The sequence below is a fragment of the Aegilops tauschii genome, chromosome 3, assembly GCF_002575655.3.
Source record: "Aegilops tauschii subsp. strangulata cultivar AL8/78 chromosome 3, Aet v6.0, whole genome shotgun sequence".
Classification (NCBI taxonomy): Eukaryota; Viridiplantae; Streptophyta; class Magnoliopsida; order Poales; family Poaceae; genus Aegilops; species Aegilops tauschii.
Window position 1 is genome coordinate 621,951,347 of NC_053037.3, and position 144,179 is coordinate 622,095,525.

The 144,179-nt window shown below is 43.4% G+C and overlaps 1 protein-coding gene across 3 annotated transcripts; it reads right to left on the bottom strand.

The window, feature by feature from the left end:
- Positions 1-2,412: 2,412 nt before the first annotated feature.
- LOC109750815 (pumilio homolog 1) lies at positions 2,413-56,415 on the bottom strand. Of its 3 annotated transcripts, none has more exons than XM_073511389.1 (9): positions 55,730-56,407; positions 52,817-54,054; positions 52,483-52,624; positions 52,300-52,407; positions 51,437-51,649; positions 51,245-51,355; positions 50,251-50,445; positions 49,927-50,101; positions 49,371-49,833 (listed from the first exon to the last, which is right to left on the bottom strand). In XM_073511389.1, the coding sequence occupies exons 1-9, from the start codon at positions 56,156-56,158 to the stop codon at positions 49,787-49,789; spliced, it is 2,658 nt and encodes an 885-aa protein (XP_073367490.1). In that variant the 5' UTR covers positions 56,159-56,407; the 3' UTR covers positions 49,371-49,786. The 3 variants fall into 3 exon arrangements, with proteins under 3 accessions (XP_073367492.1, XP_073367490.1, XP_073367491.1); XM_073511390.1 differs by lacking the exon at positions 55,730-56,407 and adding an exon at positions 55,273-55,356; XM_073511391.1 differs by lacking the exons at positions 49,371-49,833; positions 49,927-50,101; positions 50,251-50,445; ... (3 more) ...; positions 52,483-52,624; positions 52,817-54,054 and adding exons at positions 2,413-2,854; positions 2,936-3,148; positions 3,799-3,906; positions 3,982-4,123; positions 4,316-5,553 and having other exon boundaries at positions 55,730-56,415.
- Positions 56,416-144,179: the final 87,764 nt, after the last annotated feature.

Genomic DNA, 144,179 nt, shown 5'->3' on the forward strand with positions numbered 1-144,179 from the left:
ATTACTCCACACATCGACCGCTATCCAGCATGCATCTAGAGTATTAAGTTCATAAGAACAGAGTAACGCATTAAGCAAGATGACATGATGTAGAGGGATAAACTCAAACAATATGATATAAACCCATCTTTTTATCCTCGATGGCAACAATACAATACGTGCCTTGCTGCTCCTGCTGTCACTGAGAAAGGACACCGCAAGATTGAACCCAAAGCTAAGCACTTCTCCCATTGCAAGAACGATTAATCTAGTAGGCCAAACCAAACTGATAATTCGAAGAGACTTGCAAAGATATCTAATCATACATATAAGAATTCAGAGAAGAACCAAATATTGTTCATAGATAATCTTGATCATGAACCCACAATTCATCGGATCTCGACAAACACACCGCAAAAAAGTATTACATCGAATAGATCTCCAAGAGAATAGAGGAGGACTTTGTAATGAGATCCAAAGAGAGAGAAGAAGCCATCTAGCTAATAACTATGGACCCGAAGGTCTGTGGTAAACTACTCACACATCATCGGAGAGACTATGGTGTTGATGTAGAAGCCCTCCGTGATCGATTCCCCCTCCGGCGGAGTGCCGGAAAAGGCCCCAAGATGGGATCTCAAGGGTACAGAAGGTTGCGGTGGTGGAAATAGTGTTTCGTGGTGCTCCTGGATGTTTTCAGGGTATAAGAGTATATATAGGCGAAGGAAGTAGGTCGGTGGAGCCACGAGGGGCCCATGAGGGTGGAGGCGCGCCTACCCCCCTGGGCGCGCCTCCCTACCTCTTGGCCGCCTCGTTGCTTCCTTGACGTCCACTCCAAGTCTTCTGGATTGCGTTTGTTCCAAAAACGATCCTCGCGAAGGTTTCATTCCGTTTGGATTCCGTTTGATATTCCTTTTCTGCGGAACACTAAAATAGGCAAAAAAATCAGTAATTTGCACTGGGCCTTCGGTTAATAGTTTAGTCCCAAAAATAATATAAAAGTGCATAATAAAGCCCATTAAACACCCAAAACAGATAATATATTAGCATGGAACAATCAAAAATTATAGATACGTTGGAGACGTATCAACGTCCATATAATCACCAACATTAATCTACAATCTAACATGAATCAAATTTAATTACTTGCACACTGCTTGAGCGCGAGGCGGACGAGGGATCGGTGGCCTCGGCTAAGGAGGAGTTGGCTGCCGGCAGCGGTGTCCGCCACCCGCTGCTGGGGGAGGCCATTGCGTTCGTTGAGCACAAAAGAGGGAGGCCACTATGGATGAGGGTGCCGGCGGATGAGGACCCGACAAACGAAAACGACTGCGGCGAGGGGGCCGTGATGGAGAATGGGGACCCCATGGACGAGGGGAAGCCTCGGCGAGGAGGCGGGCGGGCGGGCCGCGACGGAGGACAGGGACCCCCTGGCGGATGAGGGCTGCCACGGCGAGGGGGGCGGGCCGCAGCGAGGGGGCGGGTGTGGTGGAGGATGGAGGCGGCGGCGGGGGATGGGAAGCTGCGGTGGAGGACATAGGCGTCGGAGGATGGGCGCGGGGCACGACGGAGGAGGACAGACCTTCTGTACCACGTAGTTTGCAAACTGGTCTTTCATCATCACCTTCAAAGTTCAATACAAAAAAACACGTCAACAAAGCAACGAAGGAGCTTGAATCATGAACTACAAACTGGTCATCAAAGATACCACGGAACTTTATGTTGCACAACAATAACCAAGCATATATGTCTACAAATTGAAGGGCAACAGACCTCAAGATGTTCACTTTCCTCCGTGGATCCAAGCATTTCACCAATTAAGATTTGGCGCTCCACAGGATTCCCAAAGGATAAACACTTCATAATGACGTTCGAGGCAAACTTTTGCTGGCTCATTTGTACAATCTGCCCAATCAACTTCTCAATGATAGCACATCGCTCATGGGGTTTGCCGTGTTCCATAACATGCTGTGAAATAAGCTCGGTTATTGAAGAATGAAGATGGGAGAGAACAGTGGTAAGAACAAAACACGTTTTGTAGAAAAAATGCATCCATAAAATAGGGAAAGTGTAGGCATCAAAATCGTCCATTTCAATATTCAGGCTTATTGTGTCACTTGTGCAACTGTCAAAACTACTTACTTGAGCTTGATTGTATTTTAATCTAGACTAAAAAGAAGTGATCCCAGAACAATAGGAGAAATGCATACCAGTTACAGCATGTATAACATTCACCTTATTTCCAGATATTAATGCATAAAATATTGACTCGAGTGAGTAAAGGTAAAGGGGAAAGGAAAATCATACTCACTTTGCTGAGTACTGATGAAAAAACAGTCGAGTAAGGAGAAAACTAATATTATTTTTCCACGCAGGAATTTCATCCCAGCTGAAACCATTGATATTGAGATTACTTGTAATCATTTTAAGATGATAATATGGTCCTATTCCAGTTACCAAGAACCTTACATGTAATTGTCAAATATTTGGATCAGTTCCATTTAGCCCTATGGCTTGTGTTTTGCACGAAATAGATAATACCAGGTTTCCATTAATCAATCGCATCAAGTCCATAATTCATGAGATGTGGATTGTTTCGGAGACAGGTACCCACCAAAAGGTGATAATCCATAGAACAACGACCATCAATAAGAAAATAGCAAAAACAGTACTACCTCTGTAAAAAAATGCAGATGTTTTAGTGACCTAAAACGTCTTATATTTGTTTACAGAGGGAGTATCTTCCAAATATGTTTATGGCACTAACCTGGACAACATAGTTACCATACTGGTCTGTAGCAAGCAAGCAAACAGACTGGAGGACCTCATCCATCATTATTTGATGGGTTTTCGGATCGTCACAGTGCTCCAGCACCCTCTGCACACAGTGAAAATGGTTAGTGAAACTGTGAAATAACGTGAGTGTATTGCAATATACCACTACAAAGTACAAACATACCTGTATAACCCGACATCCATATGGATGAGTCGATAGCACCACAACTTGACCATAGAAGGTTGAAACAATGAACTCGATGACATTCTGTGGGATGCATTCAATGCATTTCTGTATAACGTGGTTACCATTTTGATCACGTACACAGCGCATCACATGCCCATCAAGCTCAGCAACCATTTTAGTCTGCTGATCTAAATCAACAACTTCTATGGCCTGCACAAATATCGCCCATCACATAAGTTAAAGAACATATTCTCTGCATATTTATGTCCTTCATGTTTTATATGAACATGTAATGGGTTTCCTTTTGTGCATGCAAAGTGGGTAGAATCAAACATGCCTGCAACCATCCAATATGCATTAGATAATCAGAAATGCATGCATATAATTAAACATAAGCTACTTTTTTTCTAAGAGTTCTGTTGACATAATCAGACAATTTCCTGCCAAACATAAGATAGCTTGTAACTGTATTCTAGGTGATGTCACATATTCCATACTCAAGCAATCAATTTGTCATATGTTTGAATATCATGGTGCAGTTTTGTCAAGAAGAGTTCCAGCTGGACATATTAATAGAAAGTACAGCAGTTCAGAGGAGAATGTTGCTTTCGAGATGACAATTATTAATTTATTTTACTACAGGGATATTTTCTAGTCTTGACCACTCAAAAAAATAGCGCGCTATAGCATTCTGAGAATTGTCTCGCTAAATAAATTGATGTATAAAATCTCGCTAATAGCATGCTATAGCGCGTAGCACACTAATAGCGTGTTTTAAGGCCGACGCTATTTTGCTATAGCCGCTATTTTTATCCTTGGTACTCAAGCACCGATAATAAACAGGTTCCAATTTTCCATACCTTCTGTATAACTCGGCAACCGTACATTTGAAGGCTGAGTGCCAAGACTCGCCCGATTAGCTGATCAGCCAACTCCTTTATCTGAGCCGTGCTCCCATGCTCAAAAAACTGGTTCAAAAATTTATGGTCAGGCCAGGATGTTTATAGCACTGCGACAAATAATTGCTATGAATAATTCAATACCTTCTGAACAACATAATTTCCAAAAACATCAGTCATCAATGTGAGAGCTTGAGGCATGATTTCAGTGAAAACCATGTCTTTTTCTTCAACGCTGGCAGTTTCAAGCTTTTGCTGTATGAACCGACTCCCGTATTGATCAGCACTGGATAAAGTTCAATAGACAAGTTAGACCAATAACCTAAATCTGTGAGACAAGAGATCATTGCGCATGATTCCTCGACAAAATATGAAAGGTGGATGGCCAATAATATAGGTAACTCTATGAAATTACCGATCTTGGATTTGCAGTTTAGTAGGTTACCATATATAAGAACTCAGTGAGTACAAAATTTACCTGAACTCAACAACATGGCCAGCAATTTCACAGAGCTCATATGATCGGCTTTTGTTGCTCTTGAATTCTTCCAGAAGTGATGGAACCAAATTGGCATTCACCTTACCACCAAAATCTGAATTCCAGGAGCCATAGGAACCACCAAAGTTTCTCATACTGGACTGAAAGCGCATGCTGCGATCCACATGCCTAAGTGGACTACCAGGTCCACCTGGCGAAGTGGGGAAAACAGGATTTGTCAAAGAGTTCCCAGCATAACCAAGACCAGACCCAAGATTCCCATAGTAGTCATACTGCTTCTGTGACTGAAGCAATGGACCAAGATAATCATTCTGATGACCAAATAGATCCATGTAAGAACTTCCCAGGTTACCCCTCTCCATCAATGGGTCCTCACAGTTGGCTGCAAAAGCAGCAATTTCTGCTGCCCGAAGAAATTGAGCATAGAGTGGATCAACAGGCAACTGATGACCAGATGTCGCAGTTGGACTTCCAATTCCACTGTAGTTTGCAAGGTTAGCTAGATTATGTCGGGAAGATAAACTCCCACCGGGTGACCGGGAACCAATCCTTGGGGAAGAAAAGCCGGATCCCAGGGATGAGTTGTCAAATGATGTGAATCCACCAGCATTGATCTGATTCCTCATAATAGAAGAATTCATAGAAGCTCCAGAATATTCTTGAGGTCCCTTGACATGACCTTGTTCAGAATGTTTCATGTAGGAGTGCTGTCCATTACCATGTTTGTGGTCCATGTATTGTTCATAGAGAAATTTACGGACACTATCTACATCCTGATGGAGCTTGGATTGGTCAGCATGTCCATTGACTAGCCTTGATGACGACAGGTTCATACCAGATAAAGCAGACACCAGATCATCAGATCCACCAATACTGGGAGAGTTGCGGTTGAAAGAAGATGAACCACCATTGTTCTGGTTATTGGTAGCACCAAGTTTCACACCAATCGGGGGAAGGCAAGGACTAGGAACTCTCCTCACGAGCTCAGGGTCAGGAGATGCACTTCTTGAAAGTGATGACCCTATAATTGATGCATATGTATGTGTCGACTCATTATTCGGATTGCCTGGCAGGTGAGGTGCTTTGCTATCATATTGTAGGCCACCAATAGCTCCAGACTCATGATGAAGACCATAACGATTTCTAGAAGAACCCGACAAGTCCGTACTATTGCGGGTTGCACCCTGCCTGTTTGTATCGTGTTGATACGAGTCATCCTGCAAAACAAGTTACCTTGAGAAAATGACAACTGAAGGAAAGACGGATTGAGCTCTACATAAAGATTATGACACCCACATGCTTGCATCAGAAACCTGACCTAAATGTTCAATTTAAGATAATAGTATTGTGTAAATGCAATGCCATATGCTCATGACCAAGCAAGTATTACAATGACCTTCATATCAAATCCATTCTATATGTATAAATCCAGTGGTAAGGCATTTATCATACCGCATTATTCTAGTGCACCAGAACATTGAGTAGCTAGTCACAGAATTATACTTTCAGATACATCACTCATGGGTAACAATGGAAAGCTTTCCCAGTAGGAAAAAATCACCAAATAGTCAAATATATTGGCAGAAAACTTTTGTATCATATTGGTAGAAAAGTGTGATGTACGCCATTATTGATATGTTACGTGTAGAGATTGATGACCGCTTTAGTGAAAGCAGCACAACCTTGCTTCTTGGGATGGCTTCTTTGGATCCTTCTGATTTGTTTGCTAATTTTGACAAAGAAAAAGTGTTAGCAATGGCTCGTTTGTATCCAGATGATTTTGGGAGTGAAAGCAAGATTGAAGATCTTAGTGTCCAACTTGATAACTTCCTTGAAAATGTTCGTGATGATTCAAGAATCTCCAATTTAAAAGGGGTTAGTGATCTTTGCAGAAAACTGGTCGAGACAAAGAAGTACAATACCTTTCCTCTAGTATTCCTTTTGGTAAAGCTAGCATTGATCTTGCCGGTGGCGACAACAACAGTTGAGAGATCATTTTCCGTAATGAAATATATCAAGTCTGATTTGCGCAATAGAATAGGCGATGATTTCTTGTACCATTGTCTCATAACTTATGTTGAAACCGATGTATTTCAGTCTATTAGTACTGATGCTATTATGCATACATATCAATGTATGCATCGTCGCAAAGTACTACTGCCATAGATATGTTGGTTTGTAATAAAGGTACGATGTTTTTATTCCTGTTTATGATCTATTTTTTTATTAGTGAAGCTTGACATCACATGGTTTTGATCCTGGCACCGCCACTGGATGTATCAACTTCCTCTTTTTCTTTAGCTGGGCGCGACATTGCATTGCTATTAATTAACACACGTTCCAAAGCGGCTTGAGAATCAATAGGAGTCTGTTCTTCCTCATTCGCAGGTGATTGCTGATGTGTGGTATTTGCAACATTTGAGTTGGACTGCCACTTCTTCACAAATTTATCCATTTATCAAACCAATGACCTGACAAAATAAATCTATTGCTAAGAAAAGGGAAATATGCAATTCTTATTCTTTATAAAAATAATCTCCTACATGCTAAATCTTAATATTGCTAGTGAGAGAAAATCTGGAAAATAATGAACTGTATTGCTGTTTTTGCACATAAAACAAACAAGTAGAAGTAGAAAAGTGGAGGGCCTTGCCTTGTGTAGTTGTGTTGGATCAGATACAGAGTGCAGACTAGTGCAGTAGTATTGATCGATTGATTCAGAGTTTCAGACGGACAATTCGTGTGCAGCCGCAGGTGCGCCGCTCGCGGCTCGCCTGACGGCCTAACGTGGTCGTTACTCACGTCTCACGTTCAGAGTCCAGCCAAAGATCACCGGCGCCGGGAGTCCGGGACAGCAAGTCTGAAGGCGATGCGCTACGGCGGCCGCCACGGTCATTGGAGAGGCATGCGTGAAGGAGCCAACGAGATCACGTAATTTGGGGATCAAGATCAACTAGTGCGATCAGTTAAGGGATTTTGGATTTCTTCTTGCGATATGGCCCAGTAGTGGCCCAACTAATTGTTACACAAGAAGAAAAATAAGAGAATAAATGGGCCTGTGTAGTTAAATATTCCTGGTTGCCTGGTTCAACGACGTGGTATGCAGACGTGGGGGTCGATGTCGTACGAGAAACCTGTGTAGTCAAGCGACTACACAGTTATAGCGTGGCTTCGCCACTGCTGATGCTGAGACATTTGGCCACTTGTGCAGCCAAGAGAAGAGCGAAAGCTTCAGCCTGCAGAGGTGTATACTTGTAATGGCGGTGGAAGTTTGAGTCTGCACGCTGACTTCCTTCTGATCCTGCGGCAAAGAATGTAGATACCAACTCCAGTGGCTGTTGTTCCCTGCAATAAGCCTGGATTTTTTTTTGCACTTAAAAGCTGCATCAGTATATACTTTCGGTCCTGTGATAAGAAGATCAGATTTAAGCGTTTGTCCCTGCAAGAGAAGTTGATTAGTATGGGTTAAGATACAACTGGAGTTTTGAGACTGATGGTGTGAAGAATTATTAAGCAGATCGCATAAATCAGCAGATAGAGAAGTATTGATTATATTAACTTGGTGAGGGGCAACTTTCTCTCTATCAAAAAGATAATCATTCCCCGCTTTCCAAAGACATCACATAAAATTTAGAATGTTGACAACAGAATAATACTTTGAATATTGCGATAGTTCTGAACTAAAGCATCTGTTCTAATGAACCAAGGATGAGAAAACCAAGCAGCTCTAGCAAAGTCACAAAGAAAAAACAGGTGAATCTCATCCTCTTGCTGACCACATCTGCAACAACATTGAGAAATATGTATGGAAAAGCGCCCGACCCTCAAACCTGTGGGAAGAGCTTTCCGAAGGAGTCTCGAAGCTAAAGTTTGAACTCTGGTGATCATCAACTTTTGCTTCAAATTAACTTGAGAAGATTTTTCACCTACAAAGAAACTTGAGAAGGAGTATTTATTGGATTGGCATGAATATCCACTAGTAGAAAAAGAGGCTTCCATACGCCCCCATTAGTCCCTAAAATAATCGAACCGTGACCAAAGGGGTCTTTAGTCGCGGTTCGGGAGGAGACCCGCGACCAACTATCTGGGCCCAGCGCGCTCGGTCGACAGCTGGCGGACGGGAGGGGCTTTAGTCCCGGTTGGCTGGCCAACCGGGACTAAAGGTCCTCAGGCTGGCCCGAAGGCCTTTAGTCGCGGTTGGACAGGCCAACCGGGACTAAAGGCCCATCCCTATATATAGGACTCAGTTCACTTCACTTCACTCAGCTCACTTCACAATATTCAGAAGGGGGGTGGTGGGTTTGCTTTTGGTTCCTCCTATGCACACAAGGTGTTCGATGAAATGCCCGAGAGCATGAAACAAACATGATATGAAGTGTCCGAGCCACACTTGAGCTTTCTCATTTATTTTCCCTCCGCGATCGCGGTTAGCAACTTGAACCTTTCATGTGTCATTGATAAAATATGCATGTGTGTAGTTCATTGTTTAATTTGTATTATTTCTAGCTAGTTAGTTTAACAAATGCATGATGGTTAATTATATACTTTATATAATAATAGTGCAGATGAATCGGCAATGGATGTACGGTCCCCGACTCTCCGGCGAGTTCACTACGGGTTTGAAAGATTTCCTCGTAGTGGCAAATGCGAACAAGCAGCGAGGTTTTATTATCTGTCCATGTGCTGTCTGTAAGAATCAGAAGGGTTACTCCTCCTCAAGAGACGTTCACATGCACCTGCTTCGGCACGGTTTCATGCGAAGCTATAGTTGTTGGACCAAGCATGGAGAAAGAGGGGTTAGAATGGAAGAAGATGAAGAAGGGGATGATATCGATGACAACTATCATGATCATTTCGGTGATACTTTCATGGAGGATGACGCTGAAGGTGGGGAAGGGTTAGGTGAAGGTGAAGAAGAGGCACATGATGAGCCCGCTGATGATCTTGGTCGGACCATTACTGATGCACAGAGACGCTGCGAAACTGACAAGGAGAGGGAGAATTTGGATCGCATGTTAGAGGATCACAAAAAGTCGTTGTACCCAGGATGCGATAATAGTCTGAAAAAGCTGGGCTGCACACTGGATTTGCTAAAATGGAAGGCACAGGAAGGTGTAGCTGACTCATCATTTGAAAATTTGCTGAAAATGTTAAAGAATATGTTTCCGAAGAATAACGAGTTGCCCGCCAGTACGTACGAAGCAAAGAAGGTTGTCTGCCCTCTAGGTTTAGAGGTTCTGAAGATACATGCATGCATTAACGACTGCATCCTCTACCGCGGTGAATACGAGAATTTGAATGAATGCCCTGTATACACTGCATTGAGTTATAAGATCAGAGGCGATGACCCTGGTGACGATGTTGAGGGCGAGAAACCCAGGAAGAGGGTTCCCGCCAAGGTGATGTGGTATGCTCCTATAATACCACGGTTGAAACGTCTGTTCAGGAACAAAAAGCATGCCAAGTCGTTGCGATGGCACAAAGAGGACCGTAAGTCCGACGGGGAGTTGAGACACACCGCTGATGGAACGCAATGGAGAAAGATCGACAGAGTGTTCAAAGATTTTGCAGCTGACGCAAGGAACATAAGATTTGGTCTAAGTACTGATGGCATGAATCCTTTTGGCGAGCAGAGCTCCAGCCATAGCACCTGGCCCGTGACTCTATGCATCTACAACCTTCCTCCTTGGTTGTGCATGAAGCGGAAGTTCATTATGATGCCAGTGCTCATCCAAGGTCCAAAGCAACCCGGGAACGACATCGATGTGTACCTAAGGCCATTAGTTGATGAACTTTTACAGTTGTGGGGCAGACCTGGTGTACGTGTCTGGGATGAGCACAAAGGAGAGGAATTTGACCTACGAGCGTTGCTTTTTGTAACCATCAACGATTGGCCTGCTCTCAGTAACCTTTCGGGACAGACAAATAAGGGATACAATGCATGCATGCACTGCTTACATGAGACTGAAAGTGTACGTTTGGGTAATTGTAAGAAGAACGTGTACCTGGGTCATCGTCGATTTCTTCCCCGAAATCTAACGTAAGAAAGAAAGGCAAGCATTTCAACGGCAAGGCAGATCACCGGCCGAAGCCTGCGGAACGTACTGGTGCTGAGATATTTGATATGGTCAAGGATTTGAAAGTCATCTTTGGAAAGGGTCCTGGCGGACAATCAGTTCCGCGGGGAGTTGACGGGCACGCACCCATGTGGAAGAAGAAATCTATATTTTGGGAGCTAGAATATTGGAAAGTCCTAGATGTCCGCTCTGCAATCGACGTGATGCATGTTACGAAGAATATTTGCGTGAACCTGCAAAGCTTCTTGGGCGTGTATGGGAAGACGAATGATACAAAGGAAGCACGGCAGGACCAGCAACTTTTGAAAGACCCAGATGACCGGCATCCGGAATGGTTTCAAGGTCGTGCCAGCTACGCTCTTACCAAAGAAGAGAAGGTCATTTTTTTGAATGCCTGAGCAGTATGAAGGTCCCGTCTGGCTTCTCGTCGAATATAAAGGGAATAATAAACATGGCGGACAAAAAGTTCCAAAACCTGAAGTCTCACGACTGCCACGTGATTATGACGCAATTGCTTCTGATTGCTTTGAGGGGGCTCCTACCGGAAAATGTTCGAGTAGCCATTGTGAAGCTATGTGCATTCCTCAATGCAATCTCTCATAAGGTAATCAATCCAGAAGATCTACCACGGTTACAGAATGATGTGGTCCAATGCCTTGTCAGTTTCGAGTTGGTGTTCCCACCATCCTTCTTCGATATTATGACGCACCTCCTGCTCCACCTAGTCGAAGAGATTTCCATTCTCGGTCCTGTATTTCTACACAATATGTTCCCCTTTGAGAGGTTCATGGGAGTATTAAAGAAATATGTTCGTAACCGTGCTAGGCCAGAAGGAAGCATCGTCAAGGGCTATGGAAATGAGGAGGTAATTGAGTTATGTATTGACTATGTTCCTGACCTTAAGCCGATTGGTATTCCTCAATCGCGGCACGAGGGGAGACTAAGTGGAAAAGGCACGATCGGAAGGAAATCAATGATATGTATGGACGGTCATTATATGACTGAAGCACACCACACAGTTCTGCAAAATTCCAGCTTGGTGGCTCCGTACTTCGAGCAACACAAGAATATTTTACGCTCGGACAACCCGGGGAAGCCTGAATCCTGGATTAGAAAGGCCCACATGGAGACTTTCGGCAGTTGGTTGCGAAAACATTTAATGAATGACAATGATGTTGGAGATCAGCTGTACATGTTGGCCAAGAAACCATCTTCGACTATAACGATTTTCCAAGGGTACGAGATAAATGGGAATACATTTTACACCATCGCCCAAGATAAAAAGAGCACCAACCAAAACAGTGGTGTCCGCTTTGATGCAGCAACCGAGAATGGGCAAAAGGTCACATATTATGGTTACATAGAGGAGATATGGGAACTTGACTATGGACCCTCCTTTAAGGTCCCTTTGTTCCGGTGCAAATGGTTCAAGCTAACAGGAGGTGGGGTAAAGGTGGACGAGCAATACGGAATGACAATGGTGGATTTCAACAATCTTGGTTACCTTGACGAACCATTCGTCCTTGCCAAAGATGTCGCTCAGGTTTTTTATTTGAAGGACATGAGTAGCAAACCGAGGAAACGGAAAGATAAGAAAACGATCAGTACATCATGCGATGATCCAAAGCGCCACATTGTTCTTTCAGGGAAAAGAAACATCGTGGGAGTGGAGGACAAGACAGACATGTCAGAAGATTATAATATGTTTGGTGAAATTCCGCCCTTCAAAGTGAACACTGACCCAAGCATTAAGTTAAATGATGAGGATGCTCCATGGATACGGCACAATCGTAAGCAAGCAGGGACACAAGGGAAGAATTGATGTGTAATAATTTATTGTACCAAACTTTGTTGAATGGATCATGTGAATTAAAACGTACGATGGCGAATCCGGATGATTTGTATTTGGTCGATGAACTAAATGATGTATCAAACCTTTTGTCAAACCTTCAAGGGATCGATGAACTGAATTTTTTGATATATTATTTGTATTTTTAAGATTTTAAAATGAATTAGTTTTATTTTTCTGATTTTTTGATATATATAATTGTATTTTTAAGATTTTAAAATGAATTAGTTTTATTTTTCTTATTTTTTTGATATATAATTGTATTTTTAAGATTTTAAAATGAATTAGTTTTATTTTTCTGATTTTTTTGATATATTATTTGTATTTTTAAGATTTTAAAATGAATAAGTTTTATTTTTCTGATTTTTTTGATATATTATTTGTATTTTTAAGATTTTAAAATGAATTAGTTTTATTTTTCTGATTTTTTTGATATATTATTTGTATTTTAAAATTTTAAAATGAATTAGTTTTATTTTTCTGATTTTTTTGATATATTATTTGTATTTTTAAGATTTTAAAATGAATTAGTTTTATTTTATATGAAAAAGGACCTTTAGTCGCGGTTCGTGACACGAACCGCGACTAAAGGCTCTTTCCGCGCGGGAACGAAAGCGGCGCGAATGAACCTTTAGTCCCGGTTGGGGAAACCAACCGCGACTAAAGGGTACCTGTAGTCGCGGTTGGTGTCCCCAACCGGGACTAAAGGGTACCTTTAGTCGCGGTTGGTGTCCCCAACCGGGACTAATGCTCTGTCTATATATACAGCACTTAGTAAATTTTCCCCCACCTCCCATTCTCCTCTCGACGCCGACGCCCTGCCCCGATGCCGATCGACGCCGACGCCGATCGACGCCGACGCCCTGCCCCGACGCGGACGCCCTGCCCCCAGTGAGCTCCGACGCCCTGCACTGCCGCCGCCGCCCCTGCCCTGCCCTGCGCGCCGCCGCCACCGCTGCCCCTGCCCCTACGCGCCGCCGCCGCCGCCGCCCTTGCCCTGCACTGCCGCCGCCGCCCCTGCCCTGCCCTGCGCGCCGCCGCCACCGCTGCCCCTGCCCCTGCCGCCGCCGCCGCCGCCACCCGCCGCCGCCTGCCTGCCGTCCTCCGCCTCCCGCCGACGCCGCCGCCTGCCGCCGCCTGCCGTCCTCCTCAAACAAAGAAAAGGAAGAAGAAATGGAAAAAGAAAAGGAAGAAGAAAAGGAAAAACAAAATAAGAAAAGGAAAAAGAAAATAAGAAAAGGAAAAAGAAAAGTAAGAAGAAAAGGAAAAACAAAATAAGAAAAGGAAAAAGAAAAGGAATAAGAAAAGGAAAAAGAAAGGAAAGAAGAAAAGGAAAAAGAAAATAAGAAAAGGAAAAAGAAAAGGAAAAAGAAAAGGAAGAAGAAAAGGAAAAAGAAAATAAGAAAAGGAAAAAGAAAAGGAAGAAGAAAAGGGAAAAGAAAAGGAAGAAGAAAAGGAAAAAAAATAAGAAAAGGAAAAAGAAAAGGAATAAGAAAAGGAAAAAAGAAAAGGAAGAAGAAAAGGAAAAAGAAAATAAGAAAAGGAAAAAGAAAAGGAAGAAGAAAAGGAAAAAAGAAAAGGAAGAAGAAAAGGAAAAAGAAAATGAGAAAAGGAAAAAGAAAAGGAAAAAGAAAAGGAAGAAGAAAAGGAAAAAGAAAAGGAAGAAGAAAAGGCAAAACAAAATAAGAAAAGGAAAAAGAAAAGGAAGAAGAAAAGGAAAAAGAAAAGGAAGAAGAAAAGGAAGAAGAAAAGGAAAAAGAAAAGGAAGAAGAAAAGGAAGAAGAAAAGGAAAAAGAAAAGGAAAAACAAAATACTTGGCAGTGCTCAAACAAAAACTTCTATGCAATTTAGTGCTCAATAATCTTATTTTTTAATTCCTCCTCCTCTATGTCCCCTTAATCTTATTTTTTAATTCCTTTATACTTAATTAATTTTTACTACATGCAGGAGTGACATATGGCGGACGATAGAGCCGAGCCGCTTAGGGATCCGGAGGCTGAACGTTATTTAATGGGCATCATAAACAACGAGATTCCTTATGTGCCGGGCTCAGAATATGAGCAAGAAGAGGATGTAGTCTCTTCTTTTCTAAACCTTGACGGTGGAACAGACATTGTCGATGATCAAGAAGGTGAAGGAACGGACATTGTCGACGGAGGTCAACCGTCAACAAACGACGATCTCGAATTGCAAGTAGCAACCACCTCCGGCGAGGTATATATATACATTGAGCCTCTCGTGATACAAACTTACTGAAATGTGAATACATATGTATTAACGCGCGCGACTCTCTTTCTTTTTTTAGCCCTCGGCTGGATCGAGTACGACAAAGCGTGGCAAATCCAAGGCGATGAAAACAGGAGAAACAGATGCCATTGATTTTGTCAGTGAAACCGGCAAGCCCCTACAGCACACCTCAAAGTTTATCAACCAATGCGGAGTCGTTGTTAGAGACAACGTCCCGATCACCGTCCAGGAATGGAAGGAGCCAAAGAAGGCACGTCTTGGTTTCAGTTTTGTCGACAAGAGAACGAAAAAGGATTGCTGGAGAAAGCTTATGGAACATTTCATTCTACCTCCGGAATACAACAAAGTCGATGAATTCGGTAACGAGGTTCCGGGTGGACGTGAGAGGAGGAGGCTAGTTAAAGAGTTCGCTCTTCAGAAGATGGGCGAAGCATTCCGGAACTTCAAGAAAAATTTAACCCGTGACTATGTCAACAAGGGCAAGACTCCGGATTTCAATGGACAACATGAGAAACTGAAAGATGATTGGCCAGAATTTGTGAGGCAAAAGAAATTGGAGCATTTCAAGGAAATATCGAAAAAAATAAGGATAATGCGAGTAAGAAAAAGTTCCATCATATTATGGGGCCAGGAGGATACTGCCTTTCGTAGCCTAAGTGGCAGAAGATGGAGGAGGACCTGAGGGTGCGAGGAATCCCTCTAGGTACAGAGGGATGGGACCCAAGGGCCAAAAGTTGGTGGTACGGGCATGGGGGATCGCTAGACCCGGAGACAGGGGTGTGTGTTCACCGGAAGAAAAAGTTTGCTCCCACCGAAGCCCTTATTGACGCAATGACCCAAGCTCAAGAGGGCTTGATCAAGTTCAACAGAGAGAAAGACGCACTGACAACAGCCCTCGGGAATGATGAACACGGAGGACGTGTACGAGGCAAAGGAAGAATTCCGTGGAAAGTAGGGTTTTCCCAGGACAATGACCCGTACTGGTACAGAAGCCGTAAGAGAAAGACGGACCGGGATGCAGACCTTTTGGCGAAGTTTGCATCGGAACTCCATGAGTTGAAGCAGACCGTGCATGAACTAGTAAAAGAAAAATCGGCTGCAGGGCCGCATGAAGATCATGAAGCGGATCGCGGAAGCCAGCAGCGGAGAAGCAGCGTGGCTTCCACGGATGCCCCGCCTGGTGCTAATGCACCGATGATCGAGATTCGTGCACCGGAGCCTCACTACCCCGTGGATGATGTAAAGGAGATGAAAGAATGTGATCTGCATTATCCCGTGGGGAACGTTTCCACGAAGGTAGCTACCGGCAGTGCTTTACCCTGTACACCTGGAGCACTCCACCACAACAACCCCATTGCATATGGCTATGCTCGTGTCACGGTGGAAGACATAGTCCAAGAGTTTGAGGACCCGGAGATTGACAAAGCTACACCCGAAGGGGAGAGAAGACTTGGAGATGTCAAGCGCCAGATCATTCTATGGAAAAAGAAGTACATAGTGTTTCCAGGCGAGGCGCCAAGGCTAACAAGTCCACCCCCCTCCGATGGTGGTGGTGGTGGTGGCGGTGGTGGCGGTCGTGGTGGTTCACCTACACCTCCTTCACGCCATTCGACGCCGTCCCCCGATCCACAACCTCCGGCGGGTAAGCAGCCGCCGCCCCCCAATCCACCTCCGGCGGGTACGACGCCCCCCAATCCACCTCCGGCGAAGAAGCAGAAGCAGGCGGACAGCAAGGAAACCCGCTCCTGGACTATTAACCCGGACCCTTATGTACCTAAGACCACAAGGGTACCGGAGCCATCACTGAAGCCTCTCCTCCCAAGGCCTTGGGAACTTAGTGAAGCTGAAACCAAATTGGCCGCGTCTGCTCATTATGAGAAATGGAAGGCGGATACGAAGGCGATAAAAGAGCCTGAGCCCAAGCAAGTATTCACTGAGAAGCAAAAGAAGTGGGCTAAGGATTTTTTGACGACACCGTCCCAAGCCGAGCTGAATATGCCTGACGACTATGGACATGAACTTCGTAGGCAAGCAAAAATATTGAAGGAGGAGAAAGAAGAAAGTAAAAAAGCGGGAAACAAGTTGCCAGCTCGGGATCTGCTTCCACAAATGCGAAATCTGCTACGTTGGTACAAGCAATTCATAACATGGGCCGACAAAGAATATGTTTATGCGGATGTTACAGAGGAGCATCACACCAAATGGTACTCTGTACAAGTTCATATGAGTGAATTGTTCCAGCTGTTCAATCTGCGCGACCTCGACAAATCTATGCTGAGTTGCTACGTTCAGTAAGTGATTTATTTCTACCTCATCTCGTTCTTCATTGCCTGCACTATATATATATATATATATATTGTCCTAACTATATTGTTGCGTACGCTATTATGCAGATTGAAGATTTGGGAATGCAAAATAAGAAACATCCATGATGTTGGGTTCATTGACCCACATATCGTTAATGGACATGTGTTACAAAATCACCCCGAAGACGTGGAGAAAGACTTGTACAAGTTTCTTAGAAAGCATCAACTCAAAAGTCATATTCTATTTCCTTACCATTTTGGGTGAGTGTTTCTCTCTTGTGCCCATTCTCTTTTGTTTACTCCATGCATGGTATGTCTAATCGATGAGTTATGCATGACTGTGCATGTAACGTGTCCGCAGGTTCCACTGGATTCTGCTAAATATTGAACTTCACACCTCCAGAGATCTAATCATGGACTCTATGGATTCGGATCCAAAGCGTTGGGACGACATGAGAAAAATGCTGCAAAAGTAATTATTTTCGATCATTTGAGCTCTATATCGATCGGTCTCTTTCGTTCATTTCCTAATATCAAGTAACTAATAACTCCCTTGTTCATTTAATTTTCTTTGCCCTGTAGGGTTTGGAGACGGTTCTCAGAAGAAATTGTCGGTGAATTCAAACATGAGCTAGATTTTAGAAGGTTATTTAATGTGGATAAGCAGCCACCGGGGACCAATCTATGTGGATACTATGTTTGTGAGAACATCCGGAGACACACCTCTGAGCGGAAGGCATCGGATAGCGTGCGGAAGGCGACGGATAACTTGCGGAGGAGGCTTAGTCCAAAAGCTCGCTTCCGACCAATTCAGGATGAATTAGCAGGATTTTTCATGAGGGAAGTCATCAATCCTAAAGGAGAACACTATACCGAGGACGAAGAAATTTATATGCATACCCGAGATTGAAAGTTGTTCGAAGTTGTATATGGTCATCCATCCTAATTGTGTATGGAAACTTGTTCGAAGTTGTATATGGTCACCCGAGATTGAATATATATTATATATTCCTCTTGAATTCTTCTTGTTTGAAATTTCATATGCATGTATATAGTAGCGTAGAATATGTGTACTGAAACTTCATCAAAATTAAAATAAACCACAAAATAAAATATAAAAGAAATAAAACACTACAAATTAAAAAGAAACCAGGTTTAGGGGGGCTAAAACCCTAAACCTGCGGAGGAGGCCTTTAGTCCCGGTTAGCCACGAGAACCGGGACTAAAGGTCCTCCGCCCCGACGGACTCCTGGCGCCCACGTGGACGGGCCTTTAGTCGCGGTTTGTAAGAGGCGCGACTAAAGGGGGGGAGCCTTTAGTCGCGCATATTTAGTCCCGGTTGCACAGCCGGGATTAATGGCCTTTGCGAACCGGGACTAAAGGCATATTTTCTACTAGTGATCCTGCAAACACAATTTATAAGTAGATTTGGAAGAACAAGTACCATTAGGAGTTGGATCCCAACATAATATATCCGGGCAATCTTGGTGAATAATGTCAGTTTGAATGATAACAGAGGCTAGAGGCTGTTGAAAGAAAAAGTTAATGAGGTTATTGTTCCAGACTTTCTGACCCGACATCCAAGGATCCTTAACAAGAGAAGGATATATGTATCCTGGAGGCTGACTAATAAGATTGTCATGAATAGAAGCCCAAAGAGAATACCAAGGGGGTACTCCAAAGAGATATATTCCCATGCGCGAGTTGGTAGAAAGAGTGAGCTTTGAGTTTAGGCAACATTTTTAAAATGGAGGACCAGAAAGCAGATTTTGGAGTAGGAATTAGCAGTCCAAATAGAGGCATCATGGAAGTATTTAGATTTGAGAACAAGATGAAGGTGGGAGCTACTAGTAGAAAAAGGGGCTTTCGTTCGGGCCTGGCCAGCCCATTAGTCCTAGTTCTTATACGAACCGGGACCAACGGGGGCATTCGTCCCGGTTCGTGAGCCCAGGTGGCCGGCCGGGGCCTCGCGGGCTTTGGTCCCGGTTCGTCTGGACCCATTTGTCCTGGTTCTAGGAACGAACCGGGACCAATGGGCCTCGCTCCTGGCCCATAACCATTGGTCCCGGTTCCAGCCACGAACCGGGACAAATGATTTGCCTATATATAGCCCATCGCCAGCGAGCAGAGCACTCCACACTGCTCTGTTTTTTGCTGGCCGGCGAGGGGAGGGCATTTGGGTGCTCTAGCTCACCTCCTATGCACATGAGGTGTTCGATGAAATGTCCGAGCCACACTAGTTAATATTTCTTCTCTCGAAACTCAACCTCCGAGCTCCATTTTCCCCGAGATTTTTCTAGGTTTAGCGGTCCGTCACGTCCCGTCCCCGTCTTCACCGCCGTCGATCGCCCGTGCCGATCTTGTCGCCGGCACCACCGTGGTGAGCCTCTTGTTCTTATCTTCTTTCTGAAAGAAAAAAAATTCTTACTTGAGATAGATACTTGTGTAATTTTCTTACTTTTATTATTCCTTGTTATTATATAGTGCCATGGTTCTGGTATCCGCCCCCGTCGGCCCTCATCCTGTCTATGATTCAGATGTGGTATATATTATCTTTTTATAACTATTTGGTTCATTTATTGTTTATGACAATTATGCCGACCAACGTGACATAGATTTTATTTATGTAGGAGGTGGTTGAACCGGAAATTCCAACCGACCCTATTGTCGAGAGGTTAAATTTAGTCGAAGAAGAAAACAATTACTTGAAGGAAAAAATAAAAAAAATGAGGAGGAGAAGATGATATTGGAGTTGCATGTTGCGGATGTCGTCGATGATCACAAGATCAAGATGGATGCAATGCGGTTGAAGATTAGAAAATATGCCATTCATACCGAGGCTTGGTACCATTATGCCGTTGGATCAATTGTTACCTTAGTTGTGATTATGATCGCATTTGTTGTTGCATTGAAATGTTTTACATAGTTTCAATGTATGGTTTAACTAGATGCTCTGGAGAGCTATATGTTGTTCAATTTGAACTATGTATGTACTTTGGTTTTAATGTGATGATGAACTACTATTAATTTGGTGACTTATCTATCCATGTTCATTTGTAGTGCTTTTCAATTTCAGGGTCTTATAGCTGAAAAAAATCAGTAAATGCATGAAAAATAACCAATGAAGTCATAAAGGGTTGAAAATTGATGATGTGGCTTTGAATGGTGCATTTTGAACACATAAAAAGTATGGAGTTCAAATAAGTTCAAAAAAATGAAATCCCTTTGTAACAGACGAGTTTCAGTATGAAACCCTGATACTTCGAAAGAGATTGTCCGTTTTGTACACGAAGTGCATCTAGTTTTTCCCGTAACCCTCTCTACTTTCTTGCACATGCTATGTGGATGAAATAATGATACCATGCCAACTTTTAACCTTTTCAGAGTTCATTTGTAGTGCTTTTCAATTTCAGGGTCTTATAGCTCAAAAAAATTAGTAAATGCATGAAAAATAACAAATGAAGTCAGAAAGGGTTGAAAATTGATGATGTGGCTTTGAATGGTGCATTTTGAACACAGAAAAATTATGGAGTTCAAATAAGTTCAAAAAAATGAAATCCCTTTTGTAACAGACGAGTTTCCGTATGAAACCCTGATACTTCGAAAGAGATTGTCTGTTTTGTAAACGAAGTGCATCCAGTTTTTGCCGTAAGACTCTCTACTTTCTTGCACATGCTTTGTGTGTGAAATGATGATACCATGCCAACTTTTAACCGTTTCAGAGTTCATTTGAAGTGCTTTTCAATTTCAGGGTCTTATAGCTGAAAAAAATTAGTAAATGCATCAAAAATAACAAATGAAGTCAGAAAGGGTTGAAAATTGATGATGTGGCTTTGAATGGTGCATTTTGAACATAGAAAAACTATGGAGTTCAAATAAGTTCAAAAAAATGAAATCCTTTTGTAACAGACGAGTTTCCGTATGAAACCCTGATACTTCGAAATAGATTGTCCGTTTCGTACACGAAGTGCAGCCAGTTTTTGCCGTAAGCCTCTCTACTTTCTTGCACATGCTATGTGGGTGAAATGATGATACCATGCGAACTTTTAACCTTCTCAGATTTCATTTGAAATGCTTTTCAATTCAGGGTCTTATAGCTGAAAAAAATCAGTAAATGCATGAAAAATAACAAATGAAGTCAGAAAGGGTTGAAAATTGATGATGTGGCTTTGAATGGTGCATTTTGAACATAGAAAAACTACGGAGTTCAAATAAGTTCAAAAAAATGAAATCCTTTTGTAACAGACGAGTTTCCGTATGAAACCCTGATACTTCGAAAGAGATTGTCCGTTTTGTACACGAAGTGCATCCAGTTTTTGCCGACACTCTCTACTTTCTTGCACATGCTATGTGGGTGAAATGATGATACCATGCCAACTTTTAACCTTTTCAGACTTCATTTGAAATGCTTTTCAATTTCAGGGTCTTATAGCTCAAAATAATCAGTAAATGCATGAAAATTTAATAGCAAAAAGAATTATCATAAAATAAAATAAATAAGTAATTTGAAACAAAATAATATAAACTTTAATAAAATATATAAGTAGAAACAAAATAAAATAAAATAAAATAAACTTTAATAACATAAATAAAATTTATGAAACTAAAATTATCAAAGTATTTTCTGTTCAAGACATTATAAGCAACTTCTAAAATTTATGAAACTAAAATTATATAAAATTGATGCAACTAAAATTATCAAATTATTTTCTGTTCAAAATCATTAAAAGCAAAAAGAATTTTCATAAAGAACTTTGTTTGTTAGAAACTTTAATACCAAATATATAAGTAGAAACAAAAAAAAATAAGTATTTTCTTGTAAGTAGAAACAAAACAAAAAAATAAAGCAAAAAAGAAAACAAAAAAACTGGGAAAAAATAAAAAAATTGCCACCTACTAGGCCACCACGGCCTGAATACGACTAGAAACCCATCCCTGGGCCAGGATTCAGGCCCGCATAAGGCCTAGTAGGCCCATCAGGCATAGCAGTCACAATTAGGCCCATAAGCCTGCAATGGAGAGGAGCTCGAGAGGGGTGCGGCAGTGGGGCTTATAAACCACTGCGCGCCCCTCTCAACTAGCGAGGTGGGCAACATTCCTTTGCAGATTTTGGAACATATCTTGGACTTTCTGCAGGCTCATTATGATGAGATTGATATCCGACAATGTTATGGTTTAAAAGAGTTACCGTCCTCGGAAGTCATTTACGAGATTTTGGGTCGTTGCTCGCGTTGTTTTGCGCTGGATCACACGGTCTCTGCTTGCAATGCCCAGCTCTGTGGGTCGTGTCAAAATTATGAGAGGGCGTGTTGTTGTGCCCTGCAGCCCATGGGCCGGATGCCTCAGAGATGCACCATATGTAATAGTCCGGCCCACCCCCGGACGGACTGCCCTGGCCTGCTCTCCTGCCCTCAATGCAATCTTCTGGGTCATATCCCAAAACGATGCCATTCCAAAAATGCTACCCGTTTATTTTGGCGTCAAAAGAAGCTGGAACGGCAAGAGATTGAAACCACAGATTCCCATCCGCAGCCCAATGCCCCATCACGTCGACGCAAATCTCACCTACCTATCAGTAAAAAGATTTGGCGTCCCAAGTGGACGGTGACTGACGGTGGACCCATTCCTTCCACTGCTATTGACCTGACGATTACACTCCATACCCAGCACCAGTTCCCTATTCTGCCACCCCAGACGACCAACGAACGCACAGACATTACTCTGCTTTGCCCACCTCCGTCCTTGACTACGCAGACCGCCGAGCACTCCGCCACCATGGCCAACTTCCCAGTCCAGCCGTTCCAGTTTGTGCCGATGGGTGCACAGATCAAGCGCGGACCGGACCATCGCATGGCGTGCAATATGATTGTGGTGGATGATCCACCGCTCAGCCATGAAAGGTATGCTCTGGTTACCGTCACGCCTCCGATTCCTGATCATCAGAAGCAGCTAGTTCTGAATGAGATAGTTTGCATCATGACTGAGGATTTCCACCTTGAAGTACCAGATTCATTTGTTTATCCGATTGGGGTGGGAATGGTTGCTTTTGCGGACGTAGCTCTCAGAGATCAGTTCATCCTAGAAAGTCCGCATCAGTTAGATCCTGTTGACGATGACATGACTTTCACCTTTCTGCCTCACGATGAAGGAGAAAATATGCGGCAGTGTCCTTTTCAGTATGTTGCTTGTGTTCTGTTCCTAGCCTTTCCAATGGACTATCAGACTGATCACTACATCAACAAAGCTGTCTCCTGCTTCGGCAAGCTAGATATTTGGCATAGGCCGGGACAGAATAAGGAATGTGTTTTGGTTCAAGTAATCATCAGCAACATCGCCCAGGTGCCGCACAGCCTTGTGGTTAAGCGTATTGGCACTCTGCCTGGCATGGGACGATCCTGGTCGGTACCTGTGTATGTCCTCAATGGCAGAGACACAATTCCCGGCCTTGTTGGCAATGAGGATAATGCCCCTCCAATGAATGCTTCCCCACATCCGTTTCAACTGCCTTATCTGACTGCTGCCCAACAATGGGCCTTTCATCATCAACAGCAGCTGCAGCAACAGATTGATGCCGCTTGGGCACAGCAGAATCCACCACAACAGGAGTTACAACAGGATGGCTGGGGTGTTTGGCCGGTTGCACCACCGCCATACAGAGGTTTTAGCTTCCGTACTTTGTTCCAATACACAGGTCCATCCCTCATGGATGGTGTTGAGTAGGAGAGCAGCCTCACTGATGACCCACAAGATGAGTGGTCTGTGTATTCGGACATCGAAGAGGCTGCTGACGCTCTGATCCATGGTAGACCAACCTCTGGTATTCAGTTTGTGCGAGCTACGGGCGGTTCACACACGGTTGAGGTTCAGACAATTGAAGGCATGGATTTTCTGGAGTTTCTCTGGCTAATCTCTTTTGGTAGATTCACTCGATGCCTTACTACATCGGACGCACCTGCCCAAAGTCAGGTTAGTGGCACTCTACCACTGAACCCTCTGGCATTCTTCCAAGCAATCTCTGAAGTTGGTCTATCAGCATGATCCTCTCGTCGGCCTCACTATTCCTATTTCCATATCAGAGGATATCTGGGTGGGCATTGCAACTTAACTTCCTCTGGTGGGTTCTGAATTTGGCTACAGCAGCTCCCACTGTACAAATGTGTTCTCCATCTCTGAAGTTGAGGAGGAGGATACTGAACTTCCCACTGTCAGGACTGGGGATGCTTGTTTTCAGAACCAGATTTTGAGAGAGTCAGCTCCAATTGACACGGTTGGACTGAGGCGCAGTACTCGATCAACGAGGTATGATGGTTTCAAAGTGACCCAAATCACTGATGCGAGGAAGGTGCAATCCAAGGTTAAGCCTAGGGAGGCGCCCTCGATCGCTTGCTCTTCTAAGGCGACTGCTCCTTGCAGCAAGCTAATACTGAACCCTGTGGCTGACGACTCTGAAGAACTGCCGCCTCCTACTCCTATCCACCAGCTCCAGTATGTGGGCAATGTTATGTGTGGCGTACCATCTGATGACCTCACCGCTCAGAAGCTCTTGGCTGCTGACCAAGGGGAGGAGCCTGAGAAGCACTAAGCCGTATGCCGCCCAATAAACAGTGGAATATCCGGTGCTGGAACGTGCACGGGATCAACTCCGAGAAGAAACATCTGGCAATCCGTAATGCTATTGATACTAGTGGTTGCTCCGTCGTTTGTTTGCAAGAAACTAAACGCACTTCTTTTGATGCTTCGTTTGTTAAACTATTCTGCCCTAAAAAATTCGATATGTTTGCTTTTGTACCCTCTGTCGGGGCCTCGGGGGGCTTAATCACGTTGTGGATGAGCTCGGTCTTCACCGCTGTTCCTGTATTTTCTGAATCTTTTGCTCTTGGCGTGAGACTTACTTCTACGCAGTCCGCTGATTCCTGGACGCACGTCAATGTGTATGGTCCTTGTACTAAACCGAATAGGATGTTGTTTACTTCTTGGTTATTTGATATTGACATTCCTCGTGGTGATGATTGGCTCCTCATCGGGGACTTTAATTTCATCGAAGCACCAGACAATCGTAACAGGGGAGGAGGGGACGCTAATGATATGCTACTATTTAATGAACTCATCAGACGGCAATCATTAGTAGAGCTTCCAATCAAAGGGCGTTTGTACACCTGGAGTAATATGCAAAACAATCCATTGCTTGAGCAATTGGATTGGCATTTCACATCCGTCGACTGGGCTGTCAAATACCCCAACATAGTAGTTCTGCCACTGGGTAAACCCACGTCTGACCACGCCCCTTGCTATGTTAGCATTCAGTCCCAAATTCCAAAAACCAAGATCTTTCGTTTTGAGGACTTTTGGATCGGACAGCCAGGATTCTTTGAGACTGTTGAATGATCTTGGAACAAAAGATGCTATGCCCCCAATGCTGCCGCAATTTTGTGTAAGAAATTTAAAACCCTGCGTTATGATCTGAAGCAATGGAGTAGGAAAATATCCAAGCTGTCGAGCCTGATTGATAACTGTAACAAAGCACTGCTTGAGATCGATGGGTTAGAGGAAAGAAGAAGGCTATCTGTTCCTGAAGCCAACTTTAGGAGGATTCTGAAACGACATCTGCTCCACCTCCTAGACTGCAAAAAGCTCTACTGGAAAAAACGATGTACCATCTGGTACTTCAAGTTCGATGATGGCAACACAAAGTTCTTCCACAGAGTGGCCACTGAGAGATTCAGACGGAACAACATCGCCTCGCTGCGCTTGCCTGATGACTCGGTCATCCATGATCATGTGGGGAAGGAGGCTGTACTCTTCCAAACGTACAAAGAAAGACTGGGCCACTCCAGCCAGACTGACATACGTTTTGATCTGAAAAGAATCATCAAAAAAGTGAAGGGACTCCAGGCTTTAATAGTTCCTTTCACTCATGCGGAAATCGACCAGGTTGTCAGGGAGCTGCCTTCTGACCGTGCCCCAGGACCCGATGGTTTTAGTGGTGGTTTCATAAAATCCTGCTGGCATATAATCAAGGAGGATTTCTATCGGCTCTGTTCCGATTTCCATGCAGGTAATCTTAACCTTGAGAGTTTGAACACTGGCTTTATCACTCTCATCCCGAAAACGCAATCTCCTGAGACAGCCAACGACTATCATTCGATAACACTCTTGAATTGTTGTCTCAAGATATTGACCAAGCTGCTAGCGAATCGTCTGCAACGTGTGATCCTCAAAATCATACATCGTAATCAATATGGCTTTCTGCGGGGCCGATCTATACAGGATTGTGTAGCGTGGGCATTCGAGTTCATACATCAATGCCAATCCTCTGGGCGAGAGATAGCTGTCCTGAAGCTTGACTTCGCTAAGGCGTTCGACACCATTGAGCACGCGCCCATGTTAGAAATTATGAAGTGTATGGGGTTTGACGATCGTTGGCTCGGTTGGATTAAATGCCTATTTTCCACGGCCAAATCATCGATCCTTCTCAATGGGACCCCGGGGAGGCAGTTTTTCTGCCTGCGAGGGGTGCGACAAGGTGATCCTTTGTCCCCGCTCATCTTTGTCTTAGCGACGGATCTCCTGCAAGCTGCCATTAATGATGCTTATCAGGCCGGAACACTTCAACTCCCCATCCCAGTACCTGACAACGACTATCCGGTGATCCAATACGCCGATGATATGATACTCATGATGCCGGCGGACATCTCCCAAGCAGAAACGATCAAGGGTATCCTCCAGGACTATGCGGCATCGGTGGGGTTGCGCATTAATTTTCAAAAGTCCACACTGATCACTACAAATGCTACGGCAGAAACGACCTCGAGGATTGCTCAAGTGTTTGGATGCACGATAGGTTCCATGCCATTCACATATCTCGGGCTGCCTATGGGCACTACACGGCCAACCGTCACTGATCTCATGCCCCTTGTTACGTCGGTGGAACGTAAGCTCTCCTCGGCTGCCAACCTGCTGGACCTCAGCTCAAAGCTCACATTGGTGAATTCAGTGATAACTTCTCTTACGATATATGCCATGTGCTCTATCAAAATCCCACCTAAAGTTCTTGATCATCTTGACAAACTTCGGAGATACTGTCTATGGGCTAAAAGCTTGGACGATGGTACAAAAGCCGTCTCACTGGCTGCATGGGACCTAGTTTGCCGCCCGAAGAACAAGGGAGGTCTGGGAGTGATTGACCTCAAGATCCAAAATCAAGGCTTGCTCCTGAAAATGTTACACAAATTCTATAATCAGTTGGACGTGCCTTGGGTCAAGTTGATCTGGTCGCCTACTACGCGGGATCGATACCGCATGCGAATGACCTTTGTGGCTCCTTCTGGTGGCGCGACATCATGCAGTTAACGTCGATCTATCGTGGGATCACTACGGTGGAGGTGGGTGATGGTGCTACAGTCCTTTTTTGGAAAGATATGTGGCGTAGTAATATCCTTTCGGACAGCCACCCCAGGATTTGCTCATTTTCCAAAAATGAGGACGTGTCTGTTTATGATCTGCTAACTGCGTCTACCCTTGGCCAAAACTTCAATCTCCCTCTTTCCATCCAAGCCAGGGGCGAACTTCAGGATCTTCAAACCAGCTTGGCCGATGTGGAGTTGACAGATGCCAGGGATATCTGGAGATGTGTTTGGGGCTCCGAGGGCTTCCAGTCCAGTAAATACTACGCCCACTGCTTTCGTGATGAAGTTGCGGACAAAGCCTTCGAGTGGATATGGAAATCAAAGTGCACCAATAAATGGAAGGTTTTCTCGTGGTTGTTATTGGCAGACAGGCTGAACACACGTAATCTCCTGAAAAGGAAGGGTATGAAGCTCCGGGATGATGACTACACGTGTTTGCTATGCTCCACCCAGCTAGAGGAAACGGTTGAGCACCTCTTCTTCGAGTGTGAGTTCAGTAAAATGTGCTGGGGGGAGTTGGAGATCACGTGGCAAGCGCATGGCAACAGGTTGCAAAAAATGCATGCGGTCAGGAGCGTCTGGTCCCGGCCTATGTTCATGGAAACTTTCATCGTGGCGGCCTAGAGCATCTGGAAAGAGCGTAATAATAAAAACTTCAGAGGGATTGTCCCTACAAGGAGGGGGTGGAAGATGAGATTCCAAGATGATTTTGGAATGATGAAGTATCGTGTGAAAGAGGCCCTTTGGCTGTTTATTGAGCACGTAGTCAGTTCGATCTGACAACGTCTGTGTAGTGTTTAGTTTTGTTGGCAACACTTGTACCTTTATTATACCCTTGATGTATAGGAATTCCTCTCTCTCTCCAGACATGTAACCTCTCCCCCTTGTAACTTCTGGTGTGATGAATTAATACAAAGTCAGTGAGGGTGTGCCCTCACTGTCCAATTTTCCTAAAAAAAAACTAGCGAGGTGGGACTAAACTTTCGACGCGGGCGCAGCAGCACAGGGCCTTTAGTCCCGGTTGGTGGCACCAACCGGGACTAAAGGTGGTGCATTGGTGCACCAACCGGTACCAATGCACCACCTTTAGTCCCGGTTGGTGGCACCAACCGGGACCAAAGGCCGCCGCTTCCCGCCCTTTGGGCTGCTGAAAAGTGGCCTTTGGTCCCGGTTGGTGGCACCAACCAGGACTAAAGGGGGTCTTTGGTACCGGTTGGTGCTATTAACCGGGACCAATGCCCTGGGTATATAAGAAAACAGTTAGCAGTTTCGACCAAATCCATCACTTCTTCCCCCGACGCCCCTGCTCCTCCTCGCCGTCGCCGCCCGACGCCCCTGCTCCACCTTGCTGTCGCCGCCGCCACCGACGCTGTCAGGCTGCTCGACGTCGCCGTCGCCGCCGCCGTCAGGCTGCTCAACGTCGCCGCCGCCGTCGCTGACGCCCTCTGCCCCGACAATGGCGTCGACCCTCGCGCCCCTGCCGGCCCCGACGCGCCGCCCACCGTGCCCCCCCGCCCCCTGTGAGCACCAGCCTGCTCCCGCGCCCCTCCCCTGTCCCGCGCCCCTGCGCCCCTGCCCTGCCCCTCCGGCGCCGGCGCCGGCGCCGGCTCCTCCGCCGTGCCCCTCCGCCCCTGCCGGGTGCTAGCTATTAGATTTTTAGATGTTTTTAGATGCTATTTTTAGATGTTTTTACATGTTTTTTAGATTATTTTAGTTTATGTTTAGTTTAGTTTTAAGATTAGGACAATTTCAGATGTATAGGTATATTTATTTAGATGTATAGTTAATTTAGATGTTGTAATTTGTTCATAAAAATTGTGCACTTTTGTATAGAAACTTTATTTTTTTTCATATGTACGAAAATGTAGAATGAAAACGAAAACAAACATATAAGAAAAAACAAAGGAAAAAATGAAGAAGGACCCGCGGCGAAGCAAGTCTTTTTTGAAGGTAGTTCTTTGTTAAAGTGAGGGGGGACGTCCGGAGCACCCCCCGGCCCTCTTGCTCGACGAAAACTCTCGAGGACACCCAAACCCTAGAGAAAAACAATGTCGGTCTCCTACCCCCTCCCGCGCGCCCCTACCCGATCGACAAACTCTCTTGAGGCCACCCAAATTTACCAAGCTAAAAGAGCATTGTCGTCGAGGCCACCCCGAACCCTTGAAGCGTTGTTGAGGCCACCCCAAACCCTTGAAGCGTTGCGGAGGCCACCCCAAACCCTAGAGAAGCGTCGAGGCCAGGCCACTAATATGATTCCTTATTGTGCTTAGCTAGCTAGTTCAACGTTTGCCACTAATATATCCATCTGTCATGTTTGAATAATAATTGCCATGTTGTAAATATTTGCAGAAACTATGGATCCGCACCCCCGAGACGAAGCAAAAAAGCGGTGTTGGGGGAGATAATCGCACACGGAAGTGATGCCGTCGTGTCGTTTCTCAACGACACATGCACCGATGGCCTGGAAAGACAGGATGAAGAAGCAGGCTACGACGATAATCAAACAATGGAGGAGGAAGGACACCGTGATGACGGCTCCGGTGACCGAATGGAGGGGGAAGGACACCGTGATGACAGCTCCGGTGACCGAACGGAGTCCGGCTAGGTATATATATTAATTAATTAAGCATGTGCTGACTATAGCTAATTGATGCATTAATTGTTTTTGGTATGTACACATATTAACTCTCTTCTTTTTCTTATTTTCTTGCCTCCGGATCGAGCAACACTTCGGTAACGAGACGAGGCCCGAAGAGAAAGTTGCGCGCGGATGAAAGGTACACGATCATCGAAATTGATCGCGCTGGCCAACCGATTGAACCCCTCCGGACCAAGCAAAAATTTAATGCTCAGTGCGGGGTTCTAGTGAGGGACATGATCCCGATCAACATCGAGCAATGGTTGAGGCCTAAGGACAAAGACTCTCAGGTGTCTTATGTCAGCGATAGGCAGAAAGCTGATCTTTGGACTGCGCCGTAGAAAAATTTCACCTTCCCGCCAGAGGAGGATCCGTAGAATCCAGTTAAAAAGCCAATGATCAAGGCTTATGCTCTTAAGAAGAGGGCTGAGCTATTCAGGAGGTGGAAGAATGAGCTGAAATCATCGTTTGTCGACCAAGACAAGACTCCAGAATTCATCGGCCGATTTGAGAAGATCAAAGATCAGTGGCCCGAATTTGTCACCAAAAAGAAATCTGAGAGAGCAGCGAAGATGTCAGCGACAAACAAGAAAAATGCTGCAAAGAAGAAGCATCACCATCACACAGGGTCAGGTGGCTACCTGAAAGCCCGGCCGTTGTGGGACAAGGCTGAGAATGACCTCATTGATAAAGGGATCGAACCAGAGACGCGACGCTGGCCAGACCGTTGCAGGACTTGGTTCTTCGGGGTTGGGGGAAAATTGGACCCTGTAACAGGGAAGTGCGTTTGGACCAACGAGCAGCTGAACACACCCATCGAGAAGCTTTAGGAGTATATCGAAAAGGCGCAACAAGGGACGTTCGTTCCGGACAGAGAGAACGACGAGCTCACAGAGGCCCTCGGGAATCCTGAGCACCCCGGACAGACACGAGGCACGCCAAGCTCCCTTTCGTGGAAGGCTGGATTTCCCGACGCAGGCGGTTACAAACGCCGGGAGAGGAAGAAGAAAAAGGAGTTGACCCAACTACAGGCGCTGCACGCAAGGGTACAAGCGCTAGAGAAATGAGAGGCAGTTCGCAGCACGCGACCTGCCGAAGCTACACCCGAAGCTACCCCGCCATCTCAGGGGAGAAGCAGCGTGGCTTCCACGGAGCTGCTTCAGGAGCCTGTCTTCACGGCTCCTGCTAGCTACCCTATAGATGCTATCACGGAGTCTCAGCATTGCCACCTTATGACGCAGTGGATGGAATTGAAAGTCAAGGCGGCTGTTGGCTCTATTGCACCTCCTGAACCTGGCGCAACTTTTCACTGCCGGCCGATTCCAGAAGGATATGCTAGGGTGATGGTGGATGAAATCACAGAAGGATTTGAGGACCTCCAGCTTGACCACCCTACGGGTGACGGGGAGACTCGGCTGGGTTCTTGTCTGAAGACTCCATGCCTATGGCGGAAGGAGCTCATCAACCTTCCGAACTGGATGCCTCCGCCTCCTCCTCCTCCTCCGGCGAGTCAGGGCACTCCGCCTCCTCCACCGCCTCCTCCTCCGGCGAGCGACGATCAGGGCACTCAGCCTCCTTCTCCGGCGCGTGGCGGCACTCCGCCTCCTTCTCCGCCTGCGCCGGCGCGCCCGAGCACCACCAGCCTCCTCCTTCTCCGCCTCGCCAGCAAGGGCGGAAAAGTCCCGCCGCCGCCCCGGCTGCTCCGGCGCGCCATAGTCCTTCTCCTCCGCCTCATAAGCAAGCACAAAAGAAGACAGCCGCAGCCACTCCGTCTGCTCCGGCGTCTAGCAGTATAGCCAGAGGCGGGAGGCAATACAGATACGGTCCACCTCTCAAGCCTCTAGAGAAGTTACCGTACGAGAGGACCGAGGAGGAAAACGTGAAGATTGTGTGGACCGAAGTGAAGGACTTCTTTGAAGGGGTGAAAGCAAAGAGACATCCACCTCCGGAGGAGAAGGTAGATCCGGTGAAAGCAAAGCGCACTATCGATGCCCTGAGGAAACCACCAAAGTCTCCGCCGAAAACCAACTATGAGCGCGTTACTGAAAAGGCATATCTTGAAGCGAAGCGCTCGGGAAGTACTGTCAGTGATCAAAGGTTAAAAGAACGACGAGCAGCTGGGAAAAAATTGCCCAGCTCGGCGAACAAGCGAACCAATCGTGCCCCCCGCTCAATGTGTCTAGCGACATCGTCGCTAATGCTCTGGGGATGGTGCCCGGTTATAGCAATCTTGGAGATTACCTGCCCGACGATGTACATTATGATTTCTTGGAGGTGGACGAACACAGATACGAGTACGGGAAGCCTCTCGTCAAAGATGAAAAATCTCTAACAATGATGATGCGAAGATTCCATAATTGGTACATGAAAACCTGCAGAGAGTCTGGGGGACGAATACTTTGTATCTGAGAGTTAAAGAGGAGCACGACCTCGTTGGAATTGATCTGTTGCATGTTCCATTTGAGGAGTTCTTCCAGTTCTTCAATCAAAAGGCCCTCGATAAATTAACGGCCACTTGCTACTGTCTGTAAGTACTACTTCTGTCATTAAGTCTCTATGTATAGCTCAGCTCTTTCATTGCATGTATTTATAATCCTCACTATATTATGCAGATTGAAGATCGTCGAGTGCAGAAAAGCAGAAATGTATGATATTGGGTTCATTAACACAAATCTCATAGATGAATTTTAGGTTAAAAAGAGCGCCGAAGAGGCCGAGGCCAACTTGCTCAAATCATTGTTAATAAATCAAAACAAAGATTTAGTACTCTTTCCTTACAAGTTCAAGTGAGTGTTACTGTCGTGTGCATATTCGGTTTCCCTTATTACTCGAGCGAGGTTATAGTAATGTAATTGATGAGTTATGCATGCGTGCATAGCTTCCATTATATTCTTCTGGAGATTAAGCTTGAGCGGGGACTAGTAACCGTCTTAGACTCGAGACGAAAGGATCCCGAGACCTATGCGGACATGACTAAAATTCTCAACAAGTAAGTTCAATCGATCATTATCGCACCATATCGGCAACTTTTTGTTCATTTCCTGATATCTCAAGTAATAATTATTTTCTTTGTCTTGCAGGGTTTGGAAACAGTTCACCGCAGAAGCTCCGGGACTGCCGAAGGAGCTGCGATATACATACCCGAAAGTAAGTACTACTAGCTAGCTAGTTGCATGCATCTCCCGTTGATTCTAGCTACTTTCATCAATGCCATTTATAATGCTTCATTATCAGTTTGATTGACCTGTATTTCTCGTAAAGTGCTTGTGGCAGGAACAAGGGAATGATTACTGTGGATACTACGTGTGCGAGTTCATCTACAACGCGACTTGCAAAGATAAGCGGGGCTACTCTAAAAGACAATATGAAGTGCGTAAGCAATAATATTCACAATTTTATTTTATTACACCATCATTTCTGTTGAGTTTCATTCATATATATGTATTAACCCCCTTCTTCAAATTAGACGTGGCAGATGCGGAATGAACTCCTACCACAAGATCGCATGAAAGCAATTCAAGAGGAATTGGCGGGATTCTTTCTTGACCACGTCATCAATAAAGCCAGAGAATACCATGTGGAAGTTGAGTTCAAATGCTAGGGGATTGTAAGAGATCTTACATATTGTATATGTACGTAGCCAGTAGCGTCGGATAGATAATACGAAAACTTGTTGTTCGACCAATCTCTCGGAGAAGGAGAGGTCGATCACTTCTCTCGGTATGCATGACGAACTTCTGTACTTAATGGTTTCCTTCATTTTCTTACTAGCTAGCGTGTCGAGGGCCTCTCTATGTGTAGTACGTAGCATCGACCAAGCACGGAGATAAGAGAGGACACTTCTCTCTATTAATTAATTAGCTACCTAACACAATATATGAAACACCTTAATTAACCATACAAAACCCCCAAATCCACCCCCCCTTTCAGAAAAAAAAACCCTAGCCCCTGAATAGCTGACGCGTGGATGCCTATTGGTCCCGGTTGGTGCCACCAACCGGGACTAAAGGGCCTCCTGCCTGGGCTCGCAGCACTGGCCACGTGGGGGCCCATCTGTCCCGGTTAGTATAAGAACCGGGACTAAAGGCCTAGGCATTAGTAACGACCCTTTAGTCCCGGTTCCCCAACCGGGACAGATGGGCCTTATGAACCGGGACAAATGGCCCTTTTTCTACTAGTGGAGGAAGGGTCTTTAGCAAGCCTCCAAGCAGCTGCAAGAACCAGACCCTCATTAATTGCTTGCAAGTTCCTAATGCCAAGACCACCTTCCTGTTTGGAATTGCAAATGTCCTTCCAAGCCCTAAAACAAAGGCTCTTGTTAGAATTATTCCATCTGATTCCTGTCCACCAAAAGTTCCTTATAATAGCAGTTAGTTTGGCTATAAACTTCTTAGTAAACAAAATGTTAGACATGTATTACACAGGAATAGCAGAGAACACAGACCTAATGAGCTCGAGCCTAGCAGCATGAGAGAGCATGAGAGAGCATATTAGCTTTGTAAGCAAGCAATTTATTCAAAAATTTATCAAGAACAAAGTTGTAAGCAGTAGTTCTATTTTCTGCAGGAAGAATAAGCAGATGGCCAAGGTGGGTGAAATTGATATCCATGGTAGAAACATGAAAAACTTGCTTAATCTCTTGAATAGTGGTTTGACTAACATGAGTATTAAAAAGAATAGCAGAGTTGGCCCAGTTTGGGGTTTGACCTGAAATAGAACAAAAGTGATGGATGAATTGAGCCATCGAATTTCCTTCCTGCAAGTGGCTTGACCACAAACCAACAGATCATCTGCAAACAACAGGGAATGAATAGAAGGGCAATTTGGATCAAGTGAAATACGTTGGAGATGATGAGCAGCTAGAGCTTCATTAAGAGCAACATACAATTCATATAGCAATAACAAACAAATAACGCGACTTGGGACATCCTTGATGAATACCTCTGAAGCCTTTAAATTTATGAGAAGGTTGCCATTAATAAGCACCGAGAAAGTACGAGAAGAAATGCAAGCACAAATCAAGTTAATGAAATGACCATGCAGTCCTTTACGTGCAAGAGCAGACACAATGAAACTCCATTCAAGACGATCAAAAGCCTTAGCAAGATCTATCTTGAGCATGAAAGCATGATGATTCCACGATTTAAGAGCAAAGGAGTGAGTAATTTCTTGAGAAATAATGATGTTATCGCTAATTCTTCTACCCTCAATGAATGCTTGTTGTGTAGGATCAATATAGTCCGGAAGATGAGGCTTAATCCTATTCTCTTAAGTATTTGTATTTTAGTTTTACCTTTTGCCCTATCATATGATTATTAGTTTATTTTTAGAAATATATATTTTCAAACAAGTTTGAAATTTTGGCAAAATATTTTCTTCATAATTCTCCATATTTTTGAAGTTCATAAATTTGTTTCCTAGTTTTGTGTTCCCATTCCCAGAATTTCCAGGAAGATTTCTCTTGAAAATATATCCTCTTGTCCCACCACAATTTTTTTGCTCGCTAGGTCACCATGTGTGTAAAGTCGCACTTACGCTACCCTAAGATCACTTCGAATCGTGACAATGACCAAACCTAGACCATTTTGGTAGTTGAGGAACAATCTATGACTGGTTTCAAAATGGGACACAAAATATAGACTTTCATATTTAATAGTTAAGAGATCAAAATTGCTTCTCTTTCCTCATGCTTTGTCTTTCCCACTCCCGCTTGCGGATGCCAGGTCACTCATCCCCTTCAAGTTTGGCCGGCGAGCCCATGGATCCCGCTCAGGCAGCTAGTGGTGGGAGGGGGTTTCCGGCGCCTCAACTTCAGCCGGTATTTTAGGTTAGGTTTTTCCCTTTCAGAGACGACGTTCTAGCGGAAGGCGACGCTTCATCTTTGAGTTGGTCTTTTGGGTTGCATCCTCCTTGGGTTGGTCCACTGGAACGGAGTCGACGGAGCTTCGACATAGATTCCTGTCGTCTCCTTGGGGCGGCAAGGTTAAGGTTTCTCTCCGCGCGTGTGTGCCGACAAGATTTAGTGTAAGGCGCTTAAGATTAAGTCAAGGGTTCAATGACAACGACTGCGGTGCGACATTGGTCCTTAAGGACACCTGCATGAAGACTTCTCGACTGTCATCGACAAGGTCAAGCTGGCTCAGATAGGGAAGTGGCGACAACAACGCGTGAGCACCTTGTTTTGGGTGGTAAGTGGTTGTTCAGTGATGTAGAATCCTTGGTGTAATGTGTATTATGTTTAGAGTGCTTTGTACTTTTCTTATGAATCTTTATAATAGATTTGGGTCCTTTTTCACAGAAAAAAGATGCTTCCTCTTCCTCCTTACGAGCCTTTTGGCATTTAACTCCACACCAAAAATAATGGCCGCACCTTAGATCAGTTCCTCCGCATCCGGATCGAGCACAAGGTGGTTGAACCGCTCAGGAGGTGGATAAAGATTGAAGGCACGGATGGAAAAGATGCTAAAAGATGCCCTGTAAAGTATGAGCGCGTTCCTCATTTTTGTTTTTATTGTGGCATCATTGGGCACACAGAGAAATCATGTCTGATAATAGAAGAGGAGAAGATAGGGCGGTTCTCTACGGAGCAGTGTGCCTTGCCATACAAGATGTTCGAGCACCGGAGCTTCTATATGCCAGGGGAGGTGAGCAGTGCCAAGCGCAACCTCCAGTTTGGTAGGCTCCCTTCACAGGCTCTTGTGATGGATGCAGAAGATGGAAACGGGAAGAAAGCAGGGGAGACAGAAAAGTTGGGCACCAATATGAAGGCCACCGACAATGATGAGCGGACGACAACGGATCCCATGATCAAGGCTGTTGTGAAAGGGGTGGTTGCTGCTGTGGAGAATCTCAAGGCCAATGAAGAGGTTGTAGCGGACAGAGTACACAGGATAGCTAACATTCCTATGCAAGTCAATCCAGAACAGCAAGTAAAGTCGAAGACAGTCTGGAATCAGCGTGCCCATTCTGAACATTCCAGGGCTAGCAGCAATGGGCGTGGGAAGCCTCTCTTCCAGGCGGCCAAAAGGAACCCAGGACTGGGACAACTGGCTGCAGCTATCAGGGCCGGAGTGGCCAAGCATACTGCTGGACTTGCTACTGGTCGTGAAGCCAACAAGCCGTCTGATGCCCGGTTCATCCAAGGGGTGTTGATGGCCTTGTAGTGACCACCCCAGCACATGAGGTGATGGGGGTCGCTGCAATTCAGGCAACTGGCGCTGCATCCATATGCTGGGGATGCTACTGATGGGCTAGTGCAGGCAGCGGTGGCCTACTCCCCGATCCGCGAATATGGCAGGAGTGACAGCTCTATTTGCCGTGAGCTGTACGGTCCAGATGACACCAACAGCGCTGCCTGCGTATACCGCCGGAAGAATCAAGTTCTTGGTAAGCGCAGCGGAGAGGACCGAGCTCCAATGGATCTGGATGATGAGAACAACCTGCCAAAGTTCAGTTTTGAGAGCAGCAAGAAGAGCAGAGGATCACCTTCGGTGTCGCTGGAGGAGGAGACCAGGAAGGAGGACGCCAAGAAATCGGAGGCAACCAGCCATGGGGCCGCTGGTCAACTGACAGACACGGATGAGCGTGCCTGTCAGGAGCCCTGACGATACTTTGTTGGAACTGCCGGGGCTTGGGCCGACCCCGGAAAGTTCAAGAATTGGTGAGGCTTGTGCATCCTCAGCGTCCAAAAATTTTGTTTCTTTCTGTAACTCGTCAAAATAAAAGGTTTGTAGAAGGTCTTAGATGGAGGCTAGGCCTCCGCAATGTAGTTTCCTATATAGAAGAAGGTAAAGGGGGTGGCCTAGCTTTGTTCTGGGATGAGAGTGTCGATGTTGAGCTCTTTAAGCTAGGCGAGAGATTTATTGATGTATTCATTTGTAATATGCCCTCTGGAATAAAGTGGAGATGCACCTTTGTTTATGGAGAGCCTCGTACACACTTGTGCCATCTTATGTGGGATCTAATGCGTAAAATGAAAAAGTTAACCTCGCCGGGACCATGGCTGATGGCAGGCGATTTCAATGAGTGTATGTGGCAGGAAGAGCATTTTTCTAGAACGTGTAGAAATAAAAAACAAATGTTTGATTTTAGAGAAATCCTATCCCACTGTGATCTTCATGACTTAGGTTTCTTAGAGGCGCCGTGGACTTTTGACAATGGCCAAGATGGCGACCGCAATGTTAAAGTTAGACTTGACAGGGCGGTGGCGAACCCGGAATGGATGAATATTTTCCCAAACAATCAGGTTAATCACATAGTTAGTACAGCTTCAGATCATTGCCCCATTGAGGTGTGCTGTGTGCAGCAACATGTACACCACCCAGTCAGTCAACAACGTAGATATGAAGCTTTCTGGGAAAAGGATAACAAACTAACTGAAGAAGTTGAGTTGGCTTGGTCAAAGCATCGGTCAGCCAGAGATTTAGGAGATATTACAGCAAACCTATCAGGTGTGATGAGTTCTCTTCACGACTGGAGCAAACGGAATTTTGGTTCTATCACAAAGAAAATAAAGGACCTTCAGAATAAAATTCAGGCTATCAGTCACCGTAATGACAGTTTCGCAAACTCTGAGCGAAAGCGGCTAAGAAAGGAACTAGATGAACTACAAGATAAAGAAGAGATTGCTTGGCGGCAAAGATCAAGAGTGGAGTGGCTGAAGGAGGGCGATCGAAATACAAATTATTTTCATCGAAAAGCTACTTGGCGCGCAAAGAAAAACTCTATCCGGAAGCTTCAAGATGAGGCGGGTAACATTATTGACAAAAAAGAGGATTTGGAAGATATGGCCACAAGTTTTTTCCAGGAGCTCTTCACCAAAGATAATCAGATCGAACCTAATATTATCCTTGACCATGTCCAAGGCCGGGTTAATGCTGCTATGAATGATACGTTATGTAAAGAATTCACTGATGATGAGATTGCAAATGCTTTATTCCAAATCGGGCCACTAAAAGTGCCTGGGGCAGACGGCTTCCCGGTCGTTTTTTCCATAGACACTGGGCTACTTTAAAAGATGATATTATTCGGGCTGTAAAGAATTTTTTTGCTGATGGAGTTATGCTGGGGTGAATGATACAGTTATAGTCCTTATTCCAAAGAAGAAAGACCCAGTTAAGTTGAAGGATCTCAGACCAATAAGTTTATGCAACGTTGTTTATAAAATCATAGCTAAGTGTCTGGTAAATCTCCTTAGACCTTTGCTCGAGGATATTATAGCCCCCACCCAAAGTGCCTTCATTCCTGGGAGGATGATTACGGATAACGCCTTAATAGCCTTTGAGTGTATAAATACCATGCAAAAGTCATGTGATGCCAAAGGATCTTTTTGCGCTTACAAACTAGATCTCACAAAAGCGTATGATCGTGTGGACTGGGACTACCTTGAGGGGGTTTTGAGGAAATTTGGCTTTGCAGACCAATGGATTAGATGGACGATGAGCTGTGTGACGTCAGTCAGGTATGCCGTGAGAATGAACGGGACTATCCTCCAGTCCTTTTCGCCTTCTCGGGGCCTGCGTCAAGGTGACTCGTATTCTCCTTACCTATTCCTGCTCGTTGCCGATGGTCTCTCTACTCTGCTACAATCGGAGATCAACACCGGTCATATTCAGGAGTTCAAGATCTGCAGAGGGGCGCCTGGCATTTCTCACTTACTATTCGCGGATGATAGCCTGTTATTCTTTAAGGTGAATCAGGACCAAGCCTCGAGAATTAAGAATGTACTAACGAGGTATGAAAAGGCTACGGGTCAACTGTTAAGTCCTAGTAAATGCTCTATCATGCTTGGCAAATCCTGTAGTCAGGAGGAAGGAAAGAGAGTGGCACAAATCCTGGGTGTTCAGAAAATTGATTTTGAAGAAAAGTATCTGGGACTTCTAGTCCCTGAAGGAAGAATGAAGAATGGTAAATTTCAGCCCATTAAAGAGCGTTCATTGAAGAGATGTACGGATTGGTGTGAGAGATATTTATCTAGTGCGGCTAAGGAGAGCCTCATAAAATCGGTACTCAAGGCACTATCTACCTATGCCATGAGTGTGTTCAAAATTTCTACAGGCTTATGTGAGGAGCTGTCACAGATCACCAGAAACTTTTGGTGGGGGGACGAAAATGATAAAAGGAAGATACACTGGCTTGCCTGGGATAAGCTGCTAATGCCAAAAGAGAAGGGAGGTATGGGATTCCGGGACCTCCGCTTATTTAATCAAGCCCTCCTAGCGAAGCAGGCTTGGCGACTTATCCAATTTCCGGACAGCTTATGTGCGAGACTGTTAAAGGCAAAATACTACCCACATGGCAATCTTGCTGACACTGCTTTTATACAGAACGCGTCACCGTGCTGGCAAGGAATCTGCCATGGTTTGGATCTCCTTAAGAAAGGCATCGTTTGGAGGATTGGTGAAGGTGATAAAGTCAGAGTGTGGAGAGATAATTGGATCCCAAGGGGAAATTTAAAAATCATTGGGAAACAATCTCGTACTAGGATAAAGTGGGTCTCCGTACTGATCGATCCAGTGACAAGGACATGGAATGAGGAACTGATTAGGAAAATATTACTACCTCATGATGTTGACGAAGTGCTAAAAATTCGCCTTCCACAGTCTACCTCTGAGGATTTTATAGCATGGCACTTTGAACGCTCGGGTGTTTTTTCGGTTCGCAGTGCGTACAGGCTAGCCGTTAATGACAAGGAGGCGAATCGAGATCTGGGACAAAGCAGTACAGCGCCAACTGGAGAAAGAAAGATTTGGAGCGTGCTTTGGAAAGCAAATGTCCCTCCCAAGATTAGAAATTTTGGGTGGCGTTTGGCGACGGAGTTACTCGGAGTTCAGACAAGTAGACATAAGAGAGGGTTGGAGCTATTCCCTACATGCTCTATTTGTGGGATGGAACTAGAAGATGTAGATCACGCAGTCATGAGATGCCAAAAGCTAAAGCCCTGCGTGACACCATGTGTGAGGTCTGGAACCTTCCCCGGGACACTGATCTCACATGTACGGGGCGTGTGTGGGTCCTTCTAACTCTTGATAAGGCGAATGAGGAGGAGCGTACACACCTCCTCTTCATCTAGTGGCGAGCGTGGCACCTTAGAAATAACATTATATTTGGTGACAGGAAAGATACAATAAAGGCATCAGCAGATTTCCTACAAAGTTATGCTAGCTCCTTTTCGGCGATTAGAGCGGGATAGTCGCTTCCTGACTTTAAAGGAAAAGGAAAAGTGATGCCAGACATTTTACCCCGTGAGACTAAACAAAAAGATGCAGATTATAAATGGGTCAGACCTAACTCAGGTTGGCTCAAACTGAATGTTGATGCAAGCTTTATTCAGGAGACAAACCATGGAGCTTGGGGGGCGGTTCTACGAGATACAAATGGGGCGGTGATTGGATCTGCTTGGAACACAATCCGTAACTGCGCTAGTGCTGAGGCGGCCGAAGCTGAAGCTTGTCTTGAAGGAATCCGAGATACCATGCAGTTCATAGACCGGCCAGTAGTTATTGAGAGCGACTGTGCCAATGTCATCCAACAAATTTCTTCAAAGGACTTTAATAGATCTCCCATTGGTAGCTTGTGTAGGGAAATTCAGAGTTTGCTAGGCCAACTCCCTGATTTTACTATTGCTAAGATCCTAGAAATGGCAATAGGGTTGCCTATGCTCTCGCTAGTTTTGGTAGGAGTGGTGTGGGTAAGGGTGTGTTGATCGGCTCAGTTCCAGCCTGCGTGTTGCGACTGGTCGATGATGATTGTAATGAACCTATGTTGATCATTTAATATAATACACACCTTTTTCAAAAAAAACTCCACACAAGTAAATTTTCAGTTGAGTAGAACCTATGAAAGGAAATTACTGAAAATTAGAGATGATTAGCTTAAACAAGGATAATAATATCACAAGGTGGTAAATTGTCATATTCAAAGAGTATCTGGACGTGACTGAATGAGAAACGGAGATAGATTAGGCGTACGTACGTTGGATTGGGCATCGAGTCGGCAACCTAAAAAACGTACTTACGTATGTTTGACCTAACTAATCACACCCTAATCAAACAGAAGATCGATGGAAGAAGAGGCTGCGGCCATGGCCGCAGCGTCGATCCCGGACGATGTCCTACTAGAGATCCTCGTCCGCGTGAAGGAGGCCGCTGATCTCTTCCGCTGTGCCATGGCGTGCAAGAGGTGGCGCCGTCTCGTCATTGAACCCTCCTTCCTCCGGCGCCGCTGGCCGGAGGATGCGCCCGCCGTCTTCGTCGGCCTTTTCATCCGGGAGTGTCGCCGTCCAGAAGGGGCTCCCTCCTGGGAGCATTGCTTCTTCCCGGCGCCACGATCGCCTCTGGGCACCACCAGCCGCCGCCCCCTCAGCTCCTTTATGACCACTGCCCGCGACGGCCTCTTCGACCGTGCGGCGCCGCTCGTCGCGCGTCATGGCCTCGTCCTCGTGCGTCTTAGAACGTACGATACCCTTGGAAACATGGAACACACCATCCTCCAACTTGCGGTTGCAACCTGCTTGTCGGCACTTGGGACATGCTCCCTACTATATATTTCGGCTCGCTCTTCAATTGCAACTACAGCGGCTATGCCATTCTAACCGGTGCGGATTGCCGCTCCAAAGACGAGCCGTCGCCGCCAGTGTTGCCCGGCAATTCGTGTTTATTTAAAGTGGTAATCATCGGCTCCGCCCATGATGACCTTTACTACAGCCTACGTGTGTTCTCGTCTGACAAAGCAAGCTGGAGCGTGTATACCAATTGCTTCGATAGTGGTGCGCAATCACACCAAGTCGCGCGATTTAGCGATGCCATTGTATGCAGTGGCATGGTACATTGGGTATTTCGCTATTACGGAGAACAACATTGTGATGTCATTAATCTGAACGCCCGAACTGGCCACATCTCCTTGACCAAGCTCCCTTTCAAGGAATACCTTGAGTCACCCATGCCTTACTTTATCCGCCAATGGGGCGCTATCACTGCTATGGCTGCAAAGTTCAGGGTCTGGACTCAGTGGCGGTGCCAGGATCAAAACCATGTGATGTCAAGCTTCACTAATAAAAAAAAATAGATCATAAACAGGAATAAAAACATCGTACCTTTATTACAAACCAACATATCTATGGCAGTAGTACTTTACGACGATGCATACATTGATATGTATGCATAATAGCATCAGTACTAATAGACTGAAATACATCGGTTTCAACATAAGTTATGAGACAATGGTACAAGAAATCATCGCCTATTCTATTGCGCAAATCAGACTTGATATATTTCATTGCGGAAAATGCTCTCTCAACTGTTGCCGTCGCCACCGGCAGGATCAATGCTAGCTTTACCAAAAGGAATACTAGAGGAAAGGTATTGTACTTCTTTGTCTCGACCAGTTTTCTGCAAAGATCACTAACCCCTTTCAGATTGGAGATTCTTGAATCATCACGAACATTTTCAAGGAAGTTATCAAGTTGGACACTACGATCTTCAATCTTGCTTTCACTCCCAAAATCATCTGGATACAAACGAGCCATTGCTAACACTTTTTCTTTGTCAAAATTAGCAAACAAATCAGAAGGATCCAAAGAAGCCATCCCAAGAAGCAAGGTTGTGCTGCTTTCACTAAAGCGGTCATCAATCTCTACACGTAACATATCAATAATGGCGTACATCACACTTTGGTAGTAATTCTTATTTGATATGCCATCAGTCTGAACCTTACGCTTTGATTTCGATCCTCGGGGAATATGCATAGCATCCATATCAGAAAGTTCAATATCTTGTTCAATGCAAAAATCAGTAACCTTTTTAATCATACCTTCCCAACCTTGGTTTCTCATTTCCTGTAGCCTTCTTTTGATTGTGTGAAGATACGACACGGCATTCACAATGTCCTGATCCTTCCTTTGCAAAGCAACGCTTAGATCATTAGTAATCCCAAGTATAACCTTCATCAAGTGCATCATGAAAACAAAGTCAAATGTTTGAATAGCGTCCAGAACACCCTTTGCTTTAATCCTATCGAGAGCTTTGCTGGCGTTTTGTGCATTATCATCTACAACTTCAATTACCGAGGGGAACATAACAATCATATTCAAGAGAGAGCTGAAATGAGAACCCCAACGAGTATCCCCAGCTCGTTTAAGTCCAAGTTCTTGATTCAAACCTCTACCAGTTTCCAGTTCTCCATTCTGCAGTGCCGTCTGGACTCTTTTTGCTTGTTTCTCTCTAAGCATATCTCTGTTCTTAAAAGAATTTCCCACTGTGGAGAGAAGAACACTCATCCACTCAAAAAGCCATACCACATCTTCATGGTTTTTTGCGACTGCAACTAGTGTGAGCTGAAGTTGATGAGCAAAACAATGGATGCTATGAGCAGACCTAGAATCTTCCATTACTAAAGTTTTCAAACCATTCAAATGCCCTTGCATATTACTAGCTCCATCATAGCCTTGGCCACGAATTCGAGAAGGGCTAAGGTTATGTTTTTTAAGCACTGCATAAATAGCTTGTTGGAGAGCAAGAGAAGTTGTTTGAGTAACATGAGAAAGGCCAATAACACGCTCCACTGAAAACCCCCTTTTGTCAACATATCTTATAGCAAGAGCCATTTGTTCCTTGTGAGATACATCACGAGATTCATCAACCAATATAGCAAAGTATTCATCTCCTAGATCTTCTATGATTGCTTTCACTGTTTCTATCGCACAAGCTTTCACAATATGTTTCTGGATAGTCGAAGAAACCAACTTTAAATTCTGAGGAGCATTCTTCAAAGCAACAGCAGCCACATCAGGACAACGTGCAACATACCACTCATAAAAAGTTAGAAAATTCCCCTTCCTCAAAGAAGACTCGCTTTCATCATGACCTCGAAATGGCAAGCCCAAAACAAGAAGCAACCTTGCAATATCTATTGACGCAATCAGCCGAGTTTGGTACTCTATATTGGATTTCTTTGTTCCCTTGTGTAAGACAGCTCCAATGGATTGCTTCTGGTTCATTAGATCATCACATCTCTTCATGTTCTGATTATGAGTACTTGAAGGACCCCCAACATGAATATCCAATCTCTTTACATTATTCCAACTTTTCCACCCCTTTGTTGAAAATACATCTCCACCACCATGGCCTAGACTTCCATTCTGAAACAAATAGCAACAAAGACAAAATGCTGCATTTTCCTTTGTACTGTACTCCAACCAAGACTTGTGATCCTTGAACCACTCTTCATTAAAACGACGTTGAACTCCACTGAAATCTGTTTGAAGGAAAGCATGTCCTGTTGGTTGGAACGGGCCTCTCAGGAGGTACGCTTCGCACATCATCACGTACTTTGGCACTGTACTGGAAAATTGGTATGCGATTTGCAGGATCTGGCGGAAGATTAGATGTATCCAGTGGCGAAGCCACGCTATAATTGTGTAGTCGCTTGACTACACAGGTTTCTCGTACGACATCGACCCCCACGTCTGCATACCACGTCGTTGAACCAGGCAACCAGGAATATTTAACTACACAGGCCCATCTATTCTCTTATTTTTCTTCTTGTGTAACAATTAGTTGGGCCACTACTGGGCCATATCGCAAGAAGAAATCCAAAATCCCTTAACTGATCGCACTAGTTGATCTTGATCCCCAAATTACGTGATCTCGTTGGCTCCTTCACGCATGCCTCTCCAATGACCGTGGGCGGCCGCCGCAGCGCATCGCCTTCAGACTTGCTGTCCCGGACTCCCGGCGCCGGTGATCTTTGGCTGGACTCTGAACGTGAGACGTGAGTAACGACCACGTTAGGCCGTCAGGCAAGCCGCGAGCGGCGCACCTGCGGCTGCACACGAATTGTCCGTCTGAAACTCTGAATCAATCGATCAATACTACCGCACTAGTCTGCACTCTGTATCTGATCCAACACAACTACACAAGGCAAGGCCCTCCACTTTTCTACTTCTACTTGTTTGCTTTATGTGCAAAAACAGCAATACAGTTCATTATTTTCCAGATTTTCTCTCACTAGCAATATTAAGATTTAGGATGTAGGAGATTATTTTTATTAAGAATAAGAATTGCATATTTCCCTTTTCTTAGCAATAGATTTATTTTGTCAGGTCATTGGTTTGATAAATGGATAAATTTGTGAAGAAGTGGCAGTCCAACTCAAATGTTGCAAATACCACACAGCAGCAATCACCTGCGAATGAGGAAGAACAGACTCCTATTGATTCTCGAGCCACTTTGGAACGTGTGTTAATTAATAGCAATGCAAGGCCGCGCCCAGCTAAAGAAAAAGAGGAAGTTGATACATCTAATCTTCCGCCAGATCCTGCAAATCGCATACCAATTTTCCAGTACAGTGCCAAAGTACGTGATGATGTGCGAAGAGCATACCTCCTGAGAGGCCCGTTCCAACCAACAGGACATGCTTTCCTTCAAACAGATTTCAGTGGAGTTCAACGTCGTTTTAATGAAGAGTGGTTCAAGGATCACAAGTCTTGGTTGGAGTACAGTACAAAGGAAAATGCAGCATTTTGTCTTTGTTGCTATTTGTTTCAGAATGAAAGTCTAGGCCATGGTGGTGGAGATGTACTTTCAACAAAGGGGTGGAAAAGTTGGAATAATGTAAAGAGATTGGATATTCATGTTGGGGGTCCTTCAAGTACTCATAATCAGAACATGAAGAGATGTGATGATCTAGTGAACCAGAAGCAATCCATTGGAGCTGTCTTACACAAGGGAACAAAGAAATCCAATATAGAGTACCAAACTCGGCTGATTGCGTCAATAGATATTGCAAGGTTGCTTCTTGTTTTGGGCTTGCCATTTCGAGGTCATGATGAAAGCGAGTCTTCTTTGAGGAAGGGGAATTTTCTAACTTTTTATGAGTGGTATGTTGCACGTTGTCCTGATGTGGCTGATGTTGCTTTGAAGAATGCTCCTCAGAATTTAAAGTTGGTTTTTTCGACTATCCAGAAACATATTGTGAAAGCTTGTGCGATAGAAACAGTGAAAGCAATCATAGAAGATCTGGGAGATGAATACTTTGCTATATTGGTTGATGAATCTCGTGATGCATCTCACAAGGAACAAATTGCTCTTGCTATAAGATATGTTGACAAAAGGGGGTTTTCAGTGGAGCGTGTTATTGGCCTTTCTCATGTTACTCAAACAACTTCTCTTGCTCTCCAACAAGCTATTTATGCAGTGCTTAAAAAACATAACCTTAGCCCTTCTCGAATTCGTGGCCAAGGCTATGATGGAGCTAGTAATATGCAAGGGCATTTGAATGGTTTGAAAACTTTAGTAATGGAAGATTCTAGGTCTGCTCATAGCATCCATTGTTTTGCTCATCAACTTCAGCTCACACTAGTTGCAGTCGCAAAAAACCATGAAGATGTGGTATGGCTTTTTGAGTGGATGAGTGTTCTTCTCTCCACAGTGGGAAATTCTTTTAAGAACAGAGATATGCTTAGAGAGAAACAAGCAAAAAGAGTCCAGACGGCACTGCAGAATGGAGAACTGGAAACTGGTAGAGGTTTGAATCAAGAACTTGGACTTAAACGAGCTGGGGATACTCGTTGGGGTTCTCATTTCAGCTCTCTCTTGAATATGATTGTTATGTTCCCCTCGGTAATTGAAGTTGTAGATGATAATGCACAAAACGCCAGCAAAGCTCTCGATAGGATTAAAGCAAAGGGTGTTCTGGACGCTATTCAAACATTTGACTTTGTTTTCATGATGCACTTGATGAAGGTTATACTTGGGATTACTAATGATCTAAGCGTTGCTTTGCAAAGGAAGGATCAGGACATTGTGAATGCCGTGTCGTATCTTCACACAACCAAAAGAAGGCTACAGGAAATGAGAAACCAAGGTTGGGAAGGTATGATTGAAAAGGTTACTGATTTTTGCATTGAACAAGATATTGAACTTTCTGATATGGATGCTATGCATATTCCCCGAGGATCGAAATCAAAGCGTAAGGTTCAGACTGATGGCATATCAAATAAGAATTACTACCAAAGTGTGATGTACGCCATTATTGATATGTTACGTGTAGAGATTGATGACCGCTTTAGTGAAAGCAGCACAACCTTGCTTCTTGGGATGGCTTCTTTGGATCCTTCTGATTTGTTTGCTAATTTTGACAAAGAAAAAGTGTTAGCAATGGCTCGTTTGTATCCAGATGATTTTGGGAGTGAAAGCAAGATTGAAGATCTTAGTGTCCAACTTGATAACTTCCTTGAAAATGTTCGTGATGATTCAAGAATCTCCAATTTGAAAGGGGTTAGTGATCTTTGCATAAAACTGGTCGAGACAAAGAAGTACAATACCTTTCCTCTAGTATTCCTTTTGGTAAAGCTAGCATTGATCTTGCCGGTGGCGACGGCAACAGTTGAGAGACCATTTTCCGCAATGAAATATATCAAGTCTGATTTGCGCAATAGAATAGGCGATGATTTCTTGTACCATTGTCTCATAACCTATGTTGAAACCGATGTATTTCAGTCTATTAGTACTGATGCTATTATGCATACATATCAATGTATGCATCGTCGCAAAGTACTACTGCCATAGATATGTTGGTTTGTAATAAAGGTACGATGTTTTTATTCCTGTTTATGATCTTTTTTTTTATTAGTGAAGCTTGACATCACATGGTTTTGATCCTGGCACCGCCACTGAGCATCAGCCAGCTGACCTTCCTCACAGATTGTCTCTCTCTCTCTGGCTTCATTTTGCGGCTAGTAGGAAGATTACTGAAACTACTAATCCTTGGACTATCAGGAAAGTTTTAGGTGATTTCTTCTGCTACTCTTCAGACCTTCAACCTAGGGTGTTCCATATTTCGAGGGAAATTAATGGTATTGCTCATAATGTCGCTCATCAGGTTCTTAAATCAAATGTAGAACCTGACATATGTTGTTTTGCTTCAGCTCACAGGAACATGACTTGCCCGGTAGTTTCTCTCCTATCTAATTTCCAATTCGAGGACTTTGTAATCCATGTTGGACATTGCTATTGAGCTGAGCTGAATGGAAAGTTTGGCGCTTCATGCGCCTTTTGTTGTTCAAAAAAATAAAATAAGAGAAAGCCTTAATTTTGGAAAATTCAGAATATTCGAACTTGACAGAAAACTGATAACTATAAACAAGGTTCTCGATTCATTTTGTAAAGTACAAAGATATTTTCCACTTTCTACTAAGATATTTTTACTTGGAATTTAAATTCATGCACAATGTATATATTTTATCTTTTGTTGAATATATTGTCAAGGCTCCTTGTGGAAGGTTACATACGATGTCTTGGTGTTGTAACATAAAAGTTGCACCTGTTTAGAACCAATATATATTCTAGTAAAGCCAAAGAACAATTTGAATCTGTCATGTCTGGAGTTTAACAGGCTAATTATCTCTGAAGACAGAACATTTTTGTTCCAAAATTTCCCTGAAATTTTCCATAAGGCGGTGACCATGCGCAATTAATTATATTGTTATTAAAAGAGCGCAAACAATCAGCAAATAAAATAAAAGGCAAAGCTTAGATAAATAGCTCCAGCTTTGCAGAGAAAACAGTTTAAGTACCACCATCCCCATCTGTATATGTTATGTTACAACAACATGCCATTACATCTGCCACATGACAGAAAATTAAAAGGACTAACGGCTTTCAGTCTCAAGTAGGTTACAGCTAACAGCTTTCTCTTTTCCCTCTCTCTCTAGTTCTAAATTTCTACAGCAGAGTAACAACAAGCCTGTAATTACTCATTCTCCACATCTTTACTCATCTAGCTACAGAATCTACATTCTCCTCGGCACCTATTACTCATTTTATTTCCGATGGCAAGGCGCACGCATAGCCCTGACGCCTTGTAGATGGAAAAACGAAGACGCCAGCATGCAAACCTAGCCACTGTTAGCTGTACAGCTAGAGATGCTTTAGTCTTCAGGCAGCACACGGGACGGTTGGAGCCCGAGTCGCTTTTCTGCGCACAGAAGAGAGCGTCTTTGGGTTAGACACAAACCTTGAGTTGATGATAACCTAAGCGTATAGGGCTCATGGACGATAGAGAACATACCTCCCGCTGCGACGAGCTTCTCCACACGTGCTACTATGTGCTTCCCATATGTGTATTTCTTCAGCGTGTTAAGATGTGCTTTGATCCTTGTGAGGATCGCCTCCCTCTGCTGGTCGTCACAGGTCTCTAACACCTTCTGTACCACGTAGTTTGCAAACTGGTCTTTCATCATCACCTTCAAAGTTCAATACAAAAAAACACGTCAGCAAAGCAACGAAGGAGCTTGAATCATGAACTACAAACTGGTCATCAAAGATACCACGGAACTTTATGTTGCACAACAATAACCAAGCATATATGTCTACAAATTGAAGGGCAACAGACCTCAAGATGTTCACTTTCCTCCGTGGATCCAAGCATTTCACCAATTAAGATTTGGCGCTCCACAGGATTCCCAAAGGATAAACACTTCTCAATGACATTCGAGGCAAACTTTTGCTGGCTCATTTGTACAATCTGCCCAATCAACTTCTCAATGATAGCAGATCGCTCATGGGGTTTGCCGTGTTCCATAACATGCTGTGAAATAAGCTCGGTTATTGAAGAATGAAGATGGGAGAGAATAGTGGTAAGAACAAAACACGTTTTGTAGAAAAAATGCATCCATAAAATAGGGAAAGTGTAGGCATCAAAATCGTCCATTTCAATATTCAGGCTTATTGTGTCACTTGTGCAACTGTCAAAACTACTTACTTGAGCTTGATTGTATTTTAATCTAGACTAAAAAGAAGTGATCCCAGAACAATAGGAGAAATGCATACCAGTTACAGCATGTATAACATTCACCTTATTTCCAGATATTAATGCATAAAATATTGACTCGAGTCAGTAAAGGTAAAGGGGAAAGGAAAATCATACTCACTTTGCTGAGTACTGATGAAAAAACAGTCGAGTAAGGAGAAAACTAATATTATTTTTCCACGCAGGAATTTCATCCCAGCTGAAACCATTGACATTGAGATTACTTGTAATCATTTTAAGATGATAATATGGTCCTATTCCAGTTACCAAGAACCTTACATGTAATTGTCAAATATTTGGATCAGTTCCATTTAGCCCTATGGCTTGTGTTTTGCACGAAATAGATAATACCAGGTTTCCATTAATCAATCGCATCAAGTCCATAATTCATGAGATGTGGATTGTTTCGGAGACAGGTACCCACCAAAAGGTGATAATCCATAGAACAACGACCATCAATAAGAAAATAGCAAAAACAGTACTACCTCTGTAAAAAAATGCAGATGTTTTAGTGACCTAAAACGTCTTATATTTGTTTACAGAGGGAGTATCTTCCAAATATGTTTATGGCACTAACCTGGACAACATAGTTACCATACTGGTCTGTAGCAAGCAAGCAAACAGACTGGAGGACCTCATCCATCATTATTTGCTGGGTTTTCGGATCGTCACAGTGCTCCAGCACCCTCTGCACACAGTGAAAATGGTTAGTGAAACTGTGAAATAACTTGAGTGTATTGCAATATACCACTACAAAGTACAAACATACCTGTATAACCCGACATCCATATGGATGAGTCGATAGCACCACAACTTGACCATAGAAGGTTGAAACAATGAACTCGATGACATTCTGTGGGATGCATTCAATGCATTTCTGTATAACGTGGTTACCATTTTGATCACGTACACAGCGCATCACATGCCCATCAAGCTCAGCAACCATTTTAGTCTGCTGATCTAAATCAACAACTTCTATGGCCTGCACAAATATCGCCCATCACATAAGTTAAAGAACATATTCTCTGCATATTTATGTCCTTCATGTTTTATATGAACATGTAATGGGTTTCCTTTTGTGCATGCAAAGTGGGTAGAATCAAACATGCCTGCAACCATCCAATATGCATTAGATAATCAGAAATGCATGCATATAATTAAACATAAGCTACTTTTTTTCTAAGAGTTCTGTTGACATAATCAGACAATTTCCTGCCAAACATAAGATAGCTTGTAACTGTATTCTAGGTGATGTCACATATTCCATACTCAAGCAATCAATTTGTCATATGTTTGAATATCATGGTGCAGTTTTGTCAAGAAGAGTTCCAGCTGGACATATTAATAGAAAGTACAGCAGTTCAGAGGAGAATGTTGCTTTCGAGATGACAATTATTAATTTATTTTACTACAGGGATATTTTCTAGTCTTGACCACTCAAAAAAATTGCGCGCTATAGCATTCTGAGAATTGTCTCGCTAAATAAATTGATGTATAAAATCTCGCTAATAGCATGCTATAGCGCGTAGCACACTAATAGCATGTTTTAAGGCCGACGCTATTTTGCTATAGCCGCTATTTTTATCCTTGGTACTCAAGCACCGATAATAAACAGGTTCCAATTTTCCATACCTTCTGTATAACTCGGCAACCGTACATTTGAAGGCTGAGTGCCAAGACTCGCCCGATTAGCTGATCAGCCAACTCCTTTATCTGAGCCGTGCTCCCATGCTCAAAAAACTGGTTCAAAAATTTATGGTCAGGCCAGGATGTTTATAGCACTGCGACAAATAATTGCTATGAATAATTCAATACCTTCTGAACAACATAATTTCCAAAAACATCAGTCATCAATGTGAGAGCTTGAGGCATGATTTCAGTGAAAACCATGTCTTTTTCTTCAACGCTGGCAGTTTCAAGCTTTTGCTGTATGAACCGACTCCCGTATTGATCAGCACTGGATAAAGTTCAATAGACAAGTTAGACCAATAACCTAAATCTGTGAGACAAGAGATCATTGCGCATGATTCCTCGACAAAATATGAAAGGTGGATGACCAATAATATAGGTAACTCTATGAAATTACCGATCTTGGATTTGCAGTTTAGTAGGTTACCATATATAAGAACTCAGTGAGTACAAAATTTACCTGAACTCAACAACATGGCCAGCAATTTCACAGAGCTCATATGATCGGCTTTTGTTGCTCTTGAATTCTTCCAGAAGTGATGGAACCAAATTGGCATTCACCTTACCACCAAAATCTGAATTCCAGGAGCCATAGGAACCACCAAAGTTTCTCATACTGGACTGAAAGCGCATGCTGCGATCCACATGCCTAAGTGGACTACCAGGTCCACCTGGCGAAGTGGGGAAGACAGGATTTGTCAAAGAGTTCCCAGCATAACCAAGACCAGACCCAAGATTCCCATAGTAGTCATACTGCTTCTGTGACTGAAGCAATGGACCAAGATAATCATTCTGATGACCAAATAGATCCATGTAAGAACTTCCCAGGTTACCCCTCTCCATCAATGGGTCCTCACAGTTGGCTGCAAAAGCAGCAATTTCTGCTGCCCGAAGAAATTGAGCATAGAGTGGATCAACAGGCAACTGATGACCAGATGTCGCAGTTGGACTTCCAATTCCACTGTAGTTTGCAAGGTTAGCTAGATTATGTCGGGAAGATAAACTCCCACCGGGTGACCGGGAACCAATCCTTGGGGAAGAAAAGCCGGATCCCAGGGATGAGTTGTCAAATGATGTGAATCCACCAGCATTGATCTGATTCCTCATAATAGAAGAATTCATAGAAGCTCCAGAATATTCTTGAGGTCCCTTGACATGACCTTGTTCAGAATGTTTCATGTAGGAGTGCTGTCCATTACCATGTTTGTGGTCCATGTATTGTTCATAGAGAAATTTACGGACACTATCTACATCCTGATGGAGCTTGGATTGGTCAGCATGTCCATTGACTAGCCTTGATGACGACAGGTTCATACCAGATAAAGCAGACACCAGATCATCAGATCCACCAATACTGGGAGAGTTGCGGTTGAAAGAAGATGAACCACCATTGTTCTGGTTATTGGTAGCACCAAGTTTCACACCAATCGGGGGAAGGCAAGGACTAGGAACTCTCCTCACGAGCTCAGGGTCAGGAGATGCACTTCTTGAAAGTGATGACCCTATAATTGATGCATATGTATGTGTCGACTCATTATTCGGATTGCCTGGCAGGTGAGGTGCTTTGCTATCATATTGTAGGCCACCAATAGCTCCAGACTCATGATGAAGACCATAACGATTTCTAGAAGAACCCGACAAGTCTGTACTATTGCGGGTTGCACCCTGCCTGTTTGTATCGTGTTGATACGAGTCATCCTGCAAAACAAGTTACCTTGAGAAAATGACAACTGAAGGAAAGACGGATTGAGCTCTACATAAAGATTATGACACCCACATGCTTGCATCAGAAACCTGACCTAAATGTTCAATTTAAGATAATAGTATTGTGTAAATGCAATGCCATATGCTCATGACCAAGCAAGTATTACAATGACCTTCATATCAAATCCATTCTATATGTATAAATCCAGTGGTAAGGCATTTATCATACCGCATTATTCTAGTGCACCAGAACATTGAGTAGCTAGTCACAGAATTATACTTTCAGATACATCACTCATGGGTAACAATGGAAAGCTTTCCCAGTAGAAAAAATCACCAAATAGTCAAATATATTGGCAGAAAACTTTTGTATCATATTGGTAGAAAAACCTTTGTGGGACCAGACTAAAAATTACTCCTACTAAGATGTATCTTATTGAACACATGCAAACTAAGTTCGGTAACTTCCTGTTCAACCAGTTCGCACGAATTAAGATTTAAGACCAACATATGAGGAAAGGAAGCAGACACCATTTCATCAATGTAACAACATCCAACAAGATGAAGGCAGGAACATAATGCTTTTGGCTCTAAATAGCTCATTCGTTAACAACTTGCGCAGCTGGAAAACCAAGCTTTTTGGGTCACCATACCAGAAATACATTTTTTAACAGGCCCAAAACATAACAACCATAATTAAGAGCCAGAGCTTGAACCTTCTCTTAACTTCATCCTCTAAACAATCCACATGCATATAAAAAAATATACAGCTAGTACCACAATCAGCAACACCCGAACAATTCAATTAAGAAACAAACAGAGAAACTGGCATAGTGGCATATATCACTATCAGTGACACCAAAACAATTTGATTCAGAGACAAAAAGAGCAGCTGGCATATATCACCATCATTAACAGCCAAACAATTCGATTCAGAAACAAAAAGAGCAGCGACACAAGCATATACCCCAATACAAGCTCATACAGTACCATACCTCAGATGAACATGAACTCAGCCACTTGACTGAATGTTAAGAGGCAACAAAACCAATCAAACTAACTGAAAATCTAACCACACGCCGCAACCTCTCTAACAGTTAGCAAGACTTCGTAGACAAGAAATTTAGCATTACAGGGTGGCATATGTATATCCAGAACATGAGCTTAATAAGACAGGAGTTCAGACAGGGAGATGTTCTTCAGAAGCATCACCTGAAAGAGACCGGAGAAGCTATTCTGCCTGCCAATCTCGAGCCCAGGGATCCCAATGAGCCCAGGCATCCTCTAAATATTCTACATGCATATAAAAATCTATGGCACATATCACTATCAGTAACACCCGGACAATTCGATTCAGAAACAACAAGAGCAGCTGGCATATGTCACTATCAGTAACGCCCGAACAATTCGATTCAGAAACAAAAAGTGCAGTGGCAGAAGCATATACCCCAATACCAGCTCAAACAGTGACCAGACGAACATGAACTCTGACCACTTGGACTGAAGGCAACAGAACTAATCAAACAAACTGAAAATCTAACTAGACTAGAACATTAGCATTACAGCGTTGACATAATCCAATCTCCATTGGCATGTATATCCAGAACGCAGTCACATGAGCTTAATAAGAAATGAGTTCAGACAGGGATATATTCTTCAGAGGAATCACCTGAAAGAGACCGGAGAAGCTGCTCTGCCTCCCAATCTCGAGCCCAGGCATCCCAATGAGCCCGTCTCCGGGCCGCCCCGTCCCGGCGCCGCCGCCGCCGCCGGGCCTCCTCCCGTCGCCGATCCCGCCCAGGCCGGAGCCGGGGCCGCCGGGGCGGAGCCGCTGCGCCGACCGCCAGTCCTCCCGGGACAGCAGCGGCGGCGGGAGGCGCGGGTTGACGCTGCCGCTGGAGTAGTAGTAGGAGTGGTAGGCCGGGTCGGCCCGGAGGTCGTCGTCGAGGAAGGCGTCGGCGCCGTGGAGCGCGCCCGCGGAGCCCTCGACGGTCGGCGGGGCGGAGCCGCTGCGGAAGAGCTCCATCTCGTCCTCCAGCCCCCGCTCCCCCTCCGGCCGCCGCCACGGCTCCCCCCGCGTCGCCATCTCCGTCACCATCCCCCCACACCCAAAGCCGGCGGCGGCGGCGCCCTAGCAAGCTGCTATGCCACCACAGGGAACGCCTCCAAGAAGAGAAAAAGAACAGAACTTGGTAGGATTTAGCAGGGCTAGAGACCGGATTCCGCCATGGATGGGCCGGCCATTGCCGCGCTCGAGGGTCTGGGGAGGAGTAGGGGGAAAGGAGGAGAGCGGAGCGGAGCAAAGCCGCTGCCTTTTTTTTAAACAGGGAAGGGAAGGGAGTGAGCTGGGGCGAGAGAAGTCGCTGTCCGGGTGTGCGGCCGGGTTAAGTACGACGGCCGGCGAGCTGGGCGCCGTCGGATGGGCGCGCGGACGGGCGGGATCTCGCCGGGGGTGGGGGTGGGGGTGGGGTTTGGGGGCCTAGGGTTTTGCGGGCCGCGCACATGCTGCACGCGCGGCTCGAGCCAATGGCCGGCCGACGAGCTTTGTTTGCCTTTGCTGCTGCTCCCGGCCGTGGGTGGGGTTCGGTTCCCTGGTTTCCAGTTTTTTTGTTTGAGGCCTTTTTGAGGTTGACCGGCCTTTTTGAGGTTGACCGGCCTTTTTTGTATTCTGTGCGAAATTTGAAAAAATGCATAAAGGTTTTCGTATAACCATATGCTTGTATACCGTGTTTGACAAAGAACATTGCTTCTGCCACAAAACCGGGCACGTATCTACGGTTCGACGGCCTAAACGGTCGTGTTACTGGACATGATGCGTTTTATGGTGTCACTCGAGTTCTTATCTCTCGTGGCGTGGGCGAGTCATGCGGCTTTCACAAATGTTTAGTTTTATATGAAACGAAAGCATTATCTAGGTCGTCTACAACCGTACTTGGCAACGATGGCATGAGGACGTTTTTCCTTCTTGAAAGCGCTGCTGCGGAAGAAGTCGACTTAGTCGTAGGTGTTTTTTTTCATATCTTGTAATGGCTTGGTCGTGGTTTACTTTGTTATTTACTTTGCACAATAATTAATAAGAATGGCTGTCTGCATCACACTGATGCAGAGCCCACGGGTTTAACCTCCTTTTCGGAAAAAAAATGTAAGGAAAGCCAAGATGACGGCGGCGCGCCTTCGGTTCGCTTCAGTGCTTGTAGTCGTCGCTACGTGGTCTATGGATCTGGATGTAAGTTTTATTATTTTTGGTATTCGTTGTACTATCATGATTGATATAATGAATAGATTGGAAGTTTTCTCGAAAAAAATGAGGGTCCATTTTCACATGCTCATGCCAGTGTTGTACTTTTTTTGCCAATAAAGCCACATGGTCGTTACTAAAAAAACATAGACGAATTAAATTATGTTCTTTTGCAGGCGCGACCATATCGTGTGTGGGACTGAAGGCAACATCTTCACTATCATTTTTCAGACTCGCTCTGACCAAGTTTAGAGTCAGCAGAGTCTTCTTCTACAAGTTCCATTTCTCTAAGTAGATTAAAGCAATTGTTGTTTGGGAGAGGATCCTCCAGATGATGGAGAGGATCCTCTAGTTGATGGAGAAACTGTAGTGCAGCATGTTTAGACCTGAATTGGTTACCAATTGAGGAGGTGGATTTAAGACTATCGGGGAGAAATGAAGGAACAGAGGGACCATTCCCTCCAACTCCAGTGATGTTTGGTGGTGCATATTCCTACTGTTCCTTATTGGCATCGTCCTACTTGTCTTTATTAGCATCATCTTCTAGCGGCTCAACGTCAATTTGATCCAACTCAGGGACTTCCATAGTAACTCTGATTTGGAAAAGTTTGTCCCCAATCCCAAACAATCTATCAGGGTCAATTTTAGTATAGTCTCTACACCTTAAAGAAGGATCCTAACAACCTCAGAGAAGGACTTGAAATTCCTCTGGCAGTCCACATCTAGTAGAGAGCCAAAGGATGAGACTATTTACTCTAGAACTGGCCATTCTTCCCACTTAGAGTTAATTCCTTCAAGCTAAAGCCAGACATGTTAGAGTTCTTCATAACATTCGAATTCTCTTTTCCAAACACCTACATTAACATTCACACCTTCTTAGCAGGGAGTCCAAAAAGAGGTTATCCAGGAACATGCACAAATGGGATATGAGGTAGAAATTTGACTAGGAAGGTCCATTCATCCAGGATTTTGATTTTCCAAGGGCATGTGATTTTATAGATAGCAGAAAAGTTGTGTGAAAGTTCAAATTTGTTAACTTGCCCTAGTTCCACATATACAACGCCAACATTCTTCATATTTTACCCACATGTTGAGCATTAGTATCAGGGACTTCAATGGTAGAAGCCAAGCCCTGAGGGTGCATTTCCAACAAAGTTTGTTATCCTCCTAGGATTTTCCTAGTAGTGTAATCTTCCGCCTGATGAGTGAACATTTCTAGGTTTATGGCATTGGTCCTTATGATGTATAGGATCACCACAAGTGTAACATATGACATCAGCATAAGGTTCATCATATCTAGGAGTAGTGAAACGTTTTCCTTGGGCAAGTTCTTGTTTGGTTTGGCAACAACTTTATCTCTTCTGTTCTGCTGCAGGTGTTGTTGGTTGTTGTTCAGGTATGTAGGACCCTCAACTTGTTGTTTTTTAAGTTGACAAGGAGGCGTGATCCTTTTGTTGGATATGCTATTGATTTACAGGAAAACTTCGAGTGTGCATCATGTTGTTTTGCCTAGATTGATGAGGTGCATGCATTGTTTACCCTCTGAAATGTTGTGCTTGCTGAGCTCCTCCCCACAGTCTAGGGATCCTCCATCGATTGAAAGGAGGGGTTGGAATAACTTCCCCTGGTATGCCCAAGGGGATGGTGTATTTTGGAAGCCAAGTCCAAATGAAGCATGTTACTGACAAAATTGTTGATCAAAGGGAGGCGACCAGATACTTTGGTTGGGAGGCACTCATGGAATGAAGATTAGGGGTGATTGTTGTTGAGGTGGTGTAAAGTCCCCCCGATCAACCAGTTGCACCCAAACTATCAAGAACTGGTCGCACCCTCCCCCGGGAACTGCCGGAGATGGAGATCTCGGTGTCTTAAAGTAGAATCAGAACCGTGGATCAAGGCATCAAAGTGTAGTAGCATTCTTTGTCAGTGAATGATTTTGCCTGGAGAAGTTCCTTGTTGATCTAGAAGAGAAGCAGGGAAGAGGAACCGTCAACCCTAGATGAAGAAAAGTTGGTGGTGATCCATAGCTGCCCATAGTGATTACCAGTAGCCACATCAGCATGGATGTCCTTGTCAACTGCCATACTAGTGATGACACGGCAATCACGATGGCCTTCAGAGGTAGGGGTGCAGACGTTGACAGTCAGTACCTACTATTTGACCATTGTAGAGAAATGTGGGTAGCTATCTCACGATTATCAAAAGTAACGGTGTCCTGGACTAGGGGTACTCACCACGTCGTCTCCCGACTAGGTGGATCGGGTCGAGGACCCCCATGGTGGTTCACTAATGGGCCACTTCGGGCAGCCCATGATGAATACAAGGAAGAATTGGCGCCCAAGACGAGGACTCTCCTAAACCCTAGGCCTCTGGTACATTATATAAACCGAGGCCAGGCTAGTCAATAACTCAACTCATCTTCATTAGAATAATCTTGTGGTAGATACATGTACCCTGTACTATCTCCTATATGAATACAATCAAAAGTAGGACGTAGGGTTTTAGCTTTTCGAGAGAGCCCGAACCTGGGTAAAATCATGTGTCCATGTTAACATTGCTCCAAGATGCCTAGCTTAGGACCCCCGAGATATGCCGGATTAGAACCGACATTGGTGCTTTTATTGAGAGCCTGCTGGCAGTTGCCGCGGTGCGATCTACGCGTTGGAACCGAGCTTTATTTTTGATGTCGGCATCTTCGTCGCCAGCTCGACTAGTCACCTCGGCTGGACCAAGGACTGCGCTCCGCATCGGATCATCAAGATCAGACGGATACTTTCATCATCATCAACTCTGATCTCCATCAAGATCATGGCAGAATCATCCATGAAGCTCGAGGGCTCGACGTCAACATTGCCGTAGGGCAACCGTGCAGATTTTTTAGACAATAGACTTGTGTTCGCTGCTCCCACCTCCTCGGGTGTCATTTTGATGAACCCTTTGGTGGGACTATGTGGAATTGCACCTACAACCCTGTAAAACTTCATCGTATTGCGATGGAGGAATCTCCGGCAATCTCCGATCTACCGGAGCCTTGTCAAATCTGGACGAGAATCTGGACGAGTTTGGGGCAAGGAGTCCAGCGTCCAGCTCGGACGTCCTTTGGAAGATCAAACCGTTCATCGGCTGCGGAATTCTGATATCTACCACCCCTCAAAAGTTTAGCTCGATCCGGCCGTTCGAACTCCGGGAACAGTCCGATGAGCACCACACTTTTTAGATATGTTTTCTGCACGGAAGGAATCCGACCCAAGTTCGTCTTTTTCATGAATGAGATATCGGACATCCTTTTTGAGGAAACTCTTTCTAGGGGGATTGTGTGTGATAACCCACAAGTATAGGGGATCAATTGTAGCCTCTTTCGATAAGTAAGACTGTCGAACCCAATGAGGAGCTAAAGGTAGAACAAATATTCCCTCAAGTTCTATCGACCACCGATACAACTCTACGCACGCTTGACGTTCGCTTTACCTAGAACAAGTATAAAACTAGAAGTACTTTGTAGATGTTGTTGGATAGGTTTGCAAGATAATAAAGAGCACGTAAATAAAAAGTAGTGGCTGTTTAGATAAAAGACACAATAAAGTTAGTATAGCGAGTGTGGAAAAGTGGTGGTAGGAGTTGCGAAATTGTCCCTTAAGCAATTGACTACTTTACTAGACCGATAACAAGTTTTATGTGGGAGAGGCCACTGCTAGCATGTCATCCCTGACTTGGAATTCTATGCACTTATGATTGGAACTATTAGCAAGCGTCCGCAACTACTAACGTTCATTAAGGTAAAACCCAACCATAGCATTAAGATATATTGGTCCCCCTTCAATCCCATATGCATCAATTTCTATGCTAGGCTGAAGCTTCTGTCACCCTTGCCCTCCAATACATAGTCCTATCAACATACAACTAACCCTATGGTGTGATCCACGCGCGCGCTCATATGATGGGCACCAAAGGACAGCAACATAACCACAAGCAAATTAAATCAATCATAGCAATTCATCAACCACCGATAGGACAACGAAAATCAACTCAGACATCATAGGATGGCAACACATCATTGAATAATAATATGAAGCATAAAGCACCATGTTCAAGTAAAGGGTACAACGGGTTGCGGGAGAGTGGACCGTTGTAGATAGATGGGGGAAGGTGATGGAGATGTTGGTGAAGATGGCGGAGGTGTTGGTGTAGATCGCGGTGATGATGATGGCCCCCGGCGGCGTTCCGGCGCCACCGGAAGCGAGGGGGAGAGAGCCCCCCTCCTTCTTCTTCTTCCTTGACCTTCTCCCTAGATGGGAGAAGGGTTTCCCCTCTGGTCCATGGTCTCCATGGCGTGGGAGGGGCGAGAGCCCCTCCGAGATTGGATCTGTCTCTCTGTCTCTCTCTGTTTCTGCGTTGCCCTGTGCTGCCCTTTCACCGTTTCGTGTATATATGGAGATCCGTAACTCCGATTGGATTGAAACCTTCGCCCAGATTTTTCTCCGAAAATTAGCTTTCTTGCGGCCGAAGAAGAGCAGCAACCGCCTTACGGGTGGCCCACGAGGGTCAGGGGCGCGCCCCCTGCCTCATGGCCACCTCGGGCACCGTCTCGCGTTGATTCTTCTTCCGGAATTCTCCAAATATTCCAAAAATATTCTCCGTCCGTTTTTATCCCGTTTGGATTCCGTTTCATATGGGGTTTCTGCGAAACATAAAACATGCAACAAACAGGAACTGGCACTGGGCACTGGATCAATATGTTAGTCCCAAAAATAGTATAAAAAGTTGCCAAAAAGTATGTGAAAGTTGTATAATATTGGCATGGAACAATCAAAAATTATAGATACGACGGAGACGTATCAATATCCCCAAGCTTAATTCCTGCTCGTCCTCGAGTAGGTAAATGATAAAAAAGATAATTTTTGATGTGGAATGCTACCTAGCATAATCTTGATCATATGTCTAATCATGGCATGAATATTAAGACACAAGTGATTCAAAGCAATAGTCTATCATTTGACATAAAAACAATAATACTTCAAGCCTACTAATAAAGCAACCACGTCTTCTCAAAATAACAAGGCCAAAGAAAGTTATCCCTACAAAATCATATAGTCTGGCTATGCTCCATCTTCACCACACAAAATATTCAAATCATGCACAACCCCGATGACAAGCCGAGCAATTGGTTCATACTTTTTAACGCGCTTCAACTTTTTCAACCCTCACGCAATACATGAGCGCAAGCCATGGATATAGCACTATAGGTGGAATATAATATGATGATGGGGGTTATGTGGAGAAGACAAAAAAGGAGAAAGTCTCACATCGACGCGGCTAATCAACGGGCTATGGAGATGCCCATCAATTGATGTCAATGTGAGGAGTAGGGATTGCCATGCAACGGATGCACTAGAGCTATAAGTATATGAAAGCTCAAACTGAAACTAAGTGGGTGTGCATCCAACTTGCTTGCTCATGAAGACCTAGGGCATTTGAGGAAGCCCATCGTTGGAATATACAAGCCAAGTTCTATAATGAAAATTCCCACTAGTATATGAAAGTGATAACTCAAGAGACTCTCTATATGAAGAACATGGTGCTACTCTGAAGCACAAGTGTGGTAAAAGGATAGTAACATTGCCCCTTCTCTCATTTTTTTCTCTCTTTTTTCGGGCCTTCTCTTTTTTTTGGCCTTTCTCTTTTTTTTTCGTCCGGAGTCTCATCCCGACTTGTGGGGGAATCATAGTCTCCATCATCCTTTCCTCACTGGGGAAATGTTCTAATAATGATGATCATCACACTTTTATTTACTTACAACTCGATACAAAACAAATATATGACTCTATATGAATGCCTCCGGCGGTGTACCGGGATGTGCAATGATCTAGCGTAGCAATGGCATCAAAAAACGGACAAGCCATGAAAACATCATGCTAGCTATCTTACGATCACGCAAAGCAATATGACAATAAATGCTCAAGTCATGTATATGATGATGGAAGTTGCATGGCAATATATCTCGGAATGGCTATGGAAATGCCATGATAGGTAGGTATGGTGGCTGTTTTGAGGAAGATATAAGGAGGTTTATGTGTGATAGAGCGTATTGTATCACGGGGTTTGGATGCACCGGCGAAGTTTGCACCAACTCTCGAGGTGAGAAAGGGCAATGCACGGTACCGAAGAGGCTAGCAATGATGGAAGGGTGAGAGTGCGTATAATCCATGGACTCACATTAGTCATAAAGAACTCATATACTTATTGCAAAAGTTTATTAGCCCTCGAAGCAAAGTACTACTACGCATGCCCCTAGGGGGATAGATTGGTAGGGAAGGACCATCGCTCATCCCCGACCGCCACTCATAAGGAAAGCAATGAAAGAAAACCTCATGCTCCGACTTCGTTACATAACGGTGTTGGGAATCGTAGCATAATTTTAAAATTTTCCTACGCTCACCAAGATGCATCTATGGAGTCTACTAGCAACGAGGGGAAAGGAGTGGATCTACATACCCTTGTAGATCGCGAGCGGAAGCGTTCCAATGAACGTGGATGACGGAGTCGTACTCGCCGTGATCCAAATCACCGATGACCGAGTGCCGAACGTACGGCACCTCCGCGTTCAACACACGTACGGTGCAGCGACGTCTCCTCCTTCTTGATCCAGAAAGGGGGGAGGAGAGGTTGATGGAGATCCAAGAGCACGACGGCGTGGTGGTGGATGTAGCGGCTCTCCGGCAGGGCTTCGCAAGCTTCTGCGAGAGAGAGAGAGAGGTGTTGCATGGGAGGAGGGAGGCGCCCAAGGCTTAGATGTTGCTGCCCTCCCTTCCCCCCACTATATATAGGGCCAAGGGAGAGGGGGGGCGCAGCCTTGCCCCTTCCTCCAAGGAAGGGTGCGGCCAGGGGGGAGTCCTTCCCCCCCAAGGCACCTCGGAGGTGCCTTCCCCCTTTAGGACTCTCCCTTTTTCTCTTATCTCTTGCGCATGGGCCTCTTGGGGCTGGTGCCCTTGGCCCATATAGGCCAAGGCGCACCCCTTACAGCCCATGTGGCCCCCCGGGGCTGGTGGACCCCCTTGGTGGACCCCCGGACCCCTTTCGGCACTCCCGGTACAATACCGATAAAGCGCGAAACTTTTCCGGCGACCAAAATAAGACTTCCCATATATAAATCTTTACCTCCGGACCATTCCGGAACTCCTCGTGACGTCCGGGATCTCATCCGGGACTCCGAACAACTTTCGGGTTTCCGCATACATATATCTCTACAACCCTAGCGTCACCGGACCTTAAGTGTGTAGACCCTACGGGTTCGGGAGACATGCAGACATGACCGAGACGCCTCTCCGGTCAATAACCAACAGCGGGATCTGGATACTGTAGGAGATATGCCCTAGAGGCAATAATAAATGATATTATTTATCTCCGAGTTCATAATTATGTTTATGTTCCATGCTATAACTGCTATGGTTCTCGAGTCTGCAATAACCACGAGGCTCGGAGGAAGACTCATATGCACGTGTGGAATAATAAACGGTAAAATGTATTCCTAGTCTGGCCTCTAAGACTAGCTCAAGTGTTGCATGATGGTTATGTTTTCCTGATCATGGGCATGTCTATGTCAGCAACCTTGAGGGCACAATGTTAAGAGAACATTTGTGTTGAATCGACCCGGATTGATGTTATGCTATGAGATTCATTCGTCACAAGTTTATTGGTACATAACACAGAGATGGTTAACGTTTGCATGATTCCTTAGACCATGAGAGTATCGAGTTTCTTCATGCTTGCTTCATGAACTTTGGGGTTTGTTAAACGTCATCCGTAAATGGGTGGCTATTACGGCGGCTTACGGGTTCATGGAAAAGTGTGTCAAGTAACTTGATAGCTCAAGATTGGGATTTGCTCCTCCGACGATGGAGAGATATCTCTGGGCCCTCTCGGTGTTACGGTATCCATCATCGTCTGGCCAGACACTTTGTGATTTGATCACGGGGATGCCGGAACACGATAACGAGAAAAGAGAACAATACCGGTAACGAGGTAACTAGCATAGTGGACAAGTTGTTGATCCACGGGAATGCCAACAAGTCTCACCTCGGGTATTTGTAACATATCGCGAAGCAACAGGAATAGCACACGGCAACTGGAGGTTCACTCGAATATTTATTCGTGTGGGTATAGGGGTCAATATGGGTGTCCACGGCTCCGATGTTGATCATTGATCGGAAGGGGTTCCGGGTCATGTCTATACTTCACCGAACCTATAGGGTCACACGCTTAAGGGTCATCTATCTGCTAAATACTAGACAGGGAGTCTGAGAGAAAATCACCGAAAAAGTTTCGGACACCGAAAAGTTTCGGACAGCGGAATCGTACCGCAGAGAGAGGTCATCGGATAAGTTTCGATGATACCGAAAAGTTGTTTCGGGATACACCATTAAGTCAAATTGGTTTCGGCACATGCCTGATAATTCTTGGAGGATGCCAGAATCATTCTGGAAGCTTTTTGGAATTTTCTGAGATAAAAACCGGAAATGTTCCGGAGCTGCCGGAGCCACTTCAGATGCGTTTCGCAGATGAAAATCACTAAAACCGGAATTGTTTCGGAACGCGTTGAAAATCATTTTAGTGGGTACTGGAAATGTTCTTAGCCCACATAAATATTTTCAGTTCGATCAGACGCTGAAAAATGTCGTCGTGAATAGTGAAAATCAGCTTTATGGTTACTTTATGGAAAGCCACCTTTTGGGGCTTTGCTCCAAAAGATCTTGGGGATGACATGGATGGATAGGAGCCATTTTTGGGGCCCCTCATGGGGGTGTGGCCGGCCACATGGGGTATCCCCCCTTGGGGACCCTCTAGTTCCTTGGTTTCACTCCTAGGTCCTTGTGGAAGGACTTCATTCATGTGCATTTTGGGTTTTTTGTGAAACTACCCTACCCCCTTGGGATTTCCTATAAATAGAGGTGGAGGGGCAGCCCTCCACACTCATCCCTTGCTCTCATACACATGCCATGCATTATCTGGCTTCTTCTCTCCCTCCCACGAAAAGAGTTTCGTAGAGCCGTAAGGCTGTCTGGGTTCCGGCAGGAACTAGTTCTGGACGGCGAAGCCCTGCCGGATAGATGACACCGTATGTGTGCAACTCTGTAGAGAGATCGTAGTTTCGGTCTTAGTTCGTGAGTGCCTCCCGAAGGGCTGTCCGTGTGACCGTCCGAGTTTCGAAGGTCCTCCCGAAGGGCTGTCCGAGTGACCGTTCGAGTTTCGAAGGTCCTCCCGAAGGGCTGTCCGCGACACCGTCCGGGGGGCTGTTCGACCGCCTCCCGGAGGGCTGTCTGAGGAGCAGATGAGGGTATACATCCTCGCGGTTGGGAGGTTGTAAATCCTAGCTGCGGGGATCTGCACCGCCGATCGTCATCGACTCTACTTCCCGCTGCGCTACGAGTCGGTAACGAAAAAGATCAAACCATGTATGCAGTCTCCATAGTGGTCCTGGGCTGGTGCGTAGGTCGGAAAATTTTTGTTTTCTGCTGCGTTCCCCTACAGTGGCATCAAGAGCCGTGCTATGCGTAGATGCAGGTTTCGATCTAGAATACATGGAGATGTATGGGTATTGCATAATATAATTAGGTAGTAGATGAGATCTATTGCTGAAAATTATTTATGCGGGTGACAGATGAAATCTGTTACCCGAGGTTCTTGTTGCTTCCCTAGAATTTGCGTTTGCTCAATCTCGAGACAGCATGGTGGAATTTGACAAAGTTCTGGCAATCCGTGATCCTGATTGATCATGGAAGTGCTATCAGTTCTTTGGGTTCTGCCGTAGTCAAAAGAAAGATGAAATTCGCAGATGAAAGGGCATTGCAGATATGATCTGCACGGGGGTCATGCGTATGACGAAGTTTAGTATGGGGCTCGAGATTTAATTATCCCGTGTTTCATACACCCCGAGATGTTAATGTAGCAACTTGAATAATCATACTTGATGATAAAACGTTGGTAGCTGCGGTTTAAGTCAAAACCTTAGAAGCCACGTAAAATAAATTTTTGCATAAACCTATTAGAGGCGTCTAACTTGGTTTTGCAGGATGTGCATGTGATGTGGTATAGCAGTGCTCATACTAATTCGATTATGTATGAGATGACTATATGATGTAATTTGATTAACATGACCTGCGTGTCATGATTCGGCATGATGGCTGGAGCCATATGATTGCACTTTAATGACCTGCGTGTCAACCTTGTTGTAATGCATTATTTTGTTAGCTATAGAGATAGCAATATTATCTGGTGCATCGACAAGGTGGTGGCAATCTTCGCGAAGGTGAACACCGACGCGAATGCCAAAGACGAAGAAATGAAATACTTCTCCGTCAGAAAGGGCTATACCATATCATGCTATTATGAATTGCCTGAGATGTTTATCCCTTATGATGCACCCTTCTTGATTGCGCGGTAGTCGCTTTTATTAGGGTGATCTCTCACTTAAAATATCAAGTAGTTAGTGTTCTCCCAAGTGTAGCACCGTCACGGCACCTATCTTTTCGGGGTGCGCCATGGATGCATGGGTACGAACGATTAGAGAAGTGTGAGGCGGGTGAGGTCAGACCTCGCAGCAAGATCACTTGGTTGTCTTGACGTTCATGGCAGGATCGTCCTGAGCTCGGAACACACGCATCGAAAGATGAGCAAGAGTCACATAGAGATGTGATCGGCAAGTTGGCCTACCGATTAAAATTCCCGTTATGAGATGATGATTCTATGGCGATGAATTGAAGTCTGGATCTTGTATCACTCAAAATTAATTGTGAGAGATATTGATTTGAGTGGGAGCGCACTGTTGAATTAACATGTTTAATTCTAAGTGCAATTAATTATGAACACTGTCTAAGTGTTTCTTGCATAATAGTTGTAGAATAATGGCTCGCATTTCCACCTTCCCTATTAAAATTGAATAGCTGTTAAATATCTGGTTAAAACTTTACGATTGGTAACGTAATATGAGGATTGTCCTCAAAAGTGCCGAGAAGGACATTGTCCTATCGCATGCTTTCCGTATCCTCCCGCTAATGCTATGGATCATGTGACTCTCGTCCTTCGATCCAAAAGCTAGGATTCTGTTACAATCAAGTGGAATATGTTTGCTTCCATGAAACCCAAACTTCGAAAGTTGGGATAGTTATATGATATTCATGGAACTGAAAATTATTTTCAGATACAAACAAAGCAATGTTTGTTTGCAAGTATTAGTAAAAGTGTTTACTATGCATTTGACTGTTGGGAAAGGGATCCAGAAGAACGCCTGTCATATAATGAAAGGTGAATAAAACAACAACTTAAAGAGAAAGGAAGTGTCCAAAGGGTGTTAGTATGACTTACATGCCTAGGAAGTCCGGGGCTAATGCCACTCTTAAGTTGGGTGCTTCTTCTGAGAGTAGGAGAAATACTAAAAGTTAAACTGTTAGAAGTATAAAGGCAAAAGGAAAGAAGACTGGAATATCCAGCTCATGTATGAATGTCATACAAGTTTTTGATGTATAGAAGGCTGGTCAAAGATATAGTTCTTGCGAATTATGGTTAAACATGTTAATCACTAATTCTTGGGTATTGTGAGTTCATCACAAAATTGCCCGCTCGATTGCATTCTGTTGCAACTCGATGTAAGAACTACTATGGCCTGAAAGACTAGCTAGAAATGAAGTTAAGGTATACACAGGGAACATAGTAAATGTTACTATACCTTCCATCGGTGTATTGCCGTCTGTATTTATTTTCATAATTCATTTAGAGTTTTACAAACTCTATCCCATTGCATAAAGTATCTTGCAAGAAGGTTGTTCATAAGAGAACTTTTTATGTTCGATGTTATGAATAACACAAGGGCCATACTTTCATTATGAATGAGATGTATGTTATGAATATTGATAATAATACAATACCTCTGGGTTTACTTTCATAATTCATTTTAGAGTTTCATACACTCTAGCCCATTGCACAATGTTTGTTGCAAAAGAGTTGTTCATAAAAACAACAATTGTTGTTAAGTATTATGAATAACATGAAGGGCCATGCTTCCATCCAAGATGGCATGTATGTTATGAATATTGATGGTAATATGATACATCCATAACACTGGCGCTAAATGTCGCAAGACTAAAAGAATACCACACAAGTGTGGCACTACATTTGGTCACATTGGAGAAACCGCATGGAAAATTCCACTATGATGGATTTTGAAGTCTTCTTGATTTTGAATCATCTGACACTTGCAACTCTCCAAAAAGTGAAGTGACTAAAATACCGTTCACAGGCCATAAGGAACGAACAACAAACTTATTAGTGATCATACATTTGACGTGTGTAGTCCGATAAGTGTTGTTAGTGGTGGATTTATTTATCTTCAGAAATGACTCAAGTAGATATATGGGTATTTACTTGATGAGACGTAAGTCTGGATCTTTTGAAATCATTCGAAAGGTTCTCAAAAATGAAGTAGAAGTTATTGTAACAAGAAAATTATGTTTCTGCAATTTGATTGCACAAAGGAATATTTGAGTTACATGTTTAGCGAATGTCTGATGAGTTGTGAAAGGGGTTTCATAACTTGCACCTCCCGGAACACCACTGCAAGTGGAAAGTCTGTGGAGATGTAATCAAACCATTTATGACATGGTAAGGTGAAAGATGACATAAATAAATTTGCCATTATCCCTTTTAAAGTGATGCTTTAGAGACTGCGGTTTTTACACTGAAAAGAGCTACATCGGGTCTGTTGAAATGAAGCCATGGTATGGTACGCCCAACCATGTTATATCTTTTCTTAACATTTGGAATATGGGGCTTGTGTAAAAGGTTACAAACCTATTCCAAATCAGACAAGTGCTACTTTGTAGGTTATACCAAAATGTTGGGTATTCCTCCCTCACTATACCGAGGCAAATAGTTTTGCCGCGAAACGGTGTGCTTTTAAAGAGAATGGTTCTTTCAAAAAGGTGAGTGGGAGAATAGTGCAACTCGACGAGATAAACAGTATCTACGTCATCAGATCAAAGGAAAGAGACCTTGGAAGTAATTCCATAGTTTCCTACCGCGACTGATACGGAAGTCTCTACAATAAAATGTATGAACTTAGGTCGAACTTGCAGCTGAACCACGTAGGCAAGGCTCGTGCAAACCTCTCAGGTGCGCAAACGAGATATTGTTGTTAGACAACATTATACCTATGATACACAAGGAAGCATTGATGGGCCCTGACTCCGGAATTGGCTAAATGCCAATACAACCCGAGTTAGTTTCCATATAAGTGATTCAAGATTAAAACCTTGATACACCTTTCGGAAGACTTAGAGTCTAAAGAATATTTATGGAACTTAAAACTGATACGGATAAAATGTTTTATCCATAAAGCTCGACTTGTTGGAATAACAAGTTCAAGAGTTGACTACGATGAGGTTGTTTTCATCGTAGCGATGCTTAAAGTCGGTTCGGGTTGAACTAGCAATTAATACATATTTCAATCATGAGATATGAAACATGGATGATAAAAGGATTTCCATCTAATGGAAATGAAAGCTAGGACTTGTATATGATACAGTCCAAAGTAATTTGTCGATCCAGAGGATGCTAGTAGGTATGCAAACTTCAGAGTTCCAGCAATGGACAGAAGAGAGCAAAATGGAGTTGGAATCTTCGGGTTTTGATGAAATGGTCAAAGGGGTTTTGACTTCATCAATGGGTAACGAAGATGCTTGTAATTCAAGAAAGTAAGTGGGAGCGTAATAATATTTCTAAAAACCTTATGTGCTTGGCACATTGGTAATTGGAAATAAATTTCTTGACACAAATTAGGACTTCATTTGAAAATAGTTTTTCGATGAAGTGCTTAGGCTAAATAGCCTCAATATTAGGCATGATGATCTATGGAGATAGATTTACCTAATGGGGCTAAGCAATGAATACATATTGACAAGATGCTAAAACCTTTTAGCATTTAAAACGCCAAGGAGTGATTCTTGCCAAAGTCACATGGAAAGAGTTTTTGCAAGACTCGGTGTCCCAAAACACTGATGAGTAAAATACATGATGCAGATTCCACACACTTTTGTGTTTGGATTAATCATGTATTCCATGGTATGTAAAACAACCAGATATGTCCGATACTCCCATGGTGTTGCGAGTATGGATACTAAAGTGATCAAAGTACTGATCGTGGGACAACAGTGAAAGATGTCATTGAGTACTAGAGTAAGTACTGATGATATGTTTTCTTGCAAGCGGAGATCATGAAGAGTTCGTTGTAAAATGTTACATCGATAGTCTTCATCTTTTCACCGTGCGATTTTCGATTTAAGTTAAGGGTTTTGTGTAACACACATTGTGGTGGCACAGTTAGTTGGAATTTGTTCAAACTAGTTACTGTGGCAAATTCTATAACAAGGGCTAAGTATGTTGACGCTTTAGAAGCGACAAAGAAGATGTTGAATCATATAGTTCATTCATGAACTTAGTATAGTTCCAAGATGGCTTTTGACAATGGGACACTACTGCAGGTAGTTGCTCCAAAACTCAGTCTGAGGAATCCAGGTTTGACCTGTGATTCACATACATACAAAGCCAAGTCCACACAAAATATGAATTTTTTGAAAACGTGAAAACACGAGGACATGCAATGATACACACGGAACTGAAGTCGTCAGATCCGTTGGACATCAGGCTATACCACAAGCGAAGCATATTTACACCGGTGTGCCACAGGTGTAAAGTGCATTAGCATTAACTAGATTATTGACTCTAGTGCAAGTGGGAGTCTGTAGGAGATATGCCCTAGAGGCAATAATAAATGATATTATTTATCTCCGAGTTCATAATTATGTTTATGTTCCATGCTATAACTGCTATGGTTCTCGAGTCTGCAATAACCACGAGGCTCGGAGGAAGACTCATATGCACGTGTGGAATAATAAACGGTAAAATGTATTCCTAGTCTGGCCTCTAAGACTAGCTCAAGTGTTGCATGATGGTTATGTTTTCCTGATCATGGGCATGTCTATGTCAGCAACCTTGAGGGCACAATGTTAAGAGAACATTTGTGTTGAATCGACCCGGATTGATGTTATGCTATGAGATTCATTCGTCACAAGTTTATTGGTACATAACACAGAGATGGTTAACGTTTGCATGATTCCTTAGACCATGAGAGTATCGAGTTTCTTCATGCTTGCTTCATGAACTTTGGGGTTTGTTAAACGTCATCCGTAAATGGGTGGCTATTACGGCGGCTTACGGGTTCATGGAAAAGTGTGTCAAGTAACTTGATAGCTCAAGATTGGGATTTGCTCCTCCGACGATGGAGAGATATCTCTGGGCCCTCTCGGTGTTACGGTATCCATCATCGTCTGGCCAGACACTTTGTGATTTGATCACGGGGATGCCGGAACACGATAACGAGAAAAGAGAACAATACCGGTAACGAGGTAACTAGCATAGTGGACAAGTTGTTGATCCACGGGAATGCCAACAAGTCTCACCTCGGGTATTTGTAACATATCGCGAAGCAACAGGAATAGCACACGGCAACTGGAGGTTCACTCGAATATTTATTCGTGTGGGTATAGGGGTCAATATGGGTGTCCACGGCTCCGATGTTGATCATTGATCGGAAGGGGTTCCGGGTCATGTCTATACTTCACCGAACCTATAGGGTCACACGCTTAAGGGTCATCTATCTGCTGAATACTAGACAGGGAGTCTGAGAGAAAATCACCGAAAAAGTTTCGGACACCGAAAAGTTTCGGACAGCGGAATCGTACCGCAGAGAGAGGTCATCGGATAAGTTTCGATGATACCGAAAAGTTGTTTCGGGATACACCATTAAGTCAAATTGGTTTCGGCACATGCCTGATAATTCTTGGAGGATGCCAGAATCATTCTGGAAGCTTTTTGGAATTTTCTGAGATAAAAACCGAAAATGTTCCGGAGCTGCCGGAGCCACTTCAGATGCGTTTCGCAGATGAAAATCACTAAAACCGGAATTGTTTCGGAACGCGTTGAAAATCATTTTAGTGGGTACTGGAAATGTTCTTAGCCCACATAAATATTTTCAGTTCGATCAGACGCTGAAAAATGTCGTCGTGAATAGTGAAAATCAGCTTTATGGTTACTTTATGGAAAGCCACCTTTTGGGGCTTTGCTCCAAAAGATCTTGGGGATGACATGGATGGATAGGAGCCATTTTTGGGGCCCCTCATGGGGGTGTGGCCGGCCACATGGGGTATCCCCCCTTGGGGACCCTCTAGTTCCTTGGTTTCACTCCTAGGTCCTTGTGGAAGGACTTCATTCATGTGCATTTTGGGTTTTTTGTGAAACTACCCTACCCCCTTGGGATTTCCTATAAATAGAGGTGGAGGGGCAGCCCTCCACACTCATCCCTTGCTCTCATACACATGCCATGCATTATCTGGCTTCTTCTCTCCCTCCCACGAAAAGAGTTTCGTAGAGCCGTAAGGCTGTCTGGGTTCCGGCAGGAACTAGTTCTGGACGGCGAAGCCCTGCCGGATAGATGACACCGTATGTGTGCAACTCTGTAGAGAGATCGTAGTTTCGGTCTTAGTTCATGAGTGCCTCCCGAAGGGCTGTCCGTGTGACCGTCCGAGTTTCGAAGGTCCTCCCGAAGGGCTGTCCGAGTGACCGTTCGAGTTTCGAAGGTCCTCCCGAAGGGCTGTCCGCGACACCGTCCGGGGGGCTGTTCGACCGCCTCCCGGAGGGCTGTCTGAGGAGCAGATGAGGGTATACATCCTCGCGGTTGGGAGGTTGTAAATCCTAGCTGCGGGGATCTGCACCGCCGATCGTCATCGACTCTACTTCCCGCTGCGCTACGAGTCGGTAACGAAAAAGATCAAACCATGTATGCAGTCTCCATAGTGGTCCTGGGCTGGTGCGTAGGTCGGAAATTTTTTGTTTTCTGCTGCGTTCCCCTACAGATACCCATGTTGGCTCCCACATGCTCCACGATGATCTCATCGGATGAACCACGGTGTCGAGGATTCAATCAATCCGTATGCAATTCCCTTTGTCAATCGGTATGTTACTTGCCCGAGATTCGATCGTCGGTATCCCAATACCTAGTTCAATCTCGTTACCGGCAAGTCTCTTTACTCGTACCGCAATGCATGATCCCGTGACTAACGCCTTAGTCACATTGAGCTCATTATGATGATGCATTACCGAGTGGGCCCAGAGATACCTCTCCGTCACACGGAGTGACAAATCCCAGTCTCGATCCGTGCCAACCCAACAGACACTTTCGGAGATACCCGTAATGCACCTTTATAGTCACCCAGTTACGTTGTGACGTTTGGCACACCCAAAGCACTCCTACGGTATCCGGGAGTTGCACGATCTCATGGTCTAAGGAAAAGATACTTGACATTGGAAAAGCTCTAGCAAACGAAACTACACGATCTTTTATGCTATGCTTAAGTTGGGTCTTGTCCATCACATCATTCTCCTAATGATGTGATCCCGTTATCAATGACATCCAATGTCCATAGTCAGGAAACCATGACTATCTGTTGATCAACGAGCTAGTCAACTAGAGGCTTACTAGGGACAGGTTGTGGTCTATGTATTCACACATGTATTACGATTTCCGGACAATACAATTATAGCATGAATAATAGACAATTACCATGAACAAAGAAATATAATAATAACCATTTATTATTGCCTCTAGGGCATATTTCCAACAGTCTCCCACTTGCACTAGAGTCAATAATCTAGTTCACATCACCATGTGATTAACACTCACTGGTCACATCACCATGTGACCAACATCTAAAGAGTTTACTAGAGTCATCAATCTACTTCACTTCACATCACTATGTGATTATCACTCAATGTGTTCTGGTTTGGTCATGTTATGCTTGTGAGAGAGGTTATTAGTCAATGGGTCTGAACCTTTCAGAACCGTGTGCTTTACGAATATCTATGTCATCTTGTGGATGCTACCACGCGCTATTTGGAGCCATTTCAAATAATTGCTCTACTATACGAATCCGGTTTACTACTCAGAGTCATCCGGATTAGTGTCAAAGTTCGCATCGACGTAACCCTTTACGACGAACTCCTTTCCACCTCCATAATCAAGAAAATTCCTTAATCCACTATGTACTAAGGATAAGTTCGACCGCTGTCATGAGATCCTTTCCCGGATCACCATTGTACCCTCTTGACCAACTCATGGCAAGGCACACTACATGTGCGGTACACAGCATAGCATACTATAGAGCCTACGTCTAAAGCATAGGGGACGACCTTCGTCCTTTCTCTATCTTCTGCTGTGGTCAGGTCTTGAGTCTCACTCAATACTCACACCTTGTAACACAGCCAAGAACTCCTTCTTTGCTGATCTATTTTGAACTCTTTCAAAATCATGTCAAGGTGTGCTGTCTTTTGAAAGTATCATCAGGCGTCTTGATCTATCTCTATGGATCTTGATGCCCAATATGTAAGTAGCTTTATCCAGGTCTTCCTTTGAAAAACTCCTTTCAAACAACCCTTTATGCTTTTCAGAAATTTTACATCATTTCGGATCAACAATATGTCATTCACATATACTTACCAGAAATGTTGTAGTGCTCCCACTCACTTTATTGGAAATACAAGTTTCTAACAAACTTTGTATAAACCCAAAAACTTTGATCACTCCATCAAAGTGTATATTCTGACTCCGAGATGCTTGCTCTAATCCATGGAAGGATCGCTGGAGCTAGCATACCTTTTAGCATCCTTAGGATCGACAAAATCTTTCTGATTGTATCACATACAACCTTTCCTTACGAAAACTGGTAAGGAAACTTGTTTTGACATCCATCTGCCAGATTTCATAAATGCAGCTAATGCTAACGTGATTCTGACGGACTTAAGCATCGCTACGGATGAGAAAATCTCATCGTAGTCAACTCCTTGAACTTGTGAAAATACTCTTTGCCACAAGTCGAGCTTCATAGATGGTAACATTACCGTCCATGTCCGTCTTCTTCTTAAAGATCCATTTATCTCAATGGCTTGCCGATCATCGAGAAAGTTCACCAAAGTCCATGCTTTGTTCTGATACATGGATTCTATCTCGGATTTCATGGCCTCGAGCCATTCGTCGGAATATGGGCCCACCATCGCTTCTCCATAGCTCGTAGGTTCATTGTTGTCTAGCAACATGACTTCCAAGACAGGATCACGCATTACTCTGAAGTAGTGCGCATCCTCGTCGTCCTACGAGGTTTGGTAGTGACTTGATCCGAAGTTTCATGATCACTATCATAAGCTTCCACTTCAATTGGTGTAGGTGCCACAGGAACAACTTCCTGTGCCCTGCTACATACTAGTTGAAGCGACGGTTCAATAACCTTATCAAGTCTCCACCATCCTCCCACTCAATTCTTTCGAGAGAAACTTTTCCTCGAGAAAGGACTCGTTTCTAGAAGCAATTACTTTTGCTTCTAGATAGGAGGTATACCCAACTGTTTTTGGGTATTCTATGAAGATGCATTTATCCGCTTTGGGTTCGAGCTTATCAGCCTGAAACTTTTTCACATAAGCATCGCAGCCCCAAACTTTTAAGAAACGACAACTTAGGTTTCTATAAACGGTGTCGTCTCAACGGAATTGCGTGGTGCCCCTTTTAAAGTGAATGCGGTTGTCTCTAATGCCTAACCCATAAATGATAGTGGTAATTTGATAAGAAACATCATGGCATGCACCATATCCAATAGGGTGCAGTTATGATGTTCGGACACACCATCACACTATGGTGTTCCAGGCGGTATTAATTGTGAAACACTTTCCACAATGTCTCAATTGTGTGCCAAACTCGTATCTCAGATACTCATCTCTATGATCATATCACAGACATTTTATCCTCTTGTCACGACGATCTTCAACTTCACTCTGAAATTGCTTGAACCTTTCAATAATTCAGACTAGTGTTTCATCAAGTAAATACACTCAGCATCTACTCAAATCATCTGTGAAGTAAGAACATAACGATATCCACTGCATGCCTCAGCATTCATTGGACTGCATACATCAAAATGTATTACTTCCAATAAATTGCTCTCTTGTTCCATCTCACTGAAAACGAGGCCTTTCAGTCATCTTGCCCATGTGGTATGATTTGCATGTCTCAAGTGATTCATAATCAAGTGAGTCCAAACGATCCATCTGTATGGAGTTTCTTCATGCATATATACCAATAGACATGGTTCGCATATCTCAATCTTTTCAAAAATGAGTGAGTCCAAAGATCCACCTACATGGAGCTTCTTCATGCGTTCTACACCAATATGACTCAAGTGGCAGTGCCATAAGTATGTGGTACTATCATTACTATCTTATATCTTTTGGCATGAACATGTGTATCACTACGATCGAGATTCATTTTAGGTGCAAGACCATTGGAGGTATTATTCAAATAAACAGAGTAACCATTATTCTCCTTAAATGAATAACCGTTTTGCGGTAAACATAATCCAATCATGTTCAGCGCAACCACCAAATCTCGATGGTAGAGGGAGCATGCGATGCTTGATCACATCAACCTTGGAAACACTTCCAACACATATCTTCATCTCACCTTTAGCTAGTCTCCATTTATTCCGCAGCTTTTATTTCGAGTTACTAACACTTAGCAACCGAACCAGTATCTAATACCCTGGTGCTGCTAGGAGTACTAGTAAAGTACACATTCATATAACGTATATCCAATATACTTTGTCGACCTTGCCTGCCTTCTCATCTACCAAGTATCTAGGGTAGTACTGCTTCAGTGACCGTTCCTCTCATTACAGAAGCACTTAGTCTCGGGTTTGGGTTCAACCTTGGGATTCTTCACTAGAGCAGCAAACGACTTGCTGTTTCATGAAGTATCCCTTTTGCCCTTGCCCTTCTTAAACTAGTGGTTTTACTAACCATCAACAATTGATGCTCCTTCTTGATTTCTACTCTCGCGGTGTCAAACATCGCGAATAGCTCAAGGATCATCATAACTATCCTTGATATGTTATAGTTCATCACGAAGCTCTACTAGCTTGGTGGCAGTGACTATGGAGAACTATCACTATCTCATCTGGGAGATTAACTCCCACTCGATTCAAGCGATTTTGGCACTCAGACAATCTGAGCACACGCTCAACGATTGAGCTTTTCTCCCTTAGTTTGCAGGCTTAAGAAACTTGTCAGAGGTCTCATACCTCTTGACGTGGGCACTAGTCTGAAATCCCAATTTCAGTCTTCGGAACATCTCACATGTTCTGCGACGTTTCAGAAACGTCTTTGGTGCCACAATTCTAAACCGCACTGAACTATCACGTAGTCATCAAAACGTGTATGTCAGATGTTTCGTAACATCTACAGATGACGCTGAGGTTCAGCACACCGAGCGGTGCATTAAGGACATAAGCCTTCTGTGCAGCAATGAGGACAATCCTCAGTTTACGGACCCAGTCCGCATAATTGCTACTACCAACTTTCAACTAAATTTTCTCTAGGAACATATCTTAACCAGTAGAACTAAAGCGCAAGCCATGACATAATTTGCAAATACTTTTTGACTATGTTCATGATAATGAAGTTCATCTGATTATGAACTCCCACTCAGATAGACATCCCTCTAGTCATCTAAGTGAAACATGATCCGAGTTCAACTAGGCCGTGTCCGATCATCACGTGAGACGGACTAGTCAAGATCGGTGAACATCTCCATGTTGATCGTATCTTCTATACGACTCATGCTCGACCTTTCGGTCCTCCGTGTTCCGAGGCCATGTCTGTACATGCTAGGCTCGTCAAGTCAACCTAACTGTATTGCGTGTGTTCCGAGGCCATGTCTGTACATGCTAGGCTCGTCAACACCCGTTGTATTCGAACGTAAGAATCTATCACACCCGATCGTCACGTGGTGCTTCAAAACGACGAACCTTCGCAACGGTGCACAGTTAGGGTGAACACTTTCTTGAAATTATTATAAGGGATCATCCTACTTGCTACCGTCGATCTAAGCAAATAAGATGCAGAAACATGATAAACATCACATGCAATCAAATAGTGACATGATATGGCCAATATCATCATGCTCCTTTGATCTCCATCTTCGGGGCACCATGATCATCTTTGTCACCGGCATGACACCATGATCTCCATCATCATGATCTCCATCATTGTGTCTTCATGAAGTCGTCACGCCAACGATTACTTCTACTTCTATGGCCAACTCGTTTAGCAACAAAGTAAAGTAATTTACATGGCGTTATTCAATGACTCGCAGGTCATGCAAAATAATAAAGACAACTCCTATGGCTCCTGCCGGTTGTCATACTCATCGACATGCAAGTCGTGATTCCTATTACAAGAATATGATCAATCTCATACATCATATATATCATTCATCACATCTTCTGGCCATATCACATCACATAGCACTTGCTGCAAAAACAAGTTAGACGTCCTCTAATTGTTGTTGCAAGTTTTTACGTGGTTTGTAGGTTTCTAGCAAGAACGTTTCTTACCTACGTATGACCACAACGTGATTTGCCAATTTCTATTTACCCTTCATAAGGACCCTTTTCATCGAATCTGTTCCGACTAAAGTAGGAGAGACAGACACCCGCTAGCCAGCTTATGCAACTAGTGCATGTCAGTCGGTGGAACCTGTCTCACGTAAGAGTACGTGTAAGGTCGGTCCGGGCCGCTTCATCCTACCATGCCGCCGAAACAAGAAAAGACTAGTAGCGGCAAGAAGAATTGGCAAACTCAACGCCCACAACTACTTTGTGTTCTACTCGTGCATAGTAACTACGCATAGACCTGGCTCATGATGCCACTGTTGGGAATCGTAGCATAATTTTAAAATTTTCCTACGCTCACCAAGATGCATCTATGGAGTCTACTAGAAACGAGGGGAAAGGAGTGGATCTACATACCCTTGTAGATCGCGAGCGGAAGCATTCCAATGAACGTGGATGACGGAGTCGTACTCGCCGTGATCCAAATCACCGATGACCGAGTGCCGAACGTACGGCACCTCCGCGTTCAACACACGTACGGTGCAGCGACGTCTCCTCCTTCTTGATCCAACAAGGGGGGAGGAGAGGTTGATGGAGATCCAACAGCACGACGGCGTGGTGGTGGATGTAGCGGCTCTCCGGCAGGGCTTCGCAAGCTTCTGCGAGAGAGAGAGAGAGAGGTGTTGCATGGGAGGAGGGAGGCGCCCAAGGCTTAGATGTTGCTGCCCTCCCTTCCCCCCACTATATATAGGGCCAAGGGAGAGGGGGGGGCGCAGCCTTGCCCCTTCCTCCAAGGAAGGGTGCGGCCAGGGGGGAGTCCTTCCCCCCCAAGGCACCTCGGAGGTGCCTTCCCCCTTTAGGACTCTCCCTTTTTCTCTTATCTCTTGCGCATGGGCCTCTTGGGGCTGGTGCCCTTGGCCCATATAGGCCAAGGCGCACCCCTTACAGCCCATGTGGCCCCCCGGGGCTGGTGGACCCCCTTGGTGGACCCCCGGACCCCTTTCGGCACTCCCGGTACAATACCGATAAAGCGCGAAACTTTTCCGGCGACCAAAATAAGACTTCCCATATATAAATCTTTACCTCCGGACCATTCCGGAACTCCTCGTGACGTCCGGGATCTCATCCGGGACTCCGAACAACTTTCGGGTTTCCGCATACATATATCTCTACAACCCTAGCGTCACCGGACCTTAAGTGTGTAGACCCTACGGGTTCGGGAGACATGCAGACATGACCGAGACGCCTCTCCGGTCAATAACCAACAGCGGGATCTGGATACCCATGTTGGCTCCCACATGCTCCACGATGATCTCATCGGATGAACCACGGTGTCGAGGATTCAATCAATCCGTATGCAATTCCCTTTGTCAATCGGTATGTTACTTGCCCGAGATTCGATCGTCGGTATCCCAATACCTAGTTCAATCTCGTTACCGGCAAGTCTCTTTACTCGTACCGCAATGCATGATCCCGTGACTAACGCCTTAGTCACATTGAGCTCATTATGATGATGCATTACCGAGTGGGCCCAGAGATACCTCTCCGTCACACGGAGTGACAAATCCCAGTCTCGATCCGTGCCAACCCAACAGACACTTTCGGAGATACCCGTAATGCACCTTTATAGTCACCCAGTTACGTTGTGACGTTTGGCACACCCAAAGCACTCCTACGGTATCCGGGAGTTGCACGATCTCATGGTCTAAGGAAAAAATACTTGACATTGGAAAAGCTCTAGCAAACGAAACTACACGATCTTTTATGCTATGCTTAAGTTGGGTCTTGTCCATCACATCATTCTCCTAATGATGTGATCCCGTTATCAATGACATCCAATGTCCATAGTCAGGAAACCATGACTATCTGTTGATCAACGAGCTAGTCAACTAGAGGCTTACTAGGGACAGGTTGTGGTCTATGTATTCACACATGTATTACGATTTCCAGACAATACAATTATAGCATGAATAATAGACAATTACCATGAACAAAGAAATATAATAATAACCATTTATTATTGCCTCTAGGGCATATTTCCAACAAACGGTTCACCATACGTGCATGCTACGGGACTTGCAAACCTCAACACAAGTATTCCTCAATTTCACAATTACCCACTAGCATGACTCTAATATCACCATCTTTATATCGCAAAACTGTTGCAAGGAATCAAACATATCATATTCAGTGATCTACAAGTTTTATGTAGGATTTTATGACTAACCATGTGAATGACCACTTCCTGTCATTTCTCTAAATAGATATAAGTGAAGCAAGAGAGTTTAATTCTTTCTACAAAAGATATGCCCACGCTCTAACATATATAAGTGAAGCAAAAGAGCATTCTACAAATGTCGGTTGTCTAAGTGAAGAGAAACAGGCAATCCAAACTTCAAATGATATAAGTGAAGCACATGAAGCACTCTATAAAGCCATACTCAAAAGATATAAGTGAAGTGCAATTAGCATTCTATAAATCAACCAAGGATTATCTCATACCAGCACGGTGCATAAAAGAAAAGTGAAAAATAAATGCAAAAGACGCTCCAAGATTGCACATATCGCATGAACGAAACGAATCCGAAAACATACCGTTACTTGTTGAAGAAAGAGGGGATGCCTTCCGGGGCATACCCAAGCTTAGACGCTTGAGTCTCCTTGAATATTTACTTGGGGTGCCTTGGGCATCCCCAAGCTTGAGCTCTTGCCACTCCTTCTTCTCCTCACATCGAAAACATCCTCGATCTTCGAACACTTCATCCACACAAAACTTCAACAGAAAACTCGGTAAGATCCGTTAGTATAATAAAGCAAATCACTACTCTAAGTACTGTTGCAAACCAATTCATATTTTGTTTTTGCATTATGTCTACTGTAGTATAACTTTTTCATGGCTTAATCCACTGATATAAATCGATAGTTTCATCAAAACAAGCAAACTATGCATCAAAAACAGAATCTGTCTAAAACAGAACAGTCTGTAATAATCTGAACATTCACCATACTTCTGATACTTGAAAAATTCTGCAAAAATTAGGAAAAATAAAAAATTTGTACATAAAGACAGTGCAAAAAGTTTCAGAACCGTTTGACGTTCCAGTAAAAAATTAAAAATCGCGCACTACAGCCAAAATTTCTGTCCTGCACCGTACAAACCAACAAGCATTGTGAACAACCTAAAGGCAAACCTTGGCACATTATTTTTATTTCTAAACTTTATAAAAGCACACAACAGAAATAAATGACTCTCTAAAACTTCCGGCTGTCTCCCTGGCAGCGCTTTCTTTAAAGCCATTAAGCTAGGCATATAGTGCTCAAGTAGTGAATCCACCCGGATCCCAAGGTATATCAAAGCCAATTTTAATTAACAATGATTTGTAATTTAGTAGTGAGCACAAAGCAACATATATCAAGCAATGATGAAGTATAACTCTCTTCCTATGCATCGGCATGTCATAAAAAACAATTCATGCACACAAAGTAAAGGCCAATGCATAGTATAAACAGTTTCTTGCAATTTTATCGTGTTGGAAACATAAAGAGGCGGAGATGTAGTTCCTCTCTCATAATAATTGCAAGTAGGAGCAGCAAGCACATGCATATTATATCTATCAAAATCATCATGTGTAATAGTAAAAGGCAACCCATCAATATAATCCTTAATAAGAGCAAACTTCTCCGATATAGTGTAGTTTGGCGAATTCAAAAAGATAATAGGACTATCATGCGTGGGTGCAATAGCAACAATTTCATGTTTAACATAAGGAACTATAGCAAGTTCATCTCCATAAGCATAATTCATATTGGCATCTTGGCCACAAGCATAGCAAGCATCAAGTTCATCAAAAAAGGATATTTCAAGAGAATCAGCGGGATCATAATAGTCATCATAGCAATCATCCTTCGGTAAGCACGAAGGGAAATTAAACAATGTATGAGTTGAAGAGTTACTCTCATTAGAAGGTGGGCACGGGTAGCTAATCCGCTCTTCCTCCTTTTGTTCTTCGCTCTCCTCCTCATCTTTTTCATCCAATGAGCTCACAGTTTCATCAATTTCTTCTTCCATAGATCCCTGCAAAATATTAGTCTCTTCTTGGACAATGGAGTGGTCCTCAATATATGGTTCAACATAGGCATTAGAAGCATAATTATCATAGCAATATTTAAGTATGGCAAAATTTTCAGATTTGTAAAGAGTAGCATCATACTTTTCGATCAAAGAAGCAATTTCGTAAGCACCCTTAAAAGCAACAAATTCTTCAATTTGTTGAACATCATAGTAACTATAAACACCCTTAGAATATGAAGATACGATTCCATTATCACTAAACTCACATTGATAGGGAAGGTGTTTCTTAGGGTTTTCAGAACAACAAGTAAAATCATATATTTCACATAAATTCCAAGCATAGCATTGCAAACGATGAATTTGACCCAGTAAAAGTTTCCCTTTTTCAGATATACGGTGTCGCACATAACAATCATGCTCATCTAAAGATTTGCCCTCAACTAAGCTAGTTGGGGTTTCAGCCCGAGCACATAGGGATCAAAGGTGATCCAAGTAAAAAGCTTCAGGAGTGTGATAGATTTTGAGTGGTTCTTCAACCATTGGCTCAGTAGGTACAACTAATTTCTTTGCTATTTTGCGTTTCCTACCCATACCTAAAGATAGAAAACAACTAAGAACAGCAAATAAAAATTACTTAGTGATAAAGCAAACAAGCACACACGAGCATATTCACCCCACGCTATGGCTCCCCGGCAACGGCGCCAGAAAAAGGTCTTGATAACCAACAAGTATAGGGGATCAATTGTAGCCTCTTTCGATAAGTAAGAGTGTCGAACCCAACGAGGAGCTAAAGGTAGAACAAATATTCCCTCAAGTTCTATCAACCACCGATACAACTCTACGCACGCTTGACGTTCGCTTTACCTAGAACAAGTATAAAACTAGAAGTACTTTGTAGGTGTTGTTGGATAGGTTTGCAAGATAATAAAGAGCACGTAAATAAAAAGTAGTGGCTTTTTAGATAAAAGACACAATAAAGTTAGTATAGCGAGTGTGGAAAAGTGGTGGTAGGAGTTGCGAAATTGTCCCTTAAGCAATTGACTACTTTACTAGACCGATAACAAGTTTTATGTGGGAGAGGCCACCGCTAGCATGTCATCCCTGACTTGGAATTCTATGCACTTATGATTGGAACTATTAGCAAGCGTCCGCAACTACTAACGTTCATTAAGGTAAAACCCAACCATAGCATTAAGATATATTGGTCCCCCTTCAATCCCGTATGCATCAATTTCTATGCTAGGCTGAAGCTTCTGTCACCCTTGCCCTCCAATACATAGTCCTATCAACATACAACTAACCCTATGGTGTGATCCACGCGCGCGCTCATATGATGGGCACCAAAGGACAGCAACATAACCACAAGCAAATTAAATCAATCATAGCAATTCATCAACCACCGATAGGACAACAAAAATCTACTCAGACATCATAGGATGGCAACACATCATTGAATAATAATATGAAGCATAAAGCACCATGTTCAAGTAGAGGGTACAGCGGGTTGCGGGAGAGTGGACCGTTGTAGATAGATGGGGGAAGGTGATGGAGATGTTGGTGAAGATGGCGGAGGTGTTGGTGTAGATCGCAGTGATGATGATGGCCCCCGGCGGCGTTCCGGCGCCACCGGAAGCAAGGGGGAGAGAGCCCCCCTCCTTCTTCTTCTTCCTTGACCTTCTCCCTAGATGGGAGAAGGGTTTCCCCTCTGTTCCATGGTCTCCATGGCGTGGGAGGGGCGAGATCCCCTCCGAGATTGGATCTGTCTCTCTGACTCTCTCTGTTTCTGCGTTCTCCTGTGCTGCCCTTTCACCGTTTTGTGCATATATGGAGATCCGTAACTCCGATTGGATTGAAACCTTCGCCCAGATTTTTCTCCAAAAAATAGCTTTCTTGCGGCCGAAGAAGAGCAGCAACCGCCTTACGGGTGGCCCATGAGGGTCAGGGGCGCGCCCGGGGGGGGGGGGGGGGGGGGCGGGCACGCCTCCCTGCCTCGTGGCCACCTTGGGCACCGTCTCGCGTTGATTCTTCTTCCGGAATTCTCCAAATATTCCAAAAATATTCTCCGTCCGTTTTTATCCCATTTGGATTCCGTTTCATATGGGGTTTCTGCGAAACATAAAACATGCAACAAACATGAACTGGCACTGGGCACAAGATCAATATGTTAGTCCCAAAAATAGTATAAAAAGTTGCCAAAAAGTATATGAAAGTTGTATAATATTGGCATGGAACAATCAAAAATTATAGATACGACGAAGACGTATCAGTGTGTTGTTCTCAAACATGTTCCCACCAATTTCGAGCCTTCTCCGGGCCAATCTTCATCGTCGCATCGGTGTCAAACCAGACCGACGACTTTGCTCCACGGCTATCGACCTGTGCTAGATAGGTTGTCGCTTCGTCTAGCCGAGGTCAACCTCGTCGAATCATCACCTCGGCGAGCCGACTAAGAGTTCGGCATTGCGAAGGCTAAATCATCACCAACATCATCGCCCCACGGATTGCACGGGTCGGGCACGCCGGCATCACCGCGCGGCCACTTCATCAAGGCGGCATTGACCACGTCACAACTCACAAGTTACGACCTATGTCAGCATGACCGCGTTGTTGCTTTTTCAAGCCGATGTCCACTACGCCGACCTGTTTCGACAGCTCGGCTGGCATGGGGGCTGCAACATAACCTTACCGACCTACTCCGTCACCTCAGCTGGACCAGGGGCTTCGTCATCTTTTCGTCAACCTAATCTAGGGACTTCGGCATCACTAGTTGACCAGCTCCGACACCTCGGCTGGACCGGGGGTTTCGCGTCGACATATCCACAGTGTTGTTCTATCACTTCGTCAAGCCGAGCTCTTCACTCAGGCACCTCGGAACCGGCTTGGGGGCTGGGACCTCGGCCAGCCCAAGGACTACGTCTTCATCCGGCCACAAGCCCAGACATCGTCATCAACACTAAGCACATTAACCAGCTAAGTCGCGTTCATGCTCAACTTTTTTGAAGTTTTAAGTTCTATTCGGTTTGACCAAGTATTATATTTGTGTTAAACAAAAAAGTTGTTTGTTAAAACCTTTGTTTGTTATAAACGTTGTTTGTTAAAAACACTTCTTTTACCCAAGTTAACTGGGCCCTCTTCAATTTATATGAGACGTTTTGCAATAAACATTTTCTTCTTAGTCGTTGCAAAGTCTTTTTCTACCACTCCTTTATCGATTCGAGTGTGTGGTCAATGGCCGGATAGCCTGGTTTCTCTCTAAAGCCACTCGAGTTTAGTTCCCGAAATTGGCCTAAAAGAGAAGCACTCCGCCTTAAGGAAGGAAGGTTGAAGTCGAAGGCTGACCCGCTTGAAGTCTTGAGATCGGATGTGTCATGTTAAAGCACGACGGAAGACAACCTAATTTTAAGACCAATTTTCGGATTGGCACCAAAAACCTTGATTTAATGTAGACGTAAAGTTTTACTAAAGTGTTTTGGTTTTCCGAACTCATGGCACCTTTAACCTATTTTATGTTTTCCTTTCAGGAGGCGGGACATCCTCTTGATCAAGGTGTTCTGCGTGATGGTTTTCTTTGGAAAAAAATTCTGGTCCGCGGTTCGGCATCTTTCCTGCTAAGCCGCACCTTGGTGTTGTCAAAACATACCATACATCTGGACTAGTTCCCGTGGAGATACGATCCTAGGGTCGGCCATGTTGCCCAACCCAAGTCTCGAGGGCTACTACATTGCCTATTCAATGCAGAAAATTTAAAGTGCAAAATAGTTTCCGAGGAGATTATGATCCTCAGGTTGGTCGGCCGCACCCAACCCAAGTCTCGGGGACTATGCACACCATGTTTCCATTGTTACGTATGCTGCCGAGCTAGGAGTTGATCCTCATGCCCATTTTGCAAATTGACCTGAGTCTCAGGGGCTACTGGGATCAACGGTTCTATGTTTTCCTTTAGGTGCATCTCATATTTTTGGTCGACACACACCTTGAGGGCTATTGGCAATATATATCAACAGAGAATAAATTGCACGAATTGAAAAAAATCCGCAAAAAATCAGCCCACGGCCGAGGTGGTGCACCACCTCGGAACCAGCCCGGCATAGAGCTCGGATGCAAGTGGCTGGCTCCCTAGAGGGCATTTCTAGCATTAAGCTTGGCTGAAGTCTTTTAACTTTTTAAAACTGAGGTAATCTATGACACCTCGGATGCAAACCGTGTTGGACCTCGGCTGCAAAAAGACACCTCAGTTGCAGTCCGAGATTGGAGCTCGGCTGCAAGAGGACACCGCCACTGTGACGCCCTGATAATTAAGCTACAGTAATCCCATGTTAATGGTGCCATGTCATCACTCTTACTTTTACTAATTCCCCTTTGCATTCAAACACAGTTCAAATTCCAAATTCAAATTGAAGTCAAAATTCAAAATTCTCAAACATGCAAACTAAAATGTTCCGAGTGCGGAAAATATTCCATAACTAAATATGGCTGTGAACCAACATCTTTGCAAAGTGGTTTAATGCCCTTAACTAATTAAAATAAGGGATAAAAACAATTATTAAATGCTTTTAAATAATAAACAAATATAAACTATTTATTAGTGTGCCAAACTTTTTGTGGCAGTGGGTTCTTTGGCAACACTAATTATGGAGCAAGTTTCATATTTTATAAACCTAAAATAAAATAAAACTAATTAGAAAACAGAAAGGCTTTAAAAAGGAAAAGAGAAAACACAAGAATAGAAAATGCAAAAGGGAAAAATAGATAAGGCCCCTGCCTTTCCCCTCGGCCAAGCCCACCTGGGCCAGCCCAGCTCCCCCGCACTAGGTGCTCCCCTCCCCTTTTCCTCGGGCGCACCCGACCGCGCCCGCGGTCGCCGCCGCACCCTCTCGCCGGCAGCGCCGAGAGGGGATAAGGGCGCCACGCCCGACCCCTCGATCCCATATCCCACTCGCTCACCACTCCCCTCGCTCTCTCCCGCCTCTCCCCTCCTCCAAATCCGCCTCTCGCCAACGCGCCCATTGTCGCCACCGCTCGCCATGGACACGACCATCGTGCCCTCTGCGTGGCCTCCCCGTGTCTGTCCGCCTCGCCGCAGACCGCCTCATTCCGTGGTGCAACCCGTTGGAGACGGGGGGCACTGCGACAATAGAACGCCTTCGTCGTCCTCCTCGGACCACCACGAGCTCCGTCTGCTTCTTCCTCTTCGTATGGTGCCATCCTCTCGAGACGGGGCGCTGAGCAGCGATAGGATCGAGCTCGTCCTCGTCTTCGGCCACCGTCTCTTCTCCGACGAACCCCGCCACCGTCTGCTGCTACAAAGCTGTCACCGGCCTTTCTTGAGCCACACGGTGAGCTCCGTTTCCCCTCCTTTCTTTTGCTGCTCGTCTTCGAGCCCGCTAGCAGCTGCTGTCCCTGCGCCCACGCACCCCCGCGCCTGCGGCTCGCCAGCCACGCCCACCTCTACCCACCACCGACCGCTCCACCCGTCGCCCCCCATGCACGCCCCTCCCGCCGTTGTGCCGCGCCTGCGCGCCTTCCTTTGTCGCCGTCTCCACCCAGTGCTGCTGCTCTACCACCGGGCCACACCCGCCTCCCCTCGCGTGCAGCTGCAGCTGCAGCTACTGCTGCCGCCACAGCCTGCGCTCGCTGCGACCGCAACCTGCCATGGTCGCGCACCCGCCGCCAGCGCTCAGCGCGACCGCTGCCACTCACGCCGTTGCGCATCACCGCCCCACACTGCAGCTCGTCCCGGTCGCACCTGCCTCCGGCTGCCGCCGCCGCCCCCCTCGCCCCCACTGCTCCGCCCGCGAACCGCCAACGACCTGCCACCCTGCGGCTGCCCCTGCCCGTGCCCCGCTCGCCACCCGTCTCGCGCCGATCGCCGGCGCTACCGCCCGCCGGCGCCCGGGCACGCCCGTGCCCCGTTCGGGCGGGCGCCCACGCCCCTGCGCCCGTTACACCCGCCGCTCGGTTGGTCCGATGGGCCACTGCCAGCGGGGCCCCACGCCCCCTTTTCTAAAAAAGAAATAAAAATAAATAATTAATCAGTATAACTAATTAATTAAATTAATTAATCCTGTTAAAACACTAATTAAGATTAATTAGTCTGCTAATTAAACTAGGTTAATTTTGTAGTTAGCAAAACAGTGTATGGCAGGGGGCCCACCCCATGTTGACCAGTCAAACATTGATTGGTCAACTAGGTCCCTCTAGCCCACATGTCATTCTTTGTGTACACTTCTGTGTACACAGAGCTGGGTACACGTAGCAATTTGTTATTTAATTTTGAATTAAAATAATTTCATAATATTGTTTAAATCTTTGAAAAATCATAGAAAATAATCCGTAACTCAGATGAAAAAGTTTTATACATGAAAGTTGCTCAGAACGACGAGACAAATCCAAATATGCGGTCCGTCCGTCCGCCACACACCAATAGCATAGCGAACATTGAACCGCCCCCTCCATTTCGGCTGTCCGAAAATGCCAAACTTCGGAAAAACATTCCTGGATGTTTCCCCGCTTCGCATGTATCGTGTAGCACTGCGGTAGAACCCCCTAGCACCGTGTTTCGTAATGTTATGCTTAGTGTTTCATCTGTTTGCTCTGTATTTACTGTTTTTCTTCCCCCTCTTCTCTCCGGTAGACCCCGAGACTGATGTTGCCCTTGTGATCGACTACGTCGATGACGACCCTTCTTCCCTTTCAGCGGAGCTTCCAGGAAAGCCCCCCTTTGATCATCCCGATATAGCCCATTCCATTCTCTCATGCTTGCATTAGATTTTGCTACTGTAATTGATTGCTCCTATTATGATGCATAGCCTGTTTTCATACCTGCTATTGTTACCTACCTGCTTATCCTAAACTGCTTAGTATAGGTTGATTAGTGATCCATCAGTGACCCCTCCCCACCTTGTCCTTGTTGCCCCTTCTTCATCATCAACGACTCGATCAACGTGATCGACGACGTCACACCGACAATGTTGCTTGAGGATGTGATGGCTCCCACCTCTCTCCTCTCCACCTCTGGCGACTACGATGGCGATTCTAGGGTTTAACCCTACGATCTCCTCCTGGCGAACCCAATGGATGGCCTCCTCCATTGGGACTTTTCCCCCGGCCTTAAGGTCGAGGCACAGGTGCGTGCACGGTTTGGATCAACGGTCCACTTCGTCCCCAACTCCGGCTCCAAGGAATTCTTCCTTGAAGTTTCCTTCTCCTCGGCCTCTTTTCCCCTTTCGGTGGATTCGGTTGGTTTGGCTCTTCAGTCTTGTATTGGAGGGCTTGGTGCGGGTTTCAATGTCGTTCGCTTGGGTGATCGTCATTTCCGGTTCTCGGTGGCATCAAATCGAGTGGGACATTTTATCTTTGGGCTACGGGACCGTATTTGGCCGGACTTTATTTGTCATTTTCATTTGCATCGCGGTATGGACAAGCGCCCCAGGATTCAATCATGGTATACGGATTCTGAGCTGACTGGTTTGGCTTCTTCACCTGGCCCGGCGATCAAATCTAAATGGTTATCCTCTCAACATAATATGCCTATGGATCCTGCATCTATTCCAGTGTTTCATAATTTGGGTTTGATCCCGCCGCCGACGGACTTGCATTCCGGCGAGCCCCCGACTGTGCTCTCTTTTGGTAGTTTTCGGGCTCCGGTTTCTCCGGATATTTTTCGGATTGGATCCTTATCCGTACCTATTTCCTCCGATATTCCGGTCAAGTTGCCCTCTTTTCGAGGTGGGTTGTTTGATCGGGGTTTATGGGAGTCCATTCCGGATGATACTCTTTATTCCATATTGGATGGATGGCAGGCTGGTTATGATAATGACAGTGTCAAGCAAATGGTACAAATCTCTTCCGTTCCCACCAAAGATTATATATACAAGCGGCTTAAGCATTGTTCTATATGTGATCGGCTTGGTCATGTTGCTGACTGTTGCACTGGGTATTTTTATCAGCCTTGTGGGGATGTTTCTGTGCATGGCTCCTGTGTTTCTTCACGTAGTAACCCCAATTACCATGTGCCATGCAAGGTGGGCCCGGACCCTTTAGGCCATCCATGCAATGCCTGTTCTGCAATTGATCACATGACTAGCCTTTGTCCTGGGCTTCGTCGTTGCACGTTCTGCCACCGTCTGGGTCATGCGGCCCGTAAGCCTAGATATTGCAATTCTTTACCTCATTTGGTTTGGGCACAAAAATCTTTACCAGTAACAATATCTGAGAGGATCCTGCCTCGGGGTGAGCTGGGGGCGTCTGTGTTTGGTAATTCTATGGTTGTTGGTATGGCCCGTGTGGCGAGGGATACGCGGGCCCGTTGGATTTGGAAACAGAAACGGAAAATCACACGCTCCTCGGAAGTGGCCACCGCCCATCGCTTGATGGTACGCCTCCCTGGTCAGGGTGTAGTCACTTCAGCCTGCCAAAAACCGCAATCGAGTCAGCCGGCGTCCTCGAGCTCACCACCCCAACCTTCATTGCCCCCGCTCCCACCGATTTCTTGCTATCCGTCATCGGTGATTCCTCTTTCGGCGGATTCCACACCTCCTACGACTCTAGCTATGGCGAACTTTCCAGTGCGCCCGTTCGCCTTCGCTCCGGTTGGATCGACCTTCGACCGTGGCCCTGCTCATCGCGTTCAGCGCCATGTTATGGTGGTCGATGATCCGCCCCTTAACCATGACAGGTATGCCATTGTTTCAGTCCATCCTCCAGTCCCTGATCATCGAAAGGAGCTTTGGTTGGCCGAGGTCTGTCGCATCATCACTGGGGATCTAGAGTATGATTTGGTGGATGATTTTATTTACCCGTTAGGAATTGGCTGTGTGGTATTTGCGGATATGGAGAGTCGGGATGCTGCAATTAGGGAGGGACCTCACGCTCTGTCTGAGGATTCTACTTTCTCTTTAGTACCTCATGATGAATGTCTCAATATGCGCATGCCTGCTTTTGAATATGAGGTTTGGGTTATGTTTCTAGCTTTCCCAATGGATTACCAGACTGAGCACTATATTCATAAGGCTGTTTCTAATTTTGGAAAGCTCCTTGTGTGGCCACGTCCTGGTCTCAACAAAGCTAGAGTTCTGGTTAAGTGTCATATCAAAGATGTGGCTGAAGTGCCACACAGTCTGTTGGTTACCAGGGTTGGTTTGCTGCCAGGGCTTGCTCGATCCTGGTCTGTACCAGTGTATGTTCTGAACGGCAGGAATACTATTCCCAATTTAGTTGGCAATGAAGATGCTCCTCCGCTTCTGAATGCATCACCCCACCCTTATGAGCTGCCCTACTACACCCTCATGCAGCAAGCAAGAATTGATGAGATGGCTGCCCAAGAGGCTCTGAATGAAGCGGCATGGAACGCCCCAGAACCGGCCCAGGTGCAATTTCAGGATAATGGTTGGCCTATGTGGCCTGTGGTTCCTCCGCCATACACAGGGTTCAGTTTCAGAACGTTCGTCCAGTACGACGGACCGTCTCTGATGGATGGTGTGGATCCTGAAAACAATGTTCAGGACAACCTGTCGGATGTTTGGTCTTCTGACTTAGAGTTTCAAGCGGTGGAAGCATTGGCTGATGGTTTTGTGCTTGGGAATCCTACTGCACGACTTGCGTTCGTCAGAGCTGGAGGAGATTCAGCTAATTTCTTTGTGGCTGTCGATCATGATTTGTTGCTCTGGATGGGAGGGATGCTCAAACGCATATATACGCCAGCCCTAACCTTTCAGACATCTGAGGCTGTTATGTTTCCCCTTAATCCTTTCAAGTTTATACAGAACCAATTGAATGTTGCTGTGATTACCTGGCTGGAAGGCATAGTCCCAGAGCATGACGTTCTGACAGAGGTGTTCAGTTCAATCTTTCAGTTGGGGGCTGCCATCATACCGTCGTCTTGGCTGCAGCAGGCCGCTGAATGCAGGCTTTCAGCGTTTGACACTGCTTGGGGGAGGGCGGCTCGCTCTCCTGGTCTCAAGGAGATTTCATGACTTGCTCCCCAAGATGCAGAGTTACATCCAGTGACCTTGTCTGTTCAAGAGACGGCTCTTCAGGTGATTGCTTCTACTTCTCTTTATAATGCTTCCCAGTCCCGCAATGTGCTTGTGCCTCTTGACACAACCACTGTCCGAAGAAGCACTCGTTCTACTAAGTATGATGGTTTCAAGATCAATCACGTCTCTGACATCAAGCACTCTAAGTCACGGGTGAAACCACGCGAGACTTCTTTTATCACAGCTGTTTCTTTGGCTGCTGCCCCCGTGCAGGTTCGGTCTGATGATTGTCCCCCTCCTATGACGATTGAAGATCTTCAACAGATGGGCAAACGCTGCGGGATTGCGCAGGATGTTCTTTCTCCCGAGAAGCTGCTGGATGATCAGCGCTCGTCCACGGAAGCTGGAGACTGAACTATTGCTTGTTCATGAATAAGTCGTGGAATGTTCTGTCGTGGAACATCAGGGGCATCAACTCCGATGCTAAAACTTTGGCTCTCAGGAATGCTATCGATACTAGTGGTTGCTCTGTGATTTGTATCCAGGAAACAAAGCGTGACTCTTTTGATCTGGCGTTTATTAAAACTTTCTGCCCTAAGCGTTTTGATAAATTTGTGTTTGCCCCATCTGTGGGTGCCTTTGGTGGTCTTATTATTATCTGGAATAGCTCCGTGTTTGTGGGCACACCTTGGTATGTTGATTCGTTTGCTGTGGGTGTCTCTTTTGTTGCTACACAGTCCAGTGATTCATGGAAATTGATCAATGTCTATGGTCCATGTTCTGGTCAGCGTCGGGTGGAGTTTACTAATTGGTTATTTGACCTACATATACCTGATGATGAGAACTGGTTGATCTTTGGTGATTTCAACTTTATTCGTTCCACGAATAACAGAAACAAACCTGGGGGTGACGCTGCGGACATGTTGCTTTTTAATGAAATCATTCGAGCGCAGTCTCTGATGGAGTTACCTGTGAAGGGCCGAACATATACCTGGAGTAATATGCAAGATGACCCCTTACTTGAACAGCTTGACTGGTTCTTTTCGTCCTCTTGCTGGACTACCTCGTTCCCAAACACAATGGTCTTGCCATTTGGAAAACCGGTGTCTGATCATATTCCCTGTGTGGTTACAATTGAGTCCACTATCCCCAAGTCCAAACTCTTCCGTTTTGAGAATTTTTGGATTAACCATTCTGGGTTTATGGAGGTGGTTGCCGCCTCCTGGTCCAAGGCATGCCATGCCCCGAACGCTGCCGCCCGCATTTGTAAAAAACTGAAAACTCTAAGGTATGATCTCAAGAGATGGAGCAGGGATATCTCAAAGCTGAAAATCATAATTCAGAATAGTAATGAATCTTTAGCTATGATGGATAATCTCGAGGACAAAAGACCTCTATTTATCCAGGTATCAAACTTCCGGAATATTTTGAAATCTCATTTGCAGACATTGTTACAGTTTCAGAATGAATACTGGAGGAAAAGATGCACGATCAGATACTTCAGATTCGCGGATGAAAATACCAAACTCTTTCAATCCCTGGCCACGGAGAGATATAGACACAACTCTATCGCCATGCTTCGTGATGGCGATGTGGAAATACATGACCATGTTGGCAAGGAAGGGGTGTTGTTCAAAACCTATAAGGAACGTTTGGGTTCTTCTAAACCCACTCACATGCGTTTTGATCTTTCCAGAATCATCCGTCGGATTGAGGGACTGGAGCACTTGTCGGCACCTTTTTCCAATGAAGAGATTGACACTGTTATTAAGGAAATGCCGAGTGATCGGGCTCCGGGTCCTGATGGTTTTAATGGTTGTTTCCTTAAGAGCTGCTGGCAGATCATCAAGTCGGACTTCTATGAGCTGTGCCATGCATTTCATGCCGGAGGGCTAGATATAACCAGTATTAGTGAGGGGTATATCACCTTGATCCCAAAGAACTCTTCTCCAGAAACTGCAAATGATTATAGACCAATTACTTTACTGAATTGTTGTTTGAAAATCATCACTAAGATCTTGGCAAATCGGCTACAGAAAGTCATCCTCAAGATCATACACAGAAATCAGTACGGTTTCCTCAAAGGGAGGACAATCCAAGATTGCCTAGCGTGGTCGTTTGAATACATCCATCAATGCCATACCTCAGCGAGGGAAAACATCCTCCTCAAATTAGACTTTGCCAAGGCGTTTGACACTATTGAGCACGCCCCCATGATGGCAATTATGAAGCACATGGGTTTTGATGACAAATGGCTTGGATGGATGGAAACGATCTTTGGTTCGGGGGTTTCTTCTGTACTCCTTAATGGAGTCCCTGGTCGAAAATTCAACTGTAAGTGTGGAGTGCGCCAGGGGGACCCTCTCTCACCGTTGATCTTTGTCCTTGCGGCTGATCTCCTCCAAGCAGCAGTTAACGATGCTTTTACTCGAGGACTGATTGATCTTCCTCTCCCTCGTGATAGGGCGGGTGACTTCCCTGTTGTCCAATACGCTGACGACACGATTTTAGTTATGCAGGCATGTCCCGTGCAGGCTGCCCGTATGAAAGCTATCCTAGAAGATTATGCTACTTCCATTGGGCTGAAGATCAACTTTCAGAAATCAACTCTTATACCCATTAACATTGATCACCGACGTGCTTGTGAACTGGCTGGGGTTTTTGGTTGCTCTGTTGGTTCCATGCCCTTCACATACCTCGGCCTGCCAATGGGCATGACGAGGCCTAGTGTCCTTGATCTTATGCCGCTGGTTCATGCAGTTGAGCGGAAGACTTCCACTGTGCTATCACTGATGTCATCCGGGGCTAAACTGACCTTGGTCAATTCAGTTGTGACTTCGATTCTGATATATGCAATGTGCACAATCAAAATGCACCCAAAGGTGATTGAACATCTGGACAAGCTGCGTAGATATTGCCTCTGGGCTAAAAACTCTGACGATGGGGTCAAGAATAACTCTCTCGCGGCCTGGGAACTTGTCTGCCGCCCAAAACGCTGCGGAGGCCTTGGTGTTATTGATATTAAAACACAGAATGCAGCCCTCCTCCTAAAACATCTATTCAAATTCTATAATCATGAAGATGTTCCCTGGGTGGAGCTTGCTTGGGATGCCTACTACAGAAACAGGATACCGCATGCATCTGAAGCGGTGGGCTCTTTCTGGTGGAAGGATGTGATGCAACTCAGTGGGATCTTCCGAGGGATCACTAAAGTCACCCCCGGGAATGGCTCTAGTGCTCTGTTCTGGAAAGATGTTTGGTTTGATAATACTCAGGATTCCCCAATAATGGATATATACCCACGAGCCTTTTCATTTTGCTTGAATGAGGACGACTCCATTGCTAAGGTTCTTACTGCAACTGACCCAGCCACGATTTTTAGTCTACCTCTCTCGATCCAGGCGAGGGAGGAAATCAAAGAGATCTAGGAGGGGTTGCCACAAAATTGGATGGCCGCCGATCGCTGTGACGTCTGGGAATGCATGCTCGGGCGTTTCTCGTCCAAGAAATTCTATAACCACTGCTACAAACAGGTTGTGGCAGATGAGGCGTTTGGATGGCTCTGGAAAGCTAAAAGCCCGATCAAATTCAAGATGTTTGGGTGGCTACTCCTAGTTGATCGTCTGAATACCAGGAATATGCTCAAACGCAGACATTTTGTTGTCGTGGGGGGCAACTATGCATGCATGTTCTGTCAAAACCCTCCAGAGGAAACGGTGGAACATCTGTTCTTCAATTGCCCCTTTAGTCAACGCTGCTGGGATGTAGTTGGAATGACATGGCCGATAGATGACAACAGACTGGCTCTTCTGCGTGGGGGTAGGGATAATTGGAGACAACCTCTTTTCATGGATATCTTTCTCTTGGCTGCTTGGAGTCTTTGGATGGAGAGAAACAATCAACACTTTAGAGGGATTCAGCACTCCTATGGAGCATGGCTGGCTAGATTCAAGCACCTCTTGGAGTTGCTAACACATAACTGCCGAGAGGAACTTCATCCCTTCCTGTCTAATTACATTGTAAATTTGGGTCACTAGGACCGTGGATAGCTTGCATGGCCGGGGGGCCACAAAAACCCTTTGTAACACATATGTAATTGTTCCTTTGTGAGTAATACAAAGTCAGTGGGAGCCTCTCCCACTGTCATTCTTTCTAAAAAAAAGTGATCGACGACCAGAGCCCGACACCTCACATCACATCACGCCCCTTTTGTTGCTCGACTCTGCAGATCTACTATCGAGTGCCGAGGGTGATACCTCATAACGCACTCCTGATGATAATTCTGTAGTGTAGCTATTCGGTCGTGGTCAACGAGGGTGGTTCCTCCTTCACCATTCCCGATACGGCCCTGTCGTGCAACACCTCAAGTGTGAACCTCGAGGGTGGTTCCTCATATGTTCACCTTGATGATTACATCGAGCGGAATCCACCGAGGGTTCCTCGGGGTTTCCCCTTGATGTTTGGACACACGGTTACCTTGACTTTACTTGAGACCTTTGTGAAAGTCAGGCGGGCCCGGAGAGCACCCGATCGAGGAGTTACGGTGGCGGCTAGCTGTTTAGCGGTATCACCCAGGAGGGGGTGATAGCTCCGGACTTGTCCCGACAGCCATCACTTCTTTTAATAATGCACTAACAGGTTTGGGTATTTGTTCTGAGTTGGCCTCTAGACTTTACGCACTAACCACCACGCGAGAATAGTTATGGGCCTTGACGTCGTGGTATCAGCCGAAGCTTTGTCAGACGTCCAGTTCATCATTGCGGCATGACTGGGCCGGCACCATCCTGTAGTGGTGGAGCCTGGACCTGCCCTGCACGCAATGACCCGGAGTGCAATGGACGATGGGCCTAGACCCCGGAGTGCTTAGGATGTAGACCGGCGGGGACCTCTTTGCTGAGCCTAGGTAGGGCTACGACGTGTTGATCTTCCGAGCCCGGGCATTGACCCAGAAAAGTGTGTCCGGCCAGAGTAATTAATCAAGCGTGTTGGAAAACGTGGTGCACCCCTGGAGGGAAGTTATCTATTCGAATACCGTGTCCACGGTAATGGACGCTCAGACTTATATCCTGATCTTTTACAACTAGAAAGGGATAATTGAGATATGTTGGCTCCGGGATTGCTTTCTCGCAGGGAGTTGAGGAAGGATCTCTGGGCATTAATATTACGACATGCTTGTTAAATATAAACTGCTATTCTTTACTCTTCTACATGCTGCAAGATGCTTGAAGCTGCTTGAAGATGCTAGTCTTCGATAGGCTAGGCCTTCCCCTCTACTCTGGCATTCTGCAGTTCAGTCCACAGATACAACCCTTCCATTTGATACCAATGCATACTTAGTATAGATCTGATGCTTGCGAGTACTTTGGATGAGTACTCACGGTTGCTTTGCTACCCCTTTTCCCCTTTCTTCCTTCTTTCCGGTTGTTGCAACCAGTTGGTGGACCCCTGGAGCCAGATGCCACCACCGATGGCTACTACTACTACGTGGAGACCGCCGACGACTAGGAGTAGTTAGGAGGTCCCGGGAAGGAGCCCTTGCCTCTTTGATCGTGTTGCTTTTGTGCTAGCCTTCTTAAGGCATCCTTGTTTAACTTATGTCTGTACTCAGATATTGTCGCTTCCTCTGACTCTTGTGCTTTCGAGCTTCTGTATTCGAGCCCTCGAGGCCCCTGGCTTGTAATATGAAGCTTGTATTATTTTATTTGTGTCTAGAGTTGTGTTGTGATATCTTCACGTGAGTCCTTGATCTTGATCGTACACATTTGCGTGTATGATTAGTGTATGGTCAAATCGGGGGTGTCACAGCCACCCGGGAGAAACTTCGAACCCGAGGTGTGGCGTAAAAAATAACAAGGCGTTGATAAAGGCCAAGAACCTAAAGGGGCTCCTCGGATGCTCGACATGTCAACTCTTCGGATACACCCTCCGCGACCCTCGAGATCGGAGATGAGAATATTTGTTGAATCAGTTTTCAAGACCAACGACCGAAGAGGAAGAACAATTCGAAAGAACTGAGGAGCGTCCCCAACTTGAAGACCGATTCAGGGGGCTACTGACGGTGTCCTGGACTAGGGGGTACTCACCACATTGTCTCCCGACTAGGTGGATCGGGTCAAGGACCCCCATGGCGGTTCACTAATGGGCCACTTTGGGCAGCCCATGATGAATACAAGGACGACTCCACGAGACTTGGCGCTTAAGATGAGGACTCTCCTAAACCCTAGGCCTCCCGTACATTATATAAACCGAGGCCAGGCTAGTCAATAACTCAACTCATATTCATTAGAGTAATCTCCTGGTAGATATATGTACCCTATACTATCCCCTATATGAATACAATCAAAAGCAGGGTGTAGGGTATTATCTCTTAGAGATAGCCCGAACCTGGGTAAAATCCTGTGTCCATGTTACCATCGCTCCAATATGCCTAGCTTAGGACCCCTACTACGAGATATGCCGGATTTAAAACTGATAACAAGTATTGGAGCTAAATCTGACAGATCCCTTGGTAGGGTATCCCGGTTAGGCGATTGACGTGGATGGTACCAGGAGGCAAGGTTTTACCCATGTTCTCTAATGTCCTGCAAGTGCACAAGGCTGTTGTAGCACTTTCAGGATAAGTAAAGTGTCAAATCCACATGGAGCTTATAGGAAGGCACCACAAACCCCGTAGCTACGTTGTCACTTAACGAGCAACGTATGCACCCAAACTGGAGTTTGGAATAGGCTATTCGATAAGTTGTGAGAGAAACTAGATAAAAAGGTAATTAACTAACCTCCTAGCAAGAAAGTAAAAACATGAATTAAAGGACACTAAGTTAGCAAGGATAGTGCTTGAGTAGTAAGGCACTCTCGAGTGTTCCGGAATCACTACCACTGCTATGAACTATCATATCCTCTAGTCACTTGTCAAATGCATAAGTGGGCGGAGCCAGGTACATGACACTTTCTAGTTTAACATGGACTTCGTTCCACGTACGCCACTACCGCAGCTTCCCCAAGAAGGTTATCACTACGATAATAAAGGGTTTTCCCATGGACGCAACCTCTCCAATGGTTCTCCGTAATCCCCTATCAATGGTAATGACGAGGAATCAAATCTTTTACTATCACCTCGAATTACCCCAATAGCCCAAACCATCACAGCAATAGTAATATATTGTTGGAAATATGCCTTAAAAGCAACAATGTTGTATTATTATATTTCCATGTTCATAATTAAGAGATTATATTTCATGCTATAACTGCCATGATCCTGGAATATGTGATTCAGTGGAAAACTCATATGCATGTGTGGAATAAACGATAAAATAAGATTCCTAGTCTCGCCTCTAAGACTATCCCAAGTATTGTTCATGATCACGTTTTCCGGATCTTAAGATAGCATTAAGTGAAACGATAATCCTAAAACAACACTGCGGGTATGACGTTGGAAGAACGTTCATATTGAATCGACCCTAACTTGTTTGTTATACTTTGAGATGATATCGTCACAAGTAAATAGTTATAACACGAAGTGTTAGCGTGTGATTTAGTTCCTTAAACCATGAGAGTATCAGCGTAATTTCTTACCATACGATGAGCTTGGGGTTGCTCAAACATCATCACTAACTTGGTGATCATAGCGACAACTTACATGTTCATTGGAACGTTTGATAAGGGACTCGATAGCTCAAGAGAGGAATTTGCTCCTCTGAAGATGGAGAGATATTATTAGGGCCCTCGCAGTGTGACGACATCCAACATCGTCAGGTCAGACACAGATGACAACGTCACGGGGATGCCAAAACACGTCGGCGAGAAAGAAGAACAAAACTGCAACAAGGAGGCCGGTATAGTGAGCATGTGTATGACTCAAGAGGACACCGACACATCTCACCTCGTGTTTATTAAAGTATGGTGAAACAAAGGGAACGTCACATGACAACCAAAGGTTCACTCGAATTTCATTCGTGTTATCATAGGGATCGATATCACTACTAGGGAAAACCGTAGTAGTAGCGTGGGCTGAAAGCCTACCAGTAGCACAGGGTCTGATACGTCTCCAACGTATCTATAATTTTTGATTGTTCCATGCTTTTTATATTTTCTGTTTTGGATGATTAATGGGCTTTATTATACACTTTTATATTATTTTTGGGACTAACCTATTAACCGGAGGCCCAGCCCAAATTACTGTTTTTTTTGCCTATTTCAGTGTTTCGCAGAAAAAGAATATCAAACGGAGTCCAAACGGAATGAAACATTCGGGAACGTGATTTTCGGAACAAACGTGATCCAGAGGGCTTGGAGTGGACGTCAAGCAAGCAACCAGGAGGCCACGAGGCAGGGGGCGCGCCTACCCCCCGGGCGCGCCCTCCACCCTCGTGGGCCCCTCATGGCTCCACCGACCTACTTCTTCCTCCTATATATACCTACGTACCCCCAAACCATCAGCAGAGGAGCCAAAACCCTATTTCCACCGCCGCAACCTTCTGTACCCGTGAGGTCCCATCTTGGGGCCTTTTCCGGCGCCCCGCCGGAGGGGGCATTGATCACGGAGGGCTTCTACATCAACACCATAGCCTCTCCGATGATGTGTGAGTAGTTTACCTCAGACCTTCGGGTCCATAGTTATTAGCTAGATGGCTTCTTCTCTCTCTTTGGATCTCAATACAAAGTTCTCCTCGATTCTCTTGGAGATCTATTTGATGTAATCTTCTTTTGCGGCGTGTTTGTCGAGATCCGATGAATTGTGGGTTTATGATCAAGATTATCTATGAAAAATATTTGAATCTTCTCTGAATTCTTTTATGTATGATTGGTTATCTTTGCAAGTCTCTTCGAATTATCAGTTTGGTTTGGCCTACTAGATTGATCTTTCTTGCAATGGAGAAGTGCTTAGCTTTGGGTTCAATCTTGCGGTGCTCGATCCCAGTGACAGTAGGGGAAACGACACGTATTGTATTGTTGCCATCAAGGATAAAAAGATGGGGTTTATATCATATTGCATGAGTTTATCCCTCTACATCATGTCATCTTGCTTAAAGCGTTACTCCGTTCTTATGAACTTAATACTTTAGATGCATGGTGGATAGCGGTCGATGTGTGGAGTTATAGTAGTAGATGCAGGCAAGAGTCAGTCTACTTGTCACGGATGTGATGCCTATATACATGATCATACCTAGATATTCTCATAACTATGCTCAATTCTATCAATTGCTCGATAGTAATTTGTTTACCCACCGTAATACTTATGCTATCTTGTGAGAAGCCACTAGTGAAACCTATGGCCCCCGGGTCTATTCTCTATCATATTAATCTATCGTTATTTCTATTACCGTTTATTTTTCTTTCTTTACTTCTAGTCTTTATCATAAAAATACCAAAAATATTATCTTATCATCTCTATCAAATCTCACTTTTGCAAGTGGCCGTGAAGGGACTAACAACCCCTTTATCGCGTTGGTTGCAAGGTTCTTATTTGTTTGTGCAGGTACGAGGGACTTGAGCGTGGTCTCCTAATGGATTGATACCTTGGTTCTCAAAAACTGAGGGAAATACTTACGCTACTTTACTGCATCACCCTTTCCTCTTCAAGGGAAAACCAACGCAGTGCTCAAGAGGTAGCAGGGTCCCGCGCTACTGATATGGCACTATAGCTATTGCTTAGTAGTAGCGCTGGATATACCAGCGCTATTGCTTAGTAGTAGCGCTGGATATACCAGCGCTACTACTACCCTACCTAGCAGTAGCCTCGGTCCAACCAACACTACTGCTACCCTACCTAGCAGTAACTACCAGTAGCGTGTGTATAACCAACGCTACTGCTAAAATTTCCTGCATTTTTACTTTCTTCTGCGTATTTGCACTGTATTTGTACAGGTTTCATAAAGTAGTCTCATCATATGATTTTATGATCATGATGAGTTATTATATCATTGGGTGAAAGAAACACGGATTAGATTCAAGTGGATGGATCCAAAGTATAATAACTCATCATCATCATCATCGTCGTCGTCGTCGTAATAACAACTCATCATCATCATCATCGTCATAACAATCTATGAGTCATATAACAACTCATCATTTTAGCTAACACATTGTAGCACATAACTCATCATCATCATAATAACAACTAATCATCATCATCATAGTCATAATCAACACTAGCTAATTTTTCTTACTACCTAGGACCTAGTCCTCTCTCCTAGGTAAAATAGCATAAAACAGATAAACCGGTCCTTCAAAATGGAGAAAGGAGATCCACCTATCGCCAACTTCTGGCTTGCACATACACATGTTGTCTCCAATCGGTTGCGTGCGCGCCTTCATTAGTTTGCTCCATTCTTTGATATTGAGCCTTCCATCTTTCATAGAAATATAGTATGCACTTTGGTAAGCCATCGGCGGAAACAGTCGTAAGCTAACCATATACATACTCCCTTCGGTAAGCATCATGTGAGGAAAAACTTTTCTCGGGAGCTTCTGTTGAACAACATAGTAACCTATATAGTTAGCAATGTAGTTTACTGAAGAAGAATGTATGCAACGAAGTTACCATCATTAACAAAATCATACCCAGTTTTTGGCAATGAAGTTACCATCATGCAACTCATGGACTAGTGACACGTATCCAGTATAACTTGGGCTAACAAAAGTGATTGGTCTTAAAAGTCTCAACATCATCTATAAATGAGACAAGATTTTCTCTTCGCAATTAAGCTCGGAGCCATAGCTGTAGTACGTTCCGTCCATAGCTTTCCAAGTATTTCTTCAAGATAAGAAATAAGCTGACAATTATAAATAAACATGTTTAGTAGCGACGAACACCAAATATTTTTAAATAAACAATAGAAATTACTTAACAAATTACTTTGGCAAACTCACATTTGGGCAAAACTGGAGGCATATCCACATCCACCTAAATGTCGATATTATCTTCAATATCTTGGACGAATATCAAAGGTTATTTGCATATTCTCTTCAAATCCGTATGCCTTGCAGAGAGCTCCTCAATTTGAGCAATCGAAATGGGAGTGATTAAGTGCATTGTAGAGCTTAACCCAAAAAGCATAATGATACGTCCATTTTGCATCATACTTTTATATTGATATTTATTGCATTATGGGCTGTTATTACACACTGTATCACAATACTTATGCCTATTCTCTCTTATTTTATAAGGTTTACATGAAGAGGGAGAATGCCGGCAACTGGAATTCTCGACTGGAAAGGAGCAAATATTAGAGACCTATTCTGCACAACTCCAAAAGTCCTGAAACTTCACGGAGCATGTTTTTGGAATATATAAAAAATATCAGGCGAAGAAAGTACCAGAGGGGGGCCACCAGCCAGCCACAAGGGTGGAGGGCGCGCCCTACCCCCTGGGTGCGCCCTGACCTTGTGCCCCCCCGGCAGGCCTCCGGTTCCCATCTTTGGCTATATGGTCTCTTTTACACTGGAAAAATAAAGAAGAAGCTTTCGGGACAAAGCGCCGCCGTCTCGAGGCGGAACCTGGGCAGAAACAATCTAGGGCTCCGGCAGAGCTGCTCTGCCGGGGAAACATCCCTCCGGGAGGGGGAAATCATCATCATCGTTATCACCAACGATCCTCTCATGGAGAGGGGGTCAATCTCCATCAACATCTTCACCAACACCATCTCCTCTCAAACCCTAGTTCATCTCTTGTATTTGATCTTGGTCCCAAAACCTTAGATTGGTACCTGTGGGTTGCTAGTAGTGTTGATTACTCATTGTAGTTGATGCTAGTTGGTTTATCTGGTGGAAGATTATATTTTCAGATCCTTATTGATAATTAATAATCCTCTGATTATGATTATGATTATGCTTTGTGAATAGTTACGTTTGTTCCTGAGGACATGGGAGAAGTCTTGTTATAAGTAATCATGTGAATTTGGTATTCGTTCGATATTTTGATGAGATGTATGTTGTCTCTCCTCTAGTGGTGCGATGTGAACATCGACTACATGACACTTCACCATTGTTTGGGCCTAGGGGAAGGCATTGGGAAGTAATAAGTAGATGATGGGTTGCTAGAGTGACAGAAGCTTAAACCCTAGTTTATGCGTTGCTTCGTAAGGGGCTTGGATCCATATGTTTCATGCTATGGTTAGGTTTACCTTAATACTTCTTTCGTAGTTGCGGATGCTTGCGAGGGGGGTTAATCATAAGTGGGAGGCTTGTCCAAGGAAGGGTAGCACCCAAGCACCGGTCCACCCACATATCAAATTATCAAAGTAACGAACGCGAATCATATGAGCATGATGAAAACTAGCTTGACAACAATTCCCATGTGTCCTCGGGAGCACTTTGCTTTATATAAGAGTTCGTCCAGGCTTTTCCTTTGCTACAAAAAGGATTGGGCCACCTTGCTGCAACTTGTTTACTTTTGTTACTTGTTACCCGTTACGAATTATCTTATCACACAACTATCTGTTCCCGATAATTTCAGTGCTTGCAGAGAATACCTTGCTGAAAACCGCTTGTCATTTCCTTCTGCTCCTCATTGGGTTCAACACTCTTACTTATCGAAAGGACTACGTTAGATCCCCTATACTTGTGGGTCATCAAGACTCTTTTTGGGCGCCGTTGCCGTGGAGTGAAGCGCCTTTGGTAAGGAAACAGTATATAGTGTGCTGAAATTTACTGTCACTTGTTACTATGGAAAATAATCCTTTGAGGGGTTTGTTCGGGGTATCTTCACCTCGACCGGAACCACAATTAGTTACTCCTCAACCTACTGCACCTACTGAAAATATTTATTATGAAATTCCTTCGGGTATGATAGAGAAACTGCTAGCTAATCCTTATCCAGGAGATGGAACATTACATCCCGATATGCACATAATCTATGTGGATGAAGTTTGTGGATTATTTAAGCTTACGGGTATGCCCGAGGATGTGGTCAAGAAGAAGATATTCCCTTTATCTTTGAAGGGAAAGGCATTGCCATGGTATAGGCTATTGGATGATATTGGATCATGGAACTACAACCGATTGAAACTAGAATTCATCAGAAGTTACCTATGCATCTGGTTGATCGTGATCGGAATTTTTTATATATATATATATATATATATATATATATATATATATATATAAAATTTTTGGCCTCGTGAAGGAGAAATTATCGCTCAAGCTTGGGGGAGGGTTAAGTAAATGTTATATTCATGCCCCAATCATGAGCTCTCAAGAGAAATTATTATTCAAAAATTTTATGCTCGGCTTTCTCATAATGATCGATCCATGCTCGATACTTCTTGTATTGGTTCCTATATGAAGAAGGATATTGAATTCAAATGGGACTTATTGGAAAGAATTAAACTCAACTCTGATGATTGGGATCTCGATGAAGGTAAGGAGTCAGGTATAAACCTTAAGTTCGATTGTGTTAAGTCTTTTATGGATACTGACGCTTTTCGTGATTTTAGCACTGAATATGGACTTGACTCTGAGATAGTAGCTTCTTTTTGTGAATCTTTTGCTACTCATGTTGATCTCCCTAAGGAGAAGTGGTTTAAATATCATCCTCCCATTGAAGTTAAAGTAGTTTAACCTATTAAAGTTGAAGAAGAAACTATTATTTATAATGTTGATCCTATTGTTCCTACTGCTTATATTGAGAAACCACATTTTCCTGTTAGAATAAAGGATCATGCTAAAGCTTCAACTGTGGTCAACAAAAGTAATATTAGACCATCCAAACCCTCTGAAAAAAATTAAAGTTGAGCCTAGTATTTCTATCGTTAAAGATCTCTTGGTGGATAATATTGATGGGCATGTTATTTATTTCTGTGATGAAGCTGCTAGAATTGCTAAACCTGATACTAAAGATAAACATAGACTGTTGTTGGCATGCCTGTTGTTTCTGTTAAAATAGGATCATTGTTATCATGGCTTATGTGATGTGGGTGCTAGTGTGAGTGCAATTCCTTATACCTTATATAAAGAAATTATGAATGATATTGCACCTGCTGAGATAGAAGATATTGATGTTACGATTAAGCTTGCTAATGGAGACACTATATCACCAATTGGGATTGTTCGGGATGTTGAAGTCTTGTGTGGGAAAATTAAATATCCTACTATTTTTCTTGTTCTTAGCTCCCCACAAGATAATTTTTGTCCCATAATATTTGGTAGACCTTTCTTGAATACTGTTAATGCTATGATAGACTGCGAGAAAGATATTGTTACTGTTGGTTTAGGGGATATGTCTCATGATTTTAATTTCTCTAAATTTCGTAGACAACCTCATGATAAAGAATTACCTAGTAAGGATGAAATTATTGGTCTTGCTTCTATTGTCGTTCCTCCTGCTGATCCTTTAGAACAGTATTTACTAGACCATGAAAATGATATGTTTATTAATGAAAGAAGGGAAATAGATGAAGTATTCTTTAATCAGGGACCTATTTTGAAACACAATTTGCCTGTTGAAATCCTTGGAGATTCTCCTCCACCTAAGGGTGATCCCGTGTTTGAGCTTAAAAAATTACCTGATACTCTGAAATATGCTTATCTAGATGAAAAGAAGATATATCATGTTATTATTAGTGTTAACCTTTCAGAGCATGAAGAAAAGAACTTATTGAAAACTCTGAAGAAGCACCGTGCCGCTATTGGATATACTCTTGATGATCTTAAGGGCATTAGTCCCACTCTATGCTAGCACAAAATTAAATTGGAGAAAGATGCTAAACCAGTTGTTGATCATCAACGACGGTTAAATCCTAAGATGAAAGAAGTGGTAAGAAATGAAATACTAAAGCTTCTAGAGGCAGGTATAATGTATCCTATTGCTGATAGTCAATGGGTAAGTCATGTATATTGTGTCCCTAAGAAAGGAGGTATTACTGTAGTTCCTAATGATAAGAATGAATTGATTCCACAAAGAATTGTTACAGGTTATAGAATGGTAATTGATTTTCGCAAATTAAATAAAGCTACTAGAAAAGATCATTACCCTCTGCCTTTTATTGACCAAATGCTAGAAAGATTATCCAAGCATACACATTTTTGCTTTCTAGATGGTTATTCTGGTTTCTCTCAAATACCCGTGTCATAAGATGATCAAGAGAAAACCACTTTTACTTGCCCTTTTGGTACCTTTGCTTATAGACGTATGACTTTTGGTTTATGTAATGCACCTGCTACCTTTCAAAGATGTATGACTGCTATATTCTCTGACTTTTTTGAAAATATTGTTGAGGTTTTCATGGATGATTTCTCCGTTTACGGAACTTCTTTTGATGATTTCTTAAGCAACCTTGATCGAGTTTTGCAGAGATGTGAAGAAACTAATCTTGTATTGAATTGGGAGAAGTGCCACTTTATGGTTAATGAAGGTATTGTCTTGGGGCATAAAATTTCTGAAAGAGGTATTGAAGTTGATAAAGTTAAAGTAGATGCTATTGAAAAGATGCCGTTTCCTAAAGATATCAAAGGTATAAGAAGTTTCCTTGGTCATGCTGGTTTCTATAGGAGGTTTATTAAAGACTTCTCTAAAATTTCTAGGCCTCTCACTAATCTCTTAGAAAAAGATGTTCCTTTCGTTTTCGATGATGATTGTGTAGAAGCATTTGAAATACTTAAGAAAGCCTTGATTTCTGCACCTAGTGTTCAGCCACCTGATTGGAATTTACCCTTTGAAATTATGTGCGATGCTAGTGATTATGCTGTTGGTGCTGTTCTAGAACAAAGAGTTGATAAGAAATTAAATGTTATTCAGTATGCTACTAAAACTCTAGACAGTGCCCAGAGAAATTATGGTACCACTGAAAAAGAATTTGTAGCAGTTGTATTTGCATGTGATAAGTTCATACCTTATATTGTTGATTCCAAAGTGACTGTTCACACTGATCATGCTACTATTAAATACCTTATGGAAAAGAAAGATGCTAAACCTAGACTTATTAGATGGGTTCTCTTGCTGCAAGAATTTGATTTGCATATTATTGATAGAAAGGGAGCTGAGAACCCCGTTGCAGACAACCTATCTAGGTTAGAGAATGTTCTTGATGACCCACTACCTATTGATGATAGTTTTCTTGATGAAAAATTAAATGTCATAAATGCTTCTCATAATACTCCATGGTATGCTGATTATGCTAATTATATTTTTGCTAAATTTATACCACCTAGTTTCAGATAACAGCAAAAGAAAAAGTTTTCTATGATTTAATACATTACTTTTGGGATGACCCACACCTTTATAAAGAAGGAGTAGATGGTGTTATTAGACGTTGTGTACCTGAGCATGAACAGGAACAGATCCTATGCAAGTGTCATTCCGAGTCTTACGGAGGACACCACACTAGAGGTAGAACTGCACATAAGGTATTGCAATCCGATTTTTATTGGCCTACTCTTTTTAAGGATGCTCATAAGTTTGTCTTGTCTTGTGATCAATGTCAAAGAATTGGTAATATTAGTAGATGTCAGGAAATGCCTATGAACTATTCACTTGTTATTGAACCATTTGATGTTTGGGGCTTTGATTATATGGGACCTTTTCCTTCCTCTAATGGGTATACACATATTTTAGTTGCTGTTGATTACGTTACTAAGTGGGTAGAAGCTATTCCAACTAGTAGTGCTGATCACAACACTTCTATTAAAATGCTTAAAGAAGTTACTTTTCCGAGGTTTGGAGTCCCTAGATATTTAATGACTGATGGTGGTTCACATTTTATTCATGGCGCTTTTCGTAAAATGCTTGATAAATATGATGTTAATCATAGAATTGCATCTCCATACCACCCTCAGTCTAGTGGTCAAGTAGAATTGAGCAATAGAGAGATTAAATTAATTTTGCAAAAGATTGTTAATAGATCTAGGAAGAATTGGTCTAAGAAACTTGATGATGCTTTGTGGGCTTATAGAACTGCTTATAAGAATCCTATGGGTATGTCTCCGTATAAAATGGTTTATGGAAAAGCATGTCACTTGCCTCTTGAGCTAGAACATAAGGAATATTGGGCTATTAAAGAGCTCAATTATGATTTCAAACTTGCCGGTGAGAAGAGGTTATTTGATATTAGCTCACTTGATGAATGGAGAACCCAAGCCTATGAGAATGCCAAGTTGTTTAAAGAAAAAGTTAAAAGATGGCATGATAAAAGGATACAAAAGCGTGAGTTTAATGTAGGTGATCATGTTTTGCTATACAACTCTCGTTTAAGTTTTTTTGCAGGAAAACTTCTCTCTAAATGGGAAGGCCCTTACATCATCGAGGAGGTCTGTCGTTCCGGTGCCATAAAAATCAATAATGCCGAAGGCAAAAATCCGAAGGTGGTAAATGGTCAAAGACTCAAACATTATATCTCAGGTACTCCCATAAATGTTGAAACCAATATAATTGGTACCGTAAGCCCAGAGGAGTACATAAGGGACACCTTCCAGAATGTTTCGGACTCCGAAAGGAATAGGTATGTTGTACGGTAAGTAAACTGGCTCCAAAACGTTTCCAATGATAAATTTTCTCTGTTTTGGAATATTTAAAAAATTAAGAAAATTAAAAGTAGTCCGAGAGAGACACGAGGCCACCACAAGGGTGGAGGGCGCGCCCTACCCCCCCGGGGCGCCCCCCAACCTTGTGGCCACCTCGTGTGCCTTCCGGACTCCGTTTTTTCTTGCATGATACTTCTTATGGTCGGTAAAAATTCATTATTTAATCTCCTAAAGGTTTTGACCACCATACCATGACAAAATCCTCTGTTTTCGTTTTGAGCTATTCCTGCAGCTGGAGCAAGATGTAGTCCCAAGACTCCGATGGAGAGAGCTACATGGCTGATTATATCACAAAGCCAAAAGTATATGGGGATATGGAACATTATGGTTGGACCACGGAGGAAGAAGAAGACTATGAGCCAAAGGGGAAGGAGGGGACAAGCTCCGATGAAGAGGACGGTCCACTGCCCCAACCTGGCGATATGCATGTGGAGTTCAAGAAGTCAAGCCTCCCTAAGGTTCAATCTATCCCACCACGTTTTTCGCAGGACAGCAAGGCGGCATTATGCAAAAAGATAATGAAACTTGAGCTCGAGAATGAGGATATGAGGGAGGAGCATTTTAACCTCAGACGCAAGCTAGAGAAGAAAAATGCAACAACTCCATCATCATCACCTTTGAAGAAAGAAACTTAAATACTTGGGTATGGGCACTCCCCTTGGCAACTGCCAAGCTTGGGGGAGTGCCCCGGTATCGTATCACCATCACATCTTTATCTTTATGATTTTTCTTAGTTCAATCCTTCTGGTTATATCTTGATCTAGTAGAATAAAGTTTTTAGTATGATCTAGCCTTGAGTTTTGCTTTATGTTCCCTCTATGTAATCGTGTCCGTGAGTTATATAATAAACAGTAGTTTTGAGTGAAGGGCTTTGCTTTCTTGCTATGATCTTGAGGGAATTAAATAAAAGAAAGAATAAAAAGAAAGAAAAAGATCATATATTGATCTTATGTAGAGTAATGACTTCACATATAAAGAGTATGTTGAATAAAAGTTGTTGAGAGTTGACAAACATAGTTTTGGTCATTGTTGCAATTAATAGGAAGTAATAAAGAAAGAGAGGCTTCACATAAATATACTATCTTGGATATCTTTTGTAATTGTGGACACTCATTAAAATATGACATGCTAAAAGGTTGATGTTGGGCAAGGAAGACAACATAATGGGTTATGTTTTCTTATATCTGAATAGAAGTTATATTGTTTTGGATCATCCAACATGTTGAGCTTCATTTCCTTCTGATGCTAGCCAAAATTCTTTGCACCAAGTAGAGATACTACTTGTGCTTCCAAACATCCCTAAACCCAGTTTTGCCATGAGAGTCCACCATACCTACCTATGGATTGAGTAAGATCCTTCAAGTAAGTTGTCATTGGTGCAAGCAATAAAAATTGCTCTCTAAATATGTATGATCTATTAGTGTGAGGAAAATAAGCTTTATACAAACTTGTGATATGGAAGAAATAAAAGCGACATACTACATAATAAAGGTCCTTATCACAAGCGGCAATATAAAGTGACGTTCTTTCGCATCAAGATTTTGTACATCCAACCCTAAAAGCGCATGACAACCTCTGCTTCCCTCTGCGAAGGGCCTATCTTTTACCTTTATCTCCTACCCTTATATTTTCAGATCCTTAATGATAATTAATACTCCTCTGATTATGATTATGATTATGATTACCACTAGGACAACAGTAGGGATTCTTCCTGTCGCATATTTGGACCGTATATGGTGGACACTCTTCTCTTCCTTTCCATGCATTACCAAAAGGTCTATCATGATAAAGAAGAGGAAGAGCGACCCCCACGACAATAGTCGGCATTCTTATTCTCTCATATATGGTGGACACTACCTCTCTCATATTGCGACCGTCGAGAATGGTCACTATTCCTTTCGTTCGAAAGTGCATTACACCAATTTGTCTAGCACCTTCGAAAAAAGAGATGCGACCCCCACGACAACAGCCGGGATTCTTCTCTCTCACATACGAAGCAAGGATACCCAACACATTAAATGTCAACCCATTACATATATGGAACAATGGCATAAAAATGGCCTATGTTCTCCTGGGACGTTGATTAATTCCCGTCTCGGCAAATCACAAGCACTCGATATTTCCTAGTTTCTAGCACAAGTCATGCCAAAATTCACAAAAAAATTCGGCAGGCCTTTTGCTAAATTAGGACATATCGAGCGCCTGAAATTTGCCGGAACGGAAATGAATCAACAATTCGGAAAAACATAGGCCACTCGGAGGTGTCCCTGCAAAATGCATCTATGCATCCATTTTGTCAGCTTGTTTCAAAATCAACAATGAAACAAAAGTGCAACAATCAATAATGCACCCATGCATCCATCCATCTAACCATTATAAAAAATTTCTATTCTATTACCATTCATAAAAATTGTATGAGCAACACCATTCACTATTAACATTCTTGTATATACAACGTTTTTATATTTTATTACCTAGAATACTTAAAGGTATTTGCTTCAAAAGACCTAAATTTATTGAACATTTTCTAATTTTCCTACTCTATTCTACACTTACTATTGTACTCTATTCAAAAGACCTAAATTTACTAAAAAATTATATTACTAGTTTTATTACTAAAAAATTATGTTACCAAAAATACCTTAGTTCTAACCCTAGCATCTATCCATCCATCCATCTATCGATCGATCTACCTATTCTATTCTAAAGACCTCCATTCTATTTATATTTTGTATTTTATTCTATTCAAAATACCTACATTCTATTCATATAAGCTATATGTTATATTTTATTCAAAAAAACATACATTCTACAATCAAATTCTACCTATTTTTTTACTAAAAAATTCTACATAGAGATGTTGGAAATATGCCCTAGAGGCAATAATAAAATGGTTATTATTATATCTCCTTGTTCATGATAATTGTCTATTGTTCATGCTATAATTGTATTGACCGGAAACCGTAATACATGTGTGAATGCATAGACCACAACATGTCCCTAGTGAGCCTCTAGTTGACTAGCTCGTTGATCAATAGATGGTTATAGTTTCCTGACCATGGACATTGGATGTCATTGATAACGGGATCACATCATTAGGAGAATGATGTGATGGTCAAGACCCAATCCTAAGCATAGCACAAGATCGTGTAGTTCGTTTGCTAAGAGCTTTTCTAATGTCAAGTATCATTTCCTTAGACCATGAGATTGTGCAACTCCCAGATACCGTAGGAATGCTTTGGGTGTACCAAACGTCACAACGTAACTGGGTGGCTATAAAGGTACACTACAGGTATCTCCGAAAGTGTCTGTTGGGTTGGCACAAATCGAGACTGGGATTTGTCACTCCGTATGACGGAGAGGTATCTCTAGGCCTACTCGGTAATGCATCATCATAATGAGCTCAATGTGACTAATGAGTTAGCCACGGGATCATGCGTTACGGAACAAGTAAAGAGACTTGCCGGTAACGAGATTGAACGAGGTATTGGGATACCGACGATCGAATCTCGGGCAAGTAACATACCGATTGACAAAGGGTGTATACGGGATTGATTGAATCCCCGACATCGTGGTTTATCCGATGAGATCATCGTGGAACATGTGGGAGCCAACATGGGTATCCAGATCCCGCTGTTGGTTATTGGCCGAAGAACGTCTCGGTCATGTCTGCATGGTTCCCGAACCCGTAGGGTCTACACACTTAAGGTTCGATGACGCTAGGGTTAGAGGGAATAGATATACGTGGTTACCGAATGTTGTTCGGAGTCCCGGATGAGATCCCGGACATTACGAGGAGTTCCGAAATGGTCCGGAGGTAAAGAATAATATATAGGAAGTGAGGTTTTGGCCACCGGAAGAGTTTCGGGCGTCACCGGTAATGTACCGGGACCACCGGAGGGTTCCGGGGGTCCACCGGGAGGGGCCACCAGCCCCGGAGGCTTTCATGGGCTAAGAGTGGGAAGGGACCAGCCCCTGAGTGGGCTGGTGCGCCTCCCACCAGGGCCCAAGGCACAACTTGGAGGGGAAAGGGGGAACCCCTAGGCGCAGATGGGCCTAAGGCCCACACTAGGGCGCGCCCCCTTCTCTCCCCCTCTTGGCCGCCCCCCTCCATCCCATCTACGGCTGCCGCCCCCTAGGGGTGGGAACCCTAGAGGGGGCGCACCCTCCTCCCCTCCTCCTATAAATAGTGGAGGTTTTGGGGCTGCAGAAGACATGAGTCTCCCTCTCTCTTGGCGCAGCCCTACCCCTCTCCCTACTCGTCTCTCGCAGTGCTTGGCGAAGCCCTGCTGGAGTGCCACGCTCCTCCACCACCACCACGCCGTCGTGCTGCTGCTGGACAGAGTCTTCCCCAACCTCTCCCTCTCCCTTGCTGGATCAAGGCGCGGGAGACGTCACCGGGCTGCACGTGTGTTGAACGCGGAGGCACCGTTGTTCGGTGCTTAGATCGGATTCGGCCGCGATCTGAATCGCTTCGTGTACGACTCCACTGACCGCGTTCTTGCAACGCTTCCACATCGCGATCTTCAAGGGTATGAAGATGCACTCCCCTCTCTCTCGTTGCTAGTTACTCCATAGATTGATCTTGGTGATGCGTAGAAAATTTTGAATTTCTGCTACGTTCCCCAACAAGAGAGAGGTGGGAGGAGTGATGAGGGAAGTGGGAGGAGGGAGGAGAGAGGAGAGAGGAGGAGGGCATTGGGAGAAGGGAGGAGAGGGCGGCCAGAGGAGGAGGGGAGGAGGGCATTGGGAGGAATGAGGAGGGCAGTGGGAGGAGTGAGGAGGGCAGTGGGAGGAGGGAGGGAGGAAGATACCTCGGTGGTGATGGCTACGGCAGGCGGCGGCGACAGAGAGGGCATGTGCGAGTGTGAGGGAGAGCATGAGGGAGAAAGGAAATGACAGGGTGGATAAGGTGCCCATAGTAGTAGCGCTAGTAAGGAAAGAGCGCTGCTACTACGCACACCATCTGTAGCGCGGGCCAGGATCCAACACTACTGCTAAGCGGTGCCTGGGAGCCGGGCCCGTGTATAAACAGTAGTAGCGCATGTACAAAATACAACACTACTGCTACGTCCCTGGTAGTAGTGCGTATTGGTAGACAGGCGCTGCTACTGTAGCCTGGCCAGGGGGACATGGTGGGGCCCATCTAACAGTAGCTACTGCTATCAGTGTACCTGTACCGTCGGTTTCCGACCGGTGTTGCTGCTACATACCAGTAGTGCTGGCTCTCTACCCCACGCTACTGTTAAGGTTCTATCTATAAGGTTTCTCCCAGTTGTGTCTGGATGTCTGCTACCTCTTGAGCACTGCGTTGGTTTTCCCTTGAAGAGGAAAGGGTGATGCAGCAAAGTAGCGTAAGTATTTCCCTCAGTTTTTGAGGACCAAGGTATCAATCCAGTAGGAGGCCACTCACGAGTCCCTCGCACCTCAACAAAAAAATAAATCCTCGCAACCAATGCGATAAGGGGTTGTCAATCCCTACACGGTCACTTACGATAGTGAGATCTGATAGATATGATAAGATAATATTTTTGGTATTTTTTATGATAAAGATGCAAAGTAAAGAAAGTAAAATAAAAACGACACTAGAAATAACTTGTTGACGGGAGATTAATATCATGGAAAATAGACCCGGGGGCCATAGGTTTCACTAGTGGCTTCTCTCATGAGCATAAATATTACGGTGGGTGAACAAATTACTGTTGAGCAATTGACAGAATTGAGCATAGTTATGAGAATATCTAGGTATGATCATGCATATAGGCATCACGTCCGAGACAAGTAGACCGACTCCTGCCTGCATCTACTACTATTACTCCACACATCGACCGCTATCCATCATGCATCTAGAGTATTAAGTTCAGAAGAACAGAGTAACGCCTTAAGTAAGATGACATGATGTAGAGGGATAAACTCATGCAATATGATATAAACCCCATCTTGTTATCCTCGATGGCAACAATACAATACATGCCTTGCTGCCCCTACTGTCATTGGGAAAGGACACCGCAAGATTGAACCCAAAGCTAAGCACTTCTCCCATTGCAAGAAAGATCAATCTAGTAGGCCAAACCAAACTGATAATTCGAACAGACTTGAAAAGATAACCAATCATACATAAAAGAATTCAGAGAAGATTCAAATATTGTTCATAGATAAACTTGATCATAAACCCACAATTCATCGGTCTCAACAAACACACCGCAAAAGAAGATTACATCGAATAGATCTCCATGATAGAGGGGGAGAACATTGTATTGAGATCCAAAAAGAGAGAAGAAGCCATCTAGCTAATAACTATGGACCCGAAGGTCTGAGGTAAACTACTCACACGTCATCGGAGAGGCTATGGTGTTGATGTAGAAGCCCTGCGTGATCGATGCCACCTCCGGCGGAGCTCCGGAACAGGCCCCAAGATGGGATCTCATGGGTACAGAAGGTTGCGGCGGTGGAATTAGGTTTTTGGCTCCCTATCTGGTAGTTTGGGGGTACGTAGGTATACATAGGAGGAAGGAGTACGTCGGTGGAGCAACAGGGGGCCCACGAGGGTGGAGGGCGCGCCCAGGGGGGTAGGCGTGCCCCCTACCTCGTGCCCTCCTGGTTGATGTCTTGACGTAGGGTCCAAGTCCTCTTGATCAAGTTCGTTTCGAAAATCACGTTCCCGAAGGTTTCATTCCGTTTGGACTCCGTTTGATATTCTTTTTCTGCGAAACTCTGAAATAGGCAAAAAACAACAATTCTGGGCTGGGCCTCCGGTTAATAGGTTAGTCCCAAAAATAATATAAAAGTGTATAATAAAGCCCAATAATGTCCAAAACAGAATATAATATAGCATGGAACAATAAAAAATTATAGATACGTTGGAGACGTATCAAGCATCCCCAAGCTTAATTCCTGCTCGTCCTCGAGTAGGTAAATGATAAAAACTGAATTTTTGATGTGGAATGCTACTTGGCATAATTCCAATGTAATTCTTCTTAATTGTGGTATGAATATTCAGATCCGAAAGATTCAAGATAAAAGTTCAATATTGACATAAAAATAATAATACTTCAGGCATACTAACTAAGCAATTATGTCCTCTCAAAATAGCATGGCTAAAGAAAGTTCATCCCTACAAAATCATATAGTTTAGTCATGCTCCATTTTCGTCACACAAGAATGCTCTCATCATGCACAACCCCGATGACAAGCCAAGCAATTGTTTCATACTCTAGTAATCTCAAACCTTTTCAACCTTCACGCAATACATGAGCGTGAGCCATGGATATAGCACTATGGGTGGAATAGAATATAATGATGGGGGTTATGTGGAGAAGACAAAAAGGGAGAAAGTCTCACATCAACGAGGCTAATCAATGAGCTATGGAGATGCCCATCGATTGATGTTAATGCAAGGAGTAGGGATTGCCATGCAACGGATGCACTAGAGCTATAAATATATGAAAGCTCAACAAAAGAAACTAAGTGGGTGTGCATCCAACTTGCTTGCTCACGAAGACCTAGGGCATTTGAAGAAGCCCATTGTTGGAATATACAAGCCAAGTTCTATAATGAAAAATTCCCACTAGTATATGAAAGTGACAAAACAAGAGACTCTCTATCATGAAGATTATGGTGCTACTTTGAAGCACAAGTGTGGTAAAAGGATAGTAACATTTTCCCTTCTCTCTTTTTCTCTCATTTTTTTTAATTTTTTTATATTTTGTTATTCTTCTCTTTTTTATGGCCTTTCTCTTTTTTTAATTCCTCACTTGGGACAATGCTCTAGAAAATGATGATCATCACACTTCTATTTATTTACAACTCAATGATTACAACTCGATACTAGAACAAAGTATGACTCTATATGAATGCCTCCGGCGGTGTACCGGGATATGCGATGAACCAAGAGTGACATGTATGAAAGAATTATGAATGGTTGCTTTGCCACAAATACTATGTCAACTACATGATCATGCAAAGCAATATGACAATGATGAACGTGTCATGATAAACGGAACGGTGGAAAGTCGCATGGCAATATATCTCGGAATGGCTATGGAAATGCCATAATAGGTAGGTATGGTGTCTATTTTGAGGAAGATATAAGGAGGTTTATGTGTGAAAGAGCGTATCATATCACGGGGTTTGGATGCACCGACGAAGTTTGCACCAACTCTCAATGTGAGAAAGGGCAATGCACGGTACCGAAGAGGCTAGCAATGATGGAAAGGTGAGAGTGCGTATAATCCATGGACTCAACATTAGTCATAAATAACTCACATACTTATTGCAAATATGTACAAGTCATCAAAAACCAAGCACTACGCGCATGCTCCTAGGGGGATAGATTGGTAGGAAAAGACCATCGCTCGTCCCCGACCGCCACTCATAAGGAGGACAATCAAAGAACACCTCATGTTTCAAATTTGCTACATAACGTTTACCATACGTGCATGCTACGGGACTTGCAAACTTCAACACAAGTATTTCTCAAATTCACAACTACTCAACTAGCACAATTTTGATATCACTACCTCCATGTCTCAAAACAATCATCAAAAGCATCAAACTTCTCTTAGTATTCAACACACTCATAAGAAAGTTTTTACTAGTCTCGAATACCTAGCATATTAGGATTATTTAAGAAAATTACCATGCTGTTTAAGACTCTCAAAATAATCTAAGTGAAGCATGAGAGAATAATAGTTTCCATAAAACAAAACCACCACCGTGCTCTAAAAGATATAAGTGAAGTACTAGAGCAAAAACTATATAACTCAAAAGATATAAGTGAAGCACATAGAGTATTCTAATAATTTCCGAATCATGTGTGTCTCTCTCAAAAGGTGTGTAAAGCAAAGCTGATTGTGGTAAACTAAAAAGCAAAGACTCAAATCATACAAGACTCTCCAAGCAAAACACATATCATGTGGTGAATAAAAATATAGCTCCAAGTAAAGTTACCGATGGAAGTAGACGAAAGAGGGGATGCCTTCCGGGGCATCCCCAAGCTTTGGCTTTTAGGTGTCCTTGAATATTACCTTGGGGTGACTTGGGCATCCCCAATCTTAGGCTCTTGCCACTCCTTATTCCATAGTCCATCGAATCTTTACCCAAAACTTGAAAACTTCACAACACAAAACTTAACAGAAAATCTCGTGAGCTCCGTTAGGAAAGAAAACAAAAGAACACTTCAAGGTACTGTAATGAACTCATTATTTATTTATATTGGTGTTAAACCTACAGTATTACAACTTCTCTATGGTTTATAAACTATTTTACTAGCCATAGATTCATCAAAATAAGCAAACAACACACGAAAAACAGAATCTGTCAAAAACAGAATAGTCTGTAGTAATCTGTAACTAACGCAAACTTCTGGAACTCCAAAAATTCAGCCAAAATAGGAAGGCCTAGACAATTTTTTTATTGATAATAAGCAATTGGAATCAATATTTTATCACATTCTGGTGATTTTTAACAATTATTTGCGTGAACAGAAAGTTTCTGGAATTTACAGCAAGATCAAATAACTATCATCCAAGAAGATCCTATAGGTTTAACTTGGCACAAACACTAATTAAAATATAACAAGACATCTAACCAGAGGCTAGATCAAAGATTTATTCCTAAACAGAAGCAAAAAAAATAAAAAAAATAGAAAAAATTTGGGTTGCCTCCCAACAAGCGCTATCGTTTAACGCCCCTAGCTAGGCATAAAAGCAAGGATAGATCTAGGTATTGCCATCTTTAGTAGGCAATCCATAAGTGGCTCTCATAATAGATTCATATGGTAATTTTATTTTATTTTTAGGGAAGTGTTCCATGCCTTTCCTTAACGGAAATTGGAATCTAATATTCCCTTCCTTCATATCAATAATTGCACCAATCGTTCTAAGGAAAGGTCTACCAAGAATAATAGGATATGAAGGATTGCAATCTATATCAAGAACAATAAAATATACGGGCACATAGTTCCTATTTGCAACAATAAGAACATCATTAATTCTTCCCATAGGTTTCTTAATAGTAGAACCCGCAAGGTGCAAGTTTAGAGAGCAATCATCAAAATCACGGAAGCCTAGCAAATCGCACAAAGTCTTCGGAATCGTGGAAACACTAGCACCCAAATCACACAAAGCATAGCATTCATGATCTTTAATTTTAATTTTAATAGTAGGTTCCCATTCATCATAAAGTTTTCTAGGGATAGAAACTTCCAACTCAAGTTTTTCTTCATAAGATTGCATTAAAGCATCAACGATATGTTTAGTACAAGCTTTATTTTGACTATAAGCATGAGGAGAATTTAGCACGGATTGCAACAAGGAAATACAATCTATCAAAGAGCAATTATCATAATTAAATTCCTTGAAATCCAAAATAGTGGGTTCATTAATATCTAATGTTTTGATCTCTTCAATCCCACTTTTATCAATTTTAGCATCAAGATCTAAAAACTCTGAATTTTTGGAACGCCTTCTAGGTAAAGGTGGATCATATTCAGTCCCATAATTATCAAGATTCATATTGCAAAACAAAGATTTAATAGGGGACACATCAATAACTTTTAGATCTTCATCTTTATTTTCATAGAAACTAGAAGAACACACTTTCACAAAGAAATCTTTCTTAGCACGCATCCTAGCGGTTCTTTCTTTGCACTCATCAATGGAAATTCTCATGGCTTTGAGAGACTCATTGATATCATGCTTAGGTGGAATAGATCTAAGTTTTAAAGAATCAACATCAAGGGAAATTCTATCAACGTTCCTAGCCAATTCGTCAACTTTAAGCAATTTTTCTTCAAGCAAAGCATTGAAATTCTTTTGTGAATTCATAAATTCCTTAACACTAGTCTCAAATTCAGAAGGCATCTTATTAAAGTTTCCATAAGAATTGTTGTAGGAATTACCATAATTATTAGAGGAATTACTAGGATAAGGCCTAGGATTAAAGTTTCCTCTATATGCGTTGTTACCAAAATTATTCCTACCAACAAAATTCACATCCATAGATTCATTATTATTCTCAATCAAAGTAGACAAAGGCATATCATTAGGATCAGAAGAAACACTCTAGTAGCAAATAATTTCATAAGTTCATCCATCTTTCCACTCAAAACATTAATTTCTTCTATCGCATGCACTTTTTTATTACTAGATCTTTCAGTGTGCCATTGAGAATAATTAACCATAATATTATCTAGGAGTTTAGTAGCTTCTCCTAAAGTGATTTCCATAAAAGTGCCTCACGCGGCCGAATCTAAAATATTTCTTGAAGCAAAATTCAATCCGGCATAATTTTTTTGTATAATCATCCACAAATTCAAATCATGTGTAGGGCAATTACGTATCATTAATTTCATCCTCTCCCAAGCTTGGGCAACATGTTCATGATCAAGTTGCTTAAAATTCATAATATCATTTCCAAGAGAGATAATCTTAGCGGGAGGAAAGTATTTAGAGATAAAAGCATCTTTGCACTTATTCCAAGAATCAATACTATTTTTAGGCAAAGATGAAAACCAAGCTTTAGCACGATCTCTAAGCGAAAAAGGAAATAGCTTCAATTTAACAATATCATTGTCCACATCTTTCTTATTTTGCATATCACACAAATCAACGAAGCTATTTAGATGGGTAGCGGCATCTTCACTAGGAAGGCCAGCGAATTGATCTTTCATGACAAGATTCAACAAAGCAGCATTGATTTCACAAGATTCAGTATCAGTAAGGGGAGCAATCGGAGTGCTAAGGAAATCATTATTGTTGGTATTGGTAAAGTCACACAATTTAGTATTATCTTGAGCCATCGTGACAAGCAAGCAATCCAACACACGAGCAAACAAGAAGCAAGCGAAAAAGAGGCGAACGGAAAAGAGAGAGGGCGAATAAAACGGCAAGGGTGAAGTGGGGGAGAGGAAAACGAGAGGCAAATGAAAAACAATGTAATGCGGGAGATAAGGGTTTGTGATGGGTACTTGGTATGTTGACTTTTGCGTAGATTCCCCGGCAACGGCGCCAGAAATGGCTCGTTGTCGGGAGTCCAAATCTTGACTTGACCTTGCGTAAGCCTCCCCGGCAACGGCGCCAGAAATCCTTCTTGCTACCTCTTGAGCACTGCGTTGGTTTTCCCTTGAAGAGGAAAGGGTGATGCAGCAAAGTAGCGTAAGTATTTCCCTCAGTTTTTGAGAACCAAGGTATCAATCCAGTAGGAGGCCACGCAGGAGTCCCTCGCACCTACACAAACAAATAAATCCTCGCAACCAACGCGATAAGGGGTTGTCAATCCCTACACGGTCACTTACGAGAGTGAGATCTGATAGTTATGATAAGATAATATTTTTGGTATTTTTTATGATAAAGATGCAAAGTAAAGAAAGTAAAATAAAAACGACGCTAGAAATAACTTGTTGACGGGAGATTAATATGATGGAAAATAGACCCGGGGGCCATAGGTTTCACTAGTGGCTTCTCTCATGAGCATAAATATTACGGTGGGTGAACAAATTACTGTTGAGCAATTGATAGAATTGAGCATAGTTATGAGAATATCTAGGTATGATCATGTATATAGGCATCACGTCCGAGACAAGTAGACCGACTCTTGCCTGCATCTACTACTATTACTCCACACATCGACCGCTATGCAGCATGCATCTAGAGTATTAAGTTCAGAAGAACAGAGTAACGCCTTAAGTAAGATGACATGATGTAGAGGGATAAACTCATGCCATATGATATAAACCCCATCTTGTTATCCTCGATGGCAACAATACAATACGTGCCTTGCTGCCCCTACTGTCACTGGAAAAGGACACCGCAAGATTGAACCCAAAGCTAAGCACTTCTCCCATTGCAAGAAAGATCAATCTAGTAGGCCAAACCAAACTGATAATTCGAAGAGACTTGCAAAGATAACCAATCATACATAAAAGAATTCAGAGAAGATTCAAATATTGTTCATAGATAAACTTGATCATAAACCCACAATTCATCGGTCTGAACCAACACACCGCAAAATAAGATTACATCGAATAGATCTCCACGAGAGAGGGGGGGGACATTGTATTGAGATCCAAAAAGAGAGAACAAGCCATCTAGCTAATAACTATGGACCCGAAGGTCTGAGGCAAACTACTCACACATCATCGGAGAGGCTATGGTGTTGATGTAGAAGCCCTCCGTGATCGATGCCCCCTCCGGCGGAGCTCCGGAACAGGCCCCAAGATGGGATCTCACGGGTACAGAAGGTTGCGGCGGTGGAATTAGGTTTTTGGCTCCCTATCTGGTAGTTTGGGGGTACGTAGGTATATATAGGAGGAAGGAGTACGTCGGTGGAGCAACAGGGGGCCCACGAGGGTGGAGGGCACGCCCAGGGGGGTTGGCGAGCCCCCCTACCTCGTGCCCTCCTGGTTGATGTCTTGACGTAGGGTCCAAGTCCTCTGGATCACGTTCGTTCCGAAAATCACGTTCCCGAAGGTTTCATTCCGTTTGGACTCCGTTTGATATTCTTTTTCTGCGAAACTCTGAAATAGGCAAAAAACAACAATTCTGGGCTGGGCCTCCGGTTAATAGGTTAGTCCCAAAAATAATATAAAAGTGTATAATAAAGCCCAATAATGTCCAAAACAGAATATAATATAGCATGGAACAATAAAAAATTATAGATACGTTGGAGACGTATCAAGCATCCCCAAGCTTAATTCCTGCTCGTCCTCGAGTAGGTAAATGATAAAAACTGAATTTTTGATGTGGAATGCTACTTGGCATAATTCCAATGTAATTCTTCTTAATTGTGGTATGAATATTCAGATCCGAAAGATTCAAGATAAAAGTTCAATATTGACATAAAAATAATAATACTTCAGGCATACTAACTAAGCAATTATGTCCTCTCAAAATAGCATGGCTATAGAAAGTTCATCCCTACAAAATCATATAGTTTAGTCATGCTCCATTTTCGTCACACAAGAATGCTCTCATCATGCACAACCCCGATGACAAGCCAAGCAATTGTTTCATACTCTAGTAATCTCAAACCTTTTCAACCTTCACGCAATACATGAGCGTGAGCCATGGATATAGCACTATGGGTGGAATAGAATATAATGATGGGGGTTATGTGGAGAAGACAAAAAGGGAGAAAGTCTCACATCAACGAGGCTAATCAATGAGCTATGGAGATGCCCATCGATTGATGTTAATGCAAGGAGTAGTGATTGCCATGCAACGGATGCACTAGAGCTATAAATATATGAAAGCTCAACAAAAGAAACTAAGTGGGTGTGCATCCAACTTGCTTGCTCACGAAGACCTAGGGCATTTGAAGAAGCCCATTGTTGGAATATACAAGCCAAGTTCTATAATGAAAAATTCCCACTAGTATATGAAAGTGACAAAACAAGAGACTCTCTATCATGAAGATTATGGTGCTACTTTGAAGCACAAGTGTGGTAAAAGGATAGTAACATTGTCCCTTCTCTCTTTTTTCTCTCATTTTTTTAATATTTTAATATTTTTTTATTCTTCTCTTTTTTATGGCCTTTCTCTTTTTTTAATTCCTCACTTGGGACAATGCTCTAGAAAATGATGATCATCACACTTCTATTTATTTACAACTCAATGATTACAACTCGATACTAGAACAAAGTATGACTCTATATGAATGCCTCCGGCGGTGTACCGGGATATGCAATGAACCAAGAGTGACATGATTGAAAGAATTATGAATGGTTGCTTTGCCACAAATACTATGTCAACTACATGATCATGCAAAGCAATATGACAATGATGAACGTGTCTTGATAAACGGAACGGTGGAAAGTCGCATGGCAATATATCTCGAAATGGCTATGGAAATGCCATAATAGGTAGGTATGGTGTCTATTTTGAGGAAGATATAAGGAGGTTTATGTGTGAAAGAGCGTATCATATCACGGGGTTTGGATGCACCGACGAAGTTTGCACCAACTCTCAATGTGAGAAAGGGCAATGCACGGTACCGAAGAGGCTAGCAATGATGGAAAGGTGAGAGTGCGTATAATCCATGGACTCAACATTAGTCATAAATAACTCACATACTTATTGCAAATATGTACAAGTCATCAAAAACCAAGCACTACGCGCATGCTCCTAGGGGGATAGATTGGTAGGAAAAGACCATCGCTCGTCCCCGACCGCCACTCATAAGGAGGACAATCAAAGAACACCTCATGTTTCAAATTTGCTACATAACGTTTACCATACGTGCATGCTACGGGACTTGCAAACTTCAACACAAGTATTTCTCAAATTCACAACTACTCAACTAGCACAATTTTGATATCACTACCTCCATGTCTCAAAACAATCATCAAAAGCATCAAACTTCTCTTAGTATTCAACACACTCATAAGAAAGTTTTTACTAGTCTCGAATACCTAGCATATTAGGATTATTTAAGAAAATTACCATGCTGTTTAAGACTCTCAAAATAATCTAAGTGAAGCATGAGAGAATAATAGTTTCCATAAAACAAAACCACCACCGTGCTCTAAAAGATATAAGTGAAGTACTAGAGCAAAAACTATATAACTCAAAAGATATAAGTGAAGCACATAGAGTATTCTAATAATTTCCGAATCATGTGTGTCTCTCTCAAAAGGTGTGTAAAGCAAAGCTGATTGTGGTAAACTAAAAAGCAAAGACTCAAATCATACAAGACTCTCCAAGCAAAACACATATCATGTGGTGAATAAAAATATAGCTCCAAGTAAAGTTACCGATGGAAGTAGACGAAAGAGGGGATGCCTTCCGGGGCATCCCCAAGCTTTGGCTTTTAGGTGTCCTTGAATATTACCTTGGGGTGACTTGGGCATCCCCAATCTTAGGCTCTTGCCACTCCTTATTCCATAGTCCATCGAATCTTTACCCAAAACTTGAAAACTTCACAACACAAAACTTAACAGAAAATCTCGTGAGCTCCGTTAGGAAAGAAAACAAAAGAACACTTCAAGGTACTGTAATGAACTCATTATTTATTTATATTGGTGTTAAACCTACAGTATTACAACTTCTCTATGGTTTATAAACTATTTTACTAGCCATAGATTCATCAAAATAAGCAAACAACACACGAAAAACAGAATCTGTCAAAAACAGAATAGTCTGTAGTAATCTGTAACTAACGCAAACTTCTGGAACTCCAAAAATTCAGCCAAAATAGGAAGGCCTAGACAATTTTTTTATTGATAATAAGCAATTGGAATCAATATTTTATCACATTCTGGTGATTTTTAACAATTATTTGCGTGAACAGAAAGTTTCTGGAATTTACAGCAAGATCAAATAACTATCATCCAAGAAGATCCTATAGGTTTAACTTGGCACAAACACTAATTAAAATATAACAAGACATCTAACCAGAGGCTAGATCAAAGATTTATTCCTAAACAGAAGCAAAAAAAATAAAAAAAATAGAAAAAATTTGGGTTGCCTCCCAACAAGCGCTATCGTTTAACGCCCCTAGCTAGGCATAAAAGCAAGGATAGATCTAGGTATTGCCATCTTTAGTAGGCAATCCATAAGTGGCTCTCATAATAGATTCATATGGTAATTTTATTTTATTTTTAGGGAAGTGTTCCATGCCTTTCCTTAACGGAAATTGGAATCTAATATTCCCTTCCTTCATATCAATAATTGCACCAATCGTTCTAAGGAAAGGTCTACCAAGAATAATAGGATATGAAGGATTGCAATCTATATCAAGAACAATAAAATATACGGGCACATAGTTCCTATTTGCAACAATAAGAACATCATTAATTCTTCCCATAGGTTTCTTAATAGTAGAACCCGCAAGGTGCAAGTTTAGAGAGCAATCATCAAAATCATGGAAGCCTAGCAAATCGCACAAAGTCTTTGGAATCATGGAAACACTAGCACCCAAATCACACAAAGCATAGCATTCATGATCTTTAATTTTAATTTTAATAGTAGGTTCCCATTCATCATAAAGTTTTCTAGGGATAGAAACTTCCAACTCAAGTTTTTCTTCATAAGATTGCATTAAAGCATCAACGATATGTTTAGTACAAGCTTTATTTTGACTATAAGCATGAGGAGAATTTAGCACGGATTGCAACAAGGAAATACAATCTATCAAAGAGCAATTATCATAATTAAATTCCTTGAAATCCAAAATAGTGGGTTCATTAATATCTAATGTTTTGATCTCTTCAATCCCACTTTTATCAATTTTAGCATCAAGATCTAAAAACTCTGAATTTTTGGAACGCCTTCTAGGTAAAGGTGGATCATATTCAGTCCCATAATTATCAAGATTCATATTGCAAAACAAAGATTTAATAGGGGACACATCAATAACTTTTAGATCTTCATCTTTATTTTCATAGAAACTAGAAGAACACACTTTCACAAAGAAATCTTTCTTAGCACGCATCCTAGCGGTTCTTTCTTTGCACTCATCAATGGAAATTCTCATGGCTTTGAGAGACTCATTGATATCATGCTTAGGTGGAATAGATCTAAGTTTTAAAGAATCAACATCAAGGGAAATTCTATCAACGTTCCTAGCCAATTCGTCAACTTTAAGCAATTTTTCTTCAAGCAAAGCATTGAAATTCTTTTGTGAATTCATAAATTCCTTAACACTAGTCTCAAATTCAGAAGGCATCTTATTAAAGTTTCCATAAGAATTGTTGTAGGAATTACCATAATTATTAGAGGAATTACTAGGATAAGGCCTAGGATTAAAGTTTCCTCTATATGCGTTGTTACCAAAATTATTCCTACCAACAAAATTCACATCCATAGATTCATTATTATTCTCAATCAAAGTAGACAAAGGCATATCATTAGGATCAGAAGAAACACTCTAGTAGCAAATAATTTCATAAGTTCATCCATCTTTCCACTCAAAACATTAATTTCTTCTATCGCATGCACTTTTTTATTACTAGATCTTTCAGTGTGCCATTGAGAATAATTAACCATAATATTATCTAGGAGTTTAGTAGCTTCTCCTAAAGTGATTTCCATAAAAGTGCCTCACGCGGCCGAATCTAAAATATTTCTTGAAGCAAAATTCAATCCGGCATAATTTTTTTGTATAATCATCCACAAATTCAAATCATGTGTAGGGCAATTACGTATCATTAATTTCATCCTCTCCCAAGCTTGGGCAACATGTTCATGATCAAGTTGCTTAAAATTCATAATATCATTTCCAAGAGAGATAATCTTAGCGGGAGGAAAGTATTTAGAGATAAAAGCATCTTTGCACTTATTCCAAGAATCAATACTATTTTTAGGCAAAGATGAAAACCAAGCTTTAGCACGATCTCTAAGCGAAAAAGGAAATAGCTTCAATTTAACAATATCATTGTCCACATCTTTCTTATTTTGCATATCACACAAATCAACGAAGCTATTTAGATGGGTAGCGGCATCTTCACTAGGAAGGCCAGCGAATTGATCTTTCATGACAAGATTCAACAAAGCAGCATTGATTTCACAAGATTCAGTATCAGTAAGAGGAGCAATCGGAGTGCTAAGGAAATCATTATTGTTGGTATTGGTAAAGTCACACAATTTAGTATTATCTTGAGCCATCGTGACAAGCAAGCAATCCAACACACGAGCAAACAAGAAGCAAGCGAAAAAGAGGCGAACGGAAAAGAGAGAGGGCGAATAAAACGGCAAGGGTGAAGTGGGGGAGAAGAAAACGAGAGGCAAATGAAAAACAATGTAATGCGGGAGATAAGGGTTTGTGATGGGTACTTGGTATGTTGACTTTTGCGTAGATTCCCCGGCAACGGCGCCAGAAATGGCTCGTTGTCGGGAGTCCAAATCTTGACTTGACCTTGCGTAAGCCTCCCCGGCAACGGCGCCAGAAATCCTTCTTGCTACCTCTTGAGCACTGCGTTGGTTTTCCCTTGAAGAGGAAAGGGTGATGCAGCAAAGTAGCGTAAGTATTTCCCTCAGTTTTTGAGAACCAAGGTATCAATCCAGTAGGAGGCCACGCAGGAGTCCCTCGCACCTACACAAACAAATAAATCCTCGCAACCAACGCGATAAGGGGTTGTCAATCCCTACACGGTCACTTACGAGAGTGAGATCTGATAGTTATGATAAGATAATATTTTTGGTATTTTTTATGATAAAGATGCAAAGTAAAGAAAGTAAAATAAAAACGACGCTAGAAATAACTTGTTGACGGGAGATTAATATGATGGAAAATAGACCCGGGGGCCATAGGTTTCACTAGTGGCTTCTCTCATGAGCATAAATATTAAGGTGGGTGAACAAATTACTGTTGAGCAATTGATAGAATTGAGCATAGTTATGAGAATATCTAGGTATGATCATGTATATAGGCATCACGTCCGAGACAAGTAGACCGACTCTTGCCTGCATCTACTACTATTACTCCACACATCGACCGCTATGCAGCATGCATCTAGAGTATTAAGTTCAGAAGAACAGAGTAACGCCTTAAGTAAGATGACATGATGTAGAGGGATAAACTCATGCCATATGATATAAACCCCATCTTGTTATCCTCGATGGCAACAATACAATACGTGCCTTGCTGCCCCTACTGTCACTGGAAAAGGACACCGCAAGATTGAACCCAAAGCTAGGCACTTCTCCCATTGCAAGAAAGATCAATCTAGTAGGCCAAACCAAACTGATAATTCGAAGAGACTTGCAAAGATAACCAATCATACATAAAAGAATTCAGAGAAGATTCAAATATTGTTCATAGATAAACTTGATCATAAACCCACAATTCATCGGTCTGAACCAACACACCGCAAAATAAGATTACATCGAATAGATCTCCACGAGAGAGGGGGGGGGGGACATTGTATTGAGATCCAAAAAGAGAGAACAAGCCATCTAGCTAATAACTATGGACCCGAAGGTCTGAGGCAAACTACTCACACATCATCGGAGAGGCTATGGTGTTGATGTAGAAGCCCTCCGTGATCGATGCCCCCTCCGGCGGAGCTCCGGAACAGGCCCCAAGATGGGATCTCACGGGTACAGAAGGTTGCGGCGGTGGAATTAGGTTTTTGGCTCCCTATCTGGTAGTTTGGGGGTACGTAGGTATATATAGGAGGAAGGAGTACGTCAGTGGAGCAACAGGGGGCCCACGAGGGTGGAGGGCACGCCCAGGGGGGTTGGCGAGCCCCCCTACCTCGTGCCCTCCTGGTTGATGTCTTGACGTAGGGTCCAAGTCCTCTGGATCACGTTCGTTCCGAAAATCACGTTCCCGAAGGTTTCATTCCGTTTGGACTCCGTTTGATATTCTTTTTCTGCGAAACTCTGAAATAGGCAAAAAACAACAATTCTGGGTTGGGCCTCCGGTTAATAGGTTAGTCCCAAAAATAATATAAAAGTGTATAATAAAGCCCAATAATGTCCAAAACAGAATATAATATAGCATGGAACAATAAAAAATTATAGATACGTTGGAGACGTATCAAGCATCCCCAAGCTTAATTCCTGCTCGTCCTCGAGTAGGTAAATGATAAAAACTGAATTTTTGATGTGGAATGCTACTTGGCATAATTCCAATGTAATTCTTCTTAATTGTGGTATGAATATTCAGATCCGAAAGATTCAAGATAAAAGTTCAATATTGACATAAAAATAATAATACTTCAGGCATACTAACTAAGCAATTATGTCCTCTCAAAATAGCATGGCTATAGAAAGTTCATCCCTACAAAATCATATAGTTTAGTCATGCTCCATTTTCGTCACACAAGAATGCTCTCATCATGCACAACCCCGATGACAAGCCAAGCAATTGTTTCATACTCTAGTAATCTCAAACCTTTTCAACCTTCACGCAATACATGAGCGTGAGCCATGGATATAGCACTATGGGTGGAATAGAATATAATGATGGGGGTTATGTGGAGAAGACAAAAAGGGAGAAAGTCTCACATCAACGAGGCTAATCAATGAGCTATGGAGATGCCCATCGATTGATGTTAATGCAAGGAGTAGTGATTGCCATGCAACGGATGCACTAGAGCTATAAATATATGAAAGCTCAACAAAAGAAACTAAGTGGGTGTGCATCCAACTTGCTTGCTCACGAAGACCTAGGGCATTTGAAGAAGCCCATTGTTGGAATATACAAGCCAAGTTCTATAATGAAAAATTCCCACTAGTATATGAAAGTGACAAAACAAGAGACTCTCTATCATGAAGATTATGGTGCTACTTTGAAGCACAAGTGTGGTAAAAGGATAGTAACATTGTCCCTTCTCTCTTTTTTCTCTCATTTTTTTAATATTTTAATATATTTTTATTCTTCTCTTTTTTATGGCCTTTCTCTTTTTTTAATTCCTCACTTGGGACAATGCTCTAGAAAATGATGATCATCACACTTCTATTTATTTACAACTCAATGATTACAACTCGATACTAGAACAAAGTATGACTCTATATGAATGCCTCCGGCGGTGTACCGGGATATGCAATGAACCAAGAGTGACATGATTGAAAGAATTATGAATGGTTGCTTTGCCACAAATACTATGTCAACTACATGATCATGCAAAGCAATATGACAATGATGAACGTGTCATGATAAACGGAACGGTGGAAAGTCGCATGGCAATATATCTCGGAATGGCTATGGAAATGCCATAATAGGTAGGTATGGTGTCTATTTTGAGGAAGATATAAGGAGGTTTATGTGTGAAAGAGCGTATCATATCACGGGGTTTGGATGCACCGACGAAGTTTGCACCAACTCTCAATGTGAGAAAGGGCAATGCACGGTACCGAAGAGGCTAGCAATGATGGAAAGGTGAGAGTGCGTATAATCCATGGACTCAACATTAGTCATAAATAACTCACATACTTATTGCAAATATGTACAAGTCATCAAAAACCAAGCACTACGCGCATGCTCCTAGGGGGATAGATTGGTAGGAAAAGACCATCGCTCGTCCCCGACCGCCACTCATAAGGAGGACAATCAAAGAACACCTCATGTTTCAAATTTGCTACATAACGTTTACCATACGTGCATGCTACGAGACTTGCAAACTTCAACACAAGTATTTCTCAAATTCACAACTACTCAACTAGCACAATTTTGATATCACTACCTCCATGTCTCAAAACAATCATCAAAAGCATCAAACTTCTCTTAGTATTCAACACACTCATAAGAAAGTTTTTACTAGTCTCGAATACCTAGCATATTAGGATTATTTAAGAAAATTACCATGCTGTTTAAGACTCTCAAAATAATCTAAGTGAAGCATGAGAGAATAATAGTTTCCATAAAACAAAACCACCACCGTGCTCTAAAAGATATAAGTGAAGTACTAGAGCAAAAACTATATAACTCAAAAGATATAAGTGAAGCACATAGAGTATTCTAATAATTTCCGAATCATGTGTGTCTCTCTCAAAAGGTGTGTAAAGCAAAGCTGATTGTGGTAAACTAAAAAGCAAAGACTCAAATCATACAAGACTCTCCAAGCAAAACACATATCATGTGGTGAATAAAAATATAGCTCCAAGTAAAGTTACCGATGGAAGTAGACGAAAGAGGGGATGCCTTCCGGGGCATCCCCAAGCATTGGCTTTTAGGTGTCCTTGAATATTACCTTGGGGTGACTTGGGCATCCCCAATCTTAGGCTCTTGCCACTCCTTATTCCATAGTCCATCGAATCTTTACCCAAAACTTGAAAACTTCACAACACAAAACTTAACAGAAAATCACGTGAGCTCCGTTAGGGAAAGAAAACAAAAGACCACTTCAAGGTACTGTAATGAACTCATTATTTATTTATATTGGTGTTAAACCTACAGTATTCCAACTTCTCTATGGTTTATAAACTATTTTACTAGCCATAGATTCATCAAAATAAGCAAACAACACACGAAAAACAGAATCTGTCAAAAACAGAATAGTCTGTAGTAATCTGTAACTAACGCAAACTTCTGGAACTCCAAAAATTCAGCCAAAATAGGAAGGCCTAGACAATTTTTTTATTGATAATAAGCAATTGGAATCAATATTTTATCACATTCTGGTGATTTTTAACAATTATTTGTGTGAACAGAAAGTTTCTGGAATTTACAGCAAGATCAAATAACTATCATCCAAGAAGATCCTATAGGTTTAACTTGGCACAAACACTAATTAAAATATAACAAGACATCTAACCAGAGGCTAGATCAAAGATTTATTCCTAAACAGAAGCAAAAAAAATAAAAAAAATAGAAAAAATTTGGGTTGCCTCCCAACAAGCGCTATCGTTTAACGCCCCTAGCTAGGCATAAAAGCAAGGATAGATCTAGGTATTGCCATCTTTAGTAGGCAATCCATAAGTGGCTCTCATAATAGATTCATATGGTAATTTTATTTTATTTTTAGGGAAGTGTTCCATGCCTTTCCTTAACGGAAATTGGAATCTAATATTCCCTTCCTTCATATCAATAATTGCACCAATCGTTCTAAGGAAAGGTCTACCAAGAATATTAGGATATGAAGGATTGCAATCTATATCAAGAACAATAAAATATACGGGCACATAGTTCCTATTTGCAACAATAAGAACATCATTAATTCTTCCCATAGGTTTCTTAATAGTAGAACCCGCAAGGTGCAAGTTTAGAGAGCAATCATCAAAATCACGGAAGCCTAGCAAATCGCACAAAGTCTTTGGAATCGTGGAAACACTAGCACCCAAATCACACAAAGCATAGCATTCATGATCTTTAATTTTAATTTTAATAGTAGGTTCCCATTCATCATAAAGTTTTCTAGGGATAGAAACTTCCAACTCAAGTTTTTCTTCATAAGATTGCATTAAAGCATCAACGATATGTTTAGTACAAGCTTTATTTTGACTATAAGCATGAGGAGAATTTAGCACGGATTGAAACAAGGAAATACAATCTATCAAAGAGCAATTATCATAATTAAATTCCTTGAAATCCAAAATAGTGGGTTCATTAATATCTAATGTTTTGATCTCTTCAATCCCACTTTTATCAATTTTAGCATCAAGATCTAAAAACTCTGAATTTTTGGAACGCCTTCTAGGTAAAGGTGGATCATATTCAGTCCCATAATTATCAAGATTCATATTGCAAAACAAAGATTTAATAGGGGACACATCAATAACTTTTAGATCTTCATCTTTATTTTCATAGAAACTAGAAGAACACACTTTCACAAAGCAATCTTTCTTAGCACGCATCCTAGCGGTTCTTTCTTTGCACTCATCAATGGAAATTCTCATGGCTTTGAGAGACTCATTGATATCATGCTTAGGTGGAATAGATCTAAGTTTTAAAGAATCAACATCAAGGGAAATTCTATCAACGTTCCTAGCCAATTCGTCAACTTTAAGCAATTTTTCTTCAAGCAAAGCATTGAAATTCTTTTGTGAATTCATAAATTCCTTAACACTAGTCTCAAATTCAGAAGGCATCTTATTAAAGTTTCCATAAGAATTGTTGTAGGAATTACCATAATTATTAGAGGAATTACTAGGATAAGGCCTAGGATTAAAGTTTCCTCTATATGCGTTGTTACCAAAATTATTCCTACCAACAAAATTCACATCCATAGATTCATTATTATTCTCAATCAAAGTAGACAAAGGCATATCATTAGGATCAGAAGAAACACTCTAGTAGCAAATAATTTCATAAGTTCATCCATCTTTCCACTCAAAACATTAATTTCTTCTATCGCATGCACTTTTTTATTACTAGATCTTTCAGTGTGCCATTGAGAATAATTAACCATAATATTATCTAGGAGTTTAGTAGCTTCTCCTAAAGTGATTTCCATAAAAGTGCCTCACGCGGCCGAATCTAAAATATTTCTTGAAGCAAAATTCAATCCGGCATAATTTTTTTGTATAATCATCCACAAATTCAAATCATGTGTAGGGCAATTACGTATCATTAATTTCATCCTCTCCCAAGCTTGGGCAACATGTTCATGATCAAGTTGCTTAAAATTCATAATATCATTTCCAAGAGAGATAATCTTAGCGGGAGGAAAGTATTTAGAGATAAAAGCATCTTTGCACTTATTCCAAGAATCAATACTATTTTTAGGCAAAGATGAAAACCAAGCTTTAGCACGATCTCTAAGCGAAAAAGGAAATAGCTTCAATTTAACAATATCATTGTCCACATCTTTCTTATTTTGCATATCACACAAATCAACGAAGCTATTTAGATGGGTAGCGGCATCTTCACTAGGAAGGCCAGCGAATTGATCTTTCATGACAAGATTCAACAAAGCAGCATTGATTTCACAAGATTCAGTATCAGTAAGAGGAGCAATCGGAGTGCTAAGGAAATCATTATTGTTGGTATTGGTAAAGTCACACAATTTAGTATTATCTTGAGCCATCGTGACAAGCAAGCAATCCAACACACGAGCAAACAAGAAGCAAGCGAAAAAGAGGCGAACGGAAAAGAGAGAGGGCGAATAAAACGGCAAGGGTGAAGTGGGGGAGAGGAAAACGAGAGGCAAATGAAAAACAATGTAATGCGGGAGATAAGGGTTTGTGATGGGTACTTGGTATGTTGACTTTTGCGTAGATTCCCCGGCAACGGCGCCAGAAATGGCTCGTTGTCAGGAGTCCAAATCTTGACTTGACCTTGCGTAAGCCTCCCCGGCAACGGCGCCAGAAATCCTTCTTGCTACCTCTTGAGCACTGCGTTGGTTTTCCCTTGAAGAGGAAAGGGTGATGCAGCAAAGTAGCGTAAGTATTTCCCTCAGTTTTTGAGAACCAAGGTATCAATCCAGTAGGAGGCCACGCAGGAGTCCCTCGCACCTACACAAACAAATAAATCCTCGCAACCAACGCGATAAGGGGTTGTCAATCCCTACACGGTCACTTACGAGAGTGAGATCTGATAGTTATGATAAGATAATATTTTTGGTATTTTTTATGATAAAGATGCAAAGTAAAGAAAGTAAAATAAAAACGACGCTAGAAATAACTTGTTGACGGGAGATTAATATGATGGAAAATAGACCCGGGGGCCATAGGTTTCACTAGTGGCTTCTCTCATGAGCATAAATATTACGGTGGGTGAACAAATTACTGTTGAGCAATTGATAGAATTGAGCATAGTTATGAGAATATCTAGGTATGATCATGTATATAGGCATCACGTCCGAGACAAGTAGACCGACTCTTGCCTGCATCTACTACTATTACTCCACACATCGACCGCTATGCAGCATGCATCTAGAGTATTAAGTTCAGAAGAACAGAGTAACGCCTTAAGTAAGATGACATGATGTAGAGGGATAAACTCATGCCATATGATATAAACCCCATCTTGTTATCCTCGATGGCAACAATACAATACGTGCCTTGCTGCCCCTACTGTCACTGGAAAAGGACACCGCAAGATTGAACCCAACGCTAAGCACTTCTCCCATTGCAAGAAAGATCAATCTAGTAGGCCAAACCAAACTGATAATTCGAAGAGACTTGCAAAGATAACCAATCATACATAAAAGAATTCAGAGAAGATTCAAATATTGTTCATAGATAAACTTGATCATAAACCCACATTTCATCGGTCTGAACCAACACACCGCAAAATAAGATTACATCGAATAGATCTCCACGAGAGAGGGGGGGGACATTGTATTGAGATCCAAAAAGAGAGAACAAGCCATCTAGCTAATAACTATGGACCCGAAGGTCTGAGGCAAACTACTCACACATCATCGGAGAGGCTATGGTGTTGATGTAGAAGCCCTCCGTGATCGATGCCCCCTCCGGCGGAGCTCCGGAACAGGCCCCAAGATGGGATCTCACGGGTACAGAAGGTTGCGGCGGTGGAATTAGGTTTTTGGCTCCCTATCTGGTAGTTTGGGGGTACGTAGGTATATATAGGAGGAAGGAGTACGTTGGTGGAGCAACAGGGGGCCCACGAGGGTGGAGGGCACGCCCAGGGGGGTTGGCGAGCCCCCTACCTCGTGCCCTCCTGGTTGATGTCTTGACGTAGGGTCCAAGTCCTCTGGATCACGTTCGTTCCGAAAATCACGTTCCCGAAGGTTTCATTCCGTTTGGACTCCGTTTGATATTCTTTTTCTGCGAAACTCTGAAATAGGCAAAAAACAGCAATTCTGGGCTGGGCCTCCGGTTAATAGGTTAGTCCCAAAAATAATATAAAAGTGTATAATAAAGCCCAGTAATGTCCAAAACAGAATATAATATAGCATGGAACAATCAAAAATTATAGATACGTTGGAGACGTATCAATGTCCACGGTTCCGCTATCGGTCATTGAATGAAGGGGTTTCGTTCATGTCTATGTTTTATCAAACCTATGGGGTCACAACCTTAAGGTAATCATGATCTACTTAGTGTTAGTAGGATGAGAGTATCATGGATTTAACTATGGAATTGTTTTATTAATATTTGAAATAGTTCCGAGAGAAACCGTAAGCCTTTCGGGGTCACTGAAAGGGTTCCGGGGTTTATTGGGAAATATCGGATATTACTGATAAATAATATATAGATGGAAAATGTTTTCGGAGATGTTAAATTAAGAATAAAAGACTCTAATAATAGTTAGGAGCCTTTTTTATTTAATTTAATATCAACGGTCCTTAAAAGGCCAAGATGTCGAGAGCTACTTGGGCCCAAAGAGGTGGAGGTGCTCCTTTTCTCCTTATAGAAGGAAGGGGAGGCTGAATTGGAGGGGGGGGGGGTTCCCCTCTTTGGCTGGCCAGGGAGAGGTTTTCCTCCCTTGTGGCGCCACCTCTCCCCCTCCCTCCAACCTATATGTACTTGAGGACTTTGGCCCTTTGGATACACAATTTGATCCTCCTCTAGTTCTTCTAGTTCTAGTTGGTCCTAGTTGACTAATTAGAGCTAGGTCTAGTTCCTTTAATCCTTATAATTAGAAGCCAAGTGTGGTTTTAATCTCCTCCCTCTAATTCTCCGGCAACAATTAGCTTTGGATGGCGAAGCGCTGCCGGACCGTGAAGACCGTACGCTTGCAACCAAGTAGAGAGGCCGTGCTTTCGGTCTTCCATTCGTGGGATCGTTCGATGGCAGTTCGCGGTATCATCATCAACGGTTCAAGGGACTCCAAGTATGATCTACACCGACTTGTCTACTTCCACTGCACTCCGGAGTCGATAATGATCGTTGATCCAAACCCATATGCATCTTCCTATTGTTCATTGGTGTTCATAGGGCGATTTTGTTTTGTTTTGTACAAAGTTTCTTGATACATCTCCGTCATATCTATAATTTTTTATTGTTTCATGCCAATATTCTAAGACTTTCATATACTTTTCGCAACATTTTATATTATTTTCGGGACTAACATATTGATCCAGTACCCAGTGCCAGTTCCTGTTTTTTGTATGTTTTTTGTTCCGCAGAATATCCATATCAAACTAAGTCCAAACGTGATAAAAATTTACGGAGATTTATTTGGAATATATGTGATTTTGGGAAGAAGAATCAACAAAAGACGGTGCCCGAGGTGGCCACAAGGCAACAGGGCGCGGTCAGGGGGTTGCTGCGCCGTGTTGCCTTGTGACCCCCTCGTAAGTCGGTTGACACCCTTCTTTCGCCGCAAGAAAGACAATTTCACGAGAAAAATCGCCTCAATATTTCAGCCCAATCGAAGTTCCGCATCTCTGGGAATATAAAAACCAGTGAAGGGGTCAGAAAACAGACGCAAAACAGAGAGAGATCCAATCTCGGAGGGGCTCCTGCCCTCCAGAGGGGAAACTCTCCTCCCACCTAGGGAGAGGCCAAGGAAGAAGAAGGAGGGGGCTCTCTCCCCTCTCTCCTGGTGGTGCCGAAACGCCGCCGGGGCAATCATCGTCACGACCATCTACACTAAGAACTTCGCCACCATCAACACCAACTCTCCCCCTCTATGTAGCGGTGCAAATTCTCTATTCCTGATGGAATCTCTACTTAAACATGATGCTTAACGCTATATATTATTATTATTATTATTATTACTATCCAATGATGTGTGGCTATCCTATGATGTTTGAGTAGATTCGCTTTGTCCTATGGGTTGATTGATGATCGTGATTGGTTTGACTTGTATGTTTTATTTTGGTGCTGTCCTATGGTGCATGATACGTCTCCAACGTATATATAATTTTTGATTGTTCTATGTTATTATAGTATCAGTCTTGGATGTTTATTATGCAATTATATATTAATTTTGGGACTAACCTATTAACCTAGTGCCGAGTGCCAGTTGCTGTTTTTTGTTTCTTTTTGGCTTTTCAGGAAATCAATATTAAACAGAGTCCAAATAGAGAGAAAATTTTGGATTACTTTTTTCTGGACCACAAGGGACCCTAGAAGGTTCAGGAGAAGACCTGAAGAGTCACGAGAGAGTGACAAGCTCGGGAGGCGCGCCCCCTAGGCTTGTGGGCCCATCTGGTGAGGCATCGGCAACACACTTCGCGGCGGATCCATGTGCCATTTCGGCGGATGCAATGGATTCTCGATGCAAGCCATCCGAGCGCTACCATCGGCAGTCTCCTCCCTGCAGTGGCGGAGCGCAAGATGAATGTTCATCTCCTCCTCAGGGCCGCGTGGGATGAGTTTGGGGTCGACGGATCTAGAAGTGTAGGACTTGGATCCGCTGCCCGCCATGCCGTATAAGCCCGGTGATCGCCGGACGGAAATTTGGGTGACGGAGTGGAGTGAAGGGGAGTTTAGTGAAGTGGCTAGGCTTTGTTCCAGGGAGCAGATGAGAACGAGTATATGTGGGGTCAGATGAGCTAGTGTGGACCGGGTCCAACGTGGTGGACGCACCCGGACCTCCCATATCCGCCCCATATTTTGGCTGGATATGAGGGGTGCCTGTTAGCCCGGACGTTTAAAGAAGGTTTTAGGCGCCTGACTGGGTCAGTTTAATTTTGACCGGTTACTGATCAGGCCATCAACCCAAGCCATATGTGGGGTTTGGGGGGGGGGGGGGGGGGGGGGGTAGGCCCGCGGCTCCACTGCAGCAGCAGCAGCAGCTCCGTAGGTACCTTGGCATGTCGGTGCTTGCATAGTTGCAGCACGTGGCCCAACAGCTCCCAACTAATCAGTTCCATGTTGTTCATTTTTCTTCCTCTGATGCATTTCTTTTTCTGGAGCTTCTATTCCCAACAATGGATGTATCAATTTTTCTGTGAGCAAAATTTCCTCAATTGTTCTTCCATGCCTGTTTCTTTTGCGGGAGACAGATCAATGTACATGTATGCATGTAGACAGATCAATGTACATACATGTGACTAGATATTGGTAGTTTTGCAAAAGACTGGATAATAGTAGGATTTTTTAGAAGTTTCTGCATATGTATTTAGCTTTCCATCGCTACACACGTATGATATGCACAGTCTATTTCTTTTTAAGACCAATGTTCTATTTTTGAATGTCAACATAAACAACGAAATCCAGGTTCCTTTTTCCTGCCCGTGTCATTCTCCCAAATCAAATCTGATCTAATTATTGCCGCCACCGCCTCCGCCCCTTCTTGACCAAGCTAACATCGAGACGGCAACCATCCAGAACCAGGTCATCAAGAGCATCGTCTAGATGGGCATGCATGGTCGACATGGTTACGTGACCAATACCCTGGGAGCGTTTGGTCTTCTTGTGATAGATTACTTTGGCGCTAGACACTTTGCCGTGGTTGCTGAAGAAGACTTGCAGCTGAGAGCTCTTCACGGTAAGAGGCAGATTACGAACCAACACCTTGAAACAAGGCTCGTAATGTCTCTCAATGTGAATGAAGGGTGTTGAACTAGTAAGCTGCTGCTGGTGCTTGATGGCACATGCCTTCTTTGACTTCTTAGTGATTTTCTGATAGAGCGAAACCAATGTTAATTTATTAGCATTTCATCATGCTGCGACTTGAAAGGCATATACATGGTCCAAAATGTTAAACTTTTATCAGTTCTATGTAAGTTCTATGTGACGATAAATCTTATGGAAGATTTTGTCTTGTAAAATATAACTCCGGGATGTTTTACAAGTGTTTACCTTAATTGGAGCCTTGTCGGGCAGGGGGACGAGCCAGGTGCACTTCTTGCCATCCCATCCAAGAGGCAGCCGCTCAATGAACTCGGCCTTATTAGTGACGAGGTTGTACCTAAGCACTCCATACTGCATACGTAGCGACTCCTTACCATCGTTGTGGTAGATGAAGTAGGCGCATCCACCATGACCGCCCAGCAGGGAGGCGTCCACGGCAAAGCTGTTAGGCGACCCCAAGAACAACACGCGGTCAGCCAAGCTATGACCTTCCTTTCTCACCCACCGTGTCTTCTTAGGCACCGACGCCTCCTCCTCTAGCACGTGTACCGACACGGAGTGCGGGCATACACGAAATTCATAGCCCCAGGCATAATACATCTCGACCTGGGCTGACACCCACAAAAGCTCTCCGCGGGACTCTAGGACATGGTTGTATTGTTCCACCAAGTAGCGATATGACCCCACCGCCTCCCGCGCCGTTGCGACTAGCACGTCGTCATGGTCGCCGCCATCCGGTGTAATGATGCGCCATAGGCTAGGCCCAACAGTAACCAGGATCCTGCCGCCATGGTACGCGGCACAATACTCTCCCTCAACATTGACCCGGATATATCCATCATGAGTGTCGAGGATCCTGCCGCCATCGCGCGAGGGGTAGTACTCTCCCCGCATACAGGGATTCTCTAGATTCCTCTCCACGAGCGTCCAGTCTGCTTCGCCGGGAAGGAGGAGTGCCGCCCTGAACCTGGTTGTTAGGCCATCATCAACGACAGAAAAACCGTATAGAAAAGTGCTGCCATCGCAGTAGACAGCGCCTTGGAGGATCTTTTTCCTCCCATTGGCCGTCCACACAGTATGTGGGCGGGAAGAGAGGCAGGCGGGTGATTGCTCCAGTGAGAGAGAGGATCATGTAGTCTAGGGTGGAGGCGTTCGATGGTGATGTACCGGATGGCGGCTGCATCGGGAGTAGACAGCCAGATCCTCCTCCCGCCTCCGGACGTCGGCAGCGACGCGCGGTAGCTAGACTTGGAGAAGACGCACCTGAACCTTAGCGGGACCGAGTCATTCTCGGGCGTGGCGAGGAGCCACGGTGGGAAGGAGTGGATCGGCTTCGATGAGTCGCGCCACGGCCTGCAGACGGCCTGGAAACCGAGGAAGTCGACGGCGTCGCAAAGGCGGCCGGAGATGTCACGGAGCACGTCCGGAAGGAGGTCCGGCCACCTGGACTGCTCCATGGCGGCGGGGGTCGAGCGACAATTGGAGATGGATAGATCGAGGAGCAGACGGAAGCGAGACGGACGGACGTGAGTACGTTTGTTTCGGATCAGCCAGTGCATCGGGTCGTATATATTACTATCTACGTTTAGGTACGACCGTGTCATGACCAGGGTTTTGGTTACCGCTCGAAATTTCAAGATTTACCATGGTTACCGCATATTTCAGTCCCCCTCGGTAAATGGGCATTTCCAGCAAAAAATTACAATTTTTTGAATTTTTTGAATTCAAACGCTCAATGTATAGTAAAGTGTGGCAACACCTCACAGCATGCGCGTAGACAACATTCCACTGAGCTAGTAACTCTTTTATAAATATAAATTCAAGTGCTATCTATATCTATTTTGAAAGAATTTGAATTCAAAATTCAATTATAAATTTCATTCGAATTCGTTCGAAATTTTCTCGAAATTTAGTGGCAACCGTGGTAACCACATTTACCGGCCCCCCTCGGTAAAAATGCCCCATTCG

Bases quoted from the DNA above. Each gene is read 5' to 3' on its own strand.
- LOC109750815 (XM_073511389.1), bottom strand. From the start codon at position 56,158: ATGGTGACGGAGATGGCGACGCGGGGGGAGCCGTGGCGGCGGCCGGAG. The intron at 52,625-52,816 runs GTAAATTTTGTA...AACTTTATCCAG, and splicing joins GGCCATGTTGTTGAGTTCAG to TGCTGATCAATACGGGAGTC. The intron at 51,650-52,299 runs GTATGGAAAATT...ATATTTGTGCAG, and splicing joins GTTGCCGAGTTATACAGAAG to GCCATAGAAGTTGTTGATTT.